We start from the raw sequence: 124,266 nt of genomic DNA on the forward strand, positions 1-124,266 counted from the left end.
TCTAGGTTTTAAGAAAAAAACAGATGACACAGATATCAAGATAAACATGGGAAGATATCAACATTTTACTTATCACCACAAATATCCAATTATTTGGAGGGGAAAGGCAGGGAATTCTGGCAGTTAGGAAAAAATAGCAAGATCGAGTAGAAATAAAAAAACGATCAGACTTAAACACCAAACCCAAAGCCAACTACAACAGAATTGATACCCAATCTACAACAAGCTAGCTACAGAAGGGAGCACTTATACTAGCAGCCTGGGGGGCAAAGGAGGGGCAATATGAGATGCATGCTGAGAACAGGGGTGGAGGGAGAGAACACATTGGTTGTGGGAATGCCCCTGATTCAATGTCACTATGTACCTGAAATACTACTGTGAATGATTTGTAATCCACTTTGGTCAAAATAAAAATTATTAATAAAAAATTTAGTTCTGGGGCCGGGAAGGTGGCGCTAGAGGTAAGGTGTCTGCCTTACAAGCGCTAGCCAAGGAACGGACAGCGGTTCGATCCCTCAGCGTCCCATATGGTCCCCCCAAGCCAGGGGCGATTTCTGAGCACATAGCCAGGAGTAACCCTGAGCATCAAACGGGTGTGGCCCAAAAACCAAAAAAAAAAAAAAAATTTAGTTTATAGGAGATGGAATTTACTTCCAATGCAATAGGAGTTGGGAGAGTTTTTAAGCTCTGGTGCAAGAGATATAGATAATGAAGATATACAGAGGTTCATGTTGGAAGTCAAGCTGATTAGACCACCTGTGTTTCAGAACTGCCTGATTAATGTTTTGTAATGTTAGACTTTGAATAAAGACAAATGGATAAATTAAAAAAAATAGCAAGGCTAGAGTGTTCCCTACTGAGCTGAGAAGAAATGACCTCCACCCCAGCCCCCACTGCCAAGCACTTTCTAGCAACTCAGCCTGAAAGAAAGGGTAGATGACTGACGGAAGGGATTTATTGCCATCTGTGTTGCATCGGATTGCAAGAGGTTTTATTACTATAAAATACAAGTCACCTAACTTCCAAGAGAGGAAAGAAGGAAATGAATTCTGCCTGGGGCCTGGATGGAGAAGATATTCTGGAGCTTAAGGACAAACTCTGAGCTTTCCCCATTTGTACTGGTCATTTATTTTTGGAGTCTAATGAAGTCACTCTCTTGGCTTGTGCCTCCAGGAACAGTGTTGCTGCGGTTCAGCTTGCACTATTTCCAGTAGCCTGACCTGAAACATCACAAAAGAAAAGCCCTAGCTCATATGTTCTAGGAAAATTTTAACAATTGTGAAGTATTAGGGGCCAAGGGATTGGCAGTAGACTACTTGACTTGCATGTGTGAGGTTCTGGGTTTGATCCCTGGCTTGGAGTATGGGGTAGGAGACTGCAGGGGTTGGAGAATGAGCTAAATGGGCTGAGCAAATGCTCTGATGTAAGAGGTTTTTGATCACCAGACTGCATGATCCCCAGTGTTGCCCCACTTGTGGGGTCTCGTTTACTCCTTTATTGGTTATTTGTGTATCCTCAGAGAGCTCCCAGAATGAGAAATAGATTCCCATACCTTGCCCCCTTTTGGGGGGAGATATTGGTAATATTTATCCGCAGCAAATAATCCACACAGACAGGAGGGTTAAGGGGTAAAAGGTTGGGCGAAGAGTCCTTTGTTTGCCTGCTGCAAGCTCCAAAAAACACCTGGAGCCAGCCAGCAAAGTCTCCAAAAGACCCTGAGCACCTCACTCCCCAACTATTTATTCGGCCCTCAACCGTGCCTGGAAGGTCAAGGTGGGACAACAGGCAAAGAATAATCTTACAGGAATATTTTCCTATACAACACCCCAGCACTACTGAGAGTGGCCCCTTGCAGGGAGTCACAAGAAACCTGCAAATATCTCCTGGTGCTTCTCACCAAAAAAGGGGAGAAAACTATAGCATTAATTTCTGCCTGTGTCCACCCTATTGGCCCTGCCTTACTTACTGGGGCTGGGAGATGGCTCAAGGGGCCTATGTTTTGCATATAGCAGATCCAGACTCCTTCCCTGGTACCACATGGTCCCTAGCAGTATTGAGTGTGGGTGATGAACAGTATGAGAACTGCAGAGCAAATAAAAATATTGGTGGTACTGAAAAAGGAGAAACTCCTGTTCTATCTCCAACAAAATGCACCTGAATTCAGCTAAATAAGGGGGGTTATCCTTTTTTTTTTTTCAATAAGAATGTAAAGCTCAGTTGTAGAATGTGGAGCTGTGGAATAGCTGATATGGGTTCTTGTGGTCAAGGAGCACCTCCCACCATGAGAAGCTTGAAGCCTCTGACAAAGGGCTATCTCCAGAGTAAAGCTCATCTTCACCTGTACTCAGAGAAAAACACTGGACTGCATCTGGAGGGAAGGTTTAGACCATCTATGGCCCTCAAATTCATGTGACCCTGGGCCAGGCTGCCTGAGATGAGAGAAATGAGGGAATGGTTGGTCATTGAGGAGACCTTGAGAGTAGCTGGAGCCTGATAGGACCCATTTCTGAATGGCAGTGTGCCACTGGGAAGAGGGAGGTCAGGTCATTCTTCTGTTGCCATTCTCCTACTTCCTTGACATGGCAAGAGAAGCACATTCCAAATTTGACCACTATTGTCCCATTTGGTCTTCAATATAAAATCTGTGCATTGAGGGGGGAAAAATGAAAGCCACATTTAGGAAACCAAGACAGCTAGAGGGCAAATGGCATGTCAATAGCAAGGCAAAAAAAGTAGGTAGGCAGAGGTCAGAGGGGGCTACGAAGTGAGTGAGAGGCTGGAATGCAGTACAGTGTCTGACATATGGCTAAGACTGATGAACAGCAGATGGGAGAGAGGAGCAGGGAAGGTGGAGGATGGAAGACATAAAATGGAGGAGAAAAAGCCTGGAAGTCATAGCAGAAGGCTGGGAACTTGGTTGTACTTGAAAAAATAAGAACAAGGTCTCTTGGTTTCCCTAAAACAGAGGATCAGTGTTTCTGGGTTTAAAACGGGAAAAAATAATGAAGCCTCTTGATGCCAAAGCACAATCTACTTGAGTACCAGAGAGATGTGTGACTGCAGAGGAAGAGGCTATCAAGGCAATTACTTATGGGAAGGTGAGAGAGAGCGAGAGAGAGAGAGAGAATAGAGAGAGGAAATAGAAAGGGAAAGGAGGGAAGGAAGGAAAGAGAAAAGGAGGAGAAAGTAGAAAGAGAAGGAGGGAAGGAAGGAGAGAGGGAGAGGGTGAAAGAGTAGAGAGAGAGAGAGTGGGATCGAGGGAAGGAGAGAGAGACCATGAGGAGCACTGAGAAATTCTGGCATGGCATGCAGACAGCTATTTTCTCATAATCACTCTGCCAGAATGTATGAACTGTCCAAGGGGCTGGTATTAGAATAATTTACTCTGCTTGTGAGCAATAAGTTAAAAAGATTGCTTGCTATTTTGCATTTATGTCTCATCAAAAAAATAAAAAACCTCCACAAAACAAAGACAAACTTGCTAGGGTCACAGGCAAGGCAGTTGTATTAGCAACAGGGAAAGGACAAGAATTTTCCTGGCAGGGGAAGCTCCACAGCAGAGGGCAAGACAGTGGCCTGGCTGCAGAACAGAGAGGGAGCAAACCTTCCTTCACAGAGCACCTGTCATGTTTGAGTGGCTTCCATCTCTCATGATAGAGAACAGAGAAGGTCTGAGACTTCCTCTCTCCCAGAAAATACACATTTATCTTCAAAGACTCTTCCAGTTTCAAGAATAGGATCTCAAAGTCTTTTTTTAAAAGACTTGGATGAGATGGACAAAATCTGGGCTCCTAATGGGGTTTTGAATTAGGCAAATGCTCATCTCACTAGCAGGCAGAGGAGACAGGGGATGTTTGTGTGACTGGAAACATCACTTTAATTGCTCTGGTTCTGGATCCCAAAGGATGATTTTTATATTTTCTTTAAATAAATCCTCCTGAGGGGGAAACACTATGAAATTAAAGACAGCCTGGGGGTGGCCTACCTAAAGCTGGCTCATCCCTCTTTGCTTCCTAGGAAAGTTCTAGAGTGCCAAAGGCCTGAGGACAGAGTCCTAAACCACCTGGCCTGAGGATTTACGAATTACAAACCCCTTCTGTTTTGTTTGGGTTCTATGCCATAGCTAGCAGTATTTGGGGATTACTCCTGCTTTGTGCTCAGTTTTCAGTCCTGACAGTGTTCAAAGAGACTATATGTGGTGCCAGGGATCAAACCTGAGTTGGCTACATGCAAGGCAAATACCTTAATTTCTGTACTGTCTCTCCAGTCCCAATAAAAAGCTTCTTAGGCTGAAGAGAGTACAGTGGGTAGGGCATTTGCCATGTGGCCAACCCAGATTCTATATGGTCCACAGAGCAGTGCAAAAGAAATTCCTGAAAGCAGGGCCAGACATTACCAGGTGTGACATAAAAACAATCAAACAAAATCCCCAATAAAACACTCCTCTAGGCTGATGAAAAGGAGAAGACAAGACGGCCGGAGCAAGCTGATAGAGCATAATTCCACCCAGTGTCTTTCTACATATTGGGTAAATAAGAGGAAAAAAAGCAGTCATCACTTTTCTCTTCTTTCTCTGCAGATTCAATTTCATATTGGATTCAGCTTCTGAAAAGACCCTGGGTACTTAAGAATCCAAGAGAGGTTCAATGGGCTCCTTAAGTCCTGTGAATGGTGGGAGGCATGAGTGTGTGGGGGTCACCAGCTGGTCCAAGTCTATTAGCACTGCAATTAGAATGAGCAGGGCCTGAATTGTTGCTAGCGATGCTCTCAGGTGCTTAGTGCTTCTCTGGCAGGGATCAGAGTCCTACTGATGACTCTGAGAATGAAAATAGGAAGGAGACAAAATTCCCACTGTGTCCGGCATTATTTTTATTTGCAGTGCTCTTTGTATTCTGCCTCCCCCCACCAAATTATCATAGGATAAAAATCCAGGCGCAGGAAACAAGAGTGGACAAAGAAAGCACCAGTGAGCGACTGAGGAGATAATTTAGAAGGAAAAAACCTAGTGTTACCGTGAGGCCAAATAACATAAAGTGGGGCACCATTTACCAAATCATGCTCTGTCATCATCTACTTTCTCTCCCAGTGGCTGGTCTATGATAGGGGGCCAAGGGACCTTCTCTACATAGGAACCTCTAAAATCCTGGCAACTGTGCAGCTATTCTCAAGGACAGAAACTTCACCTCCTAAAGTCTGGCAGGTTGGGGTCTTGCAAAGCAACTTTTCTTGTTCCTTCTCTATTTGAAAAAGTGGGCTCCCTTCCCCACCTGCTCCTCCCCAAGATAGCCAAAGAGGCTTAGAACCCAGCTGATTTTTGAGTTCCCTAGAGTGTGGAAGAGCAATGTGAAGTGAGAATGTGGGCTCAGGAGGAAGAACTGGGCCATGCTTGTGCAGGGAAGGAGGGGCATTGCTCTTGGAGCTTCTGTTTCTTATATGCTGGTGGGCATTGTACACACTTCTACAGGTTGTTAGAGTGAAAGATCATGTATTAAAGCAGAGATTCCCAAAGTGGGGGATACTGACCCTGGAGGGCCTCTGAAATGACAGAAGGGAAGGAGACACAGGTGCAACTGGGGCACTTTCTGCCAGTAGCTTATAAAGAAGTTCAATTTTCATGCGGGGTGGGGGGGAAACCCTGAATGAGTGATGTTTTGGTTAGAAAAGGGGGTGATAGGCTGAATAAGTTTCAAAACTGTGCATTAAAGCACCACCTCCCCAGAGCCTGGCAGAGAGGGGGCTGCTAACAGCTGTGCAATGAAAAAGGAGGTGTGAGTTGAAAGTTATTTTACTTTTATGATTAAAGTGGGGAGATGAACCACACCCGGTGGTGGCTCAGGGGTGGCCCCTGGCTGTGCTCCATGTTGTTCTGGGGATTCAAACTGGGGCTGTAGTCATCACAGCTGTGTGCAAGGCATATGCTTCACCTCCTGGGCTCTGTTCTCAGGGGTCGCTGCTGAATGCATACATAGCCCTCTTTGTCGGCGTGAGGGGGGATCAGGAAGAGCAAAGCTGGGGCTCCAGAAGCTTGCAGGAAGCACTTAGGAAGGCTGTTGCATGTTTCTATCCAGGAGTGAGTGGACAGTTTTGGGGGGTGGGTAGGAGGGGGAGGCCCAGAGCTGCTGTCTGAGGCCTGTTCCATTCTGAGCTCAGTAAGTGATCCGTGAGGCCCAATCAGCACCATTCAATCCCATGGTGACTTCGTGCTGTCATTTCCTCAGTCTACTTAAAATTCAATGCAGAAGTCTTGGCACTTAATTAAGGGTTCCGATTCAACAATTTCCTGCTGAAGCTCTCTGAGTAGCAATGCAAGAGAGACCCACCTTTCCTGTTCCCTTCCTTTTGTATGGGGCAGGAGGTGGGCACGATGACACCATGTACCAATCATAGCTTTATTGGGGGGGGGCGTAGGGAGGGTGGCATGGTGGTATCTGACTTTATTTATTTATTTTGGAGGGGAGGGGGAAATTCCTAAGGACCCAAGAAGCCTTGGTCCACTTCTGGTTATAGTCAAGCTAAGCAAGTGGGCAGTTTAATGCTTAGCAATGTGGTCCTTTCTCAGGCCTGTGGCACTGAGGGTCACCCTCATAAGATTCAGGGGCCTCCAGAGCTACATGCCATGAGAATAAAGGAGTGATGTGGTACCAGGGATCCAACTCAAGACTTTTTGCTTGCAAAGCATGTGCCCTGTCCTGACCCATCTCCACAGCTCTTGGGACAGTTTACAACAATCTTCTGCACAAGGCCTGGCCTCCATTCAGAGCTTTTCATGTCCTTTGGTCAGACAAGAATCTTGGCCTATGCAGCTGTCATTCTACCTGGAAATACTCTCTGAGGGCTTACTCTAGGGATCCTATCTCTACTCTCAGAAGAAGATGGGTTTGATTGGGCCTTTCTGACTCAAGGAGGAGTCATTCCCAAGGTCCCAGGAACATTGCTGGAAGTTGGAGTCCTTCAGGGGCCACCACCTAGGGTCTCTAATATCTCCCCTTGAGCTGGACTCAGAGCTGCAGAGATAGCCAAAGAATGGGAAAAACCTCTGTAGTCAAACGGGCTTTGAGTTTTGACCCTAAGTCAGGATATTTCAAGTTATTTCGTATTTGGCCAAAGAAGATCTTTCAGTTTGTTATTCCTCCTTTTTGTATTAAAGGATGCAGACCAAAGAGGCCCTGGGCTGCAGAGGTTCTCAGGAAACAGGCAGCAGCAGTTTCTGTAATGGGATTGAAAACTGTCTGATGAAACCTTCACTTGTCCGTACAGGTTCACAGCGTCTGGCAAGCAGGGAGTCCTGTGGGCTTTCTGAGTTTGAGAACTAGTAGGAACTGAAAGCAAAAAGTTTCAGCAAGAGAACCTGCCCCGTGCAACACAGCTCAGGACCCCGCTGTCAGTGATCCCATGAGAGAAAAACATTTGTTTCTCACTCTGGGAACCCAGATGACTGACAGATGAACAGCTGGGGAAATCTCCATCTGTATAGGTAAGGGGTTGTTCAGACCTACCTGAGATCCCTGGTTTGCTTCAGTCTCTCTGTGATCCAAATAATACTCAGCATGGGGATGGGGCACAAACCAGGGCCAATGGGATGAAGACATCAGTCTCTAGAGCTTTCCTCCAAAGCTACCTCTCCTCCATTTGAGTTTCTCTCGGCTCATCTTAATAAGTGGGGAGGACCTAATGCTTCCTGGAGAGCCACGAAGTGCTCTGGGGGCAGGCAGACAGCTCAAGGGGTTGAAGCACAAGCCTTGAACACATAAGTCCCAAGTTCCCAAACCCCACACACCTGGATCACTTTGTGTATCCTCTATTGCATCATTCAACCCAGTTTCTAGTAAGTCTTGAAACAAATGATCTTCTTCTGCCTCTGTTTTTTCTGTTTAACCCTGAGTCTCTCTGCTTCCAACTTCCACTTTGGGCTTGGTGCTAAGTTGAAAGAGCTCTACAATTCCATCACATGATTTAAAGACTGCATCTTAAAAGTGGGGTGAGGGGTCGTGGCCCCATTTTGAGGTCAAGTAACAATATGGAGGTGATTTTGAAGTAAATTTCTTTATCATTTAGTATTGGCAAATGTTTGATTTGAATACCCATCTTCTATCAGGGGTCTTCAAACTACGGCCCGAGGGCCACATATTGTATTTGTTCCTGTTTTGTTTCTTCACTTCAAAATAAGATATATGCAGTGTGCATAGGAATTTGTTCATAGTTTTTATTTTCACTATAGTCCAGTCCTTCAACGATCTGAGGGACAGTGAACTGGCCCCATGTTTTAAAAGTTTGAGGACCACATCTACATAACTGAGGCCAGGTAAAAAATTTTTAGGCAAGAGGGGCTAACAGACAGATAAAGAGCAGCCCTGATTTATTCCTTTCTTTTATTTAGGGCAGAGGGTAGGTCAGATCCAGTTCTGCTCAGAGTTTACTGCTGTCTCTGTGCTCAGGGATCATTCCTAGAGGTTCTCAGAGGATCAAACCAGGATAGTGGCATAATCCCTGTACTATCTCTTTGTCCCACAACCCCGAGTTAAAGGCACAGGAACTGAAAATAGAGATGTTAAGAACCTCAGGGGAAGGTCCTGGCCCTTCTACACAGGCAGTTTACATGGGTTCTCAGCATCCTCCCCCGGCCACAGCCCTGGCTGATAGGGGAAAGGTACTAGCATCAAACCCAAGACTCAATTCACCAGAAGCCAGCCTAGCTTCCCATGTGTAACTTGGAGTCTCTGCCCCTTGAATCTGGGTTCTCTTTTTTGCCTATTCATCTAGTCTCAATGCTCCCTAGAGGAGGCTTTCAGAGTCCCCAAATGAAGCTTATCAGACTTTAACTGCATGCAATGCATTTAAACTCAATGAGAGGGACCTTTTCAACAAGTCTTGCCATGGATATAAAGTAATTATGATACCTGGAACTATTCCTTGATTTCTAATTATCTGAGCAGGGAGAAAACTGGGGACCCAAAGCAACCCGCCTACCAGCCATCAGGAAAGCTGCTTCCAGAGGCAACAAGGGGGTGACTATTTCCAGACTTGCCAGACTTAGCCCAGAAAAATATAGGACACACAGGTGTGTCTACATATAAGTAACTAAGTTCACACACATTTTTATTCTCAGTCCTATATGATCCTTAGACTATGCTCTTTTTTAAAATAATATCTTTATTTAAACACCTTGATTACAGACATAACTGTATGTGGGTTTCTATCATATAAAGAACACCCCTTTCACCAGTGCAACATTCCCACCACCAATGCCCACCATCTCCCTCCCCACCCTCCTGTGTTCTAGACAGGCATTCTACTTCTCTCACTCATTGACATTAGACCATGCTCTTTTAAATAATTCTATGTTGTATCTCTGGAAGTACAATAAATATCTGGCATTTAACCTACATCTCCACTATAGTAGATTCTGATCTCTCAGGGGGTATGTGACATTTGGTGAAGAAGTAGTGGAGAGTCTGAGTGGATGGGATCTTTATCTACTGCTTAAGAGAACAGTAATATTGGGGTGTTCACAACAGGTTCCCCTCCCTTCCATCCAACAATAGTTGCTCCATTGTGCCAGTCAACCCAAGTCCAATGCCCAGGTCTCTTTTAAGAAATGCTTTTTTTGATTCCTAGGCCAGCACCCTCCATCATACACTGAACTGGACCATATCACCTTATGGGTCCTGAGAAATTCACATGACCTACCCTCTGCCCTAAATAAAAGAAAGGAATAAATCAGGGCTGCTCTTTATCTGTCTGTTACCCCCTCTTGCCTAAAAAAATTTTACCTGGCCTCAGTTATGTAGATGTAGAAGATGGGTATTCAAATCAAACATTTGCCAATACTAAATGATGAAGAAATTTACTTCAAAATCACCTCCATATTGTTACTTGACCTCAAAATGGGGCCACGACCCCTCACCCCACTTTTAAGATGCAGTCTTTAAATCATGTGATAGAATTGTAGAGCTCTTTCAACTTAGCACCAAGCCCAAAGTGGAAGTTGGAAGCAGAGAGACTCAGGGTTAAACAGAAGAATGTGTTTGAGGGCTGAGAATGGCATAGGTCTCACTGACTTCCCCACTCAACAATGTCTCATGCTGCTTCCCAAGAAAAGCACCAAAGAGGCTTTAGATGGGCTCATGACTGGATATTTCCTTTGAGATTTCCCTTTTCCCCACATAGACCCTCCGCCTGCCCTCATTGCATCTATAGATCAAGAAGCAAATTGCTGTTTTGAGTTTGCAAACCTCCAGAAGCCACAGCCAAGACAGGGCTGAAGGCCCTCAAATATCCCGAGAATGGAAATAGTTGCCCTGTCTTCCCCCTGATTCCAAACTACTGCTTATTGGTCTCTGGCGAGCCACACTCTAAAATAATCACAACTACTTAACAAAAGCAGGGAGGACAGAGCTCTTGGTTTCAGCCTTCTGAGTATAAGCTTGCAGCAAAAGCATTTACAGAGAAGCCGAAAAATGCATGAGAATAGGAAGAAACACTGACACGACAATAAAACAAGGGGTGAGATTAATGATACTACAATACAATCTGTTTGCATTTGGTGCCGCGAAAATTAATTCTTGAGGACATTTCATTTAGCTTGGCAATATTTTGCAGCTTAACCTTTGATGCTCTAAACTTTTCTGTTATCCACTTTCTTTCCCTTGAAGCCTATGGGGAGGGGAAACCAGTTAGGTATATGGTTGTTACTGTGGGGGATGGGAAAAGGGACCACCACGGCATGCCTGGGGGACAGAGGTGATTCTCAGTTCTTTACTTTGCAGTAAAACAGCCTCTTTAATCATCTTAAAGTCAACTTCCAAAAGAATGAGATGTGTTACCTTCCAGAGCAAGGCACCGGGGTGGACTGGATGACCAGATAAGGTTGTGCAAGCATTCAAGGTATTCTGACCCCTCGAGTTTAAATCCAGGAAAGCAGTGGTAGGAGATGACAGTTCCCACCGCGAAGGAGGTCTGGTACTCTGAGATGTTGACATAGCCATTAGAAGAGGCCAGGGGTCTCAGGCAACCTGCAAAGGGGAAACAAAGGGGCACCAGACTCTGAGTCACCTCTGCACATCATAGAGGCAAGCAAAGCTCCAAATTCTTGGATTATGGTAATTCCAATCCCAGTATTACATGGTTCCCAGACACCTCGGGTATTCAACCCTAAGCACAGAGCCAGGAATAGCCCCAAGAGCCATATGGAATGGCATGCTCCTTCAAGTAGGGTGTCATATCATTTGAAGGGATATGAATTGGGGTTGGAGAGATGGCTCAAGAAGGTAGAGTACAGGTTTTGCATGCAAGATGCCCAGGTTCAATCCCTGGCACTACATGTTCCCCCAGGAGGGATCCCTAAGCAGTGAATTGAGAGTAGTAGTAACCTCTGAGCACTGGTGCGTGTGGGCCCAAACCTAAAAGAAAATAAAGGACATGAACTAACAATGAAGATGTAGTGATATTTTTTTATAATCATGCAATGTTTATGGGAAATGCTGTGCATGTTATTATGGAATAAAATGGTCATTATTAAAGACAGCACAAAATATGAAAATTAAAATATTAAAAAACAATATAGCTAAACTCAGAACCCCTGTAACAACATGGTAGTGGGCATTGCTTAGTCCTTCCCGCACTCACTGGCACTACAGACAGGCAGTTGTCTGTCTACTGGTCACCAGGAAAGAGCACTTTACTCTGAGAAGCACTGGACTCCCTTATCAATGGGCTACTATAAATGGGGGAATTTGCGTTTAGGCTTGCAAAGAGTTTAGGGGAGACTGGATTTGAGGAAGGAGAGGGCCTCACTGGTGGTTCCAGCCTTGCCTGTAGAGAACCTGAGAGAATCATTTACAGGGTTGATTGAGAACCTTGGAATAATGCTATTTTTTTTTTCCAAAGCTCCCTATTTTCTTTTTGGTCACACCCAGTAGTGCTCAGGGGTTATTCTGGTTCTGCATTCAGAAACTGCTCCAGGCTTGGGGGACTATATGGAATGCAGGGAATCAACCTGTGTCTGTCCTGAGTCAGTCAAGTTGCAATGCAAATGCCCTACTGCTGTGCTACCATTCTGGCCCCTCAAAGCTCCCTAATTTTAAAGTCATCCTAATGTGCCTGGGGATTGAAAAACCACTGAGACATCACAGAGAGCTGGTGGAAACACCAACTGCAGTGGGTGGGTAACTTGAGAAGGCAAAGACACAAACTGGACTCTGTAGAGTTCCACATTTATTTACATGAGGAATAGGGCAGGAGGTCCCCAGCATAATCTCTAACCTGAGAATGAGGGTCTGAGAGGTAATATAGTGGGTAAAGCTTATCTCCCATGTGAGCGAGCTAGGATTGACTCTGGTACATGAGGTCTCCTGATCAGAGAGCTAGGAGGAAGTACTGAGCACAAGCAGGTGTGGTCCAAATATTAAGTAAACCCAAAAAGAAAAAATCCAACCAGAGCATGGCCCAGAGAAGGGCTTTTTGGAACATAGAGGCTCTCTGACCCACACTCAAGCTGCAGCAAACTGGTGGGTTGAGCAGGTTTGAATGAGAGCCTGAAGATTTGTTCTACTGATGCTGCCCAGGGCTAGGGCTTCTGTGTGCTGGTTGGCTATGGTCTGGGGAGCAGGCTTTGAGCAGCAGTGTCAGCACGAGTCGGCACCTGCACACAGAGCTGTGTTCTTCTGGAACAGACGCGAGGCCTCCCTCCCACACTCCTGCTTCTGGGAGACAGCAGTTGCTTTGCCATCTGCAAGTCTTTCCTGGGGGTCTGGAATTCTATCTGGCATGGCCTTCACCCATCAGGAGCACGGACTTTTGTGCAGGCTTCAGCAGTTTCAGTGGAGGGACTCGTGACCTGGTAGAGCTGGAGCCTTCCCTGGGGAAAACTGATTGCGTGTGAAATAAATCATGTATAACGGAGATGCTCACCTTCTCTTCCCATTGCTCTGGACAAATGAGATCACGTGCTCACTGCAGAGACCCGAATCTCCTATGAGACTGGCTGGATTAGACACCGTGAATCTAAGATCTGGAAGTTCAGCTATATACCTCTGCTAACACCCTCAACAGGGTGGTGGCTGTGTATCAGGGTGAGACCAGGCCATGACAAGACAGGCTTCTGAGTACAGAATTATGAGCAGCTGATGGGGCTGAGCAGGCACAAGGCTCTACACTTTTGTGCTCTAGTGCTGCAGAGCCCAACAGGGACAGCCAAAACTTGGACGAACCATACCCCAAATGCACAGTGCCTGGCCATCCTTTTAGGCAGCCCTTCTAGCCTTCAACAATTATATTTTGGGGGGTAGGCAGGCACCCAGCAGTGAGCGAAAGGCCTAATGTGGTTGCATCAACAATTCTTGCTCAACCATTCAATGCAAGAGTCCAAGGATGTGAAGCTGCTTGAATCTTCAGTTGTTGGGTCCATCAAGGTCATCCTGGAGGTGCTTGGGACCTCCAAGGCTGCATTCAGTGATGCTCAGGGGAATCACAAGGTGCTGGGAATCAAACCTGGTTCAGGCTCACAGCATGTGCTCTAACAACCTAACTATCTCCTGGTGCCAACGTTTTTTAATTTGTTTATTGGTTTTCTAAAATGAAACCTGATATTATGTCTAGGAAAAGTGAATGTGAAAGATAAATCTCACTAACAACTAAGAAAAAGGAGCCAATTGATATGAACAGGTAGAAGAATAAGAATTCTTGATAGTAGTTGATAGAAGTTATCATGATAGTCTTTTTTGGGTTTGGTAGGTTGGTTTGTTTTTGGGCTACAACTAGCAGTTTTCAGGGTTTACTATTGGCTCTGTGTTCAGTGACCACTTCTGGTGGTGGTCGGGGGACCAAATGGAGTGCTGAGGATGGAATCTAGGTCGGCTTTGTGCAAGGCAAACACCCTACCCACTATACTATAGCTCCAGCCCTAGCCTGATATCTAACATTCTCTCCCTCCTAAGAAAGGTACAGTTCTCAGTTCCCCATGAAGATAAAGTGGATCCCCTCAAATCAAGTAACTCTCAGCACAGTAATCAGAAGACTCTTTGAATCACAAATACCATGGGAAAGAATGACCTTGGACTGCTGTCCCACTCCCCCCTTCACCCCAAAGGAAGGGGGATTATGAGTCCTACAGTCACTGGGAGAAGATTTCAGACAGCCTGGCTTAAATCCAACAGTAGAAAGCTGTCTTCCACTCAATCGTTCAATGTGATTTCTATTTGCACTTCGAGATAATAGAGAAAAGGCTCCTTGGGCTTTAGCCCCTGGATCTACAGGTGCAAATAAAAGTTGCAGGATGAAATGTCACTCTAAGGGCCAATTATACTCTCTCTGGGGGCTCAGGCGATGTCAAGCTGTTTTAAGGCAGCCTGATCTTTGCTGCCCAGCTACGCCAAGCAGCTCGTCTCCCTTTCTGCCTTGATGGCAGGGCAGAACACAGCATGCAGGCCAGGGATCTCTCTAGAGGGACTGCAGACTCTCAGGAGGCAGGAGGCAGGCAGCTTCCAATACTCTTGGAAGAAACAGGCCTCTTAAAGAATGGCAGCCCAGGCTCTGTGGTTGGTGCAGAAGTAGCAATGTGATGTGACAGAGATATGGGTGAGCAGTCCTGGAGGGGAGACTCTGGAGGAACAAAGGGAGAGCTAGTAACTGATCTCCAGCCAACGACACCCCAAATATGGAGAAGGATCCGAATTCAAAGATGGAGAATGACACCACCAGAGAAATCCTTGGGGGCAACGGAAACCCTTTAGGCAGCATGCTGTGTTTATGTGACATAAAAGGAAATCGAAAAGGGGCCTAAAAACCAAAAGTAAGTGGGAAAATGGGCTTCAGAAGTAGCCCGTGTCTGCAGTGATTTCCTCCACCATTACTCTGAGAGTGCTGCAGAACTGGAACCAATCAGTGTAAAGTTTATTGTAAAGTTCAGTACAATAAATATTCCTCCATAAGAGCCAGCAGTTGATTTTGGTGGAAAGTAAAAACACATCACATGTCTCATTAAAAAATGTAATCTATAGCCTGCTGGACAGCATAGGAAGTTTCTGGGGGAGAAACACAGGTGGATACTGCCTATGCCGTAATCCCTAAGCCTTTGTTTTTTCAAGGGGTCAGGACCCTCTGGCTCTTGCAAAAGATGATTGGTTTTCAGCTATGAAGCATGCAGAGCAATACTGGAGCCTGTCGGTGATGATTTCCAAGCACAAAGTTAACACTCCTCTCAACTTTAAATGCTCAGTTCTTCTAAAGACCATGTACTTTCTTCCCCCAATTATGCATCAGGCATCAATCTTTTAGTTCTGTGGTTGAAGTCACATGCCAAAAAATAAAATAAGAATTAATGTAAATTCAAGGGCTTATTTAAAAAAAAAAAACTGGGTCCTTCTATGCCAGCCCTGGCAAATTTAAAAACGGCAGGAAGACAAATAAATTCATATGGCTTGGATGAAATTTGAATTTGATTACTTTTCTCCTCCTCATGCATTATAAAAAGGGATAACACTATTAAGAGAAAATAAGTCTCAGGAAGATTAGTGGAAATGTATTTCCTCACTACTGAAATGAGTATTAAATATATAATAGTTCATCATTGTGTTCAAAGCCATAGTTACAAGTATCTGAATTCTTAAACTACTTTTGGTTTCTAAGAGCAAATAAAACATCGCACATGGTAAAGAACAAGGTATTTCCCATTCATACTCTAAAATTGGTTTTATAGGAAACTACAACAAAGAGGTAAGACTAGGAAGAAGCTCAGAGGCAGAGTACATGCTTTACATGTTTGAAGAGCTGGGTTCAATTCAGGGCATAAACCAAAATGTGCATTGTGTGCACACGCACACAGTGTAAAATGTGGAAGACAATGCCAGGGTATAATGAGGAAATTCTAAGAAGAGTTTGTGGGGTCATCAAGAAGAAGAAACTGGGGCTTTGCTTCTCTTCTCTTCCCTCTATTCTGTTAGTAGAGGAAATGAACAGACTCTGCAGTGTTTTCCCAAGTGAGGACGCCAATCCCAGGTGGGGGGTATTGGAACAATCTAGGGATAGCAGTAGCTTCAAGTACAATGGCTATACTTTCTTTCTGTTCCCTTAGCAGAAGGGGATTTCCAAGGGGCATTGTGTGATGTTTTATTTTGGAAATGGAATGGAAGTCTGGAAACACAAGTTCCATGTAGGTCTGGGAATATTAGTCTATGAAGGGACATGAGAGGTGCATGTCTGAGATGCAGATGCTCATGACTCCTACCTTGACAGATGGGCAAGTTGTCCCATGTCCCATCATCACGACATGATGAGACCAAGTTGTATAAGTCAGGATATCGGATCTTGAACCCTTCATGACAAGTGATGATTAACTTATCTCCATGTCTGTATGTCTTGTTATGAATCTCAGCATCTTCGATCTGAGGAATACGGCAATCTGCAAGGATGGAGAAATCACCATTACTCTGGGGAAGGATGGAAGGAAGGGAGGTAGAGAGGGAGGGAGGGAGGGAGGGAGGAAAAAAGAGAGGGAGGAAGGGAGGGAAGAAGGGAGTGAAGGAAGAAGGAAGGAAGGCAGGCAGGAAGGAAGGAAGGAAGGAAGGAAGGAAGGAAGGAAGGAAGGGAGGGAGGGAGGGGAGGGGGGAGGGAGGGAGGGAGGGAGGGGAGGAAGGGAGGGAGGGAGGAAAGGAAGGAAGGAAGGAAGGAAGGAAGGAAGGAAGGAAGGAAGGAAGGAAGGAAGGAAGGAGGGAAGGAGGGAGGGAAGGAAGGAGGGAGGGAGGGAAGGAGGGAGGAGGGAAGGAAGGGAGGGAAGGAAGGAGGGGAGGGAAGGAAGGAGGGAGGGAGGGAAGGAGGATGGGAGGGAAGGAAGGAGGGAAGAAGGAGGGAGGGTATGAAGGGGGAGGGAAGGAAGGAGGGAAGGAGGAAGGAAGGAAGGAGGGAGGGAAGGAAGGAGGGAAGGAAGGAAGGAAGGACGGAAGGAAGGAAGGAAGGAAGGAAGGAAGGAAGGAAGGAAGGAAGGAAGGAAGGAAGGAAGGACCCTTCCTTAATGTGGACCCTGACATTCAAGTCTCTGTAATCTCTGACTCATCAGTTCTGTGACTCTGTGCTCTGACACCCAATGTTGATGAGCGGGAAGGAGCAGAGAGCAGATGGGCCTTAGAAAGCACCCTTAGGAAGAACCTTGAGGAATGACTGGGATTCCAAAACCAGAGCTCCAGAGCACAAACATTTTCTCCTGGAGTCCTGCTGGATTCTCTCCAATAAGTCATCCCCCCACCCCCACACCTTTATACACATCTAGTGAAGCAGGGTGCGGTGGGGTGTTCTGCCTGTAAACACCCAGTTCACAGCTAGGCTTTGGAGCAATGAACCTTCCCCTCAGTAGACTCCTCAGAGTTCCCTTTGCCTCCAGATTTTAACAAAGTCCTGGTGGGAGAATCATGCTCAATTTCCATGATCCCTCTCTAGTTGTGTTTTGAGCTGTGGAAAGGGGTATTCTCACTATTCATATTGAACCACTAGTGTTTCTACTGGCATAACTGAATCCCATTCCACATCTGCTCTGAATCATCCTAACTGAGCTCATAAGAGAGCTAGCAACTCTCTCCACTCTACCACAACCTTCCTCTTACAGGAAAATGCCGAGTTATATTTATTCAGTGTCATGACACTGAAATTATTTACAGCAAACAGAAACACATTTACCAAGTCAGCCATCCATAAAGTCTGGACTGCAAATAAGATTCTGTGGCAGTCACTGATAGGCCTAAACAACAATTTCCATGATTGGCTCAAGACTTGTTCAGGAATTGGTCAGTATGCTCAGAAGGTGGCCAGCTCTAGAGAGACATATCGAAGGATTGAGTATTCTGCAGGCAATGGGCGCATATGGGCACTGGCCATCAAAGGCAGAACCATGCAAGCCTGGTTTCCATAGCTAGAGTGTTGCATGATGGTTTATGACAGTGATTTTTGGTTGCCAAGCAGAAGTCTGTAGTCATTGCAAAAGTTAGGAATCACTGATCTGTAAACAGATGTATGGACTGGGGCTCATCTACTATTTTTTTTTTTTAAGTTGTGACAATAGAGGTGATTGTCTGCTAACTGACATTTCTAACCCCCTTTTGGAAATTAGACAGATTCCCCTCCTTTTCATCTAGGTCCCGGCAGCTTCCATACCTGTCATCCTAGGCCCAGCACTATATCCCCTGAAGTGTGTGGCCATAAGTGTGGCCAGCTTGACTCATCAAATTTATTATGCTTCCTTTCACTGGGTAAAGATGGACATAGAAAGAAAAAGAGCAACTCCAGCCTAGTCCCTTATGATTCTACCAGGAGGACTAACTACAGCAAGAATGTAGCAAACCCAATGGGGAAGACATGTGGAAACTCAAACAAGCTCCATGAGCAAAAACAATAACACAGAAGACTAATGCAATACCAACTCACTCTGTAAATCCTCAGAGCATAATTTCAGTGACACTATAGTGAGGATATTTAATGAGTTAGAAGAAGTAAAGGCATGGTTAGTCAGCAAAGAACAAGAATGTACAAGTGCAACAAAATCAGAAAACTACAAGCAGAAGAATAAACAGCAGCTGAGAAAAGGATCAAGGAACTCCAATGAGATAGAGGTGAGATGGAAGAAACCTCTAGAAAATAACACAGAAGTTGGAAAGAAGTCTGAAAGAAATGAACAGCACACTAGAGAAATATGGAGTGAATTCAAGATGAACGATATAAGAATCATCACAGTCTCTGAGGAACAGGAAGGCAAATCTGATAAAGAACCAATAGTTTATAGATAAGGATTTCCTAGAGTTGAGGAATACAAGCAACTGAATACAAGAAAATAGGCTTAAATAGGAAGACTCCATCCAAGACACATTCTACTCAGAGTGAGAAATCAAAGACAGAGAGAGAATATTAAAAACAAAGATCATAAAAGAATTTACATACAAAGCAAAGCATATCAAATGAGACTATCAAGTGAGACTCTACAAGCCTGAAGAGAATGGAGGGATAGAGTTCAAAAACTCAATGAAATGAACACCGCACCAAAAATACGCTGAATCTTACTAGAATCTCATTCAGATTTGAAGGACTGATAGAGTTTCATGACTGGCAACAGCTTAGGAAAGTCATAGCCTTGAAGCCAGTTCTGCAAGAGGATTAAAGGAATTTCTTTAAAAGACAAAACAAACTAGCATGGGCATTAAGTATGGCTCTCACTCAGCGCTTATGGCTACCGTCTACTAGATTAAGAGAGGTATGTTTGCTATTAGCTTGCTAAGGGACTTTATATTTTCAATAGTGAATTAACATTTCATTTATATTGAGTTTTCTATGTCTGATCATTTTTAAACTATTGATATTTTATTAAAATCCTTTACTTATTAATGCAGTTAAGCAGTAACTATATAATGTTTTCTAATATTAAAGTCAATATTCTTTTTCTTTGGATAAATTATACTTTTATACACTTATCAACCTATTTTGATTTTGCCCTTACATTTTAATTCTCTTAACTCAGTAAATTTTGCTTTAAAATTTGTCTATTTTGTGTATATTTTAAAATGTATCAGTGTAGAATAATTGATAATACTTATAACTTATTGGTGATAATACTTACTGGTTATAATATACCTCTAAAATGTATTATTTTGAAATTTTTTACTTTATCAACTCATCACTGATTTGCAATTTTGTGGAATTTCTGATCATTCATGTATGTATTTATAGGTGTCACTACCTCCACAATAAAGGAAGAGAGAGAAATCTCCCATATGACTGAATATTTTGTCTATAGAACTGAACTTACATGGTGGTAAGTTGTTAAGAGGGGTTCTTGGGGCATTGATGGGAAAGCATATAAACTCTGGTATAGGTATGGTATAAGAATAATGCTTGTTTGGGGCCAGAGAGATAGCATGGAGGTAAGACGTTTGCCTTTCATGCAGAAGGATGGTGATTCGAATCCTGGCATCCCATATGGTCCCCTGTGCCTGCCAGGGGCGATTTCTGAGCCTAGAGCAAGAAGTAACCCCTGAGCACTGCCGGATGTGACCCAAAAACAAACAAAAAAAATAATGATGCATGTTTGAAAAATATTAACAGTACTGTGAATACAAGTACCTTAATAAAAATGGCTAAAAATAAATAAAAGCTGGAACAATGGGAAGAGGAGCCACAATTATAAAAATGAAAAAAGGGCAGGTAGTATGGGGCTAAGATGCTTGGCTTGCATATTGTTAACCCCAATTCAAATCCCCAGCACCACATATGTTGCTCTGAGCATGGTCAGGGTTCACTACTGAGCACAGAGCCAGAGATAGTTGGCAAGAACTGCTAGAAATGGCCCCCAATCCAAAATTAATTCAACAAAATGAAAAAGTGGAACACCAAGGCTTGGAGCAATAATAGAGCTGGTAAGGTATTTGTATTGCATGCAGCTGACCTGAGTTCAATTCATCAAACACCACCATGAGTAATTATTGAATGTAGAGCCAGTAATAATCATTAAATGTTGCTGGTGTGGCCCAATAACAAGAAAGAAAAAAAAAGTGGTACACCAATGGCCAATGAGATAGGATGTTTTAAACTTCTAATTAGGAGTCTTAGTTAATTAGACCCCCAATCTAAACAGAACCTGGGCCACCTGCAATGCCATGCATGGCATCAGGTTCAAAGGGAATCACAGTCTCCTGATCCCAGTAATTAAGGATTTCCTCAGAGTCTCCAGAAGGAGAGAAGGGACAAGGACTAGTTTGCTAAGCGCAAAGAGCCAGAGATCAGCCAAAAGGTGGTAAGGGGAAATGGGGGAGTAGAAAAGGTAGAAATTGGAGTTCAAAGTCTCTCAAGATACAGATCAGGAGAACCATACTTCAACTGAACATCTTTTTTTTAAAAAAATAATATCTTTACTTAAGCACCTTGATTACAAACATGATTGTAGTTTGGTTCCAGTCATAAAAAGATCACCCTTCTTTACCAGTGCAACATTCCCATTACCAATGACCAATGTCCCCTATCTCCTCCTCCCTACCCCTTGTAGCAACTGAGCATCTTGGACAAAGTCTAAAAGTAAGCCTGCTGGGGAAAACACCATCAAGAGTCTTTCAAAGTTTTTGATCCACAATGTCGAATCCCATGATTAAAGGATGGTGAATTTGGGAGAAGGGAATTTTTGGAGTGAATGTATGTCTGATCCATGCTGCAAGAAATAAGAATGGACCTTTTCTCCAGTGAAAAGAAATAAGCCACACTCAACAGTATCTGTACATACAGGTATAATCTTCATTCAATCTGAAGCTTCATGTAGAAACAATACACAATTCTATAGTACAAGTGCAACCAGGTGACAGAAAAAATTTTAAGAGCAACCTCAAAACTACTGTTACCAAGAACTATGGATAAAGGTCTCTTAATATATGATTGTATCAGGAGAAATTGGGTCAATAATCCAAACATAGGTATAGAAGGCATAAATCAGCACTTTGAGGATGCAATTTAGAGAATCCCGAAGGCTTCCCTTCCAGAAAACATGTACCTTTCTCCTGCTGTCATTGTTTTCATATTCAGCTTCTAGAAAGAATGGAACTAAAATACAGTAAAAAAGTAATAGAGGGCAAAGGCCATAGGCTGTATTAAACATTGATCTAAGGAAAACACTAATGACCAGATTACTTTTCAGAGAGCAGGACCTTAAGAATTAAATGGGAATAGCACTAGACAATTTGAAAAATAGCAATGGACAATTACCACCTGAATTTCCTAGCTGAGAGGACAGTCTGTTTGACTGGAGCCTTCAGGCCACATGGGAGAGTGGATACAAACAAAGGGACTCAGCCAGGGAGCCCAAGACCAACTGTATCAGGCATTTGATTTATGATTTTGTTTAATGACTTAAACAAACCTGATCCTTTATAAAGGCCACATTCCAACATCTATCTTGCCCCAAAAGTGTTCCCCATTATGCAAATACACAAGATATACAGCTTGAGATTGACATTTCACCTTAGCATGTTAAAAGTGTTGCAAGTTTTGCTAGAAGGATTTCTACTTGCATTCATGTTACTATTTGTAAAAAGAAAACTTTATTATGTATTCATTTATCTGTTCACTCATTCATTCATTACACGATTGAGCACTTACTCTAGGTCCAGTCTATTTGTGGGGCTGAGGATAGAAGGAAAGCCAAAAATCTAAGTTGTGTGGGACTTTGCACAGAGGGAGACTAAGAGACAAATTAACAGCTAAATGAGCTAGAAAATAAAAGGCAATGAACTCTGCTATAACAAGGTAATATGATAAGGATAGACTTGGGGGCACCTTTAATTTGGAGAGACAAGAAAGGCACCCCTGAGAATATGACATTGATTAAGCTGAGACCTAATTACAAGGATTCAATCCAGTGTGAGTCTTGAGGGGAAACATTTCAGGGAGAAGGAAGCCCTAGTGTAAAGGTCAGGAAAGAGGCCCAAGTCCTTTAAAACATGAAAGACCAGTGTGCCTGGGTTAGAGTGAACAACAATCATGGAAAGGAACTGGCTGGCTCAGGCAGACTGTCCCTATTAGTGCAGAGGATCTGGGCTTTATTTCAGTGTGATGGCAGCTACTAGACCTTGTCAAGCACAGGCCATGGCATGAGCTGATTTATCATCTAAAAAGGTTTGCTGTAGAAATGAAGAAGGATTATCTTTGCCTCAAGAGTAGTTTGGCCTCTGCTCTCCACTCCTGGGAAATAACCTCTCAGCACCTGAATGTCCTAGCTGAGATGAGAGACTGACTGGAGCCTTCAGGACACATGGGAAAGTGGATGCAAACAAAGGAATCGAGCCAGGGAACCCAAGACCAATGGTATCAGCTCAGCTTCTCTCCTCTCTCTCTCTCCTCTCTCTCTCTCTCTCTCTCTCTCTCTCTCTCTCTCTCTCTCTCTCTCTCTCTCTCTCTCTCTCCTCTCTCTCTCTCTCTCTCTCTCTCTCTCTCTCTCTCTCTCTCTCTCGGAGAGACTGAGTCAAAAGTGTTCAGGTATGTATGTCTCTGTGAAGTGTCTTAGCCAAACCTCTAAACCTCCACTCTGCTGTTCGTCCCTGGCTGTCTAGTGCTTTACAGAGGTCTCAAACTTGTGGCCCTCGGGTCTCAAACTTGTGGCCCTCGGGCCGCAAATGGCCCTCCGTACAACATTTTGTGGTCCTGCCCTAGAGTAATCTTTTTTTGTTTTGTTTTAGTTGTTTGGGTCACACCCCCCAATGTTCAAGGCTTACTACTGACTTTGCACTCAAGGATCACCCCTTTGCCTCCTGCGGCCCACAGGTAAATCGAGTTTGAGACCCCTGAGACAACTATCACAATGTTACTGGGAGAAGCAGGCATTGACTGCCATATGCTCCACTGGGAAAGGACAGTTAGCTGGAAGCTGTGGCTGGCAACATCTTCGGTCCTTGCCATGGTTGAAGTTGGTCTACTCTTCTGTAATAAAACATGATCACAAGCATAGTGGTTTTACTGAGTTCTTTGATTTGGTTTCTTTTGGAGGGTGGATGGGGTCTGGCTACACCTAACTGCTCAGGGATTACTCCTGGCTCTGAGCTCAGGAATAACTCCTGGTACTGCCGAGAATCAGATGAGGTACTGGAGATGGAATCCAGTTTGGCTGAATGCAAAGCTGCTGCCTTGCTTTTTGTACTATCTCTCTGGTTATTCAGTTCTTTTCTTTTCTTTTCTTTTCTTTCTTTCTTTTTTCTTTCTTTCTTTCTTTCTTTTTTCTTTCTTTCTTTCTTTCTTTCTTTCTTTCTTTCTTTCTTTCTTTCTTTCTTTCTTTCTTTCTTTCTTTCTTTCTTTCTTTCTTTCTTTCTTTCTTTCTTTCTTTCTTTCTTTCTTTCTTTCCTTTCTTTCTCTCTCTCTCTCTTTCTTTCTTTTCCTTCCTTCCTTCCTTCCTTCCTTCTTTCTTTCTCTTTCCTTTCTTTCCCTTCCTTCCTTCTTTCTCCTTCCTTCCTTCCTTCCTTCCTTCCTTCCTTCCTTCCTTCCTTCCTTCCTTCCTTCCTTCCTTCTTTTTTTTTTTAGTTTTTGGGCCACACCTGGTGATGCTCAGGGGTTTGAGCTTTGTGCTCAGAAATCACTCCTTCACGCCCCCTCCCTCGGGACAAATTGTCTTGAGGGAAGCACCCATGGAGTGGGTTGCTGACAGAGAGGCTGAGTTCTAGGCACTACCAGGGTGAGGGCAATTAATTTTTTGGTGGCAGAGGACAGGGAGGGAGGAAGGGATGGGCTACTGTCCCCGAGACTCACTGTCCTATTGCTACTTGGGTTTCAATAAATGGATGTAGATCCAAAAAAGAAAAAAGAAATTGGTCCTGGCTCGGGGGACCATATGAGACACTGGAGATTGAACCCAGGTCCATCCTGGGTTAGCCATGTGCAAGGCAAACACCCTACTGCTGTGCTATCTCTCTGGCCCCATCAGTTCTTTCAATGAAGCCTGTTAATGGGTAGTTTTGGGATTTCTGATTTTGCAGCTGTTATCAGAAGCAAGCTAGAACTTAAAAATCTCTTTGTATCATAGGGTCCTTTTTTAAAACATTAATATTCTGGCTTGTTCTATCAATCTCATGTTCCCCTTTGAACACATATTTCTGCCTTTTCCCCCTTTCTTCTCTCTTGAAAATATAATCCTCTTTTTCTCTACCCTTATATTTGTTTTGGGGCCATACTCAGTGGATCTCGGGGCTTACTTCTGACTCTGAGCTCAAGGCTCACTTCTAACAGGCTCAGGGGGACATTTGTGCCAAGGATTAAACCCAGTTCAGCTGCAAGCAAGGCAAATGCCCTACCAATTGCACTAATGTTCTGCTCCCTTCTTAGTTTTTTCTAAGTAAATTTCACTCAATAAAAATTATCTTGTTTCACTGGGGAAAAGTTGCTTTCGTCACACATGACATAGTTGGATGAGATACAAAATAATTTACACAAATAAAATATATAATAAAGCAATTAGTTTCTAAATTTCTACATACCATCAATTATGAAAACAACATTTTAAAAATGTATCATCAATAACAGTAGACAAAGTTTGAATTTTCAGGAGTATATTTACCAAAAATAATATAATACCTTTGTGCAGAAAAATATCAAATATTAAGAAAAAATTTTGTAATTCTTAGCAAAAGAACTAAATAAGGGAATAGTCCTATTTCTAACCTGGACAAAACAGAACTATAACAGCATTATTTGCTTTCGAAATTAATGCTATAAGTTAAACTTTTTAAGTTTGAGAGAGTATGGGGGTTAAGAGAGATAGTATGGGGGTCAAGGCAGTTGCCTTGCATATGGCCTACCCCAGATCAATTTTTAACACTATACGGTCTCTTGAGTATCACCAACTGTATGTCTGGAGATCTCCTGAGCACACAAGGTGTTCCTGGAGGCCATTTGGGACCTCAAGTGTGGTCAGGTAACCCCTAGATCAGTGGGACCAAGCAACACTTTTGCATTAAATCTCCCAGCCAAATTATCCAAGTATCACTGGGAGGAGCTCTGAGCCTCCTCAGCACTGACTAGAAATTTCTGTCACATCAAATTTTCCCAAGAATCACCGGTGGTTTCCAGCACCTCAAGATGGAAGCAGCGTCACATTCCCAGGCCCTAACTCTAAACCACTGGCCAAGTTGACCATATATATCTAAAGAGGAACGCCAAACACAAAATAAATAGAATAAAAAAAAATAAAACTTGTTTTAACAACTTATATGTTGATTCTAAAATGTATATGGAAATGCAAAGACCAAGAGTCAAGACTGTTTAAGAAACAGAAAAGGGGGGCTGGAGAGATAGCACAGTGGTAGGATGTTTGCCTTGCAAGCAGTAGATCCAAGACAGACTGTGGTTAGAATCCAGCATCCCCGTGCTGGATGGACCCCCATGCCTGCTTTCTAGGGGTGATTTCTGAGTGCAGACCCAGAGTAACCCCTGAGTGCTCCCTCAAAAACAAAACAAGAAACAGAAAAAGGTAGCAAAAAGCAACATAGGAATTCAAGATTTATCAGAAAGTCACAGTAATTAACCCAGTAAACTACTGACACACTTGAGAGTCTAGTGGGACAGACCAGCGATGCCCAAACTAGACAGAGCACACCCTAATCTTCTTTTTAAAAGTCCTTTAAATTTATTTAAAACTAAGGTAATGTAGTATGGGGTTGACATTTATGGCCAATGTATATGTTACCTCACCTCACTACCAAGTGCCTTAGATATCCACTGATATCCCAGTACCAGCTCCAGTCTACCTACTCCACTCCAATTTGCTGTTCTCAATTAACTCATCCTAATATTTGTTTTTGGATTTGGGGGTCATACTCAGTAGTGCTCAGGGTTTATTCTAGCACTATGATCAAGGATCACTTCAGATGATCCTCAGGGACCATAAGCCATGTTTGGGATCAATAGGGTCAAGCAGCATGTAAGGCAAGTAGCTTGACCCCAATACTATCTCATTGACCCTATTTCATCCTATTCTTATGACAAAGGTAGAACTGTAAGGCAATAAGACAAAAAAAGATCGAATAAGTGGTGCAAGAATGCATTATTTACACAAATCAAGTTCAGATGGATTTAGGATCTGAATCTAAGATACAAAATATAATGTATCAGAACACAGAGAATATCTTCATGATATTAAAGTAGAAAGAGTTTTAAGACAAGCCCAAAAAGCAACACCAACATAAATAAAAGGAAAAAAGACTGATAAAATGTGATGGTATTGAAGATTAGATCTTCCATTCGTCATTTTGGCTAAAAGTGAAAATAAAATTTACTCAGAAATTAAGAGGAAATACTTGCAGCATACATGACCACAAATAGCATGTATCTAGTTTATATAAAGAACGCCTAAAAATCAATAAGAAAAAGACAACTTGAAGTTAGTCAAACAAGTACTTCCTAAGAGAGAGTAAGAAAGTACATCAGTTAACATAAAAAAGAGTGTTTAATCTCATTACACAGAAAATAAATGTACATTAAACCATCAGCTACCACCCATCTGGTACCACAATACCAACCAGATGGCTAAAATATGACAAGCAAAGTGTTGGAAAGGAGAACTAAGTATTCATATACTCTGTTGGCAGAAGTGTGAATTGATAAAGAACCATTTGAAAAAATTGAAGTACCTGATAATGCTGGATTTAGGCATATCCTGAGAAACAATTCCATTCTTAGAAATATGCACATAGATGGGGTCGGAGAGATAATGCAGCAAATAGATAGGGTGTTTCCTTTAAATGTAGCAGACCAGGGTTTGATTGTTGGCATCTTGTCCCATGAGCATTGTCAGGAGTAATTCTGGAGTGTAGAGCCATAAATAACCCCTGATCATTGCCAGGTAGACCTCTAACCCAACAGAAGTATGTGTATAGAGACTGGAGGGTAGCCCAGTGTGTATCATGCTTTCCTTGCACATAACAGTCCCAGGTTGAATCCCTGGTACCAACTATTGATTCCCCAATTACCACCAGGAGAGATCCCTGAGCAAAGAGCCAAAAGCAAGCCCTGGGCAATGCTGGGTGTGACTCCAAAATAAATATAAATTAGAAAGCATGAGATATATTCATCAAGACATATGTTCACAAGTGTCCTTAGCATAACAGTTTATAAAAAAAACTTGCTAAAAGAACTTAATTCTGATTAATATTAGAATGATCAAATCATGGCCAGCTTCTATTGTAAAACACCTTGCACACAATGCCAATGACCATTATGGTGTAGAGAGACTTTACAAAGTGAAAGAGGTCCAATATACAAGAGAATGTGCTCAAAACTCAAAAAGAAAGAAAAAGTAAATTAAACTTAAAATAGAACCATGTTTAGGGGCCAGAGCAATAGTGCTGCTGTAGGGCGTTTGCCATGCACAGGGCAAATCCAGGATGGACCTGGTTTGATCTCCAGCCTCCCCTATGGTCCCCTTAGCCAGGAGCAATTTCTGGACATATAGTCAGGATTAACCCCTGAGCATCACCGGGTGTGGTTCCGAAAACAAACAAAAAAATAGAACCATGTTTAGTAATGATAGTGATGTCCATAATTCAGGAAAGAAGTGGCCCCTGAGATGGAAAACAGAAAAAGGAGTTGGTAGAGATTTTGGGATGCCCTGCACATTCATTAGAGGCTGAGTGGGACCCCTGCTTAGCGGCTATGCAAGGCCAGCCACTATGTGACTGGACTGAAGACAGCTTTTCATATGCAGCGGCTGGCTCAGCTTTAACAAGGTCGGGCCCCGTCTCTTAGCAGCTGTGTCAGACCAATATAATAAAGGCCAGAATCCAATCCCTGCCCAGGAACACAGGCTGGGGAGGCAGCTCTGCAACCAAAGCCTCTCAGGTGCTATCTGGGGAGCCAACTACAGTCTCAAACTGCTTAAAACTGGCAGGAGGAAAGAGGAATTTCATTTGTGCTGGCTTTGGAAGGAGCCCCGAAAGGGGTATCCCTGTATGGTATTTTTTTCCATAAGCAGACAACCTTATTCTGGGTAATTTCTCTCAGCAGCTTGTGAAAAACAGGCTTCAGGGGATCTCCAGAATCAGCTGGGAGTGTGAGGTTGCGAAGACTTGTTGTTTTGTGACCTTTAAATGCACACACTGATGTCTATCCCTACCCAGGTCCAGGCGAATACTCTGTCTGTGCATGTTTATTGAGACTTCTGGCATCTCCTCCCCACCTGAGCCTGGGGCAGAGGGCAGAATCTCAGTCCTCCAAGGACACCTGGCAGGTGACAAGTGGCAGCCGAGAAAGGAGGTCAGCTACTCTGTCCCTTCCAGACTGCCCCACACAGTCTGAGGAAGCTCTGCTGTGCAAGTTGGCTAGCCCTTGTGGTGGTGGTGGGGGGTGTGTGGGGGTGCCAGCTGCCAACTCTTCTTGACAACACAAACCCTTTGTCACTTACCTTGCCATAGAGGACCCAGTCTAACCTCATTCCCCTTAATCCATTCACGACAATGACCCATTTAAGTTAAAGAAATCGTATAAGGATAAAGTCCCATATAAGTCACAGATAAGGGTGTGTGTGTGGGTGGGGGGAGTGGAGACCAGCACTGATTTTGTAAAAAGCAGCCTGTAAAAAGGGGCTGAAGAGAGAGTTGAGGGGCAAGACACTTGAGTCCCTCCACCCAGCTGACCTTAGTCTGACTTCTGGGACTGCATAAGGTTCTCTGAGCACTGCATACTGTCCTTCAAGAAACACCAGGAATAATCCCTGAGCACAGAGGCTGGAGTCAGCCCTGAGCATTGCTGAGTACAGCGCAACCCTCTCAACGAATTAACTAACTAAAAGCTATCCTAAGACAAGCCAGTGGAGGTCAGAGTACAGTACAGAGAGTAAGGCCTTTACTTGGCATGCAGCCAACGTAGGGGCCATCCCTAGCAATCCCAGGTGTGATGGCTGAGCGCAGAACCAGGAGTAAACCCTCAGCACCACCAGGTGTGGCCCCCAAAGAAACAAACAATAACAGACATGCCAGTGGTCCCCAATATATAGAAGCTTCCCTCTGCTCTTGCCCATCTTCCAAAGTGGAAATGTGAACAGACTCTTGAGGACACGGGTCTTTATTTCTCAGAACCCAGGTTTAAGGCAATAAAAGAAGCAAAGGATATTTTTTTCTTCTTAGTCTTTGAGATTTTACTTATTAATTATTTGATTTATTTATTCACTCTATGAAACAACCTAGATACATTCCCCACACACATAATTCATTCACTGTATGAAAAGTCTGAATATGTTCCCCACAAGTTATGGAAAAACTGGATACATTCTCCAGACATATTTTCATATGTGTAGAGAAGTTGAAATAATTTGTATGAACATCTTATTTTGGAAATATGTTTTAAAATATAAGAGGATAACTTAAAAAAAACTCATTTTTAAAATTGTGTCACTTAAAGTTACAATGCTATTTATGATTGAGTTTCAATTATACAATGTCCAACACCCATTCCTTCACCACTGCACATTTCCTGCCACCACTGTCCCCAGTTTGCCTTCCTCTATGGCTGACCTTTTCCTTCTCTCACTCTCTCACTTGCTTACTCACTCTTCCTTCTTCTTTTCCCTTTTAGATACCCTGGTTGCATTATTGTTACTGAAGGGGTACCCTGCTTAACACTTTCTCTCCTTTTAGCACCCAGTTCTTATTCAGAGTGATCATTTCCAGCTATCATCCTCCTAGTGCTCCCTTCTCTGTCCTAATGAAACAAAGGATTCTTAATGCATCTTTCTGAAATCTGCCACTGGCTTCACTGAAGCCCCAGGAACTGGAAGACAAACTCAGCTTGACTGAGTGACTGAGGAGGGAGTGCTATTACCCTATTTCTGAAAACTTCCTACACTCCCGCTTCCAGGAATCAAGGAGTTTTTTTTTTTTGTTTTTTTTTTTTGCCATCTTGACTGCCAGCAATAGTTTGAGTTGAATCTTTTAATTAAAAATTTATAGTGTAATAATAATACTTAAGCTCACATGGCACCTTCTCCCCAGGAATCTCAAAGAACCTTCTTGACATCAAATTATTCATATTTTAGAGCAATCTTTGTCAGGTCCCTGGGAGTCAAAATATTTTAGTAAGAATCTAAAAATAATGCTTGCTGAATGAACGAATGTATTTCCCTCTGTATTCTGTGAGGAAGTGAGGCAAAAAAGGGGGTAAGCACAGAAACCCAGCATTTCGCTCTCCCAGGCTCTCCACAACCTTTTGACATACCAGATAAGGAGATATTGAGAGAATAACAAACCAAAAAGGACAGGGTTGGAGAGGTAGTACAAGGGTTAAGGCATACACTTTGCATGAAGATGACCCTGGTTCAATCTTCATCATCACAAGGTCTCTAGAGCATCACCAAGTGCAGCCCTGGAGGTAATCAACACTGCCAGGATGCCCTGGCATTCACACCCTAGTCCAATGTACTGAATCCTCAGCCTGACTGGCCAAAAATTACCAGGGCAGTCATAAGGCCTCTTGAACACCTCTTGGGAAGCCCCAACAAATAAATAAAAGCAAATTCAAGTAAAAATATATATATTTTAAAAAATAACAGACAGTAGAGTCCAAGAGTCCGAGGCTTAGAGATGAAATGACTTAGGAGCCTTTAGAAGTCCCTTCACATGAGCTCCCACTGTCAGAGACAACTGAAATACAATCTATTGGTGGAAGTTTCAGGTACTGTTCTTTCTGAAGAGTCTCCAGGACAGTCTGCCAGGAAGGAGGTTATCCTCTACCCATCTAGAGGAAAGGGCACCAGTGTGGGAGTCATGGTACTGACTTTACCCCACTTCGTGCACCACATGCCTTTTCTGATCATCCTTTTCTGATCTGGCATAGAGGAACAGAGTGCTCAGGGAAAGACCCCAGTGGACCTCAGTAAGTGGTTTGGAAAGGACCATTGTGGCTGTCACTTTGGCCTTTCTGTGACACCAACTCCATAAGAGTCCCATCAGTCTGAGGCTGACTCCAAGGTCTCTTTACCCCCACCTAGCTGCCTGGACCATAAATTTTCTCTGTATCACACAGGCACATGTAGCACAGTCTTGCAGGGGAGAAGCCATTTCTGCATCTCTGGCTCTTGTGTCAAAGAGGTTCAGTTATGACTGGTAACAGCAGTTCTAAAGCCCAAATTCTTGGACTTCACAATTTATTTTTATTTATTATTAGGTGTTTGTTTGGGGACACACCCAAGTGCTCAGAGCTTACTTCTGGTTCTGTACCAAGAATCATTCCTGGCAGTAGCTGGAGAATCATATAAAGTCTTAGAAAATCAAACTGGCAATAGTAAGAAAGACAAGTGCCTTAACCCAGCGTAGTCAGAAGGTATTTTCAAGAATGTGAACTTGTTCTCTTTTAAATCTACACTGAATAGGGCCAGAGAAATAGTACAGTGGGTAGAATACTTGCCTTGCATGCAGTTGACCCAGGTTTGATCCCCACATCCCAGATGGTCTCCAGAGCACCATCAGGAGTGATGCCTGAGCACAGAGACATGAGTATTTGTCTTTGAGAATCACTGGGTATGACAAAAACAAACAAACAAATAAACAAAAATAATCTGAACTACAGGCAGTGCTAGTTGATTGCATAAAAGATATAAGGTAACTCAGGGGACAATGGCAAGAGTTAACTACAACTGTCCTTACATTGCCACTGAACCTAGAGAAGGGTTTTTTGCTATTCCTGTGTTCCTGTGCAGGCCACAAAGAAAACTCCCCACTGAAGGGCTTAGGTATTGTGGCTTCTCTCAGTCCTTTAGGTCACTGAGGCTATTGACTGTCACCATGTATGACTGTCAATGATGAGTGTAGGGTTTGCGTCACAGAGATGAGAAGGGGAGAAAGCATTGCTTGAATTCACCTTCCAGAGCCGTTGAATCCCAAAGCTTCCATAGCTCACTCTGCAGCTATGACACCCAGACAGACAGGGAGATGTTCTGAGCCTCAGTGTCCTAACCAGGCAATGATGAGGAGAGTCATACACCTCTTCTAGGGCAGTTTTGTCTGTTCAATGACACTGTGAATCTTAAAGTACTTTTAAACTTTAATAAAACTAGGATCATTTACTAGTGTGAAGCTATAATCACCATAAAGAAATGAGCCTTTTATGGATTACCTGACAAGGGAAATAAAAGAATTCAACAGCTATGCTGATCTGCACGGCATAAATCCTGAGTTGAGAAGAAAAGCCATTTACAAGTGAGAGGGAAGTTCTAGCTTCTTCACAGTGAGAACTTGATAAATTCTATGGTATAGACTTCGAAGCACATCCTGCAAACCTACGCAGGACAAAGAAGACATTTTCAAGGATAACTTTTTCCATCGTCAGGCAACCAAAACTCTAACACAGCTCTGCTGAAGAAGCGCCAAAAAGCTATCCACCGGGAAAAGAAATAACCTTAGAATGGATGGGCCTTTCAATCTTTCTGAAATGATTGCTAGAGCACACGGCTCAAGACTAGCAGTCAGAGCTCCCTGATATTCTTCAGAAACAGTGATTTCATGACAAAGTCACTGCTGTTCCAGCCTTCCACACACCTACATGTGTGTGCCTCTTCTGCAAACTTGAGGCTGCTGAGAGTTTTAAAGCATGCAGAGAGCTACACATGACATTACTCCTTTTCTTGGAAATAATATGTATTATGTAATTAGGAATGGGATGAGAAAGAAGTTGACCTAAAAGGGACTGAAACTTTTCCCACTCGGAATGGCAAAATAGTATTTTATTCTATTTTTGTTTTGTTAGTGCACACTCAAGGTATGCACAGGGATTACTCCTGGCTTTGTGCATACAGATTATTCCTTGCAGTGCTCAGGACCATGTAGGGAGTTGTGGCTCAAATTCAGGTTGGCTGCAGGGCCTTGTTTTGCTGGGCAATACTCAGGAAGACTATTGGTTTTCTCTGTTCTCTGATGTTCCTTCCTGAGCTTCTCTAGGGTGGAAGCACAGAAGAATCTTATGCAATAGGTAGTGGAAGGAAAGCCTGTATTCACAAAGCAAATCAACTTCACAGAATCTTTTGAAAATCACAGCTGGTGTGGGCCATAGGTATGAAACAGGGAAAAATAATTTATTTAGTAAACTTGAATTTTTGAAAATATCTTGAAAATAAAAAGCAAAGAGAGCAGGATGAGATATCGCCTTACCCCTCCTTTATAATTCCTTTAAAGAGGACCCCAATAAATGCTTATGAAATGAAACTAAACTTCATAAAGTAGATACATACTAAATCAGAACAATTGTTTATACAACCTTTATAAAAACTTCATTCCAAAATAAATCTGTAATGGTATTAAGAGAAACTAAAATTCATTTCTAATAAGCCTTATGAAATACAAGTTCTATGCCTCATGAAAATTTGGGAATATAATTAATTCTTGATTCATGACTATTTCCACATTAGTCTTGCTGATCCTGAGAGATGCATAATCAACAACTTGGCATTCCAATTAGTTAACCTCAGTGTATTCCTTTAAACTCAAAATGTATCTGCATAAAATAAAAACAAATGTATATATTAATCATTTCTCTATAACATCATTTAAATCAAATATATTTGGGATAATTGCTAGAAGGAAAATATCTTGTCAGGACCAATAAACATAAGGATGACTGATAAAAATAAATGTCTACCTAGCCCATCTGTCATCATCTGCACTATTTTTTCCATAAAGAAATCATATCCAACACAGATCCATCATGGAGTAACTGATTAGATCCCCTGAGTAAAGTTGATCTTAGATATCAAAATATAGTTTATGCTCACTATTTACTGCACTTTTTATTGAGTTTCATGGATATAAGTGCTGAGTGGGCAGACCAACAATAGATAGTCCTAACGTGATCAGAGTTGTTTGCCTGCATTGACAAAAATGGTGATAAAGTAGATAGTAATTGAGACAGAGATGGAAGAAAATTACTTCTAGAATGGAATTGAATGGATCACTGGCTCCAGCCTGGATCACAGAAATTTCTCCCTGAAGCACAGAGAGTAGCCCTGGGCAAAGGCTACGCACTTACATGAGCTCTAGAGCAGCTTGAGACAGGGCAGGGCGGGAAGGGGTGTAAGCACTTTACCTTCTTGCACACAGATGGGCTTCTCATTCGGGATCCAGCCTAGGCTGCCATTGAGATGTTTCATACACAGTCTCTTGGTCGATCCCCTCAGCTTAAATCCATCCTGGCAATGAAATCGAGTGACCGAGCTTTCAAAGAACACCCCTGCACTGGGAGTGCGAATGCCATTCTCGGGGATGCCTGGATCTGCACACACCTGAAGGTCATCAAACCCTATAATGACAGAGAGAAGAGAAGGTGTCTTTGAATAGATTCTAGTGCCCCGGGTCTTCCTTAATGCAAGTCCTGGATCATGGAAACAATGTCAGTGCAGAGAATACCAGACTGTGCCCACACCAACCCATGGCTATCAAAATTTTAGCCATCCGGCACTCTATCTTTTGCCTTTTGCCGAGAAAAGAGCTCATTAGCTTTGATTCCCACACCAAAGGAGCTCTTCCAGGAATTCAGGAGTGGATAATGAAGGGAAAGAAAAGCACCAGAAAATAAAACCTAAGTGCTGAGACCCAGTGAGGGAAAATGGCTGCCAATAAGAAAAGAAATGGACTTTGGGCTCATCTTGAAACATAGATAAGGTTTCAGCAGTCAGAACTTGGTGGGCAGAGACAGAGTTTTCTGACTAGTACTTGGCTCAAGCAATGGGTAAGTGTTAGGAGTGAGCAGGAGAGGGTTGAGAGTCCACAAGTGACCATGTGTGAGAGGCAATCCTGGGAATGTCTCCTCCCCTACCCTCATCCCCTCTACCCAGATTAGTCCAAGTTTGTCCTCTGGTATGTTGTCCTTCATCACAGCCTCTATGTGGCATCACCACTGTGTTGTGAGAACAGCTCTGCATCCAAGCTCTCCCACAGGCAGATCTCCTCCAATGGATTTCTTGACTCGCACCCCTTCAGCCTGCAGAGACAGAACTACTAGATGTGTGCTGAGTAATAAACGTTCTGAAAGGAGAGCTAGAGGCATGTTGTGGTGACCTGGAAGCAGGAAGAAGCCATTGCAGAGCTTCAAAGTTCATCAGGAGACCCATACCACAGAACAGGAATGTGGGAGTAGTTCAGTCCTCTGGTCAACTAACAAGATGCCAGAGTGAGGGGACACGTTTATGATGAGGGGAAAAGTCAGACCCTGGAAGGAAACATGGGTGCCAGGAGCTGGCTGAAGGAACTGAGGATAAGTAAGGGATTTCAGGTAAATATGCAAATGCAGGTACATCACCCTACAGCTTTAGGGCATCCTATCATATCTCACACTTTTACACAATCTCAGCAAACTGGGACCAAGAACAATGCTTTTATGCTGACAGAATCTACCCACACCCAGAGGTTCTTGGCGAGTCTCCTGGCTTCCCAATGAAGCTCAGATTTGCAAACCTCCCTAAGGATCTTCTTGCAGAAGTCCTCTGCCTGTGCTCCTCTGCCCAGTTCTTCCTGATCCCATCTCATAATTTTTTGGCATGCAAGATGTTTTATTATTCTTCAGATTGTTCTGCCAACTCTTATTTTATAGAGGCTTCCTGTATCTTGGAGTTCACTGATTTTTTTTTTAGCTCAAGATGATGTTATTCTGTTTCCTTCTATATATAATCTTCTAATCTTCCTTTATTTTCACCTCCCTTCCTCTCTCCTTCCCTTCCTCCTTGTTTCTTTTTGTTTGTTTGGTTTTGTTTTTAGACCACATCACAACCAGTGATGCTCAGGAATAATTCCTGGCTCTGTACTTAGGAATTACTCCTGGTAGTGCTTGAGGTGGAAGTGGTGGAGAGATGCACAAGGTGCATATGGGACCCCTAGGATAGAATTCAAGTTGGATGTGTGCAAGGCAAGTTCCCAACCCCCTATTGCTCTGGTCCCACCTTCTATTGAGTTTTGTATATCTCTATCATACTCTTCATTTATTCCACTCTAGATTGAAGTTTTCTCATTTCTGATCTTATACTTTTATACTTTACTGAGTTACCTGTACCATCACTTCTTTGAGATCTTTAATTCTCAGCCCAACTCATGTGTGCTCATAGACAACTCACTTGCAACCCTCCCCAAATGGCCTGACCCTGGACAAACTGCCAGAGCCACTTTGCTAGAAGCTATACAGCTTAAGGAGGCAGAGGGGCCCAGGAGGCCCAGTGATGTGGGTAGGTGATCTCTGTGCCAAGTGCTGAGGTGCTATGCTGGGAGAAAAAGCCAGGCAGGAAGGTCAGAGGGGCAGCCTGTATCTACAACTGCCTCCCTTACTGTATCAGTCTGAGCAGGGCTGAGACTGACCAAACTGAGGATGTTTTCACATGGTGGACCCCACCTAGACTCTCCTCTTGCACCTGCTATAATCATTCACTCAGAACACCCTGACATCACTGAGGGGGTTCAGCACCTGTCTGGGAATAGGACCCTCAAGTATAGGCAAATCATTGCTCGGCAGTTTGAGTTTTTATTGGGAGGATACATGTGGCAGGTTTTTGAGTACTTCCACAGTGATGGATGTTAAGAGTTTCTTCCAGAGCCTGGAGATCTCAGGGAAGATCCTTAGACACACAGCCATTACTGCATCGATATGTTAAACTAGCAACAGCAGTGTACACAACCCTATTACAGTCTAGAATGCCCCAAAGCAGAAATGTAATAGAAGCATGAGTGGTCTGGACATTTTGATCCCTGTGTATGAGAAGGACACCCTCCCCCTTCATGCTGTAAGTCCAAGAGAACCTGGATGTCAGGACAATATATTAGGAGTAGGGCAGATGAATCAATGATAGGTGTGATCATAGAAGGACAGCTAAGCACTGTGGCTGACAATGGGTAAGCCTCAATCTGCAGAACAGGTAGGCATAGGGCAGCAAGAAGGGAGGAAGGGTGCTTCAGGTGAGATGGCAAAAAGAAGAGAGGTGAGGAGCAACTGAGCACATAGAGGCAAATGGAGGTTCTGGTAGGCAAAAGGCAGGTTGCTTGCTGAGATTGGAGGCCCACAGTGAAGGAGGGAAAAGAGATGGAGGCAGAATCCTTGGATGCTGTAGTGTCCGCCCAGTATTTGGAATTGAAACAGGGAACTGACTTTTCAACAGGGTATGGAAGTGAGCAGATCAGCTCTTTTGTACCTCTAACACCCTTACAGAAGAATGACTGGCACAGGCCAGGCAGGAAGTTGGAAGGGTGGGAAACACCTTGTATGTCACTGCCTGAAGCTCAGTCTCCCTTCCAACCATCACCTGATAATGAAAATCCACCGACCTAGGGGATGGGAGTAGGAGCCAGGAGGCAGGGCAATGAAAAAGCTCCCCAGTGGCTCCCCAGTGGCCTTTCCAACACCTGTCAGAAGAGCCAGTGTTGGAAAACTGAGAATATCAGATTTACTGCAGTCATGAGAAATGTGGAGTCAGAAATATGGTAGAAGCCACAGAATAGATAGAGCTGTTGAGGCATTATGGCCATAAAATATGGGCAAAGACATAGTATAGTGGATAGAGTACATGCCTTAAATGTGCTGACTTTGGTTTGGTCCTCAGCACCCTATAGTCCCCTGAGCATCAATATTAGTTAAACCCTCTTTCCTCCCTCTCCACTACTATTCTATTCTCTCTCCCTTTCTCTCTCTCCCTTTCTCTGTCTCTCTCCCTTTCTCTCCCTCCCTCTCTCCCTCTCTCCCTCTCTCTCTCTCTCTCTCTCTCTCTCTCTCTCTCTCTCTCACACACACACACACACACACACACACACACACACACACACACACACACACACCCGTGCATAGACCACTTAGCCTATGACACCACAAAGCTGTTCTCTTTCTGAGTAAGGACACATAATTCAAATAAGAGCTAAGAATCCAGCACTGAATCCATCAGAAAAATGGCTTCGGTTCTAATAAATAAATGAGAAGCAAGTCATAAAACTACAATGTGAGAGGAGCAGAATTTTCTTACAAATCTAATTCATGCTCTTTTTTAAAAAAAAAAAAAAACTTTTACCTCCTTTTTATAAAACATTCCCGTTCACTTTCTCTGTTTCCATTTGACCAAAGCTACCCTCTCTGATTCTGTTCCCACACCTAGGACAGTATTGGTGATCAGAAATGCGGTAGCCATTGATCATTGGATCCAAACACGAGCATAAAAGAGGGAATAAGAAAGGTGTGGGGGGAGAGAAGCAATCAGAAAATAGGGCAGTACCAGAAGAAAATAATCTTCATTTTAGACAACTAATATCATTGAGCAAGACAGTAATTTTCCAGGGTTGGTTAGAGCTCTAGATTATACTTTTCAAAAGACCCCCTAACAGATATGCTTCCAGACTGGATTATTTTTCTATACAGCTACTTCCTTAGTGTCCTTTTAAAACGTTCATAATCAGGCCCCATCAGATCAAGTATCCATTAAAGGGCTGGGATGGCAGCAGTGTTAGGAAAAAGAAGTGGAAAATAACTTGTATTACATCTGCTTGGTAATCGTATCCTTGAAGTCCCAACAAATTTCCCTCCCAGTCTTCAAATTCTGTGCATGTCTTGGAAACAGCTTGCAAATATAGCTTGAAGAAGAGTGATGAGCCCAAAGAATGACTGTTAGCATGTTTCCTCTGTAAATTATGGTGCTTAAATAATTTTTAAAATTCTAAAAAAAAAATCAAGGAATACATAGGGTTGGACCTTCAAGATAATGATTTTAAGAGGAATCTTCGATGATCTGATACCATAGGCTAAAAAAACACAAGAAATATAAACACAAAATATAAACATACATCAAACTTAAAAGCTCTCCATTTTATTTATTTATTTATTTATTTATTTATTTATTTATTTATTTATTTTTGTTTTGGGGCCACACCTGGTGATACTCAGGGGTTACTCCTGGCTATGCGCTCAGAAATTGTTCCTGGCTTGAGGGACCATATGGGACACAGGGGATCGAACGGCTGTCCATCCTAGGTCAGCCACATGCAAGGAAAACGTCTTATTGCTGCCCCACTGCTCCAGCTCCCAAATCTCTCCATTTTAAGAGAAATGACAACTATGAAAAAAAATAAGATTTCTCAGTAAGAGAAAATTCACTTATTCACATATGGCAAAGGTCTAATATTCAAGATATATAAAACAAAACTTAACAAGAGAATAAAACAAACAACCCCATCAAAAACGGTGAGAGAAGATAGCAGACATTTCCCCAAAGAAGATACTGCAGATATCCAACAGGCACATTAAAATATTTAGCATAGAATGTTTTGATGGTCTTGGAATGAGGTTGGGGCGATCGCCCTCCCACCCCAGAACACCCCAGAAGATAGCAGACATTTCCCCAAAGAAGATACTGCAGATATCCAACAGGCACATTAAAATATTTAGCATAAAATGTTTGGATGGTATTGGAATGAGGTTGGGGCGATCGCCCTCCCACCCCAGAACACTCAGTAGCCCCCACCTATACTTGCCATCTTGTCTACAGAGAAATAAACTAACTTTACCACTAACTAGAAAATAATGTGATGCAGATGAATCTTCCAAGGGAGAACTGATCTAGGCTGAAAACTCTGGAGTCTTCTCAGGATGAGGGCAGGCATATTCTTCTTTCTGCTTGCAGCCACACCCCACATCATCAACATAGAAATGGCTCACCTCTCCAACACAGCCTCATCAAGCTGCCATGCCGCCAAATTATTCCATCTCCCTACCTCCTGGACACCTTTACATTTCATAGTACTGTCAGCCTAATAAGATCACAGAAATCTAATAAGAAAATTGCATGGAAGACCACTAAGGTCAGTGAGTGAGACAAGAACATAGAAGGATCAGCTAGCATCAATTAATCCAGTAAATCCTCAATGACTTCAGTAACACCATTGTGTGATAAAGAATAATGATCACAAATTGACTTTTATCGATCTAAGTATTTTTTGCTTTGAGGCCACACCTGGCAATGCTCAGAGGTTACTCCTGGCTCTGCAGTACTCAGGGGATCATATGGAATGCTGGAGATCAAACCAGGGTCAGTTACATGCTAGGCAAACATCCGACCTGCTGTAATCTCTCTCCAGCCGCATGATCTAAGTTTTATAATTCCATTTGCCTTTGTGTTGTAATAAACAATATTATGTAAGTTTATTGTATCTGCTAAGAAGGCAGGCTGGGAGTAATAGTTGGAAAACGGGATAGTAGTGGAGAGAAGGTCACATTGTGGTGGGATTCGTATTGGAGCATTTAGTGCCAGAAACAACTGTATTATGAACGTCTTAGTAAATCTTGGTGTTATAATAAAAGATGTAATAAAAAAGCACTCAGCATTATTTATTATCATTGAAACAAAAATCAAAATGACAAGCTCACACTAGGAAAATAATTTTTCCAGACCAGAAACAACCAGTCTTAGCAAGTATGTGATAGAAAAGGAATCAAGGAATCTTTGTTATCTGTTGTGTGGGAAAATCATCTAGCCCAGCCTCTACAAAAAACAGTATGAGATACCTCAAAAAATTTAAAAAGCTTCCATATGATCCAATGACTCCTCTTTTTTGGCACCAACCCCCCAGATTACAAAAGTATTAATTTGAAAAAAATGTTTGTACTCTTACGTTCACTGCAGTGTTATTTACAATAACTAAGATCTGCAAATTTCCCAAGCACCCAACAATGAATGCATAAATAAAAAAATGTAGTACATATACTCAAAGAAATACTATTCAGCTATAGGAAACATTAAATCTTGCAGCTCACTACAACTTGGATGGAGCTGGAGGGTGTCATGCTGAGCAAAATGAGTCAAAGGGAGGACAACAGAATGATTCTTTCATATGTGGAATATAAAGAAACACAGTAAGGAGATAAACAATAGTCAATGATATCAGACCCTGAGAGTCAGCCTACAAAATTGAGTCTTCAGAAAGGAGAGGGATAAAGAAAAAACAGATTTAGAGACAATGATGATGGAGGAAAGGCGCAGGGACATTATAGTTCTAAAATATTAACATTAACACTATTATAAAACCATGATGACCACATTTTAAAAAGAAAAGAAAAGTAAATATACCAACCCTCCAGTCTCATTATGAGAATGTAGTTTGGTTCCTTTTGAGTCTGCAGACAGTTTTACTGTGAGCAACCTAAGAAGTCTTTGAAAACAATCATAAAAATGAAAGAGGTGTGAAAAGCAATCTTTTGGCTTATTATAACTGAAAAGTCATATTCTAGAAAGGAAGAGTGTATCAAATGTAGCCAAATCAATTTAGAACGAGTGCTGAGTTTCCATTCCTCCATAAACTGCTCTATGAGTCTTTGGGGAAAGAAAGAGGATATAGACCTAAAATTGATTTTTTATGCATTCACTTAGTGAGAGGATCCTGGGGCTAGTGAGGGAAGGGCAGCCCTGAGAAAGTTCCCTCTTGAATGAGTTGGTACATTTTAACTGAATCATGAATCACCCCCAATCCTTGTTCCTCTGTATCACCCTCACTGTCAGTCTCACTGTTGGCATTAAAACCACTTGAGAGGAAATCTTAGCTGACTTCTAGTCTCCCTTGGAAACAATGGGGAAAATGCACGGTCAGTCCACTCGCACGTAAGGCAGATGGTAGAGCGGGACTAAATCCCTGGTCTTCTAACTCACAATCCAGTGCCCCTGTCATTTTCAATACTGTCTGCACTGAGTTCTTTCTGCCATGTTTCATGTGTTCCAGTGACTCAAACTTTTATGACAGTGTAGGGAAAGAACATATGTCATGCTTGTGAATCCCCACCTGCCAGGACTAAATTGAGCAAAAAGCAGCAATGAAGTGTTTGAATGATTGACTGGGAATCAATTCTCATGGGTTCCCTACAAGTGGAAACTTTCCAATAGGGTCTTAGCTGGAGGAGTCTGGAGGAACTTTCTTGCTTTCTAAGACATCCAAGCACCTAGGTGGACAGCCCTCTTGTTTCCTCTAACCATTCTGTTCTTCTGTAGAATGTGTTAGTGATGCAGGAGGCTCTTGAAGAGCTCACAGCTTAAACTGCAGGCACAAGCTACATGAAATAGAGCTGTCCTGGTGATTTGAGAGCATACTGCCCTGGGAAGGGCAGGGATGATGGGAGAGAGATGTGGTGAGCTCAAGAACGTCCCTTAGAGATTTTCCTCATTAGATCTGAGCATTCCAATTCCAGCTTCAGATTTCCTGCACTGAAATCCTGCTACTCATTTCCAGCAACAGACCAGGTGCCTTGCAAACCATCAAACTGGTCAAACCATCAAACTGGTCAAATATCCCTGTGCTTCAATAAGTCTTTATCTTGGAAGAAAACTATTTCTGTGGCACTTAATAAAACCCTTAAAATCAAATTTTAAAATAAGTACAAAATGGGGGAAGGAGCAGTGGCTCAAGCAGTAAGATATCTGCCTTGCCTGCACTAGCCTAGGACGAGCCACGGTTCAATCCCCCAGCGCCCCATATGGTCCCCCAAGTCAGGAGTGATTTCTGAGTGCATAGCCAAGAGAAACTCCTGAGCATCAGCAGTTGTGGGCCAAAAGCAAAAACCAAAAAAAAAAAAGTACAAAATGTACTTTTTAAAATACCCTAACTGTTTATCCATATAGGCTTCTTATGGTACAATAGTAAACTAAAGCAAGTTGGTTGAGTTCTTATCATTTCTTGAGAGAGACCCCTTTATCATCTTATGGTCAACTCAGATGTTGGTTGCCACATGCCACCTTCAACTTGCTACCTTCTCAAAAATATATTACTTGTGGCCAGAGCAGTAGTACAGTGATTAGGGCACCTGTCTTGTATTTGGTCAATCTGGATTTGATCCCCAAGCCCCCATATGGGTCACCTGAGGCCACAAGGGAACCCTGAGCACAGAGCCAGGAGTAAACCCTGAGCATTGCCTGATGTTAACAAAAAAATTTTTTAAACAAACCCCCAAATCCTCCCCCTCAAAATTGCTTGCTCTTAGAATGACTTCAGCTTATTTTTAAATGAACATATGTAATGCCAATGAAAGTACAGGTAAGGTGCTTGCATGATGTTAATCCAAGTTTGATTGAGCACTGCCAGGAGTTGACCCTCAGAACAAGGCCTGGAGCAAGCCCTGAGCACTGCTGGGTGTTACCTCCCAAATGGTACAAATAAAAAATGAACACATGTACTGACAGCTTGTCTCATTCCAGAAATGAGCTCAGCTTCATCAGGCATCAGCAGCAAAAGAACAGAAAGCAGCAGTGCACCTGACATCACAGCTGGCCAAGCTCATCGGCGGCAGCCAATAAACCAAGTCCCTGACACCAGTTCTTGCCAACAGAATGCCCTTGGCAGTGGCTGGCTGAAAACACAAAACTTCTGATGGGCTGGAAACTTCCCACCCTCAAAGCTAATGGTGCATTTGGGCTGGTCCTGGCTCTGCCCCTCCCCAACCACCAGAGGGTCCTGATATTGTATCAAAACATCCCATCTGTGCTAAATGTTTCTTTAAGCTCAGAAGTCTAAAGGAGTTCTACATAGTCTAAAAGTCCATTTCAAGCCAAAGTCCTCAGACTCTCCCCAGCCCCACTCAATAATAGTATAGTTTAAGGACTGCCCAAGTGAGGAAGCTAGATGGCCCCAAGGCACCCCAATTGTTCTAGGTGCCTGAGGAGTGATACCCACATCTATAAGGCCAAAGAGGAATTTGGGAGTAGCCAGGGTGGGGCAAGGAAGAACTTTCCCAGAGGAAGAGGGAACTCAGAGGCTGGAGTCTAGTATAGAGGGTGGAACATTTGCCTTGCCAGTGCCTGTTTCAGGTTCTATTCCAGGGCATTCCATTTGGTACCCTGAGCAATAAATATAGTAGTGATTCCTCAGTGCAGAGACAGGAGAAATCCCTGAGCACTGCTGAGTTCCTTTTGGTAGAAAAACAAAAACAAAAGCAAAAATAAAAAGAGGGATCCCAGAACCAGACTGTGGCAGATGCAGCAGGTGACAGACACTGTAAAATCACAATGTCAACAATGGGGGGGTTGGGTGTGTGTGCGTGTGTTGTGTGTGATTTTATTTCTAAAATGATTATAACACAAAAATCTCTGTCAGTGTAAATATGTCATTTGACAGAATTTCAGCTTTTGGGTTTTGCCTTCTAAAGGAAAGCTGGAGCCATTTATGAAATAAAATAAAGGTAATGGGGGAGGATTCTCTGCATATGGGTGACCTGGGTTCAATCCTCAGCATCCTATATGGTCCCCTAAACACTGCCAGGAGTGATTCATTCCTGAGTGCAGTGCCATGAGTAAGCCCTGAGATTTTCTGAGTGTAGCCCAAATACCCCCCTTTCTCAAAAAAAAATATATTAGTGCAGGGAGCAACAAACAGAGATAATGAGAATGGGGAGACCTGAAGAGCTCTTCCAGGACTCCAAAGTTCTGCCCTCAGAGAGGCTGTGAAACCAGTGTAAAAGTCTCAAGAAGCACCTTTCAGAAACAGTAAAAAAAAGGCTCCTCAGGTACTTCTTGCCCAGCACAAATGTCTATGCTTTGTGGCTTTATTAGTTTAGTTATGTAGATGTAGCAAAATGCCACATGAAGTGTATTTTTTTCAGCCACTCACAGTCTATGAAAAGGTATCGAAAATATTGCTTTGCATCTACTCTGGGTGACAGTCTATTTGAAAACATAATGTATAGGCATGCAGCGGGAACCTTAGAATCTAGAGACTTTGTGCTTAGAAGGCCTGACTGTCGGTTTCTTGCTGCATAACCTTGGCTGAGTGCCCTCAGCTCTCTGCAATGGAGGTCTCTCCAAATAGGTAGATAAGAATAGTACTGACCTCTTGAGCTCTTGTGAAATACAGGTAAAGTGTTGACAGATACATGCATGACAGGCAGATGTCATTAATATTCATTAATATTCAGCCAGTTCCCTACGAAACACATAGCTACATCGAGAGGCAACCTCCTCATTTCCTGGAGTCACCTTACAACTGGAAATATTCATGCTAGTAACTTATCCTAATTTGTCCACAATTAATTGACTACTGAGGAAGTGAGCAGATGTTGCAAAGGGTTGAGACCCTCATTTTTAATGTGGGAGATTCAAATTCAAATTCTAGTACTGTATAGCTTCCTGAACACTACTAAGGAGTTGTCCTGAGCATTGTTGGGTGACTCCAAAACAAAACAAAACAAAAATCATTCAAATTAAAATAATTATTGAACACTGGAACAAACAAATACTTCTGGAATTATTTCTTCAAATACAGGGGGGAAGATATTGAGTCACACCTAGTCATGGACGGGGCTTACTCCTGGCTCTGTGCTCTCGGTAGTACTTGGGAACCTTATGTGGTTTTGGTGATCAAAGCTGGCTCAGTTATAGGCAATTCAAGTGCCCTACCTACTGTCCTATCTCTCTGTTCCCATTTTTGGATTTAAAAAAAATTATTGAGTTACTGTGATTTACATTGCTGTTAGTGGCAGATTTCCACACCACCTCCATCACCAGGGTGCCCAGTTTGCTACACTGACACTTCTGGAATATTTTGAAAGTTGAGCCATACAAAAGGCAGGAGTAAAACACCAACCTCCAAGGAACTGAACTGGAATGTCTTCAATGAAGAGGCCAGGTTAGAAAGGAAAATTGAGGGCTACTGTGTTCATGGCTCAGAAATATCTTGTCTTTGTTCCAAAGTTTTTACTAGGGTTCTCTGAGGTGGGGCACACATGTCCCAACCCTCACACCACTCAGTCCCCCCATGATCGACCCACTTCAGGCACACAAACATGTAGGTTTCTGAGTGCCAGGGAGTTAATCCCAAACCCAACAATAAGAAAGCACCAAGGATTCTAAGATTTATGAAAGAAGGTCTAATAACAATAGAAAATATTCAGGCATATTTTCCAAAATTACAAAATATGTCAACAGAGGATTCAACAGATTTCTAAATGAGTTTTGTTAGGGAACTCAAGGCAATGTGATTCCATAACTCACTAAATTTTCATTTACATACTTAAGAGGTATGTTTAAGTGAGCCAAAAATAAATGAGGAGGAAGCATATCACTGTTCCTATTTATTTTGGCTCAACAGACTTTTTACTGCAAGAGCAGTCTCTCCTGGGAAATTCAGCAAAGGAAAACCAGCCAGCAAGCCAGGCTACTTACTATAGTAGTTTTAGCTTCCATACTAGTAACATTGCATACTATTTATTATAGCAGATTTAAACTAACAAGACACCACTTAAGCCTAGTTCTTAAAAGACACACAATAAATTGGTGGAGATAGACTTTATCTACATGGGTTGAGGTTTCACTATTCTAGATTCCATTATACAGAATCTCTGGTGAACACTGCATCCGCAGTGATAAAACATCATAGCAACTCAGAATATGATGGTAATCAAGTTAGTAACTTCTCCCTACAACTGGTGAGAATGTTTTAATGTTTCAAGAATTATCCAGAGACGAATATAAAGCTTGCTATGTCTGAGCAAGTAAATGTAGCAAAAATACGTCTTAATAGCATAATTTAGACTTGATTAAAATGGATAAAGACCACAGATGTGGAAGTCATCGCATCCCCCATTTGATGCCAGAACTGATATTTTCCTCCTCTTGATTTAATTCACTTTGATTACCCAATTATTCCTAAATCCTTTCACTCAGTTTCAGCTTCAATAAAACAGATAACAATGCTAACACATAATATGATTCCCGCTCTGGTCTCATGATACTGTGTCATAAAAGTATGCCCAACCACATAACAACATTATCCCAGAATGTGATATTAGAACATAGAGGGGGTGGGGGGAAACACCAGAACAAACCTCTATCTCTTTAAAATAGAGCAAGCACAGAAACTATTCATCAGAAAAATAGGACAATTTCTTTAATACATAGAAAAATGGCAGCCAAAAAACTTCAGAGCTGATAGATATTCTAGAATGATCACTCGAAAAAACATTTGAAGAAGGCATGGAGAAAATGAAAAACTGGAGGACGCTGTTAAATATGTGACTCTTTTTCTGTTTGAAAACACAACTCCCTAGAATGTTTGAGTAGCATAAGGCCATTGTCTGGACCTTTAGATCAGTGACCTCTGGACAAGTAAAATTTGATCTGTCTGGGTTTGAATTTCTTTTCTCCAAATCAAGTCATTAAAAAAGTTTTTAGATCCCTTTCCACATCTAAGTTTCATGATTTCTAGTTTCTTCTAAATAAAACTTGGTGACAACTTTCCCGAGAGTAGGCAGAAAAACCTGAAGGAAATGCCTTTGGTACCTTGGCAGAGGGAAGTGGGCATTCTGCTGGGGAGGATGGTGCTGGAATGATGTATGCATAAAAATATCATTAACAGTATTGACATCACAGTCCCTCCATAAAGTTAAAAACAAATCCTGGAATGAATTCTCAAAATGCTCCTGGCTATTTATTCTTTTGAAAAACATCAAATCCCCTTTGGCTTTCTCCATGAGCAAATGCTTCTGAGGAACAGTGCAACTGCCATTCCCATGCACACGACTGTATCATTGACAAAGAGTCTCACAGACACCATCTCGCTTCATGCTACAGCCTCCCCAGGAGAACAATTCGGGAGCCACAGGATTTCTTCTCATAGCCGCTTTATGAAAATACAACTGTTACTAGCAACGATGTGAAAGCAATGCTCACAGAAACCCGACGGCAATACTATGTCCCCGAAGGATCCTTTGTCAGAGTCCAGATAATCTGTCAGCTTTGAATTTCTCTGTACTTTCTCAAGAGCCAATGAGGGTTTTTAAGAGCATGGCAAATAGGAGCAAGAGACAGATCTGAGTGAAAGAAGGTGTTAAAAACCATCACACTCTTCATCTCAGGTTTGTCATCCAAATGAGGAACTTTTTGGTTTCTCATATCAGCATTCCTCTTCCCAAACTGCATGGACACATTAGCATCCATAAAAGACTTTTTAGGTCATATCAGGTATTTCCAGGAAAATATCTTCCATGAAGATTTCTAGAACTTCTTTTCTCTTAGAAATATACAGCCTTAAAACGCAATCAAACCAATTAATTAATTGTCAATATTTCTTATATTACTTAGGTAACCATGCATGTTTAGGAAAATACTTGTAAGGCAGGTTTACCTCTAGTTACCTTTTAAACAACCAATTCAATAGATCACTTCTTTTTTTTTTTTTACAATTATCTTTATATAAACACCGTGATTACAAATATGATTATAGTTGTATGATCACAGTCATGTAAAGAACACCCCCCTTCACCAGTGCAACATTCCCACCACCAATTTCCCAGATCTCCCTCCTCCCCACCCCCACCCCCCACACCTGTACTTGAGACAGGCTTTCTACTTCCCTCATTCATTCACATTGTTATGATAGTTTTCAGTGTAGTCATCTCTCCAACGGCACTCATCACTCTATGTGATGAGCTTCATGTCATGAACTGCACCTACCAGCCCTCAATTAGATCACTTCTTAAATAAACCGAAACGCCTTCATTTCAACCCACTAAATGCAAAGGATAATGTGGAAATTAAAAACAACTGCAACTGGGGATATGGAGAGAAACCCATGCAAATTTAGAAGCTCACCAAAATGATTGAGCCTTATAGATGAGACTTAAAAATCAACACTTAATGTTTTAGCAGCAAAAATCAAGGAGGCATTAGCTTGTGAAATTAAGCAATTTATAGATGAACTTAGATGAACAATTCAACCAATTCAAAGAAGAACTCTTTCAAAAGATGAAAGAATCCAAACAAATGGAATTGAAATAACTAAAGAACATGTTAGGAAGCCATAATAGCAGAATTACACAGGTGGAGAACCATACAAACTTGAAGACAAATTACAAGGCAGCATTGATAAGAAGTCAAAAAAGAAAGGAGAGACAAAAATGGAAGAAGACATAAGGCACTTAATTAACAAAGATGATAGAAATAATCTTCAAATTACAGAAATACCAGAAGGTGGGGAAAAAGGGAAAGGGGAACACGTAGTGAGGGAGATAACAGCAGAGAACTTCCCCATCTCTGGAAAGAAGGTGCTGTACAAACCCAAGAGGTAAAAAGAATGTCAAACAAAATAGACCCTAACAGAACAGCACCAAAACATATAATAATCCAAATAGCAAAATAACAAACCAACAACAAAAAAGAGAGAGAGATAGACTCTTTAAAGCTATAAGAAGGAAGAAGTTTCTACCTTAAGTAGAAAAAAAAGAACATAAGAATCAAACCAGATCTCCCATTTGAAATAATCCAGGCAAGAAAAGAGTGGAATGACATATTAAAAATTACTGAACTAAAGAAACTTTCAACCTAGAATCCACTTACCTAGCAATCATAATTTATATGAGAGTGAGGGATATAAACATTCTCAGACAAAGAAGAACTTGCAACATTCACACTAACCAAACTGACTAAATAAACTATTCAAAGATTAATTATATAAACCAAATACCCAATTATAACAGCAACAACCCTTCACAATTCAATGGCACAACAGGCCTTTCTGTCAATAATTTCCTTAAATGTCTATGGACTAAACTTTCCCATCAAAAGGCACAGAGTAGTGGGTTGGATCAGGAAACAAAACCTACTCATCTACTACCTGCAGGAAACATACTTAAAATCTCAAAATACACAGAGCAAACGTATGGAAAACAATTACACAAGATACTGGGGGAAAAAAGCTGGGACAGCCATACTTATATCAGATCAAACTGCATTCCACCTCAAGAAAGTACTTGGAGATAAGGATGGACACTACTTATTGATAAGGCGAATAATAAACCAAGAAGTACTAATTCTGATCAACATCTATGCACCAAATGTAGAGTCAGCAAAGTATGTGAGGCTCACAAACCTAAAGAAACATATGAATAGAAAAGTGATAGTAGTTGGAGATTTCAACACACCAGTTTCATCACTGAAAAAATCCACCAAAGACAAAGAGCCCTAAACGAGAAAATAGAAGAGCTAGGACTAATGTGTCTATACAGGGCCTTTCATACCCCAAAAGTTGAATACACATTCTTCTCAAGTGAACATGGAACGTTCTGTAGGATAGATCACATTTTAGGGCACACGTATAACTTACATAAATTCAAAAACATAAAAATTATACCAAGCATCCTATCAGACCACAATGCCACAGAGATCAAAAAGAAGTGGAGAAAATCTAACACCTGGAGACCAAACAAAACGCTGCTCAGTAACAGCTGGATCAAAGAGGAAATCAAAGAAGAAATAATGAGATTCCTTGAGACTAATAATAATGAAGAAATAAATTACCAAAAATCTATGGGACACAGTAAAAGCAGTAATTAGGGGAAACTCATAGCAATACAGGCCTATATTGGAGAGAAGAAAAAGACTAAATCAACAACCTAGGACCTTAAATATCTGGAAAACCAACAACAAAGGAATCCAAACACAAGCAGAAAAAAGAAATAATAAGAGAAGTTGACAAAGAAGCCATATGGGATAAACAAGCAAACCTCAGACATGTGGAACAAGATCAGGCTCTGTTGGGGGTGGGATGTGATGTGTGTTTAGGAGGCTTCCCCGTAATTCTCCGCCAACTCACACATTACTTCAATACAAGGACCTAGGGATACTATGCACACAGGACCTATGATGCAAGGGATTCCTGGACAATACCAGCAGTGGTCATGGTTTCTAGGGCTGTACCCAGTAATGCTTAGGGGACCACAGGGAATTGATCTGAGGTCAGAGGCATTGAACCTGCTCTAGCTGATGTGTTTTTAATGTGATAAGCTGCAGAAACTTCATGCTGCCATTTAGTTTAACTTTATATAGGAACATAAAGTCACCATAAAAAACTTGATCAAATGTAAATCAGGGCAAGTTCAAATCTGAGCAAACAGGGGTCCTGGCTCTCAGCCACAGAACTGCTCTCTGACCTGCAATTCGGATTCCTGTCAGCAGAGTCTCCACCTGGTGTATGGGAGCCACTGAGCTTAACATCCATTTTAAATACCAATTCTTTTCATTTTGTGTCACTTTAGATACAATGGACTCTCTCTGAAAAGTTAAATTACAGGGATATTTTTTTCTTTCTTATTTTTGCTATTTGTTTGGGGGCCACACCCAGCTTGCTAAGGATTTACTCCTGACTCTTCACTCTAGGATCACTCCTGGCGGGGTTCAAAGGTCTACATGGGATTCTGGGGATAGAAGCTTGGTCAACCACATGCAAGGCAATTGACTTACTTGCAATGTTATTATTCAGGCTTAGGGAATGGGGATTTTTTGTTTGTTTGTTTTGGGGCCATACCCGGAGATGTTCAGAGGTATGCACTCAGGAATCACTGCTGGCAGTGCTCAGGGATCATATGTGGTACTGGAATTGAACTTGAATTGGCTGTATGCAAAGCAAGCACCCTACCCATTATACTATCTCTCCAACTCAAAAGGATCTTTATCAAATTATTTTCTAAGCCAGACACAATATGCCTATATACAGAAGCCATTTTTTCTCTTTATTTTAAATCTCCACCAATGCACCTGAAACCACTTGGTCCCTGCCCCCATTCTTTCATATTTATATTTATCCTCTTCCACTCATTTTCTTTCCTTCTCCTTGATATACTCTGGGGCCAAGGGTATTTGAGACAACTCCCACATGGATCACTGCATTTCTTCATGAAGTTATTCTATATGCCACAAAGAAATGTTTTAATTCTGTATTTATCCTTCTTCTGGTTTACTTCATTTAACATAATATATTCCAGTTCCATCCATGTTGCAGCAAATTGCATGATTGTGTCATTCCTTACATCGATGTAGTAATCCATTGTATATATGTACCAATCTTCATGATTCACTCATCTGTTGTTGGACATCTAGGCTGATTCAAAGTCTTAGCTATTTACTGAGTGCTGCAATGAATAGCAGTGTACATACATCCTTTTGGATAAATATTTTTTTGTAACGGGGATAGATACCCAAAAGAGGGATTGCTGGGTATCATGGCAGCGAAATTTTGAGTTTAGTGAGTGTCCTTCATACAGTTTTCCATAGGAGTTAGACTAGGCAGCATTCCCACTGGCAATGAATGAGAGTTCCTTTGTTTTATCACATCCATGCCAACAGATTGTTCCCAGTATTTTTGATATGTGCCATCCTCACTGGTGTAAGATGATATCTCATTGTTAGTCTTGATTTGAATTTCCCTTATGATAAGTGATGATTAGCGTTTTTTCATGTATTTGTTGGCCATCTGTTGATTTTCCTCAGAGAAGTGCCTATTCATTTCCTCTTCCCATTTTTTGATGTGTTTTTAAGAGTTAACCTTTGTGAGTACTTTGTATATCCTAGACAGCAAACCCTTATCTGATGTGGTGAGTGTGAAAACTTTCTCCCATTCAGTTAGCTATCTTCTAAATTTAGCCCATGTTTCTTCATCCAGGTTTCCTCCTAGTTCTGAAGGCAGCAAATCAAACCTCAGAGGACAGTATCCTGCTGGGTGAAATGGGCATCGTGCATGACATGGCTGGGTTTATCCCTTAACCCACTGCCAAGAGACCTCTGCAAAAGTGTATAGGAGTCAACCTGTTACAGATAAAATTTTCCCTTTAAATGAGGATAAATGGGAATGTGAATTCATTCCTACATGTCTGAGACATGCCATTCTTTCCTGACTATAAAAATGTGAGAATAGATGTTTAAACTGGGTCAGCTCCATAGACACACTCTTTTCTCTAATGAGATGTAAACCAAGCCATGAAAGATTATGGCTATACTAGCTATGCAGCAGAAAGTTGGCCATCTCAGGTGGAGAGGGTAGGCCCTGCCGAAGACATGCTGCTACCTCAATCACCCAGAATCACCATTTCCCCAGTAGCCCTGCCTCATCACTGACCCTCTATGATTCCCTTAGGGGACACCAATCTGACCAAACTTCAGGTATGCCTGTTTTGGGGGCTGACATCACAAGGGCTTTTTGGAGCAAGTGTAGGTAGGCACCCTCCCCGACATCTTCCTTCTTCCAGATGCCTGGCAACTGAGTACAAACTCCTAAAAGTCAGAGTATCAGTATTAGTGCTTAGAATTTCTGGATAACTTCATTTGTTTGATGTTGTCATCCCTATTTAACATACACATTTAACAGAATGGACAGCTAACAACAAGAGCCTACTAAACCTTCTGTATTGTATTAATGACTTCACTGGAGATAAAATAATTTTCACAAATATGCTTGCTATTGTACTTTTCATTTTTTCTTTATTTTTCTTTAACTTTCTTCTCTTCCATTTATTTTTATTTTTCTTTCTATTTTTTCAGTAACTGCTTTCAATAATCTGGAAGCAAATGTATTATGATCAACTATGTGATACATTTTCTTTAAATAATGTGTGAATATTATTCTTCAAACACATAGAGAGCCATGTTAGTTGGTGTTCTCTTCTTGTAACAAACCATCTCAGAACTTAGCAAGGTAAGACCTTAATAAACCCTTCCACAACTGACCAACAAGGCTTCAGAATCAAACTAAAGATTAAGAGGTAGCCCTGCTCACCTGTAAGCAGCACACACACTGCAGAGATCAGCTTCCTCCCTTTGAATAACACACAGTATTATGTTCAGACCTGAGTCTCTACTGCCCAACTATTCAGCTAGTAGAAAGGAGCTGAATCCTAGAGAAGCAGAAAGGGACCCATGTTGGAGAGGACAGAGACTCTAGAAAACCTCTCCAGGGACAGGAGGGGATGGAGGTCTCCCAGGGGGTTGTTTGAGGATTTCCCAGAATTGGGCCTAACTCTGGGGATGCTATAATGAGTAGGAGTGAGCATGTATTGCCTGAGTCTCATAGAAGGGCAAGGGTCCACGACACTGCCTGGAAATCTGTCCATGAGACCTGAAAGGAAGGAAACAAAGGACTCAGGGTTCTGGGCTGGTCCAATAACATGAGCTTGAAGGAGCCTTCCCGGTCCTCCATGAGATATTCACTTAAACATGTATGTCTGTGCACAGACACTAGAACATTTTATTTGTGATGGGCACACCAAGCAGTGCCCCAGGCTTACTCTTGGCTCAGTGCTCAGGGATCATCTCTGGCAGTGCTTAGGGAAACCAGATTGACGACATATAAGCACCTGAACTTCATGACTAAACTTTACATTCTTCTTGAAGTTAAGGTCTCCAAGTAGATGGATTTTATTTAAGGTGTACAGAAACAAGTTACTTCTTACCCCTTTTCCCCACACTAAGTCTCATTTCTTGGTTGCAGCTACTCTCAACTGTGAAAGGACTGGGTGGAAAGTCATTCCTAAGCTGTATCCCAAGAACTAGAGTCTTCTGGAATAGTCCCTTGACAGGTTTCAACTCACTCATAAAAACATGGATGATTTGGTTGCTTCACATGACTTAAGGCTGCTCATGAAGAGCCACATCAAAGCTGGTGTATATTGCCGAGTTCTACCATCTGGTTTGCATAAGGATTTCGGTACCAGGATGTGCCTGAAACAGTGGATTGGGCCTCCCAGGAAGCCCTTTGGCATTGAGCTAGAAAGAGATATTCCTTGTTTTTTTTTTCCCCTCTGATATTTTTCCTGTGTGGAGGTAGATTTTTGTGAGAGGCCTATACCTTGCAAGGCTCCTCAGGCAAGGTGCCTTTCACCACAGGAAAGTCTGGGCTGTGCATGGCTTACTGGACCAACCTCAGCAGCTCCTAAACTGCAAGTGGGCTTTTTTTTGTTTGTTTGTTTTGGGGGCACATTCAGCACAGCTCTGGATATATTTTGATGCTCATATGAGCACAGACAGTGCCAGAGATGGAACCTAGGTCAGAGGCTTGTAGGGCAAGCACTTTACCTGCCAAATTATCTCTTGGGCTCACTGCACATTTTTATGAACACAACAGAGATTCCATAGCCTTGGCTGCACAACTACAGTTCATTATTCTACTAAAAATCTTTTTAAAATTTTCAGGTTTGTAAGCATGTCCGTGATCCAGCACTTTCTTAGGAGCACCTTGGACACTAACCAACTGAACCTAAATAATTATGATCTAATGAGAAAATACTTGAAACCATTAAAATTGTGTTGAGAGATTTTTCTAAGAAATACATATAAGAGAACAACTTCCCCTCCCACAAAATTCACTAAAAAAAAAAACAAAAAACAAAAAAAAAAACAACCACCTAAAATACCAAAAAAAATATATAGCATGAGTTCATCCTGTCTTTTTATGCGGGGAAACATCCAAAAGGAATCTATGTGCACAGAAAACAAAATGAAAAGAAATATATCTAAGTGTTAAGTGTGCTACTTGGGATTGAAGATTGACGGGCAATTTTTCTATTCTTTATCCATTGCCTTATTTTCAAAATGTTCTGCAAAGTGAACGTTTATAAGCAAGGAACAAATGTAATTTTTCTTTCATGGCCAAGGGGTGTTGATGCACAAGAGGTGAGTGGGAGGTGGCCTGGATGGTGTTTACTGCCCACAGTGGCCAAGATGAGAAGCAAAAGGAAACAGCCAGGTCCTCACTGGGGAGAACAGAACTGAGAGCCAGCTCTGCTTTGGTAGGTATTAAATCCACAGCGGCGCCTGCAAATAACATCACGTCCCTTTAGTGGCTTCCCTAAATCATCTCTCTGCTGGAGGAGCAGCATTAGCTCTCAGTGCCTGGCTCAAAGGCCTGCCGTGAATGTCTCAGAGCTGTTAACTTCCAAGAAGCTGCCTGTGTGGCTTATACCTCTCCTCCCCAAGAGGGTCACCTTTAAACAGTGCTCAGGTAGGGCAGACACCAAGAGAAATAAGGGAAGCCAAGAGCTGAATGCCTGGGATAAAAGAGATGCCTGGTCCAGACTGATAATGAACCACTGCATCCTCACTGAAATGACTTAATTTCTCAAACATCAGGTCACAACTATGCCATCACTGGAGATCATGGGTTTGGGGAAAAAGAAAAGGAAATGGCTTGATAAAATATCAGCAGTTCTCCAAACAAATATCCTTCTCTCCCTCTTAGTTGCAACCCCACCCACAGGACAAATGGACACTGGATTTTCCAGGCAGATGTTTTCCACAGATGTTTTTCCATTCTGCTCAGAGTCTTAGTTATCATCAAAAGATATTAGAGTTGTGAAAGGGCATTCAAAAAAATTGGATTTCACCTGCAGCTTTCCACCCCAATTTACAGCTCTAAATGATGCAGTACAGTATTATAAGAGAGACAGGTAGGGGGATTTGTGACCAATTTAACACAAGAATAAACTAATTTCAGATGAATTCAAAAGGCCAGAAGTGAGAACTCAATGGGTTGGTGCAGACTTTGTATTCAGGAGACCCAGTTCCATTCCAGGCACCCCTTAAAACCACCAGAAGACCCCCCGAAAAAAATGGAGCAAAAGTAGCCCTTGAATAATACCCCAAAATAAAACAAATAAAATACAAACATTACAAAAAAGGAAATTGGTTACTCAGAAATGGACTAAGTTTTGAATTTTTTTCTCTTTTTTTATTATTTGCTAGTATTTACTTTTCCTGTACAATTTTATGAAAGCCTCAAACCTCTATAACATGGAAGCAAATAGGTCTGGTTTCCCTACTGATAAAATGCAGTCTGCACTATTATTACAGGTCAGAAAATGAAATAGAAAAATTTGCACTTAGGATTTAGGTAAAACAGGGTCATTGTGCTGATCCCTGCTGCTTCTCCTTGCTGGGGAAACAAAAAAGGAAAGAAAAAAAAAAACCCACATCATACCAGTGTGTTCATCTAAGACGCAGCCATTTCTGCTAATTTCTCTGAGCCCAATTCCTTCTCTGATTCCATGTCTTCACTATTGATAAAGCAGGAAGCCACAGGAAGCACTTCCACCTGCAAGCTAATATTAATTAACAACTGACAGGGCGAGCAGGACTACGTGCTCCATTTGCTCGGCTAATGGTTTGCTTTCTAAATGGTGCGGCTCAAAATATTTTTTACCCGACAATCTGGAAAACAAACAAGCAAACATAAGGTTCTGGACTCTTAACATATTTATAAGGACTCTTGGATCTTGCAGACCCAGACAGGCATACCTTGAGTTCTCTACAGGAGGTCATCAACATTTCAAAATTGGAAAGGAAGAAAACAAAGCAGCTGCTATTTAATTTTTGATGGAGCCTACAATTTGTCTCATTAGCTGGCAAATGGGATGGGCTGGTAACTCATAGCAGCTCTGGCCTAAGCTCTGCACAAGAAGAAAGGGGGTAGTGGGGGGTTCCTGCATCAAAACCACTCATTCCCACAGAGAGAATCTGTGTAGATATATGAATGTGAGTGTGAGATAAAAATCAGGGATCCTAGAGTCATTCCATCAATTCCATGGTTCATGTCCTTCAATCAACCATAGATGATTTCAGAGTCTTTCTTTCATCAACAACAAAAGGGATTTCAAACATTATTCCTTCTTCCATGCTTTCTCCAAGATCAGATAGGCAATGACCTGTAAGTATTTTTGAAAGGTCAGACTACTCAAATGCAATTTGGCAGTGACCTGGATTTGTAAACTGAGGCCTGATGATAATGAGCATGTCTGAGCTGCAATATAAATGGTACCAGACCTATGGCAAAGGGTCCAGGCTCATCACTTAGATTTTGGAAAATCTATATACTCCCTTTGCACACATGTTATAACCCCTTTACTTTACTGGAGAAAGGAAGGATAAAAGTTGGTCACTTTTGGAGCAGTTACAAATGGCCTGGTGACAGAGGTTAGAACTGAGGAGATGGGCAAGAAGCAAATCACAAAGAGAACCCTGCTGCTCAGAGAATACAAAATTTGGCTGGCAACTGTCCTGCTTTCTCTGTAGAGCTTGTACTTCTGACTTGAGAAGAAAAGCAAAGCATCACTACAACTTCTCCAAGTTCTCAGTCACTTTATACTAACACAATACTCTGATAGGGGAGTGGTCAATCATTGTAGCAGAGGGTGAAGTTTTGGGCCCGATAGCCAGTTGGCCCTGGTAGGTACAGTGACTATCAAATACTGAGTAAAAACTGAGGACATCAAAGCCCAAAGGTGCTGCCTTGGCTGGTGACAGACTCTAAGCCCTCAATTAACTTCTAGATACATTCTTGGAAATTGACTTTTGGTGAAGTAAAAGGAAACCAGGTCCTCTAAAAACACACTTTCCTTTCAGCCCATAGTTGGGAAAATTCCCTCCTACCCTCATCAATCTTATCAATATTATATAAAATAACCTTGAAGAATACTATTAATTGAGAACCTATTTTGTTTTGTTTTTCTGTTCTGATGTTTTGGGTCATGCCTGGCAGTACCTGGGCCTTACTCATGGGCCTTTACTCAGCAGCCAGCCATCCCTGGTGAGTGAGGAGGGGGCAGTGCATTTGCAATACTCAAGATTCAACCAGAATCAGTCCTGGAAAGACAAATAACATACACTGTATTCACTCTGGCCCTTTTGAGGATCTGTTTTATAAGGATGAACCAGTGATCCTGGGACACAGATGTTTTGTGTTGGGGACAACCCCTCCCCATCATTCCTGCCAGACTCTGTATTACATGCTTATTTTTGTCTGGTCCTGATTTATACCTTTTCTTTTCTTTTTTTAAACTATCATCATAATTACAGTGGTTTTCTGAGTTCTATGAGTCATTATAGTGAATTATATCCAAAGGGATAGTCAGGACTCCCAAACTGGGAGTCAGTCAGATGTGTGGGTGGCCTGTGAAGGTCCAACACAGTGGCTGGCAGATAAGTTGAGGGACACTCCTGTTGGAAAACATTGCCTTATTCTGGAGGATGAACTACAAGGGAGTCAGACCCAGGGCAGCAGGAAAGCAGTATGATGAGAGGAGGGATCTGGGTTTGGATTTCAATATGAGAACTTGGGGCTGAATTTGAGTTTCACAGTCAGCTGGCTCTATGGATTTGTGCAGGTAGGTTTCCACCCTTTTTCATCTTCCCAAAGCTCAGTCTCCCTACCACTGGCTCAATGGGACACATGGAATCTGCCCCAAGGTGTGGCAAGGATTGAAAAAGAACATCGTGGGGCCGGAGAGATAGCATGGAGGTAAGGCGTTTGCCTTTCATGCAGAAGGTCATCGGTTCGAATCCCGGCGTCCCATATGGTACCCCTTGCTTGCCAGGAGCAATTTCTGAGCATGGAGCCAGGAGTAACCCCTGAGCACTGCCGGGTGAGACCCAAAAACCAAAAACCAAAAAAAAGAAAAGAAAAAGAAAAAGAACACCGTGTTAAGTATAAGATGAAAGTAGGAATCTGATCCTGTGGGCCAGGGTTAGAAGCCAATCAGGGCTGTTGGTTGTTGTTGCCAAGCCTGGAGTTGAGGGGTACCAGGTCACTGCTGTGACCTTTTAGCTAAGGGAAGGAATTAGTCTTAGGTTTGGGGGCTATATGCAGCAGTGCTCAAGGCTTATTCCTGGCTCTGCACTCAGGGGTCACTCCTAATGGACATGTGGGGCCATATGAAGAACTGGGAATCAAACCCCAGTCAGCCATGGCCCCACACACTGCACTATTCGTCTGGACAAACTTTTGAGTATTATTTTGTGTGTTTGGAGAATGGGACAGACTGAAATGTTCTGGAAATTGACTCTGAGCAGAATCTGACCAGCTGTCTCTATCCCTCCCGAGGACATTTTCTCCTAGACCACAGCTGCTTCAGGGCCACCTCAATCGGGAGAAGAGAGCTTGAGGGGGCAGGATCTGGGACCACCACTTAGTTCTATATTAGGCTGCAGGTCAAAAAGCCTTTGAAGTGTGTCTGGTGCTATTTCTTTTAAGTCTGTCTTCGAGAATAGATTTGAGCCTCAAGTGACTGTTCCTCAGTGCCTTATGCTGATTCATGAATCCAAAGGCAGAGTTGGAGAGATAATCCAGCAGGTAAAGCACTTGCCTTGCACACAAACAACACAGATTCAATCCCCAATACCACATATACATCCCTAACTACTGCCAAGAGTGATACTGAGCAATAAGCTAGGAGAAAGCCCTGAGCACAATCATCTATACCTTCTCCCTCCTCCCTCCTCCAAAAAAAGTTAAAAAAAAAAAAAAAGAAGAAGTTTAAACAAGCACCAGAGGGGGCTAGAGCAACAGCACAGGGGTAGGGCATTTTCCCAGCACTCAGCTAACCCAAGTTCAATGCTCAGCACTCCATCTAGCTTCCCCAAACCCCAGTAGGCATGATCCTGGAGTGCAGAGCCAGGAATAAGATCTGAACACCACCAGATGTGCCCCCCAAAACACTAAAAAAATATAAATAAAAAATAAACAAGCATCAGATGTCAAAGTTAAAGTGAACAACCCAAGAGAAGACGGACTCGAGGTTATTACTATGGGGAAAGAGATGCTAGCTTTCTGTATATGCTTAAAAACTCATTTTTTAAAAGATACAAAAATCACAGGGCTGATTCCATAGCAAAACTCAAGAAGGGGCGGGTAGGTCACACAGCCATTCAGGAGCATGCTCAACAGACCCCACTGAGATTTGACTCTTAACCGTGTGGTCTCCTGAGCACAGCTGGTGTAAACCTGGAGGACCCTAGTACTACTGGAGGGGGCTGCCCAGGCAGTCCCCAGGTAATCCTCAGCACCTCAGCACTGGATCCTTGAGTACTATTTTGGAGGCAGCAGACCAAATACCCAGGAATCACAAAGGGGCTCCTAAACCTTCAGAGCACTGTCTGGGAGGCATGTCACCCTCCACCACACACACCCTCAATTCTTTTTTTTTTTTTTTAACAGAAAGTCAGAGATACTTTATTTTCACTTCTAAATCCAAAGGCTAGGTATAGCAGAGTTGTAAAAACGAAACCCCACTTATGATTCACACGAATACTAATGTTTAATCCCGTTTTCAAAGTCCAAGAATGAAAACTTGCAATTCAACACTGAGCAAGCCACATGTTTAGGTAATATTTCTTAAAAAGTCTTAAAGGAAAAAAATATTATACAGGACCTAAGTTTTCAGTGGCATATATGCTATTAACACATGTTCTGAACACACCCTCAATTCTAAAACAAAAGGTGCCAAGAAGTGTGAAGAAGCTGCTCTGAGAGGCAGTGGAAAGAAACAGCAGATGTCCAGATATGTGTCCCTAACTAGAAGGACACTGAGGTCACCAGAGGGCACACAGCTTGAAGGGTGACCAGAGGGTCAGTAGAGAAGCTCTGCATGATTTTCAAACATCTAAAGAATCAATGCATGGTTAGTGGGGGCAGGATGGAACGACTCTATTTGTGGGTCTGTCCAGCAAGCAGCAAGCTGGCACGAGGCCACTTGCTTCTGGGAGCCTCGAAGGAGAATGTCTCCTTTTATATCACTCTGACAGCGATGCCAAAGTAATATTGCCTTTGCAGCAGGGGGAAGCTGACTGCAAACAGCCCTTAGCCTCCAAGAGCTCCCCTAGCCGGTCCAGCCAGACTGAGCTGGCAGAAGACATGAGTGAGGAAGCCAGGAGCAATGCCTCACTTCTAGAGCTTCCCTCACCCTGGTAACTGCCTCTGGTCTTGGCCAGTTCTCCAGCTGCTCTTTCTTGAGGATGAGTCTGTCCTACTTCAATCCCTCATTCCAACAGACCTGCTGGAGCTGGGCCCTACCTGCCAGCTCAGTGTCACCCCAGAAGAGAGCAGAGATGATGCTCGATTAGGCTCGTAGTCACGGGCCCATTTTACAACTGAGGAAATAAAGGACAAGATGGGTTAAGCAACTGGTCCAAGGTCACTAAACTAGAAGGTAACAAATGGGGCCAGGCTCTGAACCGAGGGAGATCCAGCCCACTCTATCTTTAGAGCACCCTACTCCTGGGTGTAAAATCATAGGAATGGTATCTAAGAAAGTAAATGAGGGAGGATCCACATCAGGGAGACTTTCTGCCTCTGGGGACAGGAGGGGAGAAGGAAGGGGACTGCTGCATGGATTATTTGGGTGGAGGGCAGGGCGCACCTGGCATTGTTCAGGGCTTACTCCTGGCAAGGTTCAAGGGACCATATTGCGATCAAAACTCAGACAGCCACATGCAAAGCTTGCAACCTCCCCACTGTGCTATCTTCCTGGCCCTGCAGTATGGATCTTATAGGAGGCAAGGGAATAGTGTCAGGGTGGGAATGGCTTCTGCCAAGTCTTGAAAGTTCTCAAATCTCAACCTGGTTCTAGAACAGTTTTGCTTTTAATTTTGCAGAGTTACACTGATTCTTTCAGAAAGTCCTCAAGAAACTTGGGGAAGTAATTCATATTCTTCTTAACCTGTAGAAAGACTTGTTTATTCATTCATTTACTCATTCATCATCCATCAGTTTACCATCTCACCCATCCAACCAGCCAGCCACTTAATTTTAAAGTTCAAATTACCATTTCTTAGAAGCCAAGAAGCCCATTTCCCAAAACCTGGGCCGTGACAGCCTTGCAGTTGCCTTGACTGCCCTGTCCCCACCTTTAATGCTTGACTTTCTGAATGTGAAACTCGCAAGTGTGGCAAGTGCCAAAAGCCTCCCCAACAAGACACCCTCTCATTCTTTGTTAAAACAACCCCCAAATATACTCAACACCCTCCCACAAACCAACCTGCACAGCACTAGGGAGCCCCAGGTGATCTAGGTTTCACTAGCACAAAGCTTCACTTCACCAACTTCTTTTCCTGGGGCAAACTGCTTCCTGCTGCCTTTTCATCTATGCTTTCTGCTTGCATTAAAACAAACAACTCAGTACTGTCATTTCCACCAAAATAAAGGTACAAGACTGCCTAGAGGCAGCCTGTTTCTTTTCTCTTTGCAGAGGTGTTTCTTGAGGAGTGGGTTGGACAATGGGAAGGGCAAGAACTTGAAGCTGACTGGATATGGATTTGAACCCAGCTCTGCCACTTCGCAGTGAGGCAGCCCTGGCTGAGGAGTTACTTTTCCTTCTGGAACTATCTCTTCACCATAGAAACCAGTTGATGACTAGCTAAGTTGTAGAAAAGAGGTGCACAAATATTACACAAGGATTGGTATCAGGCCCCTTGAGCCCCTACAGTCTGCCTTTCACACACCCACTTTTGGAGGCCACACCCAGTAATGTTCAAGCAAGACTGTAGGCTGTCGGCTCAGAAATCACTGCTGGCAGTGCTCAGGAAACCATATGGGATGGTGGGGATCAAATGCAGGTTTGATACAATGCAAGCACCTAACCTGCTCTACTGTCATCATGAGCCCCTTTGCTCTTCCTCTTTAGGAGATTCAGTTTTCACTTCAGTAGTTTTTCCTAGGTATTCAAACTATACTGGAAAAAAATGTAGGTGAACATAGGAAAATTACTTTCCTCCTTCTGTCCCTGTCTGATACCCTCACTTCATATATTCTAGAAGAGAACAGCACCTTGCTCTGTGTACTCCCAACAGGCGAGAGTCCCTATGGGGTGGTCCTATGGGATTAACAAGAAGGGGAAGTTTGGAAACAGTTACTTCTTCCCATACAGATGGACAGGGTAGATGGGGGGTGTCTCTTTGCCTCTGAGTATGTCTAGGAGGAAGGCCCCAGCCTTCCCAAAGAAATTTCTTTGATTGCTCATGGAGGGCAGAAAATAAGTTTCCATTGACTGGATCATAATTGTAGTGAGTATTTTGAAAAAATGGGAGGGGGTAATGTGACTGGGGAGATAGTGTGAATGTCTGGTGCACGTCTGTACATGGGAGATCCAGGTTCTATTCCCTGGTCCTTTGAACAGCATTGACAGGAGCAACCCCTGAGCACCACTGGATGTGTTACCTCCAAAATGGGGGAGCTGTGGGTTGAGACTATGGCTCAAGAGTGAGAGCATAGAGCTTGTACATGTGAGATCCTGGGTTCACTTCCCGGCACTATGAATTCCCAGAGCATCACCAGGGGTAGGTCCACGTCCCTGGCCAAATGCACAGCAGGTATTTTAGGTGTTCTTACATTTTCACCTGCCCACCACACCCCATCCACCACCGAAAGGCCAATAACCTGTCCCATTTTCCACTGAACCCCTTTACCTATTGTTCCCATATCTGTACCTATACCTGTCAAGTGTAGTTCCACCTCCTTCCCTACAAAGGGTTCACCAAGCTCAATAGCAATAAAAAGGCAAACTATCCTATCTAGAAAACAGGCAGACCATCTGAACAAATACTTTTCCAGAGAAGATGAACAGATGGCCTAGAGGAGCATGAAAAGAAAAGTAAAAACTAAAAAATTCACCATTACTGATCATCAGGGCAATGCAAATGAAGACCACAACATGATAAACTTCACATCAGTGAGAAGGATCTAGATTAAAAAGACCGGAAATAGCACTTGTTGGTAAGGGAGTAGAAAAAAGGAGCCTGGATGTTATGGGAGGGAATGTAAATTAGAGAAATTTCTTCCACAGATAATGATAGGAGTCTTCCTTAAAAAATTAAAAATAAAGCTACTCTATATTGCAACAACTCCATGCCAATGTACATCTCAAGAATATTTAAATATCATGGGTCCAGTGGGATAGCAGAGCAGATAGGGCGCTTGCCTTGCAAACAGATGACCAAGGTTTAATACCTGTTACCTCATATGGTTCCCCAGCCTCCACCAGGAGTGATCTCAGTAGAGCCAGGAGTAAGCCCTGAGCACTGCCAGGCATGAGCTATAACCCCACTCCAAATAAAATGTAAACACTCAAAAAGTACTCAAATCATGCCAAGACTTTTGTGTGAGGGAGCATTTCCATCACATTTTTTCTGACATTTCACTTCTTCCAAGATGCAGAAAAAAAAATCACCTTCTTTTCAATGGCCTCCAGCCTTTAGTGGCTCTGAGATATCAAGAATTTCCATCTTGGCCAATTCCCACCAATGCTCTCCACCCAACAGTCATCCTGGGCACAAACACCCCTTCCCCTTAACAAAGCACCCCCATCCACCAACTCACCCTGGAGGAATGACTGTCACCTCACACTAGTGCAAGCTAACGCAGACTTTGTCCCAATATAGAGAGCAATGCCCAAACAGCTCTGCCAAGTTTCTGGCAGTCCTGAGGTGAGCCTGTACCACCAAACAGCTCCAACTCTGCTTCTGGTGAAGGTGGTAGGGGTTTAGTCCAATGGGCCTTCCTACATTCCCTCAACACTCAGGGAGGCAGGATGCTGGCAACGAAGAGAAACACAGCCATCAGGTTCTGACAGCCTGCATTCAGTTCTCAGCCTGCCTTATGCCTGGCTTATGCCTCTTTCCACCATGATCACCTCCCAGAACTCTTAGCTCGAATAAAGGTGATCTTGGCTATAAGGTAGAACCTCAGGCTGCACTTGGCAGTAATTTGCCCATATAATAACAATAGCCTTTACTGATGCCCCATCCTCTCTTCCAAGAACATGCACTCTCCTCCAAAGGACTGCACACACTTCTTCCTTTCTGCTCCCTGCTACCACTTTCATGCTCCTACATGGACGCTCACCTTCTTGCTAATTCTTTTCATCACATGTTTGTTGAAACTACTAGCCTTGGTGCTCTGACACATTGGGGGCCTTGTGTGTCCTGGGAAATGCAGTGAACGTTACAGATGAATGCTTACACTAGATTACACTAGAATGCATGGGATTATAAAGAAATTGGTCTTATTGACATAAAGTTCTCAGAGATTTTTTCTTTTTGGGAGGGAAGGGGTTATACCCAGAAATCCTCAGGGCTTCCTCCTGGCTGCACTCAGGGGACAATATGGGTGTTGGAGATAACACCTGGGTAGACCAGGTGCAAGACAAGTACCTTATCAGCTGTAGTACAGCTCCAACCCCTCAAAAATCTTTCTAAAATCACAGATCTGTGAGATGATAATATATCTGTTTATTAACACATCAAATGAGGAGCCTGGCTGCTGGATCTAATGACTGCCCTGATTTCAAAGGAGTGATGAACACAAATATGTTGTAATATTTAAACAACTGTAAGCCTTGTGAAAATCCCTGTGACTTTTGTTAGAAGCAAAGTCATGAGGTGGCTCAGAGTAATCTCATCAGTGCATGCTCCCTTCCATGGGAGAGAAAATGTCATGCTTAGAGCACTGGAAAGTAAGAGGTGATTATTTTTCTAATCTAAGGCCACAGGCCCTCTGAATTCTGTTAGCAATCTTGATCTCAGCTGTGTTTCTAAATAACTCATTGTTCTGTTTATCTCTGTAATGTAGGCTTTTCGTGGAGAAATGGATAAATAGGAAGACCTTCACATGCTTCTCTCTTTTTTTCTTTTAAAGTTAATGAACTTGAGACATTGTGCCAAGTGCCACCAAACAGAAAAGGTACCTGGGCTCTGGAACCTACAATATGTACATAATTGTGGTATAAGATAGCCTTGTGTACAAGATATGGTGCCAGGGCATACCAAGATGGAAGCTACTAAGACTGGCAGGGACAGCATATATGTATGTGTTTGTGCACATGCATGACCATGCATGCACACACACATGTGGTAAGAATAAATCGAGATTATTTGGGGGGGGGACCGAGCATTTATCAAATTATTTTAAAATGATAGACCGTGAATCTCTCTTCTTGACTAGAAGAAGCTATCTGGACACAGACCATGTTTTATTTATGTTTGTGTAATAGGAATGCTATTTAGAATATTCTAAACTGATATATTTTCCATTCCCTTATAATCACATTCCCCGTAGCCCTCATGATTATAGGTAAGACTTTTTCCCCAGAGATGGGAAGGCACAGCACCCAAACAGAGCCCAGAGAGAGAAGAAGGACATGTAGAAAAGTGTGGAGCCCTTCCACCTTGGGTTGAAGGCTGGACCAGAAGGGGAGAAAGGGACCAGCGGACAGTGGGGAGCTCCCTCTTCTCCCTAAGTGGACCATCCAGAGGATAGACAAGGGAATTAAGAAGAAAGAAGAGAAGGTGGGAAGAAAAAACAAACAGAGCCAAGAGTATTTATTTCCTGTGCACCTTTGAGATGCTGCATGCTTATCAGCACTATGCAGCTCCCTCAGCATCAAAGAAGCCACACAAAGGAGAAGTGACAGGGGTTCATGAGGGCAGCCCAGAGGTCCACTGGTTTCTATGTGACTGAAGGGATCCAAAGAGACCAGGAGCTGAAACTCAAAGGACAACAGGCAAATCATGGAGATGATGTGGCCAGGCTGCCTAGCTCAACTGTGGGGTAGACCACACAGGCCAGAGCCAGCATGGAGAGTAAGGCCAGGGCCCAGAGAACAGAGTCAATCTTCAAATGACAAGGCACCACAAGACCGCAGTTCTACCAACCAGACTGGATGGATGCCAACCAGCAAGATGGACGGCAGTCAGGGCCAGAGTCTGGGAGAAGTACTCAGAGCCTGGCAGCTCCTTCCACTGGCGGGAGGACACCCGGTTTTCCATCACTCCTTGAAAGCTAGGATAGTACCTGGTTTAGTGGGCATAACCATCTAGCATGGCCTCTGGTGGTCACCTTTGCTGTTCTCATCAATGGGGCTTTTTATCTTTAAGCAGACACTTCCCACCCAAGATCAATATACCATGTGTGAGCGCATGCGTGTGTGTGTGTGTGTGTGTGTGTGTGTGTGTGTGTGTGTGTGTGTGTGTGAGAGAGAGAGAGAGAGAGAGAGAGAGAGAGAGAGAGAGAGATGGGTTCTTTCTTGTGTCTCTACTATCCCCTTTCCCACGAGGCAATAAATTTGGGCCATGTATTATCTGTCTTAACTTTACTGGGGATAGGTAGTGAAAGAGGAAGCAATATACACATTTGAAAATTTGAACGTCCCAGATGGACAAGAACAAAAGCAGGGTATGGCCTTGTGGTACTTGACACTAGCAGTACCCTTTTCTCTTCTCAGGACATCTAGGAAACTCTAATGATGCAGGTCTTAGAGATATATAATAAACAAGCAAATGAAAAAGTTGGAATTGCCAATGAATGCTATCGTTTGATTGACTGTAGTCATAAGAGAAAACACATGACAAGAAATGACTTTCTTTGAAATATATATATTGAGAATGACACGGGAAATTAATTCTGGGATTCAAATCATGCCCAATGCTAAGGAAAAGCAAGTCACAGTCCATTCCCAGTTGCATCCAGCCTGACGCACACCATGTCTAATTCATCCTCTCATCTCACCCAATCACGACAGAGAACAGATAAGAAGATATTCTCTGAAGCTGCCCTGAGACTAGAGAGAGGCTTTCAGTTCCTACATCCATGAGTCTTTTAATTCTGGGGAGGGGTACTGTGGGCCCACTGAGAGACTTAGTGCATGTACGAAGTCAAATAGATATCAGCCAGAGCCCAGTAAGATACCCTCTCCTGACCCAGCACCCATGGGGAAGGAGCTACCTGCACAATCCTCTCAGGAAGCTCTCTCTGGCCTCCAAGACTCAGTAAGATTTGGCATGTGCATGTGAAGTATCCTTGGACAAACCCTCTGTTGACTGAGAACAGACCAGTTAGCTGGAGAAGAGTCTCCTAAAGAGCTCAACTTGGTGGCCTGTGGTCCTCGGGATGCACCCGAGAGAAGAGAGTTCTTTCCACAGCTGCCTCCACAAAGACAACCTTAGCCTTCCTCTGGGAGATTGTATGGACAGAGAATCCCATGAAAGGATGATGGTTACAGACCATGAGTAATGAACATTAGTTATTTATTAACAATACGGGCATTTTTCACCCAGCATTTGAATACGATCATCACTGTGAAAATGCCCTATTGTTAAAACATCTTCTGACTCATCGTGTCTTACCAAGCATACCCAGGGACAGAGTCTCACTTAGCACACCCCCACTCCTCTGTTTTAGGGATGGGAGGGCTGGCAGAATGACTTGGTAAATGTGGAGTGACTTGCTTACACTCTCATGGCAGGTGACAAATCCAGGGCAAAGACCTTGTTACAACTGTAATACTCAGGGCATGGTTGTCTGAATCGCTCTGAATTGAGAATCCATCTATTCTCCTTTGGAAAATTCCCAATTCCTCAAGTGAGACATCTAGGAGGCTCTTCTTGGGCCAAAATGTACCCGTGTGTTCACTTTATCCACCTTATAATCCACATCATTTTCAGGTGAGTACACCTGGTCGGAGAAAGGGAGCCCAGAGTTATGTGCCAGCCTTGACTTTTGATGATCTTGTCCTAAGTCCTCACTGTGCCTCTGAGTCCTGACATCATAAGAATCTGCAAGGTTTGGGTGAAAGCTTGCTTGAGCCAGTGAATGCCAGTAAGGTCCAAGCAGCACAAGCCAGATTTCAGGGGCAGTCCCCATTTTCTTGATACCCGAGAACAAAATGGACCCTCAGCATCCATTCTGGGTGCTGCCATCCAGAGTACAATCTGACTCCCTGAGAGGGAAGAGCCCTGGCTCTGAGATATCTGCCCCTATCCCAGCTCCACTCATTTTCATTCAGAGCCAAGATGATCATCCACACGTGTTCCATCTCCCAGACTGCCAAGTCTATCTCCCACTGGATAAGGCCAGGGAAGCAACCCCAAGCTGCCACATTCAGGCCTAACCACTGACTTCCAGACACCTGAAGTGGATGGTGCTGCCCTAACACACATGTGCCTGCCTGATCTGTTTTCTTCTTTCTAACTTGCTGCTCTATAAAGAGGAAGAAGTAATTCATTCAGCAACCTTACCCATGGGTAGGGAGAAGACTAGATCAATTCCTCATTTATAACCAAGGGGAGGGATGAAATGTGCGCAGATAAAATAGAGGGATTATCTATGGCCTCCATTTGCCTCCAAATTATCCTATTCTTAATCAATTAATTAACAAGAAGACCTGTGGTTGCCTATTCTGATGTAATCATTAAAAAAATCTCATTCCTCAAACTTAAGGCCCCTTTGCCTGAGATTGCTCACACACACACATACACATACACACACATACACATATACACACACACACATTCAAAGTGCCCTTCTTTCCAAGGTTCTATTTTTTTCTCCTCTGATCTTCCTCACCATTCATCTGTAAGTTACTTTTTGTGTTTTGCCTATTTGATAGTTATTTATGTTCTATAATCGCACGTCTTACTCTATGCTTCTAAAAGGCACACATGCCTGGTTTAGTTTTACATTACTAAAATGTTTACTGATGGCCTTTCACATGTATGGAGCTCAGTGAAAGCTGATTTAGTGACTGCACCAATGGAGAGATGGCAAGATGGATGGATGGAAGGAAGGATGAGTGTGGGGGTGGATAAATAGATGGATACAAGGTTAGTGGGTAGGTGGGTCAATAAATGAATGGGTAAATGACAAGTTGGATGATATCAAGATACCATGGTAGGTGGTTGAATGGATGGGTGGGTATGTAGGTAGATAAATGATAAATAGACATGTGAGTGGATAGATGAATTGATGGGTAGGGACAGGATGGATGGCCAGTGGATGGCTGAATGGCTGTCTGGATGTGTAAATGGATGGCGGGTAGCTAGATCTATGATTGTGGAGGATAAGTGGATGGCAGAATGGGTGGATGGGTGGATAGGTGGATGGATGGACAGATGGATGGATGATGGATAGAAAAGAAAGATGACTAAGGGAAAGTCTTATTTTATTCACTCTGAGAAAGAGATGCTTCCTATGTACATACTACTACAACTTACTCTCTTTGTATTTCTTTGGGAAAACAACTCACATTCATCCTTATTATCACACTCATTTGATTCCGGAGCACGTTCTCAGATGTGGAGGTTTTGCATTTCTCTACTGCCACCACTAAATTAAAAACACACTAGCATACTGTAGCAAGGGAAAGCCATAAAAGGGCCACAACTTGAAGGGCTGGATTTCTGACTAAACCACAGCCCACAGATCACCACTCTCACTTCATATTTAAGAAATAAAAGTTTTCTGCTTGGAAAATTCCCCAGGCCTTCGTTCTCTCACCTGCTTAATATGCCTTCCAAGTTCTTCTGAAATATCTTTATTCTGTCCTACGATTTTTGTTGCCTATCTTCATCCAATTTTAAATCTTAAACAAAGAGATCCCGAAAACCGCAAAGGAGAAAATAAAGTTCACACTAAGAAAAAATAAAATAGGTTAGTTGACAGCAAAAGGAATATCTGCCAATAACAATGTCATTTGTCTTAGTTACCGCTTTTAACTTTCTCTCTCTCCTGGCATTAATAGAAATAAAACTGCATGTCTCCAGTCTCATGCAGCTAATGTACAGTCAGCACCCCAGGCAACGGGAACCATAGAGTTCAAGTACAGTGGAGACAAATTCAAGTAAACAGATTGTAGACACAATTGACTGCAGCCTTTAGTCTCATGGTAACAGTTATCATAGCTGGTAGGTTTTGTGTAGAAACAGGAAATCCTATGGTGAAACAGCCTACGTAACCAGCTAGAGCCTCCTCATGGCAGAAGAGCGTTCCTGTCTGAACCACAGGCTGTAAGGGATGGCAGAGAGAATGACAGAGTGGGGTAAGTTACTAAACAATGACTGGGAGCCTGGGTGTCAAGAAAATGCCTGTGCCCACATTTTGCTTTCGCTGAATACTTTCACTAATTCCATCACCACTATGATCATCTCTGCTAGAAGTAATCCCACCTGTGTAGCTACTATGACAGAGGATGTTTCTTGGTATATTTCCACCCTCCACCCCAACTGAGCTATCATGGAGTCACTCAAAGGTTGTTACCTTCTGAACTGTATATAAATACTTCTCATGTCCATAGGCCATAATACTCAGCTGTAACAGCTCAGAGTGGTCCAATGGCCAATAACCCACAGAGTAGCAATAACAGGGGCCTGGTGTAAGAGGGCAGTGTTCTGGAGTTCACAAAGGGCTGGCTTCGAGTTTCAGCATCACACAGAGACTTGCTCTTCAGCACGTAACCTGCATCTGGGCTCTGGAGGTTCCCGGTGCATGCATCCCCTTTTTTCATTATTCTCTTTCCAGGCCAGCTGTGAAATTGCAAGTGCCAGTATGCTGGGTCATTTCCAGTAAAAACACAGCTGAACTCTGTGTCCTCATCTGGTGGAGACTGAGTTAGACTCAAAGGGCTTCCTCCAAAAAAGCAAAGGCAGGCCGAACTTAGAAAGTTCAACAGTTCCACCACTGATTGAAAAGTGCCTGACTTATTTCTGGCCATGGATACTATCTGCTCTAGGTGTAAAATGAGGTTCTTGGAGCCTGAGACTCTTCAGCATCATCTCAACGGGCTAACTTACAAAATACATGAGACCTCAATGCACATGATATGGTGCCTTTCTGACCCAGGCAGGAAAGATTCTGAACAAACAGAGCTTAGGGAGAAAGGCTTGGGGTAGGGCAAGGGATGCCCAGGGACATGAAATCCAGGTTGGAGGTACCACACAGAGAAAACAAAAAGAAAGAATGTGTTCTCCCTGTCTTCACCCATGAGCCCCAGTGAAGGGCAGTGACAAAAATGACCATGAAGGACTGCAGACAAGACCCTGGCTCCCAGACAGAGCAGCAAGGGAATCTTTCCTAATCCTTCCTGGAGACACATCTTCCCATTCTAATGGTCCATTCCTGTATCTTGCTGAGCTCTGGCCTGCACTTGGCTTCATGAAAATCCCAGTCAAGGGCTCTAAAATAAAATGAATCCATACAGATAGAATGGATTTCCAGGAAGAGGAAATCTTCCTACACCCCTAACACCAACTTTCTGACTTTTAAGTTCCAAGCTTCTTGGTCAAATGTCAATTGTCAGTTACTAAGTGACATGGCAGACAGGAGGTAGGTCATAGACATGCTCTATAGTGGAAAAATACAGAAGAGGCACTTTATGAAATACTTCGAGGGTGCTCTTGGGAAGCACTGCTAAGCAATCTCCTAGTAACTTGTTTTATGCGTGACCACAGGCACACCTATCTACAGAAAGTATTATAGTACGTGTCTAAACAACTTATCTATATTCAAACATAGTACCCACATTCCAACAAACATCAAAGGGATTCAATTACTTGGGTGAGCTATCTTGCAAAAACAGGATATTTACTGCGGTTGGTATCTACAATTTTGAGGCACTAGCATTACCTAATGTCTGCCTTCCAAGTTCATTGCATGGAGGTATATAAAGTTCCTTAGGATCTGTCCACTTAGCTACGTTAAGGCATAATTTGGAGACAAGACTTTAAAAACATAGGCACAGGGAGTTGTTTTCCAAGTCTCAGTGAATGAAAGTTATTGTGGGAAATAGGAGTCACTACATCCAAGTTTCACCTCCTCAGATCCCAAAGAAATAGAACCCATGGGCTAAAACTCCTCCTGTGTTGGGCTGGAGAGATAGAACAAAGGTTAAGGCATTGTCTTGCACATGACTACACTGGTTCAATTCACAGCACCACATATGCAGTCCCTAAGGATTGTAGAGCATAAGCCAAAAAAACCAAAAACCAAAAAATGAAAACAAATTCCCTAGACCCCTAAATTCAGGATGTTAACCAAAGATTTTCTCCCTCAAAATTAGGGTGATAGAAGAAGGAAGTCACAGGAGAGCAGACAAATCTCAGAAGTGTGGAACAGCAGGAAGAACAGGTTGGAATTGAGTCCAAATTCCAGCATCCTGTCCAAATTCAGAAGGGTGTATGAAGAAAAGAGACTGGGGGGTCAACGTGGGAATGAAAAACTACAGTTATATTGTAAATTACACAGAAAATAGTATCAAGGAAGATGTAGAGTTCTTCAGAAACTTAAGAAAGAATGAATGATCAAGCAACAGAAAATACTGCAACAAACACTGCAAATAAACAAAATCCATGGTTGTTTTAAAAATGGGAGAAATGAATGATTGTTTTAAAAATGCACATGATACCTGAGTTTACTTTTGACTCATGGTGAACAGTGTTCATGAAGTCACTAGGATATAAATGGTGCTCAAAGATTTAAACAAAATCTAGGAGATAAGTAGGGATAAAGAAGAAAACCAAGAGATAAAAAAGAACTGAGATCTGGGGGAAGAAAATAATCACTATTGCTAGCAGTAAGAGCTAGGGCCGTAGAGCTAGTACAAAAGTTAAGAGGCCTGTCTTGTATGCAGACAATCCTAGTACAGTGCAAATGGTCCACAGAGTACAGCTGTGTGTGACCTTAAAAAAATTCTCCAGAGGCTTAATTCTTAATATTTAGATATTAGATACATATTAGATATATTAGATATAATAGATAAATGTAAATAACAGTATAGGCAACTTTCAGAAACACAAAGGCGGTCCGTTCCCAATTAGAGGACCTGAAAGGGGCAGCCTTGTAAAGGAGCACAGAGCCTCAAAGGACATAGCCAGCTCTTGGATCCTGAGTCAACTAGAACCCAGGCCTATGTATTACCCAAAGGCCTGGCATGAATATGCTTTTGCTTTTTTTAGGCAAAAACATATAGGGGATTTTAACAAAGGGCTTTTAGCCCAATGTTTTTCTAGAAACAGTTTTATAAGAAAGATACTTTCAGCTTTCAAGAAGGGAGAAGCTTGGACTCTGCTCAGCACATTACCTGTAGAATAGAATCATCAGTAATAAATAAGCACGGGATGCCTGGGTACAAACTCAACTGCTAAGTAATTCTATTATTTTAAAAAATGAGTTGACTTTCACTCCTACTGAGGTTCAACTGAAACTGTCTTGTGGGCAAAGTTGGAGAATAATGTTAATAATGATAAAAGGCACTCCTAACACTTTTTAAAATTTATATAACCTTTCCCTTAGTACTCTCATATGTATTATCCCATGAAATCTTTTTTGATAGATGTACAGATATAAACATAGAGGTGTGTGTATATTTATATATATATTCATATATATATATATATATATATATATATATATATATATATATATATGAAGAGGGAGATGGAAATGGCAATGAGCATAGAGATAGAAACAGACAAAGAGAGAGGGAGCTAGAAATAGAGATAGAAACAGGAATAGATATAGGCACAAACATAGATACAGAGAGATAGACATAGTCCCCTGTAAAAACTTAATAGCTAATGCTCCAATGAACTTGCACTCCCAGCTCTTCTGACTCCTAAGATAATGCTGAGTCCACTGCACTGACCTTTAGCGCAGTAGCTGTTATTCTGGATGTGTCTCCAAGTGCATCAGGGAAAGGTATGATTTCTCATGCCCCACAGGTTGAGAGAGAGACACCATTTTGCATGGCCCAGAAATCATACCCCCAGGTAAGCTTGCAATCTGGTAGAAGCTCAGCAGCAGGAGGAAACTGTTTGCCTGGTCTTCCTGTCCATATTTCCTTCACATGGTGGCCACTGTACTCGTACTAGGTTTCTCTGGCCCAAGCACTTTTCAGAAAAACTACAAGGGTCACACTCCCACATATTAATAAACTGGATTAATGGTCCAACTTCCACTGAGACTACCCATGCCACAGGGTTCAGTCTCACTTTCTGGATCATAGGGTTCCCTTGATGTACAAATGTTACTAGGATATGTGTGTACAGTGACCCTTCCAGAGCCTTCTCACACATGGTGCTTGGATGATGCAACCTCTAAGCTCTAACTTTAGCTTGAGGTGTGAGGAATAAATGCAAAAATCTGAGTAATGAGCCACTGAAAATGGGGGTGAGAGGAGAAAGAGGCACTTGCTCCACTGGGTGTGAATAGCAGGTGCTCACCTGAGCTGTCTGCTCAGAAACACCACTGAGGACACGGTCACACACACCTAGGGCCTTGCATCACCCTGTGCAGATGCAAATCAAACAGTCAGGTGTCCTGCACACCTCCCCAGCTTGTGCTAGTGGCCTGGTTACCTGCAAAAAGATCAGTTTTCAGAGACATCATCAGAGCTGTTGTGAGACTCAAGAGGCAAGTCTCTTGATTTCAGCAAAAAGAGAAAAACAAAGGAGGCTTAGAGGGAGAGAATGAGGTCGAAGCCCAGAAAAAATCCCATCAGAGGAAAACTGGGAGCCCTGGAGAGCCTACCCAAGGGCAGCCATCAGCACACTGGGCAAAGTTGCATTCCCCAGTCGGACAAGTGAGGGTTTTCCACCTCAGCTGAATGGTTTTTCTTTTCCTTAAAAAAGGTGATTGGGGGGGCCGGGCGGTGGCGCTGGAGGTAAGGTGCCCGCCTTACCTGCGCTAGCCTAGGAGACGGACCGCGGTTCGATCCCCCGGCGTCCCATATGGTCCCCCAAGCCAGGAGCGACTTCTGAGCGCATAGCCAGGAGTAACCCCTGAGCGTTACCGGGTGTGGCCCAAAAACCAAAAAAAAAGGTGATTGGAAACAGTCCACTGAACCAGACGAACACAAACAGGCCAAGTGTGAGCACACAGGTCTCTTTCCTGAACCTATTTGAGAAGACTTAGCCCATGCCAAGCACTGCTCTCTCTACACATATACTTTCCCATAAAGAAGAGACACAAGGGGCTAATAGAGTGACTGCATGGCAGGTAAGGCACTTTCCTTGTATGTAGCTGACCTGGGTTTAATCCCTGGTATCCTATATGGTCACCAGGGCTCTACCAGAGTAATTCCCTGAGTTCAGAGGCAGGAGTAGCCCCTGAGTACTGCTAGGTGTGGCACACACACACCAAAAAGAAAAAAAAAAAACTGGAGAAAGACAGTCTCTCTCTTTTGTCACATAGAGTCAGTGGGTTGAAATGAGTAAAGGCTTTTGAAAGACTGAAGGCTGCAGAATAAACAAACAAACAAACAAACAAACAGGTCCTTTGCTTTATAATCAGAACCCTCTCTCCAAAAAACAAGACACAGAATATGCAGATGCCCCTCAGTCACTAAGCATGGCTAGGGTGATGGGGCAGAGCCAGGGAGAAGGCCTGAGCAGACAGGGAGCAGCCATAGCTACTACTTCTCCTGGGCTGGAAGCAATAGGCAGGTGCTGATGCCATCCTCCAGCTGGGAACTCAAGCAATTTGTGGAATGTCTAGTATTCCACTGCAGGAGACAATCACGTAGAAATGCCCAGTGGGCAGCTGTCACTGTCCTCAGCCCAGGCTCAGGCAGGACATGTGAGTGGGAAAGGGACACCCACTGCACTTAGTGAGTAAGGGTGTGGGCAGAGCACGAGTACAGGCAGATAAGGAGGGTGAGGCAGAGGCAAGGAGAAGAGAGTTTTAGGGTGGAGAAATGCAACTGCAGGCTGTAGAGCTAGAGAATGAAGAGCCCAAGGAGATTCATGAGACAGGGACAGCTGCAGGACAGTCTTAGTGACTCAGTCAGGTTGGGAAAGCAAGAAGGAGGACAGGCTAGGCAGGGAAGCACCTCCAGGGGCTCAGTGGTAGGGAGCAGTGAACATGACATGGACAAGGACCAGGACAGGTTGGAAAATGAGAGGAGAGATGCTGAGTCCTGTCTGCTGAGGAGCCAGAAGAAGTCCTGGAGGTGGAATCAGAGACACCCCCTCCTAGTATCCACCATGGGGACTCTCATCCAGTGTCTGTGGACTCTCCTGCTGGGTTTTTCTCCAGACTTGGGTTTTGTGCTGCTTGCCGTGGAGAATCCTAGAGCATCATGCATGGTAAAGGTTGGGAGGTGTAGGAGATGTAGGAGATGCTAGGGCAGGGTACAAGCCCAGGGAACTACCTGCCATGGAACTCACTGATAGATGTTAATATTGAAGTTCCCAAGCTCTGTGGGGAAGCAATAGTAAGGTGCTTGCTTGCCTGGCACACAGTTGATCCAGGTTGATCCCCAGGACACCAAGTACCCTCAGGAGTGATCCCTGAGCACAGAGTCAAAAGGAAGCCTTTTCACCACTGGATATGGCCCAGGGGAAAAAAAATCTCAAATTCTACCAGGATCTACTTCCTAAGATTCCAGGGGGTAAGGAGTTAAATTTCCAGGGACCAGGGATTTCAGTCACTGGCTTTTTCTGACAAAGCAAGGACCCCAAAATCCTTTGTTGCCTTAAAGCATCCTCTGGACCAGCAAGAAGTGCAACTCAAGAGAGCCAGGACCCTTTCTGCTGGAATCCCATTCCCCGAGATGCCCAAGCACAGTCACATCAGCTCCAATTCTCTGTGGCTTTTGCGTTTGTTCAGTTCTGGTTTGTGGTCACACCTACAGTGCTTGGGAGTGTTCCCAGTTCAGTGTCAGGGTGTGAAGATCAGAACCAGATCTCCCTTGTACCAAGAATGATTTAAGCCCATTTAGCTTCCTCTCATGCCTGGGCTGAGGCATTCCAATGATGATGCCAGCTGTGGTGCTAGACATAAAACCCTAAAAAAAGAAAAAGGAAGGTGCCAAAAGGCCCAATATCCCATTTCCCAAAAATGGGGGCAGTGAGGGGGCTCTCCATTTTCCAAGGTTTGCAGGGAAACTGGCTTTGCTCCCTGGCATGAACAGAAGCTCAAGCTGTGGCAGTGAAGAAGAAAGTCTCAGGCCTCTCGCCCTTTCAGAGGGCACTGGGTAGACATGGCATCTTGAGCCACACCGGGGAGCAGTCTGGCCCGGGCTCTGGCTGGAGTGCAGAGATGGCAGCAGCCACTGTGCTTGAAGCCAGCCTTGAGAACAGTCAACCACCTCTGGATTAGAGAAGCACGAAAAGCCTCCAGGGCAAAGAAGACTTTCAGAGGACATGTTCTGCCTTCAAAGTGGCAGTGGACCTTCCTGCTGGGCCCTTTCAGATCTCACTTACTCACAAGGGGGCTCTGACCAAAGGCTGAAGTTCCCAGCTGGCAAGGATCACAGAGGGGCTAGTGAGGGCACTGGGGAAGGTACCGTGTTGCTGAAGCCAAAAGATGTGGAGTGAGAAGTGTGTAATATGGGGGCCCTTCAGGACTGTAAGGGAGCAAGGGAAGGGGAGGGAGTTTGTGCCAACAGCTCTGCTGCCATAGGAGGCGTGTGCTCACAGCTGCCAGGCACCCAGCAGAAAGGTTCCTTCCATCTCCATTGTTCCAGAAATATAATAAGCACACAGCCAAAATTATGTCTCCAAAAGAGACATAGTTGACCTCTCAGGTCTAACCTCCTGTATGTTATACTTTGTCGTTTTTTCTGCTTGCCTGTAGGTACTCTATGCATGAAGGGAGGGAGGAAGGGAGCTCTGATTGCTAAAACATACAAGTATGACATGCAGAGGCTTCATCTTGCAACAGAGCCTGTCATGATCTGGTGCTCTTCTGGGAGAAGCAGGCTGGTGTTATTACTCGGAAAATCACCAGATACCTCCAGATTAGGACCAGCCCTATAACCTCATATTGGGGTTACTGCTCCCTCCCAGAAACCTTCCTGCATCCTGGGAGCCCAAATCGCATAGCCAGATGCCTGTCTGGGTCCTTGGCAGGCCAGGGGTGCTGCTGCAATTAGCAGGCTGGATCGTGATTCAGCATCCAACGGGCAGCCTCCACTAGAGCACAGCGGACAGCTTAAAAATAGCAAAGCAGAGCTGCCTCTCGCCAGCTCTCGGGCCCCTTGCAAGGCAGGGCAGCAGCTGGCAGCAGTCTGCAGAGGGTCCCACTGCCTACCCGCAGACCCTCTACAAGCGCCTTGCAGCTGTGATGGCCCTGTGGGAGGTAGAAAAGTCAGCTCCCAACTGGCTCCCCCTGCAAAACACAAGGCAGAAGGGTCTCACACACTGCCAAGTGAGCTTTTAAAGACAAACAGGGACAAACAACCCTCATATCGCAGGCACAGCAGCTATCAACTGCCACTGCCACAGGCACAGGGGCACTACCAGACTGGCTCACTCAGTATGATGAATGGGGGCAAACACCTTTGTCAAGTGGAAAAATCTGGGACTGTGGGCTTAGAGAGATTTGGGACCAAATCTGTTTCATCCCTCTACTTCCTGCAGACCAATCTCCAACCCCTCTTTCTTAACCAAATTCTATCATTTTGGTGGGGCTCAGAGACCGGCGCCAAACAGAGCTACTTATCATAATTTGCTGGGCATGTCAAGAGTAAATGAGATAACAGGCAAGGCATTGAGAAGGATGCCTAGCAGAAACAAACCTCAGTAAACCCTCACCTCTTCTCTCAGAGCTGCTTTTGCATCATGGATGGGGGCAGGAAATCAGATGGAACCATGGCCAGAAAGAGGTCTCTTCTCCAGCAGGAGAAGGAAGAAGCTCCAAATGTCCTGTTCCTAGTCTAGTTTTCATTTCAGTCCTGTTCCTTAGGTCAGTGGCACTTTCTAGATGAAACAGCAAAATCTTCCGGGCTAATGTTGTCCTAAGACACGTTCTAGCCAATAACCCAAAAAAAGATTTAAAGTGACAGAGAGTTCTGCTGAGTTCTGAGAATACCATTCTTGAGATGTACCATGTCCCCAAATTTACTACAAATGTAGGAAAGGTAATATGGAATATATCTGGAAGAAGCATTTCATGGGGATAGTTCAAAGCATTTTGAAAAAAGAGTAAGTGGGAATGTGTTGTGCCAGATTTTCAAGGGTACAAGGAGTATTAAAATAGTGTGGTAACACCACAGGAAGAGACATCAAATCAATGGACTAGAAGGTACAGAAACAGACTCCAAATAGCTAAATAATGTGGGTGTTATTATGACAGTAATGTTTCAAAACAAGGAGGAGAAAGGATGAACTACATGCAACTTGACTAACCATTCAAATGGAAACAAACTGTATCTCTCTATCTGGACAAAAGCATTTCCAGATTGACTAAAAGGATAGGCATATCAAATAAAATACAAAAAATACAGGGGGAGATGTAAATAACCTTGACTGGGTCAAAGAGTATTCTAGAAATAAATCATAAAAGTAAATGATATAAGATCAGGGATAGGGCCAGAGAGATAGCATGGAGGTAGAGTGTTTGCCTTGCATGTAGAAGGACGGTGGTTCAAATCCCGGCATCCCATATGGTCCCCGGAGCCTGCCAGGAGCGATTTCTGAATGTAGAGCCAGGAGTAACCCCTGAGCGCTGCTGGGTATGACCCAAAAAAGAAAAGAAAAAAAAAAGAAAAAAAAAGGTCAAAAATATAGCCAGGAGTTAAGATCCATGTCTTGCATGTGCCCAGCCTGGGATCAATTCCCAGTGTAATATGGCACCCAAACATTGTAGATATATCCAAGGAGTTTGAGTTTGCTGAGCACCTGTATGTGATGCTGATGGCCCCTGGCACCAAGGTCATGGCACAATAGCAGCAATAAACTTAGAATATGATGATTGACAGTCACTGAAAGTGGCCTTAAAGGTCCCTTGAGCACCTCTTGGAAAGGAGGAAAAGAAAAAAGGTCAATAAACTTACCATAAGTGTAATTAAGGCAAATGAAAAGGGAGTCAAGAGACACTAAATTCTAGTTATAAAATAAATAAGTCACGGTGATGTAATGTGTAGCATAGGGGGCAATAATCAATAATATTATATCACACATTAAAAACTACTAAGGAAATATGATAAACAGACATGGTAATCATTTCAGTGCATACAAATGTCCAACCACCCAGGTCCACACCTAAAATAAATACATTTAATATATTTAATAAAATAAATCAATTCTACCTCAATAAAAAAAAAGGGAGAGTCCAATGTGCAGCTTGAAATTCATTGCTTCAAGGAAAACGAGGCTTGCAAATTTGGAACGGATTGGACTAAATTACCAAAATCAAGACAAATGAAAATAGCAGGAACAGTAATTGTAATCTATGGGAAAGGGTGACTATTTGAAGAGTTTTACCAAATGAGTAAGGAAAAGAAAACCATCAATAGGAAAACTGACAAAGAGCATGAGCCAACAAGTCAAACCAATAAATACAAAATGACTTGAGTTCAATATGGACCTGTGCTCTCCCCACATCAGCACTGTAGACTTTCTGTAGGTTATTCAACATTACATGCTACAGAAATCTTTTGCATAGGCTGTTACTTCCACCAGGAATACCGTTACACTTGCTCTTCCCCCAGTTAGTACCATTCATTCTGTAGGAAAGTCTTCTTAGATCTGCCCTTATCTAAACTCGGCTGGATCTCCATGCCCCAGACCTTCCACTCATAGGCTTCCTGAGGAACTTTGCACAGTTGATTATACATCTTAGAACACATATGCTGCCTCCCCACTGGACACACCACCTCTGCTTTTTAATCATCATTATGCAGCATAATGATTCAATCAATTATAGACTGTGCCTAAAATGAAATACTCTCAGTAAATTAAAAAGATATCACTGAAGATTAATTTTTAAAAGAATAAAAGCTATCATGCTACACTGCTAAGTAACCAAAGCAGGTTATTAAATTATATATGTAGATGCATAAGATATAGTATGTCAGTAGCATTTTAGGGGGAAGGAAAATATGCATGTATAAGATATAATACAACAGTAACATTTTAGGGAGAAGGAATATGCACATGTAGAAAAGAAACATTCTTCTCATATTTCCAGAAGCCCTGGCAGCTGAATCCATGCCCACAAATGCAGTTGCCATGTCTGCATTCAGCCAGCTCCATAAACTCACTCTGTTCTTGAAAGAAATGTGAACCAAGGCATGAGAAATTATGGGTGCATCGACCACAGAACTGATACCTGGTATTCTTCAAGAGGGGAAGGCAGACCAAGTCCCCATCCTGCTGATGCCATGCCCGCTGCACCCATCACCCACAATCACCGCTTCATCAATGGCTCATTGCACCATTCCGCTATGGCCTTCTGCAGAAACACCAATCTGACTAAATCTCCAGGTATGCCAGATTTTGGGCTGACATCCCCAGGAGATTTTTGGAGTGAGTGTGGGTATTGTCCCACCCTCACTTTCCCAACATCACTTACTTTGAGCAGCTCTGCCTCAGAAACAAATTCCACAATGTGTATCAGAAATAGTACCTTGAATTTATGGACCATACAGCCATCCACACAACACTTCCAATATTTTTAATACTGTCATCCCCACCAATCTAGACACAAATGTGTATCTGAAGCCACCTAATGTTCAGAAACAAAAGAAGCAACAGAATAAGTAACTACCAACAAGAGCTTACTAGTTTTCAAACAATATCTTAATGACCTCATTGTGAGATATAATACATTTCACAAATTTTCTTGTCGCTCTATTATTTTTTCTTTCTTTTCTTTTATCTAATTTAATAATTTTAATATTTTTAATCATTTCACTTTCACTTACCTGGAAACAGATGTATTATGATCAACTATGACAATTATGCTACAATATATGGTCATTAAATAAAGTAATTTATATTTACAAAAAGAAAAGAGACATTAGAAATTGGGAGACATCGGGCTGGGGCCACACCTGGTAGTACTCAGGGACTATTTCTGGCTCTGTGTTTAGGAGTGATGCCTTCTGGTCCTCAGGATAGCAATGTCAGTGAGTGATCAAACCAGGGTATTGGCCCAGAAAGCTAAATGCATGTTAAGTTTCTAATTCCTATACTCACTGTCTTTAGCCAACTTTAACTAAAGAGTAGTGTAACATATTTTCTTAATTTGCTTATTTTCTTTAAAAGCAAACATATATGTGCATATGAATATATAAGCCTGTATCTATCTACATATACATATATTCACAGCACCTTACATAAAGGAAAATGCCAACAATTAACCACAGTCATCTCTAACCCCTAGTGACTAGACGTGATAGCTCTTCCCACCGAGACTCCTTCATTCTCTTCTCCATTCCTTCAACTCTACTTTCACAAAAAGACAAAAAAAATCCCAACCTAACACCAAACTAATCCATCAAATCCATTGAGCCACAGTCCCTCAAAAGCCCAGGATACCAAACTTCAGAAAATAAAACTAAATCATACTGTGGATTTTTCAGTAAGATTTACTGTGAAATTAAATTTTAAATAAACTGAAATTTAAGAACAAGCAAACTGTACCATAGAGAAAACTTTAGATGCCCACTGAACAGTCAGAAGTCCAGCAATAGTTTAAAAGAAATATAAGTTAGCATTCTTGGGAAATCAAGCTATGTTTCACTGAAGCACCATATCTACTCCGTGTGAACAGACTGAGCACCAAATACTATGGAGAAGGAGAAAAACATAGATTTTAACATGGATCAGCAAAGATCACTTAGCTTGTTTCAAAGAAATGGGCGTATTTTATGTACTTGTTATATGTAATGTTGGAGGTTAGCAAATTTCAGGCAGGTCAAAGTGCTTTTACAAGAATCAGGGTAGGAGTGGGCAAAGGATCCAGCTGCCTGGGTAGGCTCTCATGCTATTAAAACTAAATGTTACAGGAGTTCAGGCACCCCACTCATCTGTTGTTTGTAACCTAGTCGTGCTGTGCTAAAACTACATTTTCTTAGAGATTCCTTCCCTGAAAATCAAGCTCTCCTGCTGCTGGTAGGTAAGGGAAGAGCCAGCCTACACTTACAATGCTGAACAAACAGCTCAACAACTGTTTGCCCTTAGCAAAGTTTGCCCTTGAAGAGCTAGCAAGGACAATGTCTTCCTTTTTTTTTTTTTTTTTTTTGAGCCACACCCGTTTGATGCTCAGGGGTTACTCCTGGCTATGCGCTCAGAAATCGCCCCTGGCATGGGGGGACCATATGGGACGCCAGGGGATCAAACCACAGTCCATCCTACACTAGCGCTTGCAAGGCAGACACCTTACCTCTAGCGCCACCTTCCCAGCCCCAATGTCTTCCTTCTTAATCAACATAGGCTTGGTCCATTCCTGTCCAGCAGGAGATTCTGACTTCTACATCAGCAGACTCAGTCCACATCATAGCTCCCCACCTCTGTGGTTCATTTAATCAAGATGGACATTTCCCATTGGATGACAGGCCTACTGCCATTACAAGGAGCTCTAAAGAGGGGCAGAAAGGAGACTGTAAACCCTCCCCCCCCGCCCCCCCCCCCCGTCCCCCCGCCCTGAAGGCAGGCAGATTTCTTCCTTCCTGTCCTTCTGGACCATTTTCCTGAGTTTAGGACATTTTGCTTTCCTAGTGCTGTTCAAAGCTAGGAGTTTGGATGTCACAAGAAAAAAAAATTCTGCAGAAAGAAGGATAACTTCCCATACATAATCTCTCCCCTCTTCTTTAAAACTCCTCATTCAGTCACCTCCTATTTCTTGCTCCTCCATATGTAATTACACTTACTTAAGGAGGGAAAAGAAAGTGAAAGCTTTTGCTATAAAACTCAAAAAAACAGATGACTCTCATATGATACTCACATCCACTCACCTAGTAGAAGAGGAATCACTGGCCATGGAGGGAGGAACAATGAAGCTTTTACATGGTGGAGGAACATCCCCAAAATTACACCTGGATGCTGTCTCCTCCCAGAGTCATAGAAGAGCTTTTCCTTCATTCAGGAGCAGTTTTCAATTCCCCTCAAGAACCCCATCCAATCTCTGCAGTGTCATCTTGAAGACCACCCCTACTAAATCATCTGTCCCAGAGTTTAGTGGTCTGGCACAATGTCACATGCCCAGCCACCTCAATGCATGGTGCCCTGGTCTCTTGGGAGGACCCTGGAGCAGGTTATGCCTAAGATCAAGGACCAATTCAGAGCTGGGCTGATATTAGTCCTGACTGCCTCCTCAATCCCAACTTTCCGGGCTTCCCTCCCACACAGACACCCTCTAGATCACTGACTGTAAGTACCACTTCCCGGGAGAGAACAGAATCAGAATTTACAGCCCCCACTTAGCTCTTCCGGTTCTTTCTCAATTGCCTGCTGGGCAATTCCACCTGTGTGTCGCAATTTAAATATCTTAAGACCAAACTCATCATCTTTCTAAAATAGGCTGTTTTTTTTTCCTTGACATCTCCATTACAGTGAATAATTCCACTCTTGTCTTCCTGACAACCACTACAGAGACTTCAGGCTCCATTTCTTTCTGGGTCTTCTCCACTGTCTCAAATTCGTCCTTGGAAATGTCTACAGGAACCTTGTCTCTCCTCTCATTTCTGGGTCCAGCAGTTTACTTGGAGGCCCTGTTCATGTCCCATCTAGTTTTCTCCCTCAGGATCTCCTCATCCCTTTTTAGCCACCCTGCCCCCAAAATTGCAGCTGAACCACCCTAGAATCTGACTTGCTCAGTCTCTATGCATGACTATTAGGGGTTGGGCACTTCTGTGTTGGAGTTGTCATCCTGTAGCCACACAGCACACATATGCACACACAGAGAGAATGACCAGTATCATCTCCTGACAGAAACATAACCCCCATGAGGCACCATCGCCCCAGCAGAGAGTCATGAACTCACAGCGTGGCTCAAGCAGGCGGCTCCTTAGATATTCTCAGAGGCCCACCAATGCTTTCTATGAATTCTTGGATAAGAAACCATGTCAAGAGTCTGGTTTTCCCAAGATACCGGGAAACAGGTTTTTCCAATATATAATGTCATTTCTCCTGCAGTTTTGGGTTTAAACCACCCTTGGATTAAGGCTCAAGGAGGTTCTGGGGAGAGAATATCCAAAAAGGATGGATCCATCCCTGGCCCAACCATCCACCATCCCAGGGCTGGAAAGGTGCCAAGGTGATGGAGTGGGGGCTGAGAGCAGGCCTCAAGCCCCACAAACCCTGCTTCTCTACCCTTGGCTAGAAGTTTCTCTTTCTTTGCTGGTGTTTGTTCATCTGAAACCGAGTACGTAAAACAGTATCAAATCCATAGGGTTAAATGTGCCTGGCAGAGAACAAATAAATGAAACCTATTCCTAGAATTAATACGACTATTTCCAGTCTTACTGCCTGTCTCTAAAATAAGCTCTTAGTCCAAGCCAAGGTGAGTCTTTTCCCTGGCAGTGAACTATCCTGGTTAGACCCATGGCTATACTTATATATATATACTCTTTCTAATAAATCCTCTGCTCTGCACTTTCTCCTGTAGCAACAGCACATGCCTTTTAAGACCTAACTCAGTGTCATCTCCTTTGAACAACCTTTCTCCTCAAATAAGTCAGAAGTATTTTCTCCTTCATTCCTGGGCCCTACAGTGCTCCAACTGGCCAATCTCCCTACATTTCTTGTCCTGATTATAGGTGAGAGAATTACTGTCACCTAAATACACCGCTAACCACCTTCTCCAGAAGGTATGTTTTACCACTCCAGAACATGGACTAGTGCCCTTTCAAGTAGTTACTACTTAGCTTGAATGCATAAATAATTAACCTGAGACAGTTTTCTAATACTGAGATTTCTATTTGAGACCAATTCCTAAGGGCACTAAAACACTCTATCTCTGTGAATGTTCAGGAAAATAGATATTCTGGCTGAATGTATACTCCTAACAGTGAAGATTCTAGATATTCAGTTTTTGTCACACGGACTCCAGGCATGACAAATCATCCCCATATCTGTTTTTTTTTTTTTTTTTGGTGACATGGAAGATGCTGAATTCATAGTCTCACACAAATTGTGAATTGTCTCCCTGTTGTCTGGTTTCTTCTTTAGCTTTACAGCTTTCACGTAGCATCTACAAAGTGAAACCTCACATTGCAACCCCATAAGCGTGAAGCACTCCACAGGCAGTGTTCCGCCTCCCATCTTTCATCTTTTGCTTCCATTTCCAATTTCCACCTTTGCTGTGAGCCAAGTGTGACTCAGGAAAGCGGCTCATAACAATGGCCCCAGCCATCAGCGAGCCATACAAAAGGGCTTAGACTTCAGCCCTCTGTTCCTCAGAGATAATATCACTCAATGCTGCAGGAAACAGAGACAGTGTCCCAGCCAACAATGTCTAGTGTCATCAGACTCCAGAAACCTGTCATAGCAGCCAAAGCTGTTCTATGTGTACCCAGAACCATGGCTCAAGTGTACTGAAGGGTCCCCAGCCCAGCTGAGAGGCTCAGGCACATGAACTCCTACTCCTATGGAATCAGTGTATGGTAAATAGAGTGTGTGGTAAATAGAGTGCAGCCTTCCCAGAGAGGTGAGGTCTAAAGGTCAATAGCATGTTAAAATTCTACCGAAGATAGTTCAAACCCAAGTGTCCCCAGACCTACAGATATATTTGAGGAAAAGGACTAGAAGTACTTAGCAACTCACAATAGGAAATGTACTGCCCAAGACAAGTGAACTAGATAGGTTTATATGAATTAATGGAGAGCCAAAGAGGTAAGGGATTAAGGTGCTTGCCTTGCAGAAAGCTGGCTCTGAGTTCAGTCTCTGGTGCCAAGATTGATCTCTGAGCACCACTGGGTGGGACCCTAAAACAAGCAAACAAAAGGCTCAATAATTCATTGAACTGGTGTCCTGAGTCAAGTACTTGCTATAAGTGCTTTTCCATGTATTATGTCATTAAATCCAGATAACACACACAGATTTGAGTCCCAGTGTTACAGTAGCCATTTGTGGAAAGGACAGTGAATGCCACTATAGATAAGCCCATCAGAGAGAGAGAGAAGTCTCAGTCTTAGCTACTTCAATAAAGAACTATGAACCCAGCAATTTCCTTCCTGCTGCAGTTTCTATACCAGTCTATAGACACACCACCCTAAACATACCTGATCTCACCTATAGTAGTAACATAGGCCATTTCTAAGGCCCTCCAGCTCTGACATCATAAAGCAAAATCCCACACTGGGAGGACCACTGATTTGAAAGACAGGGACAGTTCCTAATATTTATTACAATAAAAAAAAATCTAGAAACTAAAAAAAAAAAATACAACTTTTATGTGCAACGAAACCATCGTTTATAATGTGGAAACAGTAGTGTAATCACAGTTACAGGCTCTAATGTTTCAATATGTCATAACAACATGCTGAATTGCAGAGATAACTGAGACAAAAGCATCGCTTTTGCCTGTTTATTGGAGTATTTCTCATTCTGCCCATATTTTCAAAGGGAAAAATAAAGATGAATATTTTCCACTCATAATTTTGTATAATCACACAGGCTGTGGGCCCTGCCTGTCATTCGTCTCTGACTCTCCCTTGCTGCTGCCTGGCCCAGTGCCTTGCACATAATAATGGCTCAATAACCATTTGTTGAGTAAATGATCGGCCTACCTCTTTTATATGTATTTATTCTTTTGATAGAAAGAGAAACCTCCCCCACCCCATAGAAGTATTTGTCTAAATGGCCCAGTATTTGCCCTTGCTGGGCAGTTGAAGGATTAAGTTTAGCTGCTTTTACAAAGAACTTGTAATTAGTCCTGTCTACTTTTTCCCCTCAGATGCACCTTCTCTAGCATACCTGAACCCTTGTCCATTGGTGTTTAAATCCCCAAGCTTTAAAAGATGGGCTGGACAGTCCAATGTATGAGGCTCTTGCCTGGCAGGTGACTGAGTTTAGTTAAAACCCTAACACTAGGGGCTGGAGAGATAGTATGGAGGTAGGGCATTTACCTTGTGTGCCGAAAGATGGTGGTTAGAATCCCAGCATTCCATATGGTCCCCCAAGCCTGCCAGGAGTGATTTCTGAGCATAGAACCAGGAGTAACCCCTAAGCGATGCCTGGTGTTACCCCAAAACAAAACAAAATAAAAATGAACAAACAAACAAACAAAAAAAACCCTAATACTTCCTGAACCCTTCAGGAGCAAGCCTAAATACAGTCAGGAGTCATCCTTAAATACCGCAGGTATGCCTATAAAACTTGAAAGAAAAGCCATCACAGAAAGCAAAAGTCATTTTCTGATGACTTAGGAACTTGTCCCTTCTTGCATCATTACTATCTTAGCCTCAAACTGACTTTAAGCAGTTTGTTCTGGGCCTATAGTTCTTGAACCCCTTTCAGGTTTCAAATCCATCTGAAAGTACTAAAAGCCTAGAGATGCCTATTCAAAGAACCATGAACACAAGTCTTCCCAACTATTCAGGGCATGTACAGGGTGGGATCTTTCTCTTGATGGGGCCCAGGCACAAGGCTGCTAGCTTAAGAATGAGAAAGATTCACGGGGCCTCCTGCCTTTTCTTGTAGTCTGCTTGAGACCTCTACTTTACTGAAATGGTACCATCCCTTCCCACACACATGCCTCACATGGCATCATGACCAACTCCAGGCCCATAAATCATTCATGTGCTCCATTTGCTTCCACTTACGTTTTCAGAAGATGAATAAAATGAACAAAGGAAATATTCTGAGTTGGAGAGAAGAAATTGCCCCCCTTACAAGATAAATTTGAAACAACTTCCAGATATAATTTGAGGTTGCTTCCTATTATTGTAGATATTAACCTGTCACTTCTCTGCAGGCTTAACTCTATGTAATAATTCAATATTTGCCTGACCTAAATCAGCGGTGGGCCCACTAGGTGGCCTGAGGAGCCACTCACATTGATTTTTGAGGGGCCAGAAGTTGTAATCAAATGAAGAAAGTGAGTAGCAGTAGTTTGATGAGGTTACTGTGAACACTACAGAGATATAATTCAAGAATGCTGCAAATCTGAGCTTCGAGACCCAAATGGGATCCCACACCAGTGCCTACATGTGGTCAGCATAAAGCAAAGCTTAGGGCATGTCAGATGAATGACTTCATGAAATGCATGAGTAACTAGGTAAGTGAAAAGCTTGTTAAGAAGATAGACATAGGTGGTAAGGCGTTTGCCTTGCACGCAGCCAATCCAGGAAGAACAATGGTTCAAATGCCAGTATCCTGTATGGTCCCCCATGCCTACCAGGAGTGATTTCTAAGCACAGAGCCAAAAGTAACCCCTGAGCACCACCGGGTGTGACCCCCTCCAAAAAAAAAGACACATACCAGCATACCACATAGATGCAGGCACCCATGTGCACATATACAGGTATGCGTACATATGTATACACACATAAGTCAGGTAAAAAGCTACACCTTTGTATCTTGCTTCTTCTTTCCCTTCTTCACCTCCCTGCCACCGAGAACTGAGTTCTAGCATCAACTCCACCTAGATGTCTTCTCTGATCTCTCTGGCTAAGAAAAAAAGCTGTGGATCTTCATAATATCTTTTCATTAGAACTAATGTTTGTTTTCCCCTGATATCTAATGAAGACTTAACTGAGTCCCCTAACAGCCTTATGACAAAGTTCTCACAGTTACTCCCAGTGGCTATATTTGGACACAGGGCTTATATGGGGGTTATTATGGTAAAATGTCCTAAGGGAAGGGAGTCAGGATCTGAGAGGACAGAGACCCCTACGTGCTCTTCTCCTTATTCTTCTTCCCTCCCAGGACACAAACTAAGACAAGGTCAAAGAAAACATGGCAAGAGGACAAGAGAAATTAGCTGAACAGAAATCACTCTGGCTAGTTAACCTTGATCATGTATTTCCAGCTCCAAAACTATCCGGGGTATTTTGTTTATGGCAGCCCCAAAGCACTGAGACTAGATTCATCACCCAGATTCAAACTGCCTGAGTCTGGACGGTACTCTTACTTCTAATGTTAGTGCCTGAAGGTACCCACACCCTGCCAGTAAATAGTAAACTCCTATTTGATAAACATAAGCCAGGATGAAAATAAGAGCCTTTCTCTCTTGTCCTGAGGCCTCCTGAGCCAGGTTTGAATCTTCAGCAGAAAACTGAGACACTGGGGTGCTGTCATTCACTGAGACAGGAGTTCCCAAACAGGCAAAGCTGGCCATCAACTCTCACTGTCCTTGCTGCCAATTTCTACTGTTCATGCTGCCATCAGCCCCAAATGTCAGACCTAAGAGTAAAGTGATCTGAGAAATAATAAAAGGCCCATCTTGACATTCTCTGACTCAGAGCCCTTTAACCCTGACTGAGCTACAGGGACTAGACCATTTGTCAGAAGGAATGTATAGAACACCTCAGGTGAAAAGCCAAGGATGCAGCTGTAGGGCCTAGACCTTGGGCCTTCACATAATTGGATGACAGCAAATAAAATGAGGAGGAAGAAGAGATGGTAGCACTACTGAAATCTCCCCCTGAGTCAGGAATTCAGCTATTAATTTCCCATCTGTGAGCCTAATTCTTTTAGTTTATTTTACCTTAGCAGTGCTGGGGATCAAACTCAGGGTCTCATATATGCAAGGCGAGTACTCTACCATGATGTCACATCCACAGCCCACCAAACCTATCCAATCCTCACAACAGCACTGCCCACCCACTGTGTGGCTATTATGATCTCCATTTAATAGCAGGAAGACTGAGGCATAGACTGATGAATTGGTTGCCCTACACATAAAACAATCAGACAGGACAGGGACCCAATGCTGAAGGTCTAACTCTAGACCCGACTTTCAGAAAGGCCACTTTGAAGTGGTATTGGAAACAGGCTTTCCTTTCTGTCTCCCTAGAAGGATACAACTGAGTTGGGGACAGACAAGTGGGCAGTGAAAGTATGAAATAAGGCATAATCCAGAAAGGATCCTGAGCAGCTTACCAGGCCGTTCAGCTCTAGACAGTCGAGCCACGGTGGGTGAGCCCAGTGCTTTGTGTAAAACTCTGAGTAGACCCAGCCCTGGATCAAACCATCCATGGTTCTTAGCCACCCCAGACTCCATGAAGCAAATTCAGGAAGCCTGAGAGTTGGAAAAGTCAGGCATGTACAGTAGGGTAGACATACAGGGGAGGGATGTACACTGCTCCCAGGGAACACGCAAGAAAGGGGGAATTGTAGGGGGAACTTAAGCCCTCCATGGTGCAAGGAGAAACAGGCATGGTGGAGTAAGAAATCTGAACTTCACTCTACCTTATGTTTCTCAGGCTCAAAGAACTACCCTCAAAGCCTCGTCAATATTCTGGAACTGAGGCAAGGAGGGAGCTGCTGGCTGTCTTTCCCTAGGAAGCACATTGGGGTTAGGTGTGGGGTTACAAAGCAAATTTCAAGAGGAAAGGTAGGCCCACGGGGTTCCACCTGCTCTTCTGCAAGCTTACTTCATTTCTGAGAGCATGGCCCCAGCCTGCCCACTCAGCAACAGCATCCACAGAGAAAGTAGGAGAGAAAGTGCCACGGTCTTAGTGCCCGAGGTACATAGGAGGTGAGGTCAGAGGCACAGAAAATGGGCTCCAGGCACAGGCGCGCTCTCCATGGAGTTCTGCATCAAAGCCAAAGACAACCAGGCAGCTACGTGGAGAAAACTGACAAAGAGCAATTTTTGAGGCCACAAAAGACTAACAGGCGTGTGCCCTGGAGCCATTGTGGAGATCCACCAGGTGCTGGCACATACCACACACAGGCCTAAGCCTCTCCACCTTTCAAGCCTCTGCCCTCCATCCTCTGATGTTATAGAGGAAGGAGAACCTGGTCCTCCTTGATGGGGACAACAAAGGGCAAGTATGTGGCACGCTCATTACCATGTAAATGAAAACTGCAGCAGGGATTTTCAGCAAAGCCACCCTGTGTGGGGTATACACAGATGCCCATTAGCTCCCCAAAACAGGCAGACCCCTTCTCTTCATTCAAAAGTCCCTATTGTCCTGGGGGAGATGTTAAGGAATATTCCCTACGATCAGACCCTGGCCTTCCAGGTGTGCCTGTGAGGCAAATGGCTGAGGACCAACAGGCTGAATTATTCCAGAATATTCCAGAAAGAGGAGCAGACAGAGGCTTGCCAGCATTCCTATAAAGCACTAGGAATCTCAAACTCTTGGGTCCACAGACACTTCAGAGCCTCAGGTCATTTGGATAGCAGCAGGTAGGGAAGTGGGAGACCCAGCACTGGGTCCCATATAGCTGAGTGATTTCCAGGGGATCAACATAACTCTCCTTTCAGCCAATAGTTCTCAGCCTGCAGTGCCAGGTACTTCCAGAGTGAGAAATACTGCAGTGAGGTGAGAGGCAGAGAGGCAGAGAGGACCCCCGGGGAACACATGTGGTCCATCTTAGGAAGAGGCACATCCCAGGCCTCTGCTGGACTTGACTGGCATTACCTGCCGCCTCCCACCAGTGTTTGAGAAGTGCCACCTGTGCTAGAAGAACCTTGCCTTTCCCCCAACTGCTGACCCACCCCTGGAGCTCTACACTTCCCATTATGTCTCATCAGCATTGCTCCAGGTGCCTGCATTATGTGCTTCCATGATGGGGTCAGGCCTATTGGCTGGGCAAAGCCTTCTCCACCTGTCCCTTTTGATTTAGGGTCAGCCAATGACAATAAAGATCCCGGGCACAGTAGAGCGAAGCCTTTCCAGAGAGGCCTGACAAGCCTATGAGATTTATGAAACAAGCTCACCTACCCCAGATACCCCTAGATAGTCAAGTGTTGGGAATCAACCTTGGAGCCCTGTCTCTAGGTGAGGAAACCGAAGTCTTCAAGTTATAAAGACATGCCTCAGGAGGTGGGGTGACAGAGGACGCACCCTCTGACAAAGGCACCATTTGAGATGGATGAACAGCACAAAAAGATCCATCTTTGATGGAGGAGTAAACAGGACTGAGGCTTGTGGGGGACAACATACACCCATGAACTGAGAATACAGCCCAAGCGCAGCATATATACACTCTCTCACCTTCACTCACACTCACACACGTGGCCCCTGGAGAAGAAATACTCAAAGTTGCTCCTGTCTCCACAGGGATGCTGGTGCACCCCTGTATTTTGTGCCCCCAATGAAGGTTTAGAATGTTCTGACTCTTGTGCAGTAGAGCCTTAAATATCTCATTGCAGATTCTCTGCCCTCCACAGCAGTGGCCTTCCTGCTGCACCCTCTCGCCTTGCTTCCTAGTGCTCTAACAAAACTGAACTCACAATTCCTGACCATCATCCTTATCCTGAAACCAAGCTCCAGCTCTCAAACCAGAATGGGCCATCCAACACCAGGTTCAAGCTATTTATCATCATCACTATCAATTCAACATCATCACCCCCATCATGGCAATCATCATCATCATTACACACGCTGAGAGTCAGTAGGACCCCTCACCCTCCACTTGGTACTGGTTTCGCAGATGAAAAACATCAATACAGGTGTTTCCCGGGCACCTCCCTCAAGCCCTTGCTTTGTTCCTTTTAAACTGTGAAACACTGGGAAACATTGGCCCTCCCCCGCTCCACCACCTCTCCCCGCAGATGACACACTAACCTGACATTCCAGCTCTGATTTCTCTCCTGAGCACCAAAGCGAGCATGCAACTGCTAATGGGCAGATGGAGCCACATGGATGTCCTGCCGTCAGCGTGGACCTCCTCATCCAAGATGAACTCATTAGCTTCCCTCTTTATGACTCTGCCGAGGCTCTGCAGCTCTTCCTCTTCCTCCCGCCCTGGCCCAGCCAACTGTCCAGAGGTTCCTTTGTCATGTCTTTTATGGGCATGTATTCCTCTCTAATTAAAGCCCCTGTCATGTCTCTCCTGGGTCAATGAGTGAAACTCCCAAGAGGCTTTCAGTAGAGTAAGTTCCCCGAGGATGGGGCTTTTCTCAGGTCCCCAGAGTCCTCATCTCCTCCTTGGGAGATGTGCCATAAATATTTAATGAGAAAAAGTCCATCTGTCCTCCAATTTCCACCTCAAAAAAAAGTCTTTTTAAAAACAAAGACAATACCTGCTGATGGCCTAAAAACACAGTCAGAAGGCTCCCACTGGACTAGAACAAAGTATTCAAATTCCTAAGCAGTTGTGATGTGGTAGTTCTACCTACCTGTCTTTCTAGCTGCTTGTTTCTTCTCTTCTATTTGCCCTTTCCAAAGAGCACCCTGAACTATTCCTCATCTTCAGTACATATTTCCTTACTTAGTTTAATCAAACTGAAACTCAGAGGCAGCCACAATCTTCCACTAAGCAGATACTGCCATACTATCCCTTAAACTTGTAAGGGAAATCTTTTACACCTACCCCTTGCCTCAGATTCTAACACTGAGATGTAGAGGAAGTTAACAGGCAGAGCCTATTACAAGTATTGAGGGCCTCTCACAGCATGAACCCTTGAAATCTATGAAATTTCCATAAAACAAGAAGATCCTGTAGTTCTTCCTCTACAGAGAATCAGAACATCCCAAGTCTCTGAATTAGATTTTGAAAATCAGAATATCCAATGTGCTTAGAGAAGACCCAAAACTTCTTCTACATGCTGAGACTAAATTTAGAAATCAACTCGATCTGGACCAATGCTGTATAAACACAGATGTGTTGAAGAATCCATCATAGGAACAGACTGTTTTTCCTAATAGAACCACCCTCATACTGGCTCACCCAATCTCTAACTCCTATATCTTTTACAAATGCAATCAGATCAAACGAATAAGATCTTTTTTATATTTTGCTACTCTGAGAAAAAGAATTATGACTGAAGCTTCTTGTTCAGCCTTACTCTTCATGGCTAATTCTAGAAGATAATACACTGATTTCAAACCTAAAATTAAGAGCAGAGAACATCCAATTCCCAAAACCTTACTACCCTCTCTCTTGTAAAGCTCAATTTATTGGGATAATGATGATAATGATCAAGTCTCCTGAGCTCTTCAATTTCTCTCATTTCTAAGAAAAAATATCATCCCCAAAGCCTAGATGACAATCAGGTGAGGCAAAAGAACCTAGTATTATATTCCCATTTCACAGATAATAAATCTGAGGCTTCAGTTCAATTACTATCATCTAGCAAGGTTTTATCAGTAGCAAGAAAAAAATTCCTTATATACTTTTTACTTGATCAATACGTTCCTTATCGCAAGAAAAATAAAAAAAAAAATCCCAAGCAAGTTTAGAACAGGTTCTATCCCCAGCAACCCTGGCCATCAATAGTTCGCCCCCATTTCTGCCCACATCCCCTGCTTCCTGGGGCCTGCTTATGCCTTTGCTCCAGAACAGAATGGTATGATCTCATTCACTACAGTGCACCCAAGTTTTTCATCCTTACCAAAGCATATCAAAGACTACTTTATTTCTCTAATGTTCCCAATTTACCTTGTTTAAGATTAATACAGCAATTACAATACCCTCAATTAAGAAGCTATTTAAAGATGCACTTTCCATTCCAGTTTGTGAGCAACTAACTCAATTATTTCTATTTGTTTTTTATTCTTGAGTGGATAATTTCTTATGTCTCAAAGAAATTTTTTCTCCCCTTTGGTTTTATGACTTTTGAGTCTCATCTTGAGGTACTGAGGGACTAATCTTGGCTCTGTGCTCAGGAGTGACCTTTAGTGGTGCTCAGAGGACCATAGGTGGTGCCAGAGATTCAAATCCAGCCCAACAATATTTTTCTCCCCCCTAATTTGTTCTTAGTTTTTTGGCTTGGAGGCCACACCCATCAGTGTTCAGGGATTACTCCTGACTCTGCACTAGGAATCATTCCTAGTAGGCGCGAGGTACCATATAGGATTCCACGATCATACCTAGGTCAGCCACACACAAGGCAAGTATTTTACCACTATAATATCACTCTGGCCCCAACAATATTTTTCTTAAAGAAAAAATTTTGGATTCAATGTCTCCCTAACAGTCAGTATCTTAATCATAGAGCACCAAACAAGTCTTTTTAGGGAGCACAGTAAGCAGCTCTGAGGTGTCAAAAGCTTACATATGGAAACACTTAGGAGCCACATCAAGAAACTAAAGATTGAACTACCTCTCCCCTTAAGCCTACCTACCTCTGACCCAGCAATCCCACGTCTGACTGTCAACTAACATAAAAAAAAAATGACATTAGCCCCACTATTTACTTTAGAACTATTCATAATAGCAAAAACATGGAAGCAAGCAAAGTGCTTATCAATCGATGATGGATAAAAAAAAGACCATAGTCTCTCTATACAATGGAATATCATTCAGCTATTATAAAAAATAAAGATGAAATTTTTCCATTCACCATAAAATGGAAGAAGCTGAGGGAGCCTGTGAACTGAAGTAAGTCAGAGGGGGGAAGTTGAGTATTAAATATCTACCACATGTAAACAATACAATGAGAAAAAAACTGAACAGAAAAAATAGTGATAAAACAAAATATTAAACCATCAAATAATACCAACAGAACCTAAGTTAGCTTAGGGGAAAAGGTGAGATGATAGACAAGTGCATGGGAGTAAGAGAAGGAAGAAGAGCCAGAACAATTGCACAGTGGGAAGTGCATTTGCCTTGCACACAGCTAACCTGCTATGGATCCCTGGGATCCTATATGGTTCCCTGAGCCTGCCAGGAGTGATTTCTGAACACAGAGACAGGAGTAACTCCTGAGCACCACCAGGTGTGGCTCTAAAAAATGAGAGTGAGAGAAAGAGACATAGAGACAGAGAGAGAGAGAGAGAGAGAGAGAGAGAGAGAGAGAGAGAGAGAGAGAGAGAGAGAGAATAGTACTAGTAGGCTTTAATTTATAAAATAAAAAAATTTAAAGATCTCATAAAAGATCTTGCATGTGGCTGACCTAGGATGGACCATGGTTCGATCTCCTGGTGTCCCATATGGTCCCCTAAGCCAGGAGTGATTTCTGAGCACAAAGCCAGGAGTAACCCCTGAGCATCAGTGGGTGTAGCCCAAAACCCAAAAAAAAATCTCATAAGAGGGCTGGAGAGTTAGTACAGCAGGTAAGTACTTAGATGGTACATCATGGCCAACTGGGTACAATCCCCAGTACCACTAAAACATCCCAAGCACCATCAAGAGTGCCCCCTAAGCACAGAACATCCTGAGCACTGCTGGATGTGATTCCCCAAAAACCCAAAATAAAATAAAGATTTCATAGCTATCAAATCTTACTCTGAATTCAAACTTTCCCCCTTTGGGAAGGAGCTTTTACTTACATTTCATGACTCTCAGATATAATTTTTCTTTTGCATTTCAACAGGTACAAATGAGATTCTCATCCATATCAGAGTGACACAGAGGAATCTTGACCAACAGGCCTTTGGCTCACTGTGGACTTTCCTTGACAGCACATCTTCAAATATACAGAAAAATTAATTTCTGTTTCTCATCTTACTGGGGTTTAGAAGTCAAAGTGGAGATGGGCACGGGCTGGGGAGATAGTCTAAGTGAGAGACTGCATGGTTGCAGGGATGAGAGGCCCTGAGTACAAATCCTAAACATCGTTTTAAAAAATGTTCAAGAGAAAGAGGCCATAAGTATTAATGCCTATTACAACACCCCAAGCACATATTTGCTGAAGTTATTATTATGCTTTACTAAATTAAGTGGGAAAGGTCCATTCCCTGGCAGGCTATCGCATGTAGAATAAACAAGCAGCTCAGAAAACTGTCAGAACTGTGATGATGGTGATAATGGTCACTTGCAGAGTCCCAGCCACCAACCATGCATTCATTCACCCTTGATTCCTTTCAGCAGTCCTGGGACACACTGTATCACTATACCCAGGAAGCTCAACTGGAGAAATGTATGAGTTTGAGGTTCAGAAGTTCCCTCAGCCTTGAATAAACATTTCTCCAAATAAGAGAATACAGCAATAATATAGTATTGCAACAGGATAGCAATGGGGGTCAGAGCAGTAGTACAGCGGGTAGGGCATTTGTCTTGCATGCTACCTGGTCCAATTCATGGTATCTCATATGCCGAGTACCTCCAGGAGCGATCCCTGGCATGAGCCAAAATAAGTCCTGAACAATGTGGGTTGACCCATAAATCAAAGCAAGTATAAACAAAACTAAACCAAAATCCCACCCCAAAAATGCAATTATTATGGAGCTAGAGAAATAGAGTCTTACACACAGTCAATACAGGATTGATCCCCAGCATCATTAAGTCTCCCATATGGTTCCCTGAGCACCATCATGAATAATTCCTGAGTGCAGAGCCTGGAGTAACCCTTGAGCATAGCCAAGTATTACCCCAAAACAAAGCAAAATAATAATATATATGAACATCTTCTAGATAAAGGAACAATGTTCAACAGCACTTACTAAGGTCTGGGGATGTGGCTCGGTGGTAGAGCATTTACCATGCATATGCATATGGTAGCCCCGGGCTTGATTCTCAGAAGTGCATAGAAACATCACCAGAAAATACCAATCAACTCTGCACTGAGATGCCACCACACACCCATGATGGTGGCATCATGATAATAAATGAGACAAGACCTAGACTATGGAGAAAAGGAAATCCTTGAGTTGGTAGTAAGACTGTAAATAGGGATAGTCACTATGGAAAACAGTAAGACCAATCCCCCAAATTGAAAAACTGAGCTACCAGATGATGCAGCAAGTCACTTCTGGGTATTTATCTAAAGAGGGGGAAACCACTAGTGAGAAAAGCAATCTGCACCCCATGTTCTCTGCAGCATTATCATAATAGCCAAGTCATGAAAACTAGTCACAAATGAATGGTTAAAAAGCAGTGGTTGACGGGGCCAGAGAGGTGGCGCTAGCAGTAAAGGCATCTGCCTTACAAGTGCTAGCCTTGGACGGACCTTGGTTCTATTCCCCAGTGTCCCATATGGTCCCCCCAAGCCAGGAACGATTTCTGAGCACATAGCCAGGAGTAACCCCTGAGTGTCAACGGGTGTGGCCCAAAAACAAAAACAAACAAACAAACAAAAACAGTGGTTGATCCAGGAAGATAGTACAGGGTATATCTGTTATGTTTACCCAACCCAGACTCAATTTCTGGCATCACAGGGGCCCAGAGCACTGCCAGGTGTGGCTCTGGAAGCCCATAACACTGCTGAGATATCTCGGATGTTCCTCAGAATCACAGGGCCAGAGCTATGCTACTCTTGCAGCACCTAGCACTGAACCACTGAACCACTGACACAACTGTCCAAGAATAAGTAGGAGTGGCCCCTGCACCCTCTGAAATCACTTGAGAACCCTCCCAAAAGTGGCATGCATATATATATATATATATATATATATATATATATATATATATATATACATTGAAGTACTATTCCGTCATTAAACAAAGAAATCCTGCCATTTGTGCCAACACGAACAAACATTATGCTAAGTGAGATAAGTCAGACAAAGACAAATACATTACTTATATGTGGAACCTCATAAATCGACAAACCAAAAAGCCAAACTCACAATGTAAAAGATCAGAACTGCGGTTACCGAAGGTGGAAGAGATGAGGGTGGAGGGCAAGAAATTGGAGGAAGGTGGTCAAATGCTGCGAATGTCTATTTAATAGGTAAGTTGCGTGATCTGACTGCACAACGTGATGGCTACATGCTGCGGGGTGAGGGAGAATTTCCAAGGAGAAATTCTCACTGTAAGAAGAAAATTTTTTTCTCTTTATCTAAAGTATAAATGTTAACTAGAGTATAAATGTTAACTTATTATTGTGATCATTGTTTAATCAAACCACAAGACTGTATCCCTTAAGTCTGCACAGTACTCTATGGCAATTATATCTCAATAAAAACTGGGGAAGAACCCACAGATGCTATGTAATATACTTGATAATTGAGACTTAAAAAGAAAAACACTGGCATTGAGATATTTCCCAAATCCAAACTCCTTAGTTGGTGAAAAAAATAAAAAAAGGAGGATGCATCTAAATAGAGAAAACTTATTATTGAAAAATGATTTGGGTCTCTAGGTCTCAATTATGATAGGCAAGCCTAAACAAGTTGCTTAATCTTTGCAGACCTTCATTTCCTCACATATAAAATAAAAAGATAAATAAAAATGCCCACCTCAGAGGTAGGATTCTGGCAAGGACTGAGTGAATTAATGTGTGTGAAGGTGGGAAACAGCATTGGTATATAGTAAGAACTTTCTAAGGGTTTGAAATTAGAATTACAACTAACCATTTGCAAACTTTATTGCACACAATTACTGGCCAATTTAAAACTATCCTCTTTTTCCAATCATCCACGGTTAGCAGCAGTAACACAGCTAGATCTTCTAAGAAGGGAACAATAAATCCATAAAAATGTTGAATCTGATACCTGACAGTATATAGTTGATATGTCTGATCGAAGAGCTGTGGCTGACTTTGCCCAAATGTGACTGGGCTAGCAAACACATCAGAAAACCTCTTTCTCTTCCCCTTTATTTTCCTCATTTTAGAGGCAATGATCCCAGTGACCTATGTAGACATATCATTCTGATATGTTGGTATTTCGTTTCCCAAACACCAAATAAACTTAGCAAAAATAAGACAAATAGAAGCAGTCTGGGATAATCATCCTCCAGAAGCATCAATGCATCAATAAATAACTCTGCATTTCACAATGAATTAAAAAAGTGTGGGGGGGTGTAGGGGAAACACAATTTTTTGCAAGCCATCTGTATTTAAACTTTTAAGAAGAAACCTGACTTCTAGAGTGGCAAAGTCAGTTCCCACCCTATTTGGGATGTTGGATATATACAACAGGTACTTTAAAAGGGGGAGATGGATAGAGAGAAAGAAAGGGATCCAGTGTTTCTAGAGTTCAGAAGCCAATAAATTCCTACAATTATAAGAACAAAGAATATTATTAATATGGAAGGAATTGAGCAGATGATTTTTCCCCAAGTCCATCAATATTTAATGGTAGAGGCTGAACCTGAACAATGCCCATGCCAGAAAATGCAGGGCCCTTAAACTGTCTGAGGGAAATATAGGAAGGAAGGAAGGAATGTCCCCTCGACCTTTTGGAGGCGTTTGAAATAGGCTTTTGATGCTAGAAACAGAATAATTTGGGTGCTTTTCTTCCCAGATCTAATCAATATTTACTGCAGAGAGAGCTTCACCTACACTCTTCATTACTCTCAGGAATTGAGGAAGCGCTGATTCTCCTACTTGCCACTTTAGGCCTCCAAGATGAGAGATTTGTTACTTGCTCTATGAAATCCATCTCAGGTCTCCAAAAAGCATTCAAATTTCGCCTTGTAGATAAATGGAAAGTTTCCCACGCTTTTCTTATATTAAAGGGGACCTTTGGCAGAAGAAATATACTTGATTGTTGAAGAGCCGAGATTTATGTTCAGAGGTTTAGTTTAGCACAATTCAAACCCGTGACTTTTAGACATGGCACTGGCTGAAAAGCCCAGGCTCTTCCAGATAAGGAAACTTTCCAATGAAATGCCAAAAGGCTAGTATCTCCACATCAGCATGAGTCTCTGAGAAAGTGACTACTGCTGCCTGATGGAACAGAGCTGAATCCACCAATACAATGGACACCAGCTCTCGGATCTGAAGTCAACCCAATTGCCACACTAGTTGCACAAAGTGGTAGCCTGAAGGGAGTTTACTCACAGCCTGAGACCAGAACACAGTGCCCAGACCACTTCCTATTCCAGCTCTAAATCCTTTAGCTGGTCTCTTTGAATGACACTGAAAATTCTCAATGACCCTCACCAAGGACCCTCACCTTGGGGTTTCCCTATGATATTCCCTCCTTTCCCTTTACATTCCTTGCAGCTCTGCTAGGTCCTAGACTAACCAGGACATTTTCTGCCCCCTAGAGAATTCAAACATGCGACCACTTCCACACTCCACAGGGGCTTCATGCTCCCACTACCACCCAGAGGTGTCTGGCTGCCCCCTCCTTTACAACCAGTCTAATGATATGTCTTCTCCTGATTGTTCCGCCAACCTCCCAGATGACTTCCACCGTGTTTGTGGCTTCCACTGCATAAAACTACTACACTGTTTCTGATAGCATTTTCTAGTTGGTGTGGTATCATTTGTCAGTCTTTGGTCAATATCCCATATGGCATATCAGGTGGCAGATGCCATGAGATACAGAAATGAATCAAGTCAAGGTTCTGCCTTGAGTGGGTTTAGTCCAGAAAAGGAGACAAATGAGGGTTATACCTTAGAAAGTGGGAGCCAAGTAGGGGAGAGGCTTCTAACAAGTAAAGATGTAAGATATCAGGCATTAAAGTGGTGGGAGAGAAGAGTTCCTAGCTCTGAAAACATTCCTAGAAATAGTTGACTTGGCAGTTTGGGGCTCAGGCCTGGTGATACAGCACCAGGTCTACAATGCTTAGGGATCATCAAGGCTGTGGTCAGCAGTACTCAAGAAATCTTCAGGTGCTAGATAACAAGTACATTTCCCTGGCCAATTTATGACTTATTTGGGGTGGGGTGGGTAATGAAGGACTTCTAAGCAGTGCTCAAGAGGATCAGGACTCCCTCCAAATGATTCTTTGCCTATATGGCTACTGGTTCAATACAAGGGGCCTAAAATAAGGTGCTGGGATTATCACCTTGGTTTTAGTCAGGAGTTTCCAAGGTCCTACTGAGTAGTGTTTGGGGTTGGAATCTGACAGTGATGCAAAGCATGCACGTTAACAACTCTGCCATCTCTCTAGCCCTTTAACCTGAGACTCAAGGGAAATTTGCTCACTGGGGGAAAAATAAGAAAGAGCAAAGAAGGGTTCTTCTAGATAAAAAGGGTGTTCTGGGCCCGGAGAGATAGCACAGCGGCATTTGCCTTGCAAGCAGCCGATCCAGGACCAAAGGTGGTTGGTTCGAATCCCGGTGTCCCATATGGTCCCCCGTGCCTGCCAGGAGCTATTTCTGAGCAGACAGCCAGGAGTAAACCCTGAGCATCGCCGGGTGTGGCCCAAAAAAAAAAAAAAAAAAAAAAAAAAAGGGTGTTCTACACAACTATGGTTGGTAGGAGATAAGAGAGCAACACATTATTTATTGCCTGAAAGAAGCCAAGGTCTGGAAGATTACTATGCTATGTTCAGTTTCTTCTACTATTACTATATAGTTATGCCAACTTTTTCACCCCCAATTCTGGCATCATTGTTTTATGGAAAATAGAAGTGAAAGGTGAAAGTGCCAATGGTACCAGGTTGTGGAGCTCAGCCTATGCACTTTAAAATAAAAGGACATACTAATGAGCGACTTCACAGTCAGCTGCCTGAAAGAGCAAGAGATCAGGGTTCTCCCTCCAGCCTGTGTGGGTACTCAGATAATTTAAGGGAAGGAAGGGGAGGACAAACAGATACTATACCCCAGATCCTAGATCAGCAGGGCCATGTGTTAGTCTTCTAGGCTTTGGGTCACACAGTGGCCCCTTTCTCAATCATAGGAGAGTCAGCTTGGCAGAAACACCTAACGGTCCCTCAGGCTCATGAAAGCTCTGGTTTGATGACCTTTTCTCTGGCTCTCTTGGGCCAGGTATTTCATTTACTGCAAAAAAGGCTCATCTTCCTCACTTTCTTCATAGGATCATTTTCTCCATTTCACTTCAGACTTTTTCTCACTATTGCTGTGGGGCAAAGGCTTTTTTCCCTTCCTAGCAGAGGCCATTATATCTTGCTCTTGTGATGCTCCATGCCCACCGAAAGCAATCAAAAATGAAAATCCACATTTCAGAGCAGGGTTACGTACTTCTCTTTGTCAATAAGCATGAAACAGGGCTGATTTTCAGCTGTGTTCCCCCTAAATATCAGGTGCAGGCTGAGTCTTTTCTCCCCCACAGCCCACTGGCCCTAGGTGGTTTGGAGTGAAAATAGAAAATCTGGGGTGAGAACCCATTTTGGAAGATGTCTTGGAAGGCAGTGTGCTTCCACCAAGTGGTTCTGTGCAGGGGGAAAAAATGGTGCAAATGCACTGGCCTCAAGAATTGCTCATCACACATGTGATCCTCGGACCAAGAACAAATGTGGCACTGGCAAACTTTGTGGAGAATTCTTGGGCCCCTGCCCAAACCAACTGAACCTGAACCTGCCTTTTAGTTGCAGTTTTAGAAGCACTGGTCTAGAATGAACTTTCTTACCTTCCTGGAGTCTCCCTAAAAGGATCTGAAATCTCAACTCTCCAGAACTTCCTTCCCTCCTATTTTTTCATGGAGGGACTCTCTAAAATGAAATACATTCTTCTAGGAACTACACTCTGGGTTCAAAGAACTTGGAAGACCGACATTCACTCTGAACCCAAGAGGAGACGTTCATCCTTTGCTCCAACTTCCTTCCAGGTTCTGGGTCTTTCTACTTGGTAACTCCTCCCCTCCAGAGGAAAGGGCTCAAGATGGACCTGACCATATACTGCTAGGGGGAAGGGGGCCTATGTTGAGGATAAAACTCTTGAGGAAGAATCTCTGTAACCCCCCAGAGCACCTTCTTCACATCCCATGTGGCTCAGACTTCACACAGACAATAACAACAATTCAACACCAAAGAATCCAATGGCTCTGCCACCTCCAAGGAATCCATGGACCAGGATGGAAAATCATAGCTGGCTGAACGAAGGGAAGGAGAGCTAGAAAGTTTCAGCAAGAGAAGAGAGGTGGGTAGGAGCCATGTCCATATCCTGCTTCCTGCCCCTGCTCCGTCCCTGTCATTGTGAGACATACCTCTCATGTTCATGACCACATAGAAGCTAACTGACTGCATCCAAACTGGCCTTTTCCTATGAGAAAACCAAAGGCCAGACAGCATGGAAGGTACCTGCCGTGTATATAGCTGACCAGGTCCAATTCAGAGCAGCTCAATACCCACCAAGAGTGATCCCTGGGCACAGAAGCAGAAGTGAGCCCTGAGCACCAGTGAGTGTGGATTCCAAACAAAATAAATAAAAAATAAAACTCCAAGTACACGAAGCCCTTGTTAACAACGGACTCCAAATAAAAACCCAAAGCTAAGAGTTTTGCTCACAAATTTGCACACCTCACAAAAAATGCCTTATGCTCTGAGCATTTTCCAGGCCTCTTAAGCCACAAGTTAGGCGGATTCCGGGCTAAAGTTCATCATTTTCAGTCCCATTCTCCCCTGGCTAATCTCTTACTCTTTTCTTCCTCTTCCCCTGATGCAGGCGATACTTCCGAAACATGAATGTAGCTTATTTCCTGTCTGCTAGTACCTGTGTCCCCACCAGAGATCAGTGATTACTCCTCTGCTTGAAATATTTGAGCTTGGGAAACAGGGTCTGTCCTTTCTTGGGGCCCCATCAGCCAATTCTCCCAGAAAATCTGGAAAGCACAGCCAGGATGGACAGAACCAAGCAGTGTGGAGACAAGACCTATGCCGAGATCCAGACTACCTCTCCAACTGTCTTCCTCAACCCTCTACCATAGAAAGGGCTTCCCTCACCCCCCCAAAAGCAAATCTGCTACAGATGAACCCCCTTTGATGGACTAAGGAGGTGATCAATTTTATTTTCACCACCTGGTACTTCTTAGAAAAGCACTTAATTTGATGTAAAAGCAAACCCAGAAAAGCCAAGTAGCCGTCCAGCCATACAACTGCAGGAAAGCCTGCATGTCCGCTCAGGGCCCTCCACTGAGCATACCATCTCCCCAGCATAGAGAAAGTTAACTTTCAAATAAGCCTGCCCTGCGGAGTCCAGTTTCCAGACAGGCCCTTTGCATGCACAAGGAAAAAGAAAATGATTCTCACAATTCTTGCCTTGATCCAAAGGCTGAGCACTGAGAGAGGAAGAGGGGGGCAACATATACATGAGTTAAAACCCACAAACACAAGGTTAACTACAAATGTGCCACAACTGGCCTTCTCCTCTCCCTCTCTCCTGGTTTAAGTGAGAATAAAGGGTCAGACTTTATTGTCTCTTGCTTCAGAGAAGTCAGGCAGAGAGGCCAGTGGAAAAGAGAGCTAGAAGCAAAATGTGGGTGTGTGAGTGAAGCTGAGCCTCTTCCAAGAAGCAACTGTCTGGGAACTCCGGGGGGATTATGGCCAAAGGGGATGTCAGGCTGATACCCAGGGCCCCCTCAAAGCCCTTGAGGTCCCCAGAAACCGACTTGCAGGAAGGGGGATGTCCAATATCTCCAATACCAGGCTGTATCTCTCCCGGTGTTGTTGTGTGTATAGAAGGGGTGCCCTCCGGACAACATGGGGTCACTCACCGCCCGTGAGCTGTGCAGGGCCGAAGCACAACGCCAGCTGAAACCAGAGGATCACGGCCACGAGTCTCTGGGGGGACGGAGGCTGCTGCTGCTCTAGAAACCCATCTCCATGGCTCGGGTTCATTCCATGATACATCTTTCATCCACAGAGGGCATCCGGCTTGCAAGAGTCTGCAACCAGGAGTGAGCACAATACCTCGGGCTGCTCTGCTCGGGGAGGGGGGGGCTGAAGGGGGGCACGCTGGCCACCCTCCACCTCCTCCTCCTTCCAGAGACCCCCGAACCTCTGCGTACCCCCGCTGCATCCCCACTCCTCCCCGCCCCCTTTCCCACGGCGAGCTTCCCCGTCCCCGCACACCCCACCCCATCCCACCCCACGGCCGCCGCGGGATGCTGCGCGTGCAGGAGGGAGGGAGGGATGGAGGAGGGGAGGGCCGCCGGGGAGAATTGCGGGGTGCAAAAGGAAGCAAGCGCACATTGGCTCGGCGGGCGCCAAAAAGGGTCCCCAAGATCTGGCGGCCGTGACTATCTATGACAGCCAAGTCCAAAAGCGTGTCGGGGGTGCAAAAAAAGACACTTTTCCGGGGCCCTCGAGATTGCACTCTTGGGGTTCAGAGCAACACCCCCCCCCACTTCACCCCAGCTACTTCTCCCGGGCTTTTCCCCCCCCCCCACCCCCCAGGATCTGGATTTGGAGCGGGGTTATCCTACAAGCCCAGTTCCCCCAATGCGCAACCCGGGATTTGCTCCAAGTCCCCCTGGCCCGGCTGCGGGTCTTACCTGTAGGTCTCATGCATGCAGCTTCCTCCCCTCCACCGCCGCCGCCGCCTCCTCCCCACGCCGGTCGAACCCGCATCTGTGCGTCGCGACCTCTGCTGCTGCCGCCGCTGCGCGAGCGAGCGAGACGGAGCCGGAGACGGTGATGCCCAGCGCCGCTCCCCCGCCCGCGCTCTCCCTCCCCGGGCTCCCTCCGAGCGAGCGGACGGGCGCGGGGCGGTGCGGTGCGGGACGACAAGCAAGCCCGGCCGCGAGCGCTGCGCGCACGCGCCCCGGAGGAGCCCTCGCCCGCGCGCCCGCTACCTGAGTGCGCGCGCACGCGGCGGAGGCGCGGCCCCGAGGAGGGAGGGGGAAAGGGGCGGGGCCCAGACGGTGTCAGCTCGGGCGCGCGCGCGAACACGCGAGCACGCGCCTCCGCCCACTCAGCCCGGCCGCGGCGTGGAGGGGAAAGTGGGAGGGGCTACGCGGAGGGAGGGGCGGGCCTACGACGCCGCCGCGACCAATGAGAAGCCCGCGCGCCTGCACCTGTCCCGGCGCTAAGCGCACTGAAGGCGGCCGGGTCTCCTCCTTCGCTGGGACCCGACTGCAACCCCTCCGGGTGTCCGCCAAGGTCTCGGCTCGCCCTGGGGTGGCCCAGGCGCGTGACTCGGCTCTCAGCTTTCAGCTCCTCCAGGGCGGTGTTGGCTCTAAGGCATGGGACAAGGGGCCGGAGAGATAGCATGGAGTAGGGCGTTTGCCTTGCATGCAGAAGGTCAGTGGTTTGAATCCCGGCATCCCAAATGGTCCCCCGAGCCTGTCAGGAGCGATTTCTGAGCTAAGAGCCAGGAGTAAGCCCTGAGCGCTGCCGGGTGTGACCCAAAAATCAATTAAAAAAAAAAAAGACATGGGACAAATTTATCCAGCCAAACTGGTGCCCCCAGGACCCTCACTTGCAGGGAGTTGTCTTAGGGAGATAGAGGGGGGAGCAGAGGACTGTCACTTGCTAAAGTCGCTTATTTTGCCCTCTCCCCCATATCACCCTCTACTCCTATTGAAATATATATTAATTATGGATGGTTGTGGGTGATGGTGAGATGGATGGATGGATGGATGGATGGATGGATGGATGGATGGATGGATGGATGGATGGATGGTGAGGCCTTTCTCTGCCACCCTGGGGCCACACACCTGCAACCCCTTCCTTCCAGCTGGCGGGTCTGAGAGTTCAGGATAGCCACGAGGAAATTATCCACAGGCAAGTCAGAAGACATGAAGCTTTATTATTAATAAGGCCTTAGCCACTATGCGTGACCTATGCTAACCTTTTAAGCAGCCATCTCCAACTGTTTATCCTGCCAACCCTCTTGCTACTTCTCCCTGAATCTCCCTCCATCCCTTTACACCCTTGAGTCAATCCTTTTGTTCCCTTTCATAGACCCCTCCCAGATGTGGGAAGGTCTGACCAGGTAAAATTAGCATTTAGCTTTGGGGAGGGATAACACGTTCCCTGCTGGTGCACCACAGGATGCCCAGGCTGTGTCCTAGAATGTCCCCCCAGTGACACTAAAGATGGCTACACAGGACTACAGGGTATCCTTCACCACTCTTGGAGATGTTTGGGTCTCTAGAGCACCCTCCCAAGGGGTGCTCTCCTGGGCTTGGAGCAATGATCCATGGCTCTGCAGGGGCAGAAGCTTTGAGGGCTCTGGGTCAGAACCCAGAGGAGTGGATGAAGCCTTTTGGCTCTTTCCTGATCCCACTGAAAAGGGATCCGGTCGGCAGTGATGTGGCTGCAATTCTGGTACAGGAGCTTGTCCCGCAGTGACTTCCATTTCACCATGGGCTCTGACTTTCCCCAAGACTGACTTTCCTGGAAGAGAATGGCTCTCAGTACCAGGCACACACTTCAGCCACTGTAGTGAAAGGGTGTGAGCTAATGAGGATGTGTGTGGAGACAGCACTTTAGAACCAGTGGCACTCCATTATTCCAGAGCAATTTGTAACCATGAAAACTGTGTTTTTGATACCGCCACCAAATTATTATCTCTTGCTCATAAGGGCTTCCCCAAGTTTCACATAGTGATGGCAGCTGGGAAATTACAGGATTGACTGTGTCAACTCACTTCGGGTAATTTTAACACATTCTTTCCAGATAGATTAACTTTCTTAGTAGATAAATCAAGTGCAGAGTCTTTATTGATTGATTTATTTACTTGGCAAAGTTGAGAGGGCAGCTTTGCACAGAATGAGATGTGGAGATTTAGCACAAGATCAGTCCTGTAAGAGCTTGTCTGAGAGTTCCCTTCTTAGACACCCTTTCACATTTCCCAGATCCTTTGATTAACCTCTGCCATTAAATATTTCTTTCTTCTCAGTAAATATTCTGAAGTCTAATAATTATTCCATACATGAAGCTCAAAAAATACTTTGTGGCCTGTGCACTATTTTTCACAATATCACGAGACATATCAAAGTTATTAAAACTTATTCTTCGGGGCCGGGCGGTGGCGCTGGAGGTAAGGTGCCTGCCTTGCCTGCGCTAGCCTAGGATGGACCTCGGTTCGATCCCCCGGCGTCCCATATGGTCCCCCAAGAAGCCAGGAGCAACTTCTGAGCGCATAGCCAGGAGTAACCCCTGAGCGTCACAGGGTGTGGCCCAAAAACCAAAAAAAAAAAAAAAACTTATTCTTCGAGAAATAGTGGTGTAGGGTAGTATCTTGTTGGTGGTGATTACTGTTACTACATCACTTTAAATTTATTGAAACATTATTACCTATGAACTGCGATTTAAGTGTTTAATAAAATAAATACAAGTAAACCCCATTTAGCTGGAATACAAAGGCGATCAGAAGGAAAGTCAGGTTGATCTGGTGTGAATACCACCAGCTCTGTGTCTGAGTCCCTTCTCTGCCATTTCTAATATGCGTTCTTGAACCTTAGAAGTCTTCCTGAACAAGTCTGCCCACAGCTCTCTTAGAAAAGCCTCCCTTTGCTGAATCTCCCTGAGATTTTTACCCACTGCTGTCCACTCACATCTTTAACCTCATATAGCTAAATCAAATGTCTTTGTCGTAAATCAGCCCTTCTATTTGCACATGGCTTCAGGCCCTTTTGAGCCTTCCCATCTCTGACTTATTCTTAGCTATTTCATCATTCAGTAGGACATGTCCTAGACACGTCAATGGACTTAGAGCGCCTCCCTCAATGCTCTCATTTCCCTACCCTCAACAATTGAAGTTTGTTTCCAGAAAATAAGCATACATTTCCTCCCTGGGATCTGATCTCTGATGAGTTTGGTATATCCTGCATTTTAGATAATTGGCTATTATCAATAACAGGAATTGGTGGGCCCCATTTTGTTAGCTTTTGAATTCTGTGTATCAATTTTCTGGGTTGGCTGGAACAACATATCACACCCTGACTGGCTTAGACAACAGAGACTAGGGATCGAAGAGATAATACAGCAGGTAAGGTGCTTGCCTTGCAAGAGACTGACCTGGGTTCAATCCCATCATCCCATCTGATCCCCCCAAGCACTGCCAGGAGTGTTTCCTGAGCAAATAGCGAGGAGTAATCTCTGAACATCACCAGGAGTGACTCAAAAACCAAAACATACACACACACACACACACACACACACACACACACACACACACACACAACCAAATAACCAAAAACATACTTAAGCCAGAGTTCAAAGATGTCAGCAGTTTGGATTCTGCTGAGGCCTTTCTCTGTGACTTGAGATGGCTGCCTTCTTGCTGTGTTAGCACATGTGTGCAGAGGCTCTGGTGTGCTCATCTCCTCTTCTGATGAGGACATCAATCATTACATTGGAGCCCACCCAAAAGACCCCATTTTAATCACATTACCCGAGAGACTGTTGCCAAAGGTAGTTTCATTCTTATACTGAGATTTAGGGCTTCAATATATAAATTTGCTGGGGCATAATGTATCCCCTAATATATCCCCACAAACATTAAATGCCAGAGTTATATTCTTCTTACAGAGGAGGAGAATGAAAGCAAAAAACGTCAGTCTACTTACTCAAGACTACTAAACCTGTGAAAACCCCACATCTCAATGTCAAGTGCTTTCCAAGGAATTTAGCTACAATCCCACAGATGACAAGATGAAGACATGCCTCCTCAAGAACCCTACAATTTTATCTGAATCATTATATATAAATATATATAATTTTATATATCAAATTATATATATATAATGTTATCTGATTATGTTTATATATTTCTCTCACAATGAGAATAAGGAAAGGTCAATTGAATATGAGAAAATACTTCTTACTGAATAGAAACAAAAGTTATTCTTTCTCCCTTCCTTCATGGGAGACAATTCCCAAACCAGTCCATAGTGAAAAATGAAAACTCAAAGAAACTCAAAGAAAAGAAATAAATGGAAACCCCTTCACACCCTTGAAAGCTCAAAGGAATTTTCTTGGGAGATTTAAGAATCCCCACACCTCCCCTTTCTTTAAATACCCTTCGTGTTTCAACTTTCTTGCTCTTTTCATTCATTGCTCCCACCCCTGTCCTCCATGCTCTGCCATCTAGTTCTAGGATTATGTTTCAAATGTTCTGAAGTTCATCATTTGTGGCACAGCAAGTGATTTTCTTTTTAGTAGTCAATAAGATTTTATTTCAAATACATTGAGTACATATTATGGACTGGGCTATGTCTGAAGTACTATGGATACAACGACCAATAAAAGATACCCAAATATCCTACCCTTAAATATTTTTTATTTTAAGTGAGAAGTCACTAGATGTTTGTGTACAGGGAAATCAGCATGGTGAAACTTGATTTATGTCTGGCATCATATCATCAACACACCCATTCTGTAACCCAGAACCTTCTCTTCCCTGTTTTGCTCCCAGCACAGCACAACTACTATGCCCTGAGCTTTCATGGCACACTGCATATAATCTTATCAGCACTTGCTACTCAAACATCACCTGGAATTTTCAAGACATCTGTTCTATCTGTTACCTCCCACTTGAAGATTATACACTCAACAAAGAGACAAGCTTCAAAGAGTAGAGTAGAACATAGAATAATGTGCCTTTCAATTACATTCTCATTTTTTCTTACATCCATTTGAAATATATTTATTGGATATTTGTCATGTCTCCACTATTATGCACGGTATGTGGGTAGAAAAATTATAAAGACACAACTTGTCTTAAAGTTTATAAAGTATGAAAAGGAGAAAAATAATTCTACAATTCCATTGCCCATGGGATAAGTGATAAGATTTGGAGAGCAGCATCTTTTAAGGAGGTGAGACTATCCATCTTGAATGTGGGGGTGCATACTCAATCACTATCAAAGATACAATGAATTGAAGGTATAGTGAGTTTCCTAACACAGAAAAAGGCTGTGTGAAGACCAAGAGAGAGGCAATGGGCTCAGAGACTAAGCATATAATTTCAAAATCAAGTTGGGAATTGCCAAGATAGACTACTCTGGTAAGTACCTGAGCCATATTGAAAAGGGTTCAGAAAAATCATACAGGAAAGCTGGACTCATTATTGGGACCGAGTGACAAAACTGTAGAGGAGAAGGACTAACTTAGGGGAGACCTGAGTGCATTGTTCATTGTTGAGCACATGAAAATTTAATCAGCATCATTAATCAGAGCACATCAACTAAAATGACAGTTTTACCCATCAGATTGGCTACAAATGTAAGTTTTATCACATCAAGTGTTTGATGAGGATGCAGGGAGAGGGAATTACCATATTCTACTAACAGGAGTGTAAATTACTGTGTATTAATTATGCCTTTATTTTCTGTATCTGATGGTTTGACACATCCCTTAGGCCTTGCTGACTTGGAATTACTCCACCCACAAATTCCACTTCCTAAAGACAGCACCATCCCCCATACCAACATATCCTTTATGGACTCTATTTTTCAGTAAATGATTCTTTTTTTTTGGGGGGGGGCACACCCGGCGGTGCTCAGGGGTTACTCCTGGCTGTCTGCTCAGAAATAGTCCTGGCAGGCTCGGGGGACCATATGGGACACCGGGATTTGAACCAACCACCTTTGGTCCTGGATTGGCTGCTTGCAAGGCAAACGCCGCTGTGCTATCTCTCCGGGCCCCGTAAATGATTCTTAATTGAATCACCATGAGATACATAAAGTTGTTCAGATTGAGTTCAGTTATACAATGTTCCAACACCCATGCCTTCACTAGTATATATTTTCTGCCACCAGTGTCCCCATTTTCCTTCCGGCCACCCCCTCTCTAGCCTGCCTCTGTGGCAGACATTTTTCTTCTATCTTTTTTTTTCTTTGTTCCTTTAGGCTCTGTGGTTTTCAATACTGTTACTATCATGCATGTCATTTAGCCTTCTTTCAGGATCCAATTCTTTTGTCTCTCACCCTTATCACCTTATTGTTAGGAACAAGCCAATTTCCACTACTGCTAAACAATCTAGGGCAGGGCACTGGACAACTGGGGGTAAGCCCTCTGTCACAGAACAGTTTGATGTTTTCAAACAATGTTCTTATAAGCCTGATTACGGTGTTTTATCCATTCCTTCACATGTGAATCATGGTGGGGGTTGTTCCCAAATTTATCACCTCACTCTATTTTCCTCCTGTGCATTCTAATACCTTCCTATATAGCCCTATACCTTCCCACATGGCCCAGTTTATACCTATTTCTAGGTAAATCTAAGTATCAAAGACATCTTCCTTCATGGCCATCATTTTCATGTTTGTGTGTTTTTCCTAGATACACTTAAAACATGCACCCATTAGAATCTGGAGAGATCGTAGAGAAAGCTGAGTGCTTGCCTTACACAGCATTGGCCTGGGTTTGATCCTCAGTTCTAATGATCCCTGAGCAATGGCAGAAGTAATCCCTGGGAACAGAGCCAGAACAAAGACCTGTGTATCATCAGGTGTGGCCCCCAACAAAAAACAAAATACAAAAAATAAAATGTATCCACTGGAAAGGAGAGAGAATTGATACTGATAACAACACATTGTTATCATTAAAGAAACCCCAGAAAGCCAATCTTAAAAACGTCATTCACACTTACTTCATCCGCTTAATGAAAATGATGTCAGTACTTCTCTCCTACAACTGGTAAAGGTGTTAAATAGGATTCTACCTAGAAATCATCTTAAAATTTTTCAGCGTTTGGGTGAGAGAAAGAGCTCAAGTGGTAGAATACATGCTTAGCATGTGCAAAGCTTTGAGCTTGATCCATAGATCTGCATAGTCCCAAAGAACCAATTGGTATAAGCCCAATAAAAATAATTTAAATGAGAATTAGAGAGATAGTACAGGGGTTAAGGTGCTTGCCTTTCATGCAGCCAATTCAGGTTTGATCTCTGGCAGTTCTCTTGAGTATGATCCTTGAACACAGAGCCAGGAGTAAGCACTGCTGGATGAAGAAAAGGAAGGAAGGAAGGAAGGAAGGAAGGAAGGAAGGAAGGAAGGAAGGAAGGAAGGAAGGAAGGAAGGAAGGAAGGAAGGAAGGAAGGAAGGAAGGAAGGAAGGAAGGAAGGAAGGAAGGAAGGAAGGGAAGGGAGAAATGAAAGAAAGGAAGGAAGGAAGAAAAGTAAGAGAAAAAAATTTTCTAAGGGCTGTTGTGAAGTGAACTCAAAGGAGAAAAATGAGTCAGTGTGAGGAGATAATTTAAGAAGTAGAGCACAAGCCTTGAAAGTGTAAGATCCTTGTTTCAGCCTCCAGCATCCCTCAGACCCTAGAGTAGCTTTAGTGATCATCCTGTTGGCCCCCAGCATCTCAGGCTGCAGCAGAAACCTGGCTGAGCATTGCTGGAAATGACCCTAGTCCTGCTGGAGTGGCCCATAACTTTTTTAGAAAATTGGGGCTAAGGAGACAGCACAGGAGATAAGGTACTTGCCTTATATGCAGTTAACCCTGGTTTGATCCTCAACATCACATGTTAGCCCCAAGGCACACCAACAGTGATCTCTAAGCATAGAGTTAGGAAAATGCCTGGGCACTGCTCAGTATAGCCCATTCCCTTCACACCCACCTGCAAAAGCCTGAAATGTTACACAGAAGTTTGGTGGGAGGAGATGGAATTTTGGGAGAGGAGACGGAATTTTGGGGAAGGTATGGTCAATGAATTGCTTTACTTATAAGATGTTTTATTAAATTAATATATGTTTATATTTATTGGTAAAAAGTAATGCCAAGGTAATTAAAGAGTCCCTTATTTTACCATTTGCTAATTTAATTCAGTAAAACTGAAAATTAGGTGATTATAATTTAGTTTCAAATACACAAGAAAATGGGCAGGGGAGTAAACATAGAAGTTGGAATAATCATGGAATTACTTTGAGAATACCAGGCAGTGATGATATGGTCTAGAAATTAAAACCAAGGGCAATCTGCCCACATGAGATGTCTTTTGATCATCCCTTAGAAGGGCAGAGGTGGGATGCTGTCAGGTGGGGATTAGCTGTTAAACCAGTTTTCCATTTTGGATTTCTCTTCAGATGTGATTTCTTTTTCAGAGCTGCCTCTCCTTATAGGGGATATTGAGACAGTGTCTCTCTCTAGAACGTGATCATTTTCTTCTATCTCCTTAACCATGAGGTATTTTCCTCTTGTAATAATTAGCAGGCTAGTCAGTCTTCACAATGGTATGATGGCATTTAGAAGGGAAGATATGTTGAAGCAAGCCATGGTGCCAATCAATACAAGAGAAGTTCTTTACTTCCATTAGATATGATGGTGGGGCCAACAGAGGGGGAGAAATCTGTTCTATGGCCATGATTTAGGAGCCCCCACAGAGAAGGTGACATTTTGTTTTCTTAAAACTGTCTCCAAGAATTATTGGTCTGTCTAGTACATTCCAGCTATTCAATAAGATTCAAAGATGATGAGCCCCAACAACAGGATGGATACTCAAATAAACAATGTGCTCCAAACAAAAGAAGGCAGGGCTACACATGAAGTTGAAACTAAGACAATGAAATAGTTACTAGAGTTCTGAGGTGCAGCTTAGGGACAGCACAAGGCCAGAGAAAGATTGCTGGGATCCTAGGAACTGGTTCATTTGAGCCATCTTGGAGGAACATGGAGCATAAGAGTTACCTCATGTCTGGTACCTGGCTCAGGGGCATGATTTTAGGATGCCCAATAAATGAAGAGATTGGGGTTTAGACTTAATCCATCCTTTGAGAAAGAGAAGTTATGAGCTTCTACTCAGACCTCAAATTGGAGCATACATTTAAAAAAGTTTGGGATAGGGATAGACATAAAGTAATCTCATTGGTGGATATAAGAAAAATAAAAGATAGTATGGTAATAATACCCAGAGACAATAGAGATAAGGATCAAGAGAACCAGTCTGTGGTAGGAAGCTTGCCACAAAGAGTGGTGAATACAGTTAGAGTAGGGAACGGTCGGTCAGTTCATTGTGACAATGATAGTTGGCATTGATCACTCTGAACAAGAACTGAATGCTGAAAGGAGATAATGTGATATGCATGATACCCCTTCATAACCATGGTGCTTAAATAAAGTAATTATATATAAAAAAAGTTTTGTTGTTTTCATTAAAAGCAACCAATAGAGGAAACAAGGTAAGGTATATATGGAAGAGGCCCAAAATTTACTTTGCTTATCCCTTTTGTTTCTTCAAGGACGACAAAAAATAAATAAATAAATCACAGAAGTCCTCAGGACTTACTCTTGGTTCCAACCATCACTCCTGAAGTGCTCAGGGAACCATATTTATTGCTGGCAAGGCAATGCCTCTACCAAGCTTTGTATCTCTCAAGCTCTGGTTCCATATATTCTAACCATATCCCACTGAACCTAGAGGACTCACTTGACCAGTGAGTCACATGTCTTTGCAGAGATGCAAGGGTGGTCACAGGAAATTGTGTTTTTGGAGAGGAGAAAGAAGGTCTGACTTCCTTAGGCTCTGCCAAGAGGCTTCAAAATTATCCAAAATTCACTCTTTTTTCTCCCCTGTCCCACTTTTCTTCATATCTACTTCACCTGCTTATGTGGTAAACTCCTCCTTTAGGGCAAGGATCATCATGTTCTCTTGCTTTTGATTCTTTCCCCAGCAATTAATTTTGCATCCAGTGGGTTTCTCGCTAAAACAAGCCTGGAGTCATTTCAATGTGCAAAGATAGCTGCCACTTTTCAGAGCCTGGCATACATATCTGATACTTAGAATATAATTTCAGCTGGTTAAATTTAGATCACTGGGAGAGAAAAAAGGAACAGCAGAAGGATTCACTGGGCCTTTAGCCTTTTTATTTAATTCTCCATTGGATACATTTCAATAACTTTAAGCTTTGACCTCTGAGCAGCAATATTTGGTTCTCAGATTAAATCAAACAAGTATTGCTAATGAAATGGTCTAGTAATGTCACCACCTAAAGTCAGAGTTTTTATTTCCGTTGGCTACCAAGTGAAGGTAAACCTGTTCTTTTAAAAACACTTTAAGTAGTAAATGATATTAAAATGGCTATTTTCCTGCCCTTTTAATTTTGTTTTAGCTTCTACCAGCTTGCCTTTGATTTCCTTGTGTTTTTTTTTAAAGACTCTTACTTTTAAAACCACTCACTTGCATGAAATTTCTTTCAAGGAGATTCAGACTCAATGAAACTTGGGGATGGGAAGAAAACAAACCTTTTGATAGAATCATTTCTTCAGTATTTGTTGAATATGTTAGACCGAATACAATGGAAATTCATGAGAATGCAAACAGATCTTATCTCTGCCTCCAAGAATTATGAACCCAAGCCTTTACTTCTTAAACATGCAAATTTATGTATTCAATTACCCTTTCATTCAACAAATATGTATCAAAGCCCATTAAAGAAGAAGCACTGCTGTTGGTGCTGAAAATACAGGCTTGAACAATACCAAGATATCTGTCCTCCTGGAGTTTATACTCAATAGCAGAGGACGGGCAACAACTTACTTCCATCTCCAGGATGGCCTATCAGAGACTTGCCTCTGGATCTGAAAGTGAGCTCCTTTACTTATTAAATCTTGTAATGCATTAGTGTCTTTCTTCTGTTATTTGCTACTGAATTGCAGATATAGTCTAAGTGGGCCACAAAAAAAAATGTCAAGAACTAAGTCTTGATCTTTATATCTACCAGGATGCTTAGGATAGGGTCAAAAATGCTTATGGATTGGATCAATTAATGAGGAAGGACAAGCATTGTAGCCAAAGTAGGAGAATACCCACAGGAAGCTGACATGGCTTTTCTTTTTCATTATACAAAGTAGTTCACAAATTAATCCAAAACTGCTGGGTGTGAATGCTGATTGACACCCAATGTCCCATCTCTTCACTGGGAGACTTTAAGAACAGGGATGAAAGGATTCAAAAGAGAATCCCATCTAACATTGCAGATTGCATCACAAGGGAAGCTTGTCATGGACTTTCTATTAAGGTATGCTTCTATTCTCAGTAGAGAATTTTCATCCTATAGGGCTCATAATAATAATAAAAGGCATGTTTGAAAGAACATTAATAACCCTAATAATCCTGGTATCTGAAGAGTACATGTGTTTCAGGGTAACTTGCAATAATGGGATGTGGCTGTTAGAAATAAAAATGGAAAGTGTTATTATGAATAGGCATCTTAAATAACAGAACAAGGAGTTTTAATTTACTCAAAAGAGTGGGGGCATTAACTGATTTTTCATGAGGAAGTTACATGCTCTCATAATTTATCAGACACTGGTGTCAGGAAAAACTAAGGTTGCACAAAAGGGATAGAAGGGAAGAATAGAGCGAGAAAAACATCAGGCCAGGCAAGAGGTATGCACAGAGCCAGAGAAGTGGCCATGGGAGTGGCTTCAAATAAAGGGGAATTATGAATTCAGAAGCCCAGGTGTGTTAAGGTAAGGGAAAAAGTGGATGCAAAGATGATATTAAGATATAGAGTCTAGGAAAGAAATATCAAAGCTGCCTGTGAAATATGGGAAGGGGAGGCCGGAGAGATAGCATGGATGTAAGGTGTTTGCCTTTCATGCAGAAAATAATTGGTTCAAATCCTGGCATCCCATATGGTCCCCTGAATCTGCCAGAAGCGATTTCTGAGCTTGGAGCCAGGAGTAATTCTTGAGCATAGCTGGGTGTGACCCAAAAACCAAAAAAAAAAAAAAAAATAGGGGAAGGGGGTAAATGGTGCTTTATAAGGATTTGATTCACTGAGTTGAAATTACCAGAGAGAAATCATATAAAGCTATTCAAGAAACATTTGGAAATTTGAACTTGGGAGTGTGGGACAAGTCTCAGAGTGGCAAATGTGTCCCCATAAACTTCCCTATGGCTGTATGTTAAAGCCCTAGAACAGATGCACTTATTGGGGAGGAGTGAGTAATAAGGAAGTAGTGTAAACTTTTGGATAGAGTTTTGGGGGATGTATTGTAGGGGCAGGAAGCATTGGAGGAAAGAAGAGAAGAGACAATCAATGAAAAAATTAAAAAGCTGTGTGTCTCTGAGCTAGAATGATTATACAATGATTATACTTGCCTTGCATGCAGCTGACCCTGATTCGATCCTCAAAATTCCATATGATTCCCCAAGTCCACCAAGAGTGAACTCTGAGTGCAGAACTAGAAGTAACCCCTGAGCACTGCCAGGTGTGGCCCATGATGCTTCCCCCAAACAACAACAACAACAACAAAACAAAATAAAATTCAATAAAACAGTGCCACAAATGGCAGAGTAAAGACTTACCCAGAGAACCAGATTTAGTGAGTAGGGGTATCATATCTAAAGTTCAGACCTTCATCACCACCTACTGATTCATAGAAAATGACTTCAGAACTGAGCCACAGACAGCAGCTTCTACTTTACAAGGACAAAATCAAGAATCTGTGAGAAATTGTGCTTGGTGTTTCTGGCCCTTGTCTGCCAGACTTCAGGCATCTGAAAACTAATCTAGGACAAGGGAATGAGTGCCCTCATCATGTGGTAGCCAGTTTTCCCCGTTGTTAGGGATCCAAGAAAGATAAAGACTCCAACCTCTTCTCTGACCAGCCTCAGAAGTCACACCTGACATTTCTTAAAATGTTAATCGCCGCACAGCTGATTCACTTTCGTTGTAGGAAGAGAGTTCACAGGGTGATAGGAGAAGAAATGGTGAGGCTGGAGTATTTAGACATCAACTCCTGTTGGTCTCCACAATCCTAGGATAATATTCAAGCAGAAAAAAAGAGGAAGTAAATGGTGGGAGGAAGGTTAGGTAGAAAATTGGTCTGAGTCAAGTAGGATGAAAACATTATTTGATGACAATGGGATTTGGCATCTTGGACATCAATCTTCAACCTCTAAACTTGAATGTAACTCATCCTAAGAAAAAATTGTAAAATGCAGCTCTTATCAATAAATATTCTTGGCTGTGCCCCTGTTGCACCACACGCTCATTTGTAGAAATAAGCATTCCCTGAATTAATATCCACCTCTACTTCATGGAAGAAAGCATATTTGTTATCCCACTTTAGCCTATTTCTTTTTAGAAAACACTTCTTGAGATTCTCTAAGCAGATTTTGTTGTTCACTGAAGTATCTTGACTTGATATTTGAAAAAGTCATCTGGAAAGGATTGGATAACAATGATAATAATGATGTTGCGGACAACAAACACATATTGAAGGCACATGCTTTGTGCTAAATTAAATAGCACATATTATCATTATCATATCCATAACAATGCTATACTTTAGTACCATTATTATACTTTTTGAAGACAAAGTTTAAAGGACTTAAGCATCCTGCCCAAGGCCACACGGATAGCAAGTATGCAATTACAATTATTTTCACTTTAGTAATATGACTTTTAAGTGCTCACTATAGATATTTGCGGTCCAATATAGCACATGTGTCTGATTTTAATGTTATACTTAATTAAAAGAAAATTAAGTTAAAATTTTATTTTCATGGTTACCCAGTCATATTTCAAGTGTTCGGGATACCTGTGACTAGTGATCTCCACATAGAACAGCACAAACACTGAGCAATTCTCTCACTGAAAAAAAAGTTCCATTAGACATTGCTGCTCTGGGCCAAACCTCTCAGAGCCAAAGTATTTAGAAATTGGATGAGCAAGCTAGAGAAAGTAGAGAGAGAAAAGAGTTGAGATTAGAAGCACAAGATGGAGCAGTGAATTGGGGCATTATCAAATTTGAGGGAGTTTCAGCTAAAGCCAACTTTGGAACAGAAGCACTTTCTGTGCTGAAAAAGAGAGAAACGAGTGGAAGTCAGAGGAAAAGGGAGTTGAAAAGCTTTGATTTTATGACCTTAGTCTTGTCTAAAATGGAGGGCTAAATAGAGTAACAAAGAGTGAGTGAGCCAAGTCAATGACTTGAGTCAAGTCAGAAAGACATTCAGCACTAGGGTCTTTGCAGACACACAAATGGTAGAATTAACCTCATTCAAAATTTGGGCTATAGTGAAAGTTTCATGCACTATTTTGTGCTACATGTATTTCATTCATCCAACAAATATTTTTCCAGTTCATACAATTTACTTATATATTAATGATAGTGAAAGGGAGAAGTGATACTACAGAGGGTTGGGTATTTGCCTTGCAGATGGCTTGAGTTCTGCCAGGAGTGATCTCTGAGTGTAGAGCCAGAAATAAGCCCTGAGCACTGCTGGCTATGGCCCCAAAACAAAAGATAAAAATAATAATGATAGTGACAAAAAGCACTTGCATCTATTCTCTCATGTAGCCTACAATCAGAGAATTTTAATAATTATTCCCAGAGTTCCCACAGGTACTCCTATATGGACACATAGGAGCAAGAAGGGTACTGGTACTCCCCAGAATGTATAGGAGAAGGTTTCAACAGGTCAGAGAAGTCAGGGAAGTCTTCCCTTGAGCCAACACTTTAAGAAGGAACACCATTCCATGCAGAAGGGAGGACTTCTGATGCTAGCCAAGATTCAAGCAGGCAGACAGAGATACTTTTGGAAAGATCCTATAAACCAAAGTGGTTACTGAGCGTGCAGAGGCAGCCATGGCGGTTGAGATTCTGCTCCAACCTTGTGTGGGAGTGGCTGGAAGTAAAAGGAACATTGTGAGCTGTCCGCTGAAAATTCTTTCATAGCCTGATAAGCCTGCTAGATGCGGAGGCTGGCATTTAGTGTGCCTACCTCGTGACAGTCTCAGCAAAGGCGGCACATTGCACATCATCCCCTAATACATGCCAAGTCAGCAGCCCAGTACCCCATCCATCACAAGCTCCCTCTGCAGAGCCCTCGGCCCTCACTCAGACCTTTCAGAAAAATTAATTTCCCGGGAAGTTCAAAACCAGGCTGAATTTAAACAAAAACATCTATGCATATGTGTATACACACATATATATTTACAGATTTTTTTAAGATGTCATCAAACATTTTCCCTTCAATTTTTTAAATAACTTGATTGTAACCAAAGTGAATTATGAATCTTTCACAGTAATATTTAAGGTACATAGTGATAATGAATCAAAGGCATTCCCACCACCAGTGTTGTCCTCCCTTCACCCCTGTTCCCAGCATGTATCCCATATCTCCCTTCTTTGCCCCCCCCCCCCCAGGCTGCTAGTGTAACTGGTCCCTTCTGTGTATAGCTTGTTGTAGCTTGGGTATCAATTCTGTTGTCGTTGACTTTGGGTTTGGTGTTTAAGTCTGA

At 43.1% G+C, this 124,266-nt stretch overlaps 1 protein-coding gene across 1 annotated transcript; it reads right to left on the minus strand.

Moving 5' to 3' along the window:
- Nucleotides 1–10,779: 10,779 nt before the first annotated feature.
- On the minus strand, nt 10,780–108,774 carry SUSD4 (sushi domain containing 4). Its single transcript, XM_049776592.1, has 5 exons — nt 108,619–108,774; nt 107,839–108,009; nt 34,561–34,773; nt 16,223–16,396; nt 10,780–11,012 (listed from the first exon to the last, which is right to left on the minus strand). Exons 2-5 carry the CDS (start codon nt 107,972–107,974, stop codon nt 10,795–10,797), a joined length of 741 nt encoding a protein of 246 aa, XP_049632549.1. The 5' UTR covers nt 107,975–108,009; nt 108,619–108,774; the 3' UTR covers nt 10,780–10,794.
- Nucleotides 108,775–124,266: the final 15,492 nt, after the last annotated feature.

Source organism: Suncus etruscus, chromosome 7 (assembly GCF_024139225.1).
Source record: "Suncus etruscus isolate mSunEtr1 chromosome 7, mSunEtr1.pri.cur, whole genome shotgun sequence".
NCBI classification, from domain to species: Eukaryota; Metazoa; Chordata; class Mammalia; order Eulipotyphla; family Soricidae; genus Suncus; species Suncus etruscus.

Bases quoted from the DNA above. Each gene is read 5' to 3' on its own strand.
- SUSD4 (XM_049776592.1), bottom strand. From the start codon at position 107,974: ATGTATCATGGAATGAACCCGAGCCATGGAGATGGGTTTCTAGAGCAG. The intron at 16,397-34,560 runs GTAAAGTGCTTA...CCATCCTTGCAG, and splicing joins GCCCATCTGTGTGCAAGAAG to ATTGCCGTATTCCTCAGATC. The intron at 11,013-16,222 runs GTAGGAGTCATG...TCCCCTTTGCAG, and splicing joins CAACTTGCCCATCTGTCAAG to GTTGCCTGAGACCCCTGGCC.